The 120,302-nt window shown below is 60.0% G+C and overlaps 11 protein-coding genes and 1 non-coding gene across 18 annotated transcripts; 3 read left to right on the top strand and 9 right to left on the bottom strand.

Moving 5' to 3' along the window:
* The first annotated feature begins 202 nt into the window (after nucleotides 1-202).
* Il12rb1 (interleukin 12 receptor subunit beta 1) lies at nucleotides 203-8,523 on the top strand. Its single transcript, XM_048340693.1, has 17 exons — nucleotides 203-369; nucleotides 546-605; nucleotides 1,055-1,181; nucleotides 1,570-1,739; nucleotides 3,408-3,559; nucleotides 3,892-3,918; nucleotides 4,168-4,201; nucleotides 4,287-4,415; nucleotides 4,718-4,863; nucleotides 5,370-5,646; nucleotides 5,770-5,946; nucleotides 6,364-6,501; nucleotides 6,600-6,752; nucleotides 6,841-6,975; nucleotides 7,469-7,565; nucleotides 7,769-7,850; nucleotides 8,145-8,523. Exons 1-17 carry the CDS (start codon nucleotides 300-302, stop codon nucleotides 8,457-8,459), a joined length of 2,289 nt encoding a protein of 762 aa, XP_048196650.1. The 5' UTR covers nucleotides 203-299; the 3' UTR covers nucleotides 8,460-8,523.
* A 6,937-nt stretch (nucleotides 8,524-15,460) lies between these two features.
* Arrdc2 (arrestin domain containing 2) lies at nucleotides 15,461-20,584 on the bottom strand. 2 transcript variants are annotated; one of them, XM_048342564.1, is made up of 8 exons: nucleotides 20,130-20,584; nucleotides 18,113-18,179; nucleotides 17,876-18,023; nucleotides 17,682-17,784; nucleotides 17,333-17,589; nucleotides 17,079-17,241; nucleotides 16,548-16,702; nucleotides 15,461-16,429 (listed from the first exon to the last, which is right to left on the bottom strand). In XM_048342564.1, exons 1-8 carry the CDS (start codon nucleotides 20,386-20,388, stop codon nucleotides 16,376-16,378), a joined length of 1,206 nt encoding a protein of 401 aa, XP_048198521.1. In that variant the 5' UTR covers nucleotides 20,389-20,584; the 3' UTR covers nucleotides 15,461-16,375. The 2 variants fall into 2 exon arrangements, with proteins under 2 accessions (XP_048198521.1, XP_048198520.1); XM_048342563.1 differs by lacking the exon at nucleotides 20,130-20,584 and adding an exon at nucleotides 18,256-18,654.
* On the bottom strand, nucleotides 18,877-19,821 carry LOC125348913 (translation initiation factor IF-2-like). Its single transcript, XM_048342565.1, has 2 exons — nucleotides 19,203-19,821; nucleotides 18,877-18,999 (listed from the first exon to the last, which is right to left on the bottom strand). Exons 1-2 carry the CDS (start codon nucleotides 19,731-19,733, stop codon nucleotides 18,877-18,879), a joined length of 654 nt encoding a protein of 217 aa, XP_048198522.1. The 5' UTR covers nucleotides 19,734-19,821.
* A 275-nt stretch (nucleotides 20,585-20,859) lies between the features above and the next one.
* Nucleotides 20,860-33,657, bottom strand: Kcnn1 (potassium calcium-activated channel subfamily N member 1). Of its 2 annotated transcripts, XM_048342561.1 has the most exons (10): nucleotides 33,611-33,657; nucleotides 30,560-31,021; nucleotides 29,892-29,987; nucleotides 28,125-28,543; nucleotides 26,596-26,737; nucleotides 25,041-25,151; nucleotides 24,724-24,851; nucleotides 23,162-23,170; nucleotides 22,882-22,951; nucleotides 20,860-21,736 (listed from the first exon to the last, which is right to left on the bottom strand). In XM_048342561.1, the coding sequence occupies exons 2-10, from the start codon at nucleotides 30,965-30,967 to the stop codon at nucleotides 21,512-21,514; spliced, it is 1,608 nt and encodes a 535-aa protein (XP_048198518.1). In that variant the 5' UTR covers nucleotides 30,968-31,021; nucleotides 33,611-33,657; the 3' UTR covers nucleotides 20,860-21,511. The 2 variants fall into 2 exon arrangements, with proteins under 2 accessions (XP_048198518.1, XP_048198519.1); XM_048342562.1 differs by lacking the exons at nucleotides 20,860-21,736; nucleotides 23,162-23,170 and having other exon boundaries at nucleotides 22,888-22,951; nucleotides 24,749-24,851.
* Nucleotides 33,658-41,690: 8,033 nt separating this feature from the next.
* On the bottom strand, nucleotides 41,691-51,553 carry Ccdc124 (coiled-coil domain containing 124). 2 transcript variants are annotated; one of them, XM_048342558.1, is made up of 5 exons: nucleotides 51,492-51,553; nucleotides 47,916-48,084; nucleotides 43,135-43,321; nucleotides 42,857-42,971; nucleotides 41,691-42,137 (listed from the first exon to the last, which is right to left on the bottom strand). In XM_048342558.1, the coding sequence occupies exons 2-5, from the start codon at nucleotides 48,072-48,074 to the stop codon at nucleotides 41,933-41,935; spliced, it is 666 nt and encodes a 221-aa protein (XP_048198515.1). In that variant the 5' UTR covers nucleotides 48,075-48,084; nucleotides 51,492-51,553; the 3' UTR covers nucleotides 41,691-41,932. The 2 variants fall into 2 exon arrangements, with proteins under 2 accessions (XP_048198515.1, XP_048198516.1); XM_048342559.1 differs by having other exon boundaries at nucleotides 51,500-51,520.
* A 10,631-nt stretch (nucleotides 51,554-62,184) lies between these two features.
* Nucleotides 62,185-69,314, bottom strand: Slc5a5 (solute carrier family 5 member 5). The gene is made up of 15 exons (XM_048340692.1): nucleotides 68,958-69,314; nucleotides 68,563-68,628; nucleotides 68,069-68,120; nucleotides 67,870-67,937; nucleotides 67,020-67,174; nucleotides 66,283-66,423; nucleotides 66,068-66,197; nucleotides 65,597-65,685; nucleotides 65,271-65,383; nucleotides 65,136-65,206; nucleotides 64,913-64,999; nucleotides 64,324-64,514; nucleotides 63,898-64,022; nucleotides 63,337-63,452; nucleotides 62,185-62,364 (listed from the first exon to the last, which is right to left on the bottom strand). Exons 1-15 carry the CDS (start codon nucleotides 69,312-69,314, stop codon nucleotides 62,185-62,187), a joined length of 1,941 nt encoding a protein of 646 aa, XP_048196649.1.
* Nucleotides 69,315-71,667: 2,353 nt separating this feature from the next.
* Rpl18a (ribosomal protein L18a) lies at nucleotides 71,668-73,700 on the bottom strand. Its single transcript, XM_048342557.1, has 5 exons — nucleotides 73,614-73,700; nucleotides 72,526-72,705; nucleotides 72,282-72,411; nucleotides 71,908-72,017; nucleotides 71,668-71,792 (listed from the first exon to the last, which is right to left on the bottom strand). The coding sequence occupies exons 1-5, from the start codon at nucleotides 73,629-73,631 to the stop codon at nucleotides 71,700-71,702; spliced, it is 531 nt and encodes a 176-aa protein (XP_048198514.1). The 5' UTR covers nucleotides 73,632-73,700; the 3' UTR covers nucleotides 71,668-71,699.
* On the bottom strand, nucleotides 72,080-72,210 carry LOC125349776. The gene has a single exon (XR_007210588.1). It is a non-coding gene; the product is annotated as a small nucleolar RNA SNORA68 (small nucleolar RNA).
* Nucleotides 73,701-78,821: 5,121 nt separating the features above from the next.
* Nucleotides 78,822-89,606, top strand: Jak3 (Janus kinase 3). 2 transcript variants are annotated; one of them, XM_048342555.1, is made up of 24 exons: nucleotides 78,822-78,894; nucleotides 80,024-80,220; nucleotides 80,428-80,551; nucleotides 80,797-80,908; nucleotides 81,005-81,150; nucleotides 81,315-81,609; nucleotides 81,917-82,039; nucleotides 82,123-82,280; nucleotides 82,518-82,629; nucleotides 82,828-83,014; nucleotides 83,382-83,509; nucleotides 83,712-83,840; nucleotides 84,071-84,155; nucleotides 84,698-84,825; nucleotides 85,339-85,471; nucleotides 85,562-85,722; nucleotides 85,799-85,949; nucleotides 86,634-86,773; nucleotides 87,025-87,214; nucleotides 87,562-87,686; nucleotides 87,875-88,047; nucleotides 88,712-88,829; nucleotides 89,051-89,161; nucleotides 89,450-89,606. In XM_048342555.1, the coding sequence occupies exons 2-24, from the start codon at nucleotides 80,037-80,039 to the stop codon at nucleotides 89,570-89,572; spliced, it is 3,336 nt and encodes a 1,111-aa protein (XP_048198512.1). In that variant the 5' UTR covers nucleotides 78,822-78,894; nucleotides 80,024-80,036; the 3' UTR covers nucleotides 89,573-89,606. The 2 variants fall into 2 exon arrangements, with proteins under 2 accessions (XP_048198512.1, XP_048198511.1); XM_048342554.1 differs by having other exon boundaries at nucleotides 83,709-83,840.
* A 1,222-nt stretch (nucleotides 89,607-90,828) lies between these two features.
* On the top strand, nucleotides 90,829-91,323 carry Insl3 (insulin like 3). Its single transcript, XM_048340690.1, has 2 exons — nucleotides 90,829-90,994; nucleotides 91,142-91,323. The coding sequence occupies exons 1-2, from the start codon at nucleotides 90,829-90,831 to the stop codon at nucleotides 91,321-91,323; spliced, it is 348 nt and encodes a 115-aa protein (XP_048196647.1).
* A 1,358-nt stretch (nucleotides 91,324-92,681) lies between these two features.
* Nucleotides 92,682-99,808, bottom strand: B3gnt3 (UDP-GlcNAc:betaGal beta-1,3-N-acetylglucosaminyltransferase 3). The gene is made up of 4 exons (XM_048340689.1): nucleotides 99,693-99,808; nucleotides 99,292-99,318; nucleotides 94,544-95,129; nucleotides 92,682-93,734 (listed from the first exon to the last, which is right to left on the bottom strand). The coding sequence occupies exons 1-4, from the start codon at nucleotides 99,806-99,808 to the stop codon at nucleotides 93,183-93,185; spliced, it is 1,281 nt and encodes a 426-aa protein (XP_048196646.1). The 3' UTR covers nucleotides 92,682-93,182.
* Nucleotides 99,809-102,143: 2,335 nt separating this feature from the next.
* On the bottom strand, nucleotides 102,144-119,918 carry Fcho1 (FCH and mu domain containing endocytic adaptor 1). 3 transcript variants are annotated; one of them, XM_048342551.1, is made up of 29 exons: nucleotides 119,857-119,890; nucleotides 116,488-116,576; nucleotides 116,282-116,381; nucleotides 115,917-115,992; nucleotides 112,287-112,378; nucleotides 111,698-111,772; nucleotides 111,208-111,349; nucleotides 110,278-110,430; nucleotides 110,014-110,118; nucleotides 109,412-109,510; nucleotides 109,179-109,275; nucleotides 108,357-108,401; nucleotides 108,162-108,240; nucleotides 107,789-107,813; nucleotides 107,333-107,390; nucleotides 106,823-107,001; nucleotides 106,715-106,739; nucleotides 106,356-106,407; nucleotides 105,836-105,933; nucleotides 105,472-105,741; nucleotides 104,746-104,834; nucleotides 104,578-104,662; nucleotides 104,364-104,472; nucleotides 103,820-103,975; nucleotides 103,607-103,739; nucleotides 103,047-103,246; nucleotides 102,913-102,968; nucleotides 102,469-102,633; nucleotides 102,144-102,323 (listed from the first exon to the last, which is right to left on the bottom strand). In XM_048342551.1, the coding sequence occupies exons 4-29, from the start codon at nucleotides 115,941-115,943 to the stop codon at nucleotides 102,301-102,303; spliced, it is 2,637 nt and encodes an 878-aa protein (XP_048198508.1). In that variant the 5' UTR covers nucleotides 115,944-115,992; nucleotides 116,282-116,381; nucleotides 116,488-116,576; nucleotides 119,857-119,890; the 3' UTR covers nucleotides 102,144-102,300. The 3 variants fall into 3 exon arrangements, with proteins under 3 accessions (XP_048198508.1, XP_048198509.1, XP_048198510.1); XM_048342552.1 differs by lacking the exons at nucleotides 116,282-116,381; nucleotides 116,488-116,576 and having other exon boundaries at nucleotides 119,857-119,918; XM_048342553.1 differs by lacking the exons at nucleotides 112,287-112,378; nucleotides 116,282-116,381; nucleotides 116,488-116,576; nucleotides 119,857-119,890 and having other exon boundaries at nucleotides 115,917-115,985.
* Between the last annotated feature and the right edge of the window lie 384 nt (nucleotides 119,919-120,302).

The following is a 120,302-nucleotide window of genomic DNA, read 5'->3' as shown; positions in this document are numbered from 1 at the left end:
TCTGAAGATGGGGGGGGGGTGTTATTCAGGACACAAGGCTGGGAAACATGAACCAGCCAGCCCAGGGACCCAGGTTCCCCTGGGGGGGCTGGATGGGAGCAGGCAGGGGCACCCCCAGGGTCTGATGAGAGCCAAGGTGAGGCTCCGCCCTGACTTCCTGGGTTTCTCTTTCAGTTTGATTTGTCTGGGTCAGAACGTGGGGCTTTCTAGCTTTCTCCTTCCTTAGTTCCAGTGTGTTCCAAAAAGGGGACTGGGTACCTGGGGCTTTGAGGGACGTGTAGGAGCCCACTGGGCTCCTTATGGGCCCAATGGGGCTGCTATTGGCAGGCCTGCGCCTGTTCTCCCTCCTTGTGCTGTCCTGCTGGGGCGGTAAGACCCCACCCCTTTTGAGATGGTTGGAGCTGGGCTGGACAGCATGGGCAGCTGGGTGGGTGGACAGAGGTTGGGTGGATGTGGGCAGGATGGGAAGGTTCAGAGCCAAGGGGCCACGGCGCCCCATGCCCACACCGTCTGCCCATTGATGGCTGTGTCCCTGTCGCCTGCAGCCTCCTGTGCCTGCGGTGGGTGCTGCTTCCAGGACCTGCCTTTCGGGGGCCCGGATTCAGGTACGCTGTGCTCCCACCAGCCTGGCTGCTCTGGCAGCCAGGGGGCCCCCTCTCGCTCTAGGGCCCAGTCCCCAGCCTGCTGCCTATTTTCCTCAGGCTTGGGGTGTCCTGGAGTCAAGCTCCCCAGGAGGGCTGCAGGGACAGGCATGTGCACACAGCACACGCGGAGCCAGTGGGCACCAGGAAGTGCCGGGCATGGGGCAGCGCCTTGCCCCCCTTCTTTCTTCCTTTCAAAGCACTGTGTACTGGCCTTGTCTGGCACACAGGGGTTCCACAGCTCCATCGCCAGCAATGCGAGAGAAGAGGACCCATGGGCCTGGGAAGTAGGGGTCCCAGGCAGCGGGTGCAGCATGTGCGGAGGCCCTGAGGCAGTGGGGCTGGCCTGCAGTGGTGTGGGCAGGGCTCAGCATGGAGAAGGTCACCTTTTCCAGCTTTATCCCCCACCCCAGGGTCCCCTGCAGATTCTGCCTTAGGCCCCAAGGACCTGAGCTGCTACCGAGACTCCAGCTCCGAGTACCGCTGCTCCTGGAGCTATGAGGGGCCCACAGCCGAGGTCCGCCACTTCCTGAGGTGCTGGTGAGGACCCCACCCTGCTCTTGCCACCCAGCCCTGGCTCCAGAGAGCCACATAGCCATGCCACCATGGTAGGAACCATTCCTCTGAGGTGAATAAAGGCAGGGGGATTGTGGGAGCAAAAGTCAGGAAGCCACAGAAGTCCTGAAGTCCTGCTTTCATCCCACCACCATCTACACATCAGTTCTAGCCACTCACCCCACCCACCAGTCCATCACCCATCCATCCATCACCCATCATCCATCCATCATCCACCTTTCATCCACTCGCCATCCATCCATCCATCCATTCATCTGTCTGTCTTTCCACCCTCCCTTTCCCAGGGAGGCCTGTGCTGGGCCTTTTGGGACCCTGGGGCTCAGACACCTGCCCTTCCCTTGTTCTCCTGCAGCATGGATACCAAGCGCTGCTGCTACTTTGCGGCCCACCAGGACACACAGGTGCACTTCTCAGAGCAGGATGGTGTGTCAGTGCTGTCCAACGTCTCACTCTGGGTAGAGACTTGGGTCCGGAACCAGACGGCAAGATCGTCTGGACTCACGCTGACGCTCTACAACTGGGGTGAGCACTGCCTTGGCACTCTGGGCCAGGCCAGGCTGTACCCCGGGTCTCATGCCACCAAGCCGCAGCATCCACTGGGGACTGCACTCACCCTGCCCCAGGCACTATGGGGTGCAGGCCTGGCTGAAGGCGCTCCACTGGGGCCAGGCATGGGCTGGGGCCTTGTCAGGGAGGCACCACCTGCCTTATGCAGGGAACTTGAGGGGTGCCAAAGAGATCCAGCTACATTCTCCTTCAGCACTGGGTTGCCTGCAATGGGGGTGGGATCCCGGATCTTGCACCTGCTACTCTAACTACTGGGTAACACTCAGCCCTGAAGGCAGTATTTTTTTTTTCCCGGAGTCAGAATTTAAAAGTAACAGACTGGGAGGGAGTATGGCTTAGTGATGGAGTGCTTTCTTAGCATTCAAGAAGACCTGGGTTCAATTCCTCAGAACTACATAAACAGAAAAAGCTGGAATTGGTGCAGTGGCTCAAGTGGTAGAGTGCTATTCTTGAGCAAAAAGAAGCTCAGGACAGTGCCAAGGCCCTGAGTTCAAGCCCCAGGACTGGCAAAAAATAAAAATGGAATTTAAAAGCAATACCTTAAAGATCATATATATTTAAAATAATAAGAGGGGTGCCAATTAGCTCAGGCCTATATTCCTAGCTAGTCAAGAGGCTGAGAGCTGAGGACCAAAGTCCAAAGGCAGCCCAGGCAGGAATGTCTGTGAGATTCTTGTCTCCAATCAACCAGCAAAAGCTGGAAGTGGAGCTGTGGCTCAAGTGACAAAGCACCAGTCTTCTGCAAAAAAAACCCATAAGGGTCAGTGCCTAGGCACTGAGTTCAGGCCCCAGGATTGGTGCTGGTGAGGGCACACACGTTGAGCTCAGCATGGCCCTGGGCTTTATCCCTCTCACTTTTGTGATCAGGAATAGCATGATCAAGGAGAAAAGAATGACTCTTCTCAGGCCTGTGGGTCTCAGGTGGGTGGGATTTGTCCAGCCGACTCAGAGCCGCAGTCCCGGGTGACTCGTGGCCCTATCTGGGCCACTGGGATCACTGTTTTGTTTTGTTTTGGGCCAGTCCTAGGGCTTGGACTCAGGGCCTGAGCACTGCCCCTGGCTTCTTTTTGTTCAAGGCTAGCACTCTACCTCTTGAGCCACAGAACCACTTCTGGCTTTTTCTGTTTATGTGGTGCTGAGGAATGGAACCCAGGGCTTCATGCATGCTAGGCAAGCACTCTACCGCTAAGCCACATTCTCAGCCCTGGGATCACTATTTTTATTTTATTTTTTATTTTTGGCCAGTCCTGGGCCTTGGACTCAGGGCCTGAGCACCGTCCCTGGCTTCTTTTTGCTCAAGGCTAGCACTCTGCCACTTGAGTCACAGCGACACTTCTGGCCATTTTCTGTATATGTGGTGCTGGGGAATTGAACCCAGGGCTTCATGTATATGAGGCAAGCGCTCTTGCCACTAGGCCATATCCCCAGCCCCCTGGAATCACTATTTTATGAAGGGATTTTCAGGAACCAGACAATGGCGACCACTCCATGCCACAGGCTAGAACCAGGCCTAGTTGGACCCCGACTCTCTCATCGGGGAGACTTAGTGGATCACCCAGGCAGATTTTCCAGGACGCCAGGATCTTCAGATCCCAGCCCCTGCGGGCCCACCTCTGCTTGCAGTGAAATACGACCCTCCTGCCAAAGAGGCCATCAAGGTGAACTGGAGCCCGGAGACGGAGACGCTGAGGATGGAATGGAAGGCCCCGGAGGAGGCCCAGGACAAGGCCCATGTGCAGCTCCAGCGCCGGACGCCCCGCGGCTCCTGGCAGTTAGTGAGTCCAGTCTTGAGTGTATCTAGGACTCCGCCCCGCCCACCCACCAGGCCCCGCCCATCTATGCAGAGCCCCGCCCCGAGATGCCAAGCCCCGCCCACAGCACCAGGTCCAGGGCACACCACATTCAGGGTGCTTGCCCACCATGACAAGCCCCGCCCCAGCAGGCCCTGCCCCTCCCACACATCAAAACCACGCCTCCAAGCAGCCCCAAGTCACTCACCACAAGCCCCGCCCAGCTCCGCCCACCGTGTCAAGCCCCGCCCCTGGCTCCTCCCTTCCCCCCCAATGCTCCTCAGTTGCTGCCACCTGTTCACCCTCACTGGTTTCAGAGAAAGGTGACCCAGCTGCTGGTCAAGGTCGGGCCAAAGGCCTGACACGCCACTCATTCACTCATTCACTCATTCATTCACGCAACCACACCTCTACCCACACATCCGTTTGGTTTGTCTTTCCATCCATCCCTTCACCCATCCCTCATTGCACTGAGCCAGGACACCCATGGGGGAGAGGGAGAGACAGGAGAGAGGATGGGAGGGGAGGGCAGGGGAGGGCAGGGGAGGGCGCCATCCCGCCTGGGTCTAGCACTGTTCATTATGTCTTCCCAGAGCGACTGTGGACCTCCTGCTGCAGCCAGCCTAGGTGAGTCCTCAGGAAGGCAGCCTGGCGGTGCCTGGGGCACGATGCTGGGCCTCCCAGGAGCAAGGTTTCACGCTCGTCTCCCCAGAGTCCTGCTCGTTCCCCCTGGACCCGGAGGCGGCCCAGGAGATCCAGATCCGGCGGCGGCGCCTGGCCTCGTCCGGGGCCCCGGGAGGCCCATGGAGCGACTGGAGTCAGTCGGTGTGCGTCCCCCACGGTGAGAGGCGGAGACCACAGCCCTGAGGAGCCCTTGATGGTCCCAGCAGGGAAAGAGAAAAGGAAGAAATGTGGAGGGGCAAGAGTGGAGGGGCAGATGTTAGACACTGGGTGGCAGAAACCAGGCACCTGGTAAACAGGCCTCCTAACTCTGGGCTCCTCTGTCACATGGGAGCCCCCAGCGCACAGCACCCGTGGACAGAGCCACCGCCCAGAACAGCCCCCAGCAGCTTTGTTCCCTCATGGGGCATGGCGGCGAGGTGGCTCCAGGCTTCTCCAAGGACTGTTTGCCACCCCCCCCAGGCACCCTTCCGCCCCCCAACGTGACCTTCAAGGAGGAGCCGCTGGGCCCTGAGGGGAGGCGCAGGGTAACCGTGCTGGACCAGGTGAAGCCGGGCCCCGGGGGTCCAGACAGCCGTGGAGGTGGAGATTTGGGGTCCGAAAGAGATGTGGGAAGCCTTGCCTGCTGCTTAGTGGTGGAGGCACCCACAGTGGACACGGGGTGTGGGGACCAGAGGGAAACGGGGCCCCACTGCTGCAGCCGGCCACAGCACCTTGACTAGACATTGCTTTCTTTTCTTTTCTTTTTTGGTCCATCGGAGGGCTTGAACTTGGGACCTGGGCACTGTCCCTGAGCACAAAGCTAGAGCTCTACCCTTTGAGTCACAGCACCATTTCCGTTTTTCTGGTGGTTACTTGGAGATAAGAGTCTCACAGTTTCCTGCCTGGGCTGGCTTTGAACCATGATCCTCAGATCTCAGCCTCCTGAGTAGCTAGGATTACAGGCATGAGTCATGGGCAGCCCCGGCTACCTTGGACTTCTGAAGTCAAGGCCTCCACATGCAGCTTGATTTACCCTGGAACTCGGGGTCATAGGCGGGCACCCCCAATCCAACCTGTGCAAGGGCTCTTGCTGACCCCTGGCCAGCTCTGTCCTCTCCCCCCCCCCCCGCAGCCGCTGCAGCCGGAGCCCCCTGAGGGCTGCGGGGACCCTGATTCTGGCGCGCAGGTCATCCACCAAGTGAGCGTGCACATGCGCTCCTGCTGCCTCCAGCCGCGGCCCGGGCCGGTCCGCACCGGGCGCCTACAGTGTGGACGGGCCCGCCGCACCCGGCGCCGGAAGCTCGAATTCCACCTGTCCGGGGCCGCCTACGACCTGGCCGTCTTCTCCTGCAGCCGCTTCCACCTAGGGCACAACCGGACCTGGAAGCTTCCGGCCCGGGACCCTGCAGGTGCTCGGGGAGGGCGGGCAGTAGCCAGGGAGCGCCGATGGGGAAGAGGTACCGAGCACGCAGCACCGCCCGGCCCGCGGTACGCGGAGCACGGGGCCATGGCGGTTTCTCTCTTCGTGGCAGAGCGCGGAGTGCTGAACCTGAGGGCCGGCGCTGAGGGCTCGGGGCTCGCCTCCCTGCAGTGGGCCGCGCGGGCGCCTGGTACCACATACTGCATGGAGTGGCAGCCTCACGGCCAGGACGGTGCCCCCGGCCACTGCGAGCGGATCACTCCGCTGGACGGCGACCAGGCGGGCATGGGTACGGAACTGGCCCTGGTCCCCCTTCTGCGCGCGGGGCCCACGGGCTGCATTCGGACGCGGGGGACACCCAAGCTGCGTGCGGGCTCTGCGGGGAAGGGCGGGGACACTGACACCCTGGGTAATGGCGCCACTTCCCTAGGTGTTGGATAAATAAGCTTGAGCTGCGCTGAGGTGGCATTTCGCAAGAGGTGGTGAAAATTAATGATGTGTTGGGGCGCTGGGGGAAGAGGGGGGCAGGCCGTGTCCGACCCCCACCTCTTGCCCGGGGCCAGGAGGGCGCCCCGCGGGGACCCAGCTTCCGGGCAGAGTGCCTGGAGAATGGGCATCGTGGCCGGGGCTTGGGGGCTGGCGTAGGAGTTTCCAGGGCGCCGGTGGCCGATTGCCGGCACAGTTGACGCTTCCCGCTCCCGTGCAGTGAAACACAGTTGGGCTGTGGCGTCTGGGGACCTGGGGCAGGAGCAGTGCTACAAAGTCTCCGTCTTCGCTTCCGCGTTCCCGAAAAAGACCACGTCCTGGGCCTCGGTCGTGTCCAGCTACTACTTCGGGGGCAACGGTGAGCGCCGCCCGGCCCAGGCTCCCGCGGCCCTGCTTCCCGCTCTCCGGGCTGCGGGCCCTGGTGGTCGTGCTCACCCGCGCGTGCTCCTCCCGCAGTCTCGGCGGCGGGGACCCCGCAGCGCGTGTGGGTGAACAGCCTGGGCGGCTCGGCGGCCGTGGTGTCCTGGACAGAGTCCAAGCTCCGGGCCTGCCCCGGAGCCCTGCATCGCTACCTGGTGCGCTGTGGGGACGACGCGGGGGGCGTGGCAGGTGCGGAGGCGACTGGGGCGCGCGGTGACGGTGGGGCACGGGGGAGGAAACCCCGCGTCCAGGACTCATGGCTGCCCCCTCCCCGCAGAGCTGCTCGTGAGCCCCTCCGAGACGCGCGTCACCCTTCAGGGCCTGCGGGCGGGTGTGGTGTACTCCGTGCAGGTGCGCGCGGACTCAGCCTGGCTGCCAGGCACCTGGAGCCCGCCCCAGCGCTTCCGCCTGGGTGAGTCCATCCCGCGCCCCGGGCCCCGCGCCCAAGAGCAGTCAGAGTGGTCCCCAGCCCCAGCCTGGCTGCCGGGCACCTGGAGCCCGCCCCAGCGCTTCCGCCTGGGTGAGTCCATCCCGCGCCCTGGGCCCCGCGCCCAAGAGCAGTCAGAGTGGTCCCCAGCCCCAGCCTGGCTGCCGGGCACGTGGAGCCCGCCCCAGCGCTTCCGCCTGGGTGAGTCCATCCCGCGTCCTGCGCCCAAGACCGGTCAGAGTGGTCCCCAGCCCCAGCCTGGCCCATTGCACTCATTTGTCAGAAGGATGAATAGGAATTCATCCTTCAAAGCCCACCCACAAACCCCTCATTCAGGGAGCAAGGCAAACCTCCCCTCTGCCGTGGCCTGATACTACTGGGCTGGGGGAACTTGGGCCAGGCTCTGCCCTCCCCAGTCTAGGGGTTCGTGGGAGGCTGAGGGACTCCCTCCCACAACCAGGTTCTCCCTCCTCCCCAGAGACCCAGATCTCCCGTGTGTCCGTCATCCTGGCATCTCTGGGCAGTTTCGTGAGCATCCTCTTCCTGGGTGCTTTGGGGTACCTGGGCCTGAGCAGGTAACGCCCCCAAGTCATCATAACCACAGCAGCAATAACGGTGTCTCTCCAGAGAGGCCTTTGGGAGATGAGAAAACAGGCTCTGAGGATCAGTTGAGCAGAGGCGAGGCTGGAACCTGCCTCTCTCCTCCCCACACTCCTAACAACTTAACCAGGACTCGGGAGGGAAATGCCACGCTCTGACCCACCTTCCTCATCCCCAGGGCACTGTGGCACCTGTGCCCTCCCCTGCCTACACCCTATGCCAGCACCGCAGTGGAGTTCCCTGTCAGCCAGGGTAAGCAGGTAAAGATTCCTTCCCAAATTCCAGCTCTCTTGTGGCTTACACTGTGGGTCTGAAATCTGCCTCTGCCTCTCTGGATGCAGCTAACCACCCTGTGGGTGAGGCATATTACCTTGCCCCCCCCCAATTGGCCTGAAGCCAAAGTCTCTGGGCCTTCCCTAATTGGCCACGTGCTTATTCCCCCCCCCCCCAGCTTGCTGAAGTGCTCTGATTGGCTGCCTCGGCCGATGCTACGCCCACCCCTGAGGGAGGATGGAGGTGGGCTCTGCCTCAGCAACCTATACCCTCCCTTGCAGATTTGGCAATGGGGCGGCCCCGGGGACCCCGAGGCATACCCAGAGGAGACCCTGGTGGTGACATCACAGGACGAGGCTGATGGCATCAAGGCTCTGGAGCGACAGGGTGCCACGGAGGATGGAGAACAAGGCCACCAGGAGGCCCAGGGCCCCTCTCAGGAGACTGAGCTCTCACTGCTCAGCGCAGACCAAGGCAGGGTGATTCCGACTGTGCTGACCCTGGGTGGCCCTGGACTGAAGAGGAAGAGCCAGCATCCGCTGCCTCAGTCCCCAGGCCAGAACCCTGACCGCTGTGGTGTCCGAGCTGGTTATTAAGCACTCACTGCATGGGGGACTGACCTGTAGAGCCAGGAGTGGGCATGATCCCTGTCCACCCCAATGAATCACGGCTGTTCACCTTTTCATGCATTTCTTCGCTCATTCCTTTATTCATGGCTCACACTTGTTCATGCATTCGTGTTTGTGTGTGTGTGTGTGTGTGTGTGTGTGTATGTGTGTGTGTCCTGGGGCTTGAACCCAAAGCCTGGGCACTGTCCCTGAGCTTTGGCTCAAGACTAGTGCTCTACCTTTTGAGCTGCAGAGCCACTTCTGGTCTCTTCTTTGTTTATTGGAGGTAAGAGTCTCATGGACTTTTCTGCACAGGCTGGCTTTGAACGGATATCCTCAGATCTCAGCCTCCTGAGTAGCTAGGATGACAGGCGTGAGCCACCAGCGCCTGGCTAATGTCTGTACATTCTTTCATTTGTCCATGCATGTGACCACTTGCCCACTTATCTATTCATTCATTCACTAGCCCATTCACATTTGTCCATTTATTCGCTCATGTATTCATTCATTCACTCATTCATCACTTTGTTCATTCCTCTCATTGGAGGCCCCCAGGAAACACGAGTTTTGGGGGAACTGAGGCGGGGTCAACATGGGCACCTGCAGAACCAGGGTAGGGAGGGGCCTGGATGGTGGACGCAGGGCTGCAGGGAGCAGGCCCCCATCGCCCCTCCCCGCAACCCAGGTCTCCGCCCCAGGCCCGCCCCAGCGTCCCTTCCCATCCCCAGGCCCCCCCTCCTCCCCTCCCCAGTCCCTTCCTTGCCCTCAGGCCCCGCCCCCTTCCCCGCCCTCAGGCCCCGCCCCCGAGTCCCTCCCTCACCCTCTGGCCCCGCCCTCTGCCCCCGAGTCCCTCCCCCACGCTCAGGCCCCGCCCCGCCCCCGCCCTCAGGCCCTGTCCCCGAGTATCTTCCTCGCCCTCAGGCCCCGCCCCCGCGTCCCTTCCCCGCCCTCAAGCCCCGCCTCCGCGTCCCTTCCCCGCCCTCAGGCCCCCTCCTCTGCATCCCGGGCCACCAGGGAACAGCCACTGGCATGCTTGCCCAGCCCTCCTTGAGTCTGGGGTCTCCGTACAGCTTCCATCCGGGCTCTGGCCCGCTGGGCAGGCAGCCGGCTCCGCCCCGCACGGGGGCCTCAGATTCCCCACCTGGAAGGGGAAGCATCCTCGGCATCCACGGCCCATCCTGTTGTGTCCCTGCGGATGGAGAACCTCCCGCCGCGGCCTCCCTGCCAATGGGGTGAAGGGCAGGTTCTCCCACAGCGTGGCGGCTCTGTTCTGTGCCGGCCGGCCGGTCCTCGCGGGGCCCACGCGCGGACCACGCGGCCACTCGCGTCGTGGAGGCCTCGGTGAGCGCGGACCCCTGGCTCGGCCCTCCCCGGCCCTCGTCGTCACGGGGCCCTTTACACACGCGGCTCCTGGATCCCGTGTCCTGCCCCGCGGCACCAGGGAAGGAACTGAGCTCAGGTGTCAGCCAGGAACTCAGCCGCCCGACTCACCTTTCTTCTTCCCTTATTGTTTGGGGGTAGAGTCGCCATCAGTGGCCCAGGCTGGCCTGGAGATTTCCCCCTCCCCTTGTCCCTCTGCTCCTCCTCTCCCTCTCCTCCCTCTCCCCCTCCCCCTCTGCTGCTCCTCCTCTTCCCTCCTCCCTCTCCCCCTCCTACTCTACTCCTCCCCTCCCCCTCCTCCCTCTCCCCCTCCCGCTCTGCTCCTCCCCTCTCCTCCTCCCTCTCCCCCTTCCCTTCCTCCCTCTCCCCCACTGCCTCTTCTCCTCCCCCTCCCTTTCCCTCTTCCTTCTCCTCCCCAGATGTGGCCCAGCGCCTGCTTCCCCTGGGGGGGCCTCTGTCTTCTTGGCACCCACTGGGCCACACTCTGCCCCCTCCCGGTCCAGCAGCCTCCCTGCTTCATTAATGTTTAAGGACAGAGCAGTGGAACCTTGGCAGGGCCAGGACTGGCCATGCATGGGAGCGGGGCGGGGGGGGGGGGAACAGAGGGGGGATGAGACAGGCGGGGGGGGGGGGGCGTCCCAACCTCCACACTCCCCTGTCTTGGCTCCTGCCCCTCCCTGGGCCGACCTGACCTGCTGGACAGGAACCAGGAACCGACTCTCCCTGCCTGGCTCCATCCTGCCGAAACCAAAACACTGCCAGGGGCCAGAAAAACCGGGGGTGACCTAGTGATCCGATGGGGATCACCCTCAGTCTTCAGTCATGGGGAGGTCCTCACAAATTGCTCAAAGACCAGACAACTTCCACTCGGCCTCTAAGCAGTCAGGCACCCGAGCCTTAGTTTCCCTGTACTTCCTGTGGGGCTGAGAGGTGACGCAAGTCCCCCCCCCCCTCCCAGGCCTAGTGTCATGCCCTTAATAATAGCTGGATCCCCAAGGGTTGGGGCCTCCCTTCTGCCCATGTCTAACACTCCTGGAGCCTTTTCAACTACAGCCCAAAACCCTTACACAGCTTCAAAGCCCAGGACTTCCTGGCAACTGGGCCTGAGGCCAAGCAGAGGTTCTGCTCCAGGAGGCTACACCTGAGAGCCGCAAGAGGTAGGGAGAAAAGACGTGGGGTTTACTTATTTATTTTGCCAGTCCTTGGCCTTGGACTCAGGGCCTGAGCACTGTCCCTGGCTTCTTTTTGCTCAAGGCTAGCATTCAGCCATTTGAGCCACAGCACCACTTCTGGCAGTTTTCTATATATGTGATGCTGGGTAATCAACCCAGGGCTTCATGTATATGAGGCAAGCACTCTTGCCACTAGGCCATATTCCCAGCCCAAGACGTGGGGTTTAGACACCTGCCATCCTACCTACTCAGGAGGCTGAGAATTGGGGATTGTGGTTCAAAGGCAGCCTGGGCAGAAATTCTCCATGAGTAACTCTTCTGTGATAACCTGAGGGGCCGGCCTGCAGAGAACAGAGGCCCATGTCGGGACCTGCAGTGTGGAGAGGCCTGAGCCCCATGCCTGCCGGGTGGAGAGGCCCGAGTCTGGGTCTGCAAGGAGGAGAACACTGAGGCCTGTGAGAGGCCTGCATTAGTCGCAAGGCCTGCAGAGAGCTGTGAGGCCTGCGGAGAACGAGAGGCCTGCGGAAGAAGCCTGTGGAAAGGAAGAAAGGAAAAAACTTGCCCCCTTGGAGGCTGCAGCTGCTCCTAGTTCTGAGGGAGCCCAGGGCAAGGCAGTTGTAGACCAACTAATAAAACACATCTGTCACCTTCAACCATGCCTCGGTGGATTTTGTGGATTTCCTCTTTCCCAGGTCATTACACTTCTCTCCAACCATTCAAAAACTGGAAGTGGAGCTGTGGCTCAAAGTGGTAGAGTGCTAGCCTTGAGCAAAAGAGCTCAAGGACAATGCCCAGGCCTCAAGTTCAAGCCCCACAACCAACCAAAAAAAAAAAGTGTGGGGTTCTGAAAGGGAAGTTTGCAGTTCAGGCATCCTAGGAAAGTGAACTGCAGGTAGTCTGCTGCAGCAGTGACCTCAGACTGATTTTGTACCCCAGGCTGGTTCTGATCAGGTGACAGGGCCAAGGGGCTACAGGACAGTTGGCCCCAGGTTCCTGGAGGGTCAGTTAAGATCATTCCAGGAGGCACAGAGGGAAGTGGCCACACTGGGGTCTGTGGACAGGACTATGCAAGAGAAGTCACTGTCCCAAGGCCCAAGAGGAGACGGCAAGGTGTGGGCACAGCAGGTGCAAAGGCCCTGAGGTGGGCCCATGCTTGGCCCAGTTCTCAGAACGAGGGAAAGGACAGAACTTCAGATTTGGAGCAGAAAATGATGCATGGCAATCTACAGCTATCTGCCCTCCAGTCCGAGCTGCCGACAGACGCCATGCAGGGCAGATGCCACGCAGGACACCGAGACCTGCTCTACACCGCTAAGCTTGGCAGGATCAGCTTCCAGCCTTGGCCCAGAGACGCGCATGCGCACTGCTGGACAGCTGCGCCACGGATCCGCGCACGCGTACATCTCCCCGCGAGGCCCAGCTTTAGGTTTCCAAGACCCGTGCAGCGCAGCTTGGGCGACCCTGCCTTGACCACAGGTTGTGCTGATGTCAGACTCCAGAAAGGTAGGGGGGTTTCCTGACCTCCCTATCCCTGAGGGGTCCCAGGGCCCCACTGCCACAGGCCCCGTTCCGGTGGTAAACCCGCAGGTTCAGACCACATGTTCATGAGCGTGCCTGCGTCGTTGTTGCCCAGGCCAGGTACACACGTTGCACATGCACAGTCTCCATCACCCTGCTCCAGCCGTCGAGGCGCAGCTGCCCAGGCCAAAGCCAGGGCTTCTGCTTTGTAGATGTGGTCACAGGGCCCACAGACTGGGGCTGAGGACTTAGCCAGCCCCACATCGCCGACATGACACCAGCGGGCATGTGAAACAGATGTGGTGGGGACCCCAGCCCCAGGAAAGCTGAGGCCTGAGTTCAAGGACAGCCTGGGCTGCCTGTGGAGCGCATCCGAGCCGGGCGCCCGTGGCTCACGCCTGTCATCCCAACTACTCAGGAGGCTGGGATCTGATGATCGTGATCTGAAGCCAGCCTGGGCAGGAAAGTCTGTGAGACTCTTTATCTCCAATTAACCACTCAAAAAAAAAAAATAAAAAGGCTGGAAGAGGTGCTGTGGCTCAAGGGGTAGAGCACTGGCCTTGAGCAAAAAATCTCAAGACCGCATCCAGGCCCTCAGTTCAAGCCCATGACTCACACAAAGATAAATAAAAGTAAGAGTGCTTGCTTTGTATACATGAAGCCCTGGGTTCAACAACTCAGCACCACATATATAGAAAAAAGACAGAAGTGGCACCGGGGCTCAAGTGGCAGAGTGCTAGCCTTAAGCAAAAAGAAGCCAGGGACAGTGCTCAGGCCCTGCGTTCAAGCCCCAGGACTGGCAAAAAAAAAAAGTCTGTGAGTCTCTGTGAGGAATGGCCACAGCAGGGGAGCAACCTGCAGGGTCTGCAGAACTAACTGGGAGATCTGGGGGAAGCTGGGCTGAGAGCAGGTGCAAAGGTCCTGTGGTTCTTGAGACTGCTGGGAGGAGGCCAGGGTCAGGTCTAAGCCAGAGATGGGGGAGAAGCCACCCTGGAGGGGGGCTGGGAGGAGGCCTCTATGGAGTGGAGGCAACATGAGGGAAAGGCCACACCTGGGGGGAAAAGGGAGGGGAAAGGTCAAGATGTGGGGGATTAGGGATCCCTACCCCCCAGTGGGAGAAGGCTGTGCTGGGGGGGTGGATGGGGAGGGGATGGTCCACGACCAGGGGGGAGGAGTGGAGGGAGGCCCCAAACAGGAGGCCTCAGTCAGGGAGACCATCTGGGATAGTACTACAGGTCCACAGCCTCCGTAACCAGAGCTCGCTGGGAGAGCTCCTGCCAGCCACCAGGGACAGAATGTGCCTGGCAGCGGCCAGGGCCGCCTGGCCAGTGGCCGGGGACCAGCGGGAGGGAGACCAGGGCCACTGCCCTGTCCTATGGGCACCCAGCCTGCCTGGCACCCTGTGCCCCAGGGGGTGCACGCAGGTGGGGGAGGGGCAGTGAGCTGGGGCTCAATGCTGTGAGGTCCTCACAAGTAACAGAATCCCCTCATCTTGTCTTTGTGCCTGAGGGGGAGATGGGGAGGAGATGGGGGCAGCCATGGCTCAGCTCTGCACAGCCCCGAAGGTGGAGCTGCTGGGCTTACAGGTCTGGAGGGCAGAGAAGGCAAGTGCATCCCCCAGGAAGGTTTCCCTGGAGATGGGGTTCCCAATGCTCGCCCCCCCCCTCCCTGGATGTTCATCTGCAGATGGGGTTCCCAGTGCCCAGCCCTCCGGAGGGGACCCTGGAGACAGGGTTCCCAGTGCCTGTCCCCCTCCCCGGGGGGTTCCCCTGGAGATAGGGTTCCCAGTGCTCATCCCCTTCCCTGAATGTTCATCTGCAGATGGGGTTCCCAGAGCCTGTCCTCCCTTCATGGGGAAGGGGCTAGTACAGCTGTCCTCTGTGGCAATGTGGCCGTCCCGTGCCTTTTTCACCCCAGATGAGGGGCTCACTCTTCCCTGCCCTCTGACCCAATGCTGGGATCTGGACAACAAGCCACTGCCAGAGCAGGCATGGATGGATGGGGGCATTTCTCAGCTTCTGTGACTGGGGACACTGCTGGGGAAACTGACGCCTGGATGCCGGCAACCACAGAGCTCAGAGCCCTAACCAGGACCACCATGGGCCAGACGCGCTGACCCCAGGCCAGGCCTGGGGCCCACCCAGGGATTGTAGTTAAGATTTTAATTTTGTAGACGTCTTCCCTGCAGGGGAGTCCATGAACAAGAGGTGCAGCTCCAGCCAGGGCACTGCACAGGACCGGGCCCCGGCCATGTCTTCATTCATGTATAAATAAATTAAATGCATGAGTTGTGAGCAGCTGGGTGTGGGGCCTGAGCCACAACTTGAGACTCAGGTGTCGTGTGGCAATGGGCAGCCGGGCAGCGATGGGCAGCAGTGGGCAACAGGCTGTGGACTCCATCTCCAAGGGCAGAGCCTGGATCATGGGCCCCAGAGCAAGGACCTCACACTGGCCCAAGGGCCCCTCACAGGCAGGGTGGGGATGCCCTGCTGCCTCCTCACTCTCGGTGGACTGGTTTCTCCACCCACTGCCTAGAAGCTCAGTGATGCTGGCAGAAAGCCTTGCCAAACGCACACCGGGACGCCACAAGTGCCCAGCAGAGGGGGACCAGATGAGCGAGAGGGTCCCTGAGCACCGCAGAATATTACTTACCCACAAAAAGGAATGTTGCTGTGACCCTGTTGCCTTATGGGTGGTACTTGAAAACAGGACAGGAGCCAAGCAAAGAGGACCCAGAGCACGTGACCCGAGGGTGGGAAGCCCTAGCACAGGAAGCTGATCAGAGCCTTCCTGGGGCTGGGGAGGGGACCCAGAGCTTCTGCTGGGGGGCTTTGGAGGGGATGGAAGGTAGAATTGCAGTGGTGGTGTATTTTGAAATGAGAGAACTGAAGATGCTTTGAAATGGTTGATTTTTAAATGAGAACTTTAAATCAATAAAAATCATAAACCTCCAGAGTTCTGCTCCAGGTCCTTTCAGGGACCCCACCCACCACTCACGCTCTAACTCAGCAGAGCACAGAGGATGTGTGCACCAGGGCCAGGCTCCTGCCCCACCCTGGCCCCTGTGTCCCTGGGCCTGTTTCCTTTCTGCAGGATGGGCCCCTCCATGCCCTTAGCCAGGCCTTTGATCCTCAACACAGGTGCCTGGGATGGCAACACAGCAACACCAGCCCTCCAAGCTCTGGTAAGGACTGAGCCTGCAGGCCCCGGCCTCCTGTGCCTCCTAACCAGCACTCCCAGGGGTCATGGAGCTCCTCACCTCTCCTAAGGAGGACCTGGGCCAGCTGCCCCTCCCTTTGCACAGATGGAAGTCCCGCTGCGTGTCACCCCAGGCCTGGCTCATTGTTTAGTCACTCCAATTTGAAATGCTCAACCCTGACCCAGGGCCTGAGTCCCACAGACGTTCACTCCCTGGTCCTGCCCCTGCACTGCGGTTCTGGGTGTCAGAAATCCCAGCCTGGACAGCACCAGTGGTCTTCACTCTCCAAGGCCTCCCACAGCCTGGACGGCACCAGTGGCCTGCTCTCCCAATGCATGAGAGGAAGGGGCCCCAACTGTCACCAGCTGTCTTCTCCTCCTCACTTGTCTGCTTGCTGAACTCCTCTTCAGATGTCAAAGCCTCAGGTAAAATACCCTTCCCTTCAGGTGTCACACTGGCTTTGTCCTTCCTGGAAGCCAGCACTGCCTGCAGGCCAGGCACAGGGTGCAGATGCTCCTGGACACGTGACTTTCCATGGAGGGTCCATCCTGGCATTCTCAGCCAACCTGGACGTGCTAGGCTTGGCGCTCGGGCATCCGTGTGCCACCTCATCCCTCTAGGCCTCTGCTGGGCACTCAGCAGGTCACGCAGTGGCGCCTGGCGGCCTCTGGAGGTGGGTTCAGATCCTCCTGAAAGGGAGGCCTGTCAGCCCACCATGCCCACTGCAGCCCAGCACTCAGGCCCTGGCAGGGGAGTTCTGTTCCCCTGGAGCTGCTGGAAAACAGCAGCCAGTAGCTGGGAGCTCACCTCTGAGTAGAGTGGTGGAGGGCGGAGGCGGAACTCCTGGATGTAGGCCAGGTAGGGGCCATCTAGGCCCATGCTCAGGTCCTGGGGCAGCGGGAAGGGGCTGGGCACGGTGGCCACCCCCTCTTCGGTCACCACATCCGAGTAGGCAGGAGGAGCTGGAAGCAGGCAGTTGGGTGAGGTGAGGGAGTGTCCCGCCTGGCAATGAGGCACCCTGTCATTTTTAATCTTAGGTAACTCGGGAGCTTGAACTGTGGACCTCCGACTCACGAGGTAGGTGATCTCCCACTTGAGCCACACCTCTAGTCCCTTTCGAGTTGGTTGTCTTTCAAGCACACGCTGAAGCTTTTGCCCAGGTGGGCCTTGGACTGCAGTCTTCTCATCTAAGCCTCCCACATGGCTGGGATTGCAGGTGTGTCCCATCACAGCTACCCAAGGGACTTCATGATCTGGAGCCTTTCAGAGCCCAGACATGGAGATAGGGACCTGAGCCTTGCCTGCCCACCCAGGTGCCCGTGGGCAGGGCAGCCTCACCCTCAGGCGGCTCAGGCAGGGTGCCAGGCCCCCAGTCGAGCAGGAAGCTGGCTTGACTGCCCACACTGGAAGAGCGGCTGCCGAAGGGGTGCAGGGGGACAGTGCCGATGACCAGCGGCAGCTCCAGCAGCAGCTTGGACGTGCAGGGGATATCCACGCAGATCTGGGGGCAACACAGGATGGGCACCTGCTTGGCCTGGTTCCCACCCCACGCCCCCCCTCCCAGATCTTCCCACCCTGCGTCCCAGCCCCACCTTGAGGGAGTAGGTGACCTGCAGCACGCGGCACTGCATGATTGATGGCGCCACGGGCGGGATGCGCAGCACCGGGCCCTGCCACTGCGCCCGCCGTCCGGGCCCCACGGGCGCGCCCACCCCCTTCGCCACTACCACACGCTTCTCCTTGCGTGCCCCGCGCGCCAGGAACGTCTGAGTCTGCACCAGGGCCGCCCGGGGCTGCACTGGCCGCGCACAACCGTTGTCCACCTCGGCCATGATGGGGATCACCTCGCCTGCGCGGAGGATGGGCGGCCTCAGTTTCCCACCCCCCACCCCCGCGCCGCGCCCCTCCATCTCACTCAGGTCGGGCCCCCACCCCCGGTACCTGGCGTGAAGCCCTTGCGCTCGATCTTGGCAGACAGCGAGACCAGGCCGCGCGCGCCGTACCAGGGCCGGGCCATCTTCACACGGACGCCCGCCTGGGGAGCCTGGGGGAGACAGCCCGCATCCCTCACTTGATGACTACGGTCGGTCGGACCGGGCCCCGCGCCCGTCCCGCCGTTCCCGCGCCCGGCTCACCAGCAGCGCGGGGGTGTTGATGTCCACAGGCTGGATTACAGTGAACGCCCGCCGGGCGCGGCGTGCGGGCGCCCAGGGCCGGTGCAGGGTGGCCTTGACGCAGTAGCGGACACTGCCGTGCTTCCCTTCGAACGACGTGACCAGGGTGCTGGTGGAGGGAGCGGACTCAGCGCGGGGCCCGCGGGAGAGCACGAGCGCAGGCCTGGCCCCGCCCCGCCCCTGTGCCCCCGGACTCACAGGGGCAGCTGGAAGCTGAACCGGAATTCGTGGCGGCCTGCGGGCAGCGTCGTGGTCTCCCCCGTGTCTAGGGGCAGAGGAGAGGCTCAGTGCTGGCGCGGGGCCCGCGAGCGGGGCGCCCTGGGCCGGGACCCCCCTGGTACCTGGCGCCAGCAGCGTGGCGCGGTGGCCTACGAGCTCCACGCGCTCGCTGTAGCTGTGCGTGTACGCGGTGCTCGAACCCGCGCTGCGGGACTCGGTCCAGTGCGCGCTCGCGCGGCCCCGCGCCCTCAGCGCCAGGGCGGCCACGCGCACCGCGCCCCCCACCTCCAGCAGCACGCGGCCGGCCACCACCTGGCCGCCACGGAACACAGGCTCCGCGCCCGCCGTCGTGCCATCCAGCTGCACCACGAAAGCCTTCACCTTGTCGAACAGCATCGCCCGCACAGCCTGCCCTCGAACCCGCGAACGGGAGAGACAAGCTCGCGGGGTGCTGCCCTGAAGGGGCTGAAAACTCCCGCGAACCCTGCCGGGACGTTTTTTATAGAGCAGGGTGGGGGCAGGACCCGGGCCTGGGGGACCGCCTCCCGGAAGCGGTCCGGCCAATAGCACGGAGGGGGCGTGGCTTCTCCCAGGCGTGCAGCAAAACCACAACTCCCTCGACCCGCTAGTGCGGAGCTCCTGCGCCGGGATGGAGCCCGCGGGCCGGGGGGAGTCGGTCCTCGCGGACTCCGAGAGTAAAGAGGGGACACTAAAGCCCTGGAGGAACAGGCCGGAGCCTGAGGTCACCAACTGAGCGGCCTCCGCTTGCAGCCCTGACGGCTTGCGCCAGCTGGGGAGGGGAGGGGCTGGGACCGCGGGACCGACTTTTCCCCGCCGCTAAGGGGACCTTGGAAAGGCCGTATGCCGGGCTGGGAATATGGCCTAGTGGCAAGAGTGCTTGTCTCATATACATGAAGCCTAAAACGGCCAGAAGTGGCGCTGTGACTCAAGTGGCAGAGTGCTAGCCTTGAGCAAAAAGAAGCCAGGGACAGTGCTCAGGCCCTGAGTTCAAGCCCCAGGACTGGCAAAAAAAAAAAAAAAAAAAAGAAAAAGAAAGAAAGAAAGAAAGGCCGTATTCCACTTGTGAGGATCCGGGAGAAAAGCGGCGTGGGCCCCTGAGGGCCCTGCGCGGATCGCCGATCCTGAGATCCCTGCTTCCCCGTGCCTCAGTTCCCCCAGAACTTCGCGGCGAGCCGAGCGGGCGGCGGTGGCTCGGCACCGCCCGCGGGGAGCCGGCGCCCTCTGCCGATGGCGGGCTACGTTGCGCCCCGATCCATCCGCTGCCGGATGCCAACAAGCCCGGCAGGCGACGAAGATCCCCGAGGCCCCCCCGCACCACCAGGAGGGGTGGCCACGAACCGCCACCAAAATCCGCACCGGGTCTTGGAGTGGGCGAGAGGGGCTGGGCGAGCAACCCGGGGATTCCTAGAGGAGGCGACCGTGGCTCGCTGGAGGGCGGGCCTGGGCATAGAACAGGGGTCCGGTGACAGAGGGGACTGGGAGGCACCCGCTGGGCCCAGGCCCGCACCTCCACGGATCCCCCAGCCCGAGGAGGCCGGCCCTCGTCTGGCCCTCGCGGCTCTCGAAACCGCCCGGACATCTCGCACTTCCGGAGCCCCTGCGGGCGACCCCGACGTCCCACCTGGTTAGAGGGGCCCACGGAAGGCCAAGCGGCTTCCCAACGAGGAAGGGGACCAGGTGGGCACGAGGAAGGGGAACTGAGGGCACGAGTGGCCAGCCCCCTGAAAGCGCCACCGGACCCCGAGATCTGGGGACTCTCAGGCCAGGGCGGGGCTCCTCAGTAGAGCAAACCGTGGGTCTGAGTTCAAGCCCCGCCAAAGCCCAACAAAGGAAGTGAAGAAGGGGTTTTTGAGGTCTGTTCATGGGGAGCCCCTGAGCCCGCCGAGGCTCCCCGCTGGACGGATAACGTGGGCGCCGGGGGTGTGGATCAGCGTCCTGGGGCTGAGCTCCCGGAGTGGGATTCGGGGTCCCTCACCGTGCAGCAGCGTTTGTCGCCGTCGCAGGTAGGTCTCAGTGGCGGTGAAGTCGCTGGACACGGCGTTGACCCCCACGCTGCGGCCCTCGAGCCAGTGAGTGGCCGCCCCACCGCGTGCCACCACCACCAGCGCGCGCACTCGCAGCGGCGCCGCGGCGTCCAGCAGCACGCGGCCGCACAGCCGCTCCCCGCCTCGGTACGCCGCGCCTGGGCCCCGCGCCAGCTCCAGCGCGAAGCCGCGCACGCAGCGCAGGCGCATGGCCCGGCCGGGGTGCCCGCGACTACGCCCGGCGCTTCTTCCCTCGGGCGCCCGGGAGCAAGCGCTCGCTTGGGCTCTGCGCCGCCGTGGCTTCCGGGTCCTCCGCCTCCGCCTGGGTGACGCGCTGGGCCCGGCCCTGAGCTCGCGGTCCCCGCCGCCACCAGCGCCGGGCGGGTCCTGTCTGCGCCGGGTGACTCAGAACTAGGCGGGGACGGATGTGGCAGGCACGGCGCGGGCGGCCGCGGCCACAACTACGTCCTGAGCCTGGCCCCGCCCCGTGTCACCTCTGGTCTCGGTGACGGCGAGGAACCACAGGTTGCCCGCTTCTCCTGCACGGTGCTACCTGGGCTCCCCACGACCCCCCGCGCTTGGCGCGCCCTGGACTCCTAGGTCCCTCCTCAAGCCGGCGGATGGCACAGACACCCACGCAGCCCCTGGGGGGAAGAGAATTTATTGAGCACCTACAGGGCCTGGGAGGGGGGGGGTTCTGCCACATCTACTGTCGCCACTGGGTGACGCTCCGAGGTCGCCAGCGGGGAGAGCCGGTCCTGCCGAGTCTCAGCCGGTCGCGTGGGAGCCGGCCACGCCCTCTTATCTGCTGGGCCCAGGCGCCCGGCCATATCGTGGCAGCCAGGCCCAGGTGGGGCCGGGTTGATCCGGCCTTGTGGGGGCCAGCCTCACCTGCGGCTTCACCCAGCGCCGGGCCCCAAATTCCTGAGACTCGGCCCCATCCCGGCTCCGCCACCGCGGGAACTCGGGCAAGTAGCCAGGCCCCAGAACCTGGTCCCGTCTAAGCACAGTTTCTGCGGTTGTTCCCCCCACGTTCCCCGTATTCAGTAGGTGGGCGGTCCACTCGTGCCCAGTGGAAAGCGAGGGTTCTCCATCTGGGTCACGCCTGCTCAGGCAGCTCAGAGCACAGCGGCGGTCGGTGAGCGCAGATGTGCTGATTATCCGTGGCCCGCTTCAGATGTCCAGGCTCCGAGGCCGATCTGGTGGAGGTTGCGTCCCTCCCGACAAGTCCCCTCGGCCCAGCTCCACTCAGCAGCCCCGGCTGCAAGGAGCCCCGATGGGGCCGGCGGCCACACGATGGCCAGAAGAGGGTCCAGAGGGGCGAGGCTGGCTGTCACCTGCAGTCCGCGGGCGGCCACCGGCTCGCGAGGCTCAAGGGTCCCGGACTGGGCCGGGGGCACAGTGGGGACCCACGTATGGCTTGTGTGACCAGTCCAGGCAGGGCCTGCAGTGAGGCAGCCAGCGCGTCCAGGCGGCTCTCAAGGGCGTCCAGGCGGGCTTCTAGCTCCTCCTGCTGGGCCTGCAGCTCGGACACCACGTCCAACATTATGCTCTGTGTCTGCATGAGGACAGGGCAGATGGGGCAGTGACTGCCGGGGAGGGGACAGCTGGGCGGCAGCCCTGGGAACACCAGAGGACCCCAGGCCTGAGGACCTTCCCCTTATCTGAGAATGCCAGACTTGAGGGGGGAGGGGTATGGGGAATCGGCCTGGGTGGGTGTGGCCCGCACTAGGCAGGCATGGCCAAAGTGGCCCAGGACCCAGCCTCAGAGTGGACTCTGGAGGTGCCCGGATGTCATTGGTGACATAACTCTGGCCCAGTGGTGACACTACAACCCCAGGACCAGATGGCTGACCTCACCAAATCTTTTCTAGGCTCCCCTCCATCTACCAGCCGAGCCTCAGCCTGATGCAGGCCCTGTACACCTCCCAAAGCTCAGGCTTCAGTGGCAGTGAGGGCGCATCCATGCTCAGCTGGAGGCAGAGACTGGGTCACTGCCACCCAACCCAAGACCAGAGAGCATGCCTGGAGGCTGCGTGCTGCCATGGGCTTCCAGTGGTTCTCCTTGGCCTTCTCTTTTTAAGTCATACATGCATTTTCTAGCTGGGCACGCCTGGCTCACGCCTGTCATCCTAGCTATTCAAGAAGCTGAGATCTGGCTGGGGATATGGCCTAGTGGCAAGAGAGCTTGCCTCGTATACATGAGGCCCTGGGTTCGATTCCCCAGCACCACATATACAGAAAACAGCCAGAAGTGGCGCTGTGGCTCAAGTGGCAGAGTGCTAGCCTTGAGCAAAAGGAAGCCAGGGACAGTGCTCAGGCCCTGAGTCCAAGGCCCAGGACTGGCCAAAAAAAAAAAAAAAGAAGCTGAGATCTGAGGATCACAGTTCAAAGCCAACCCAGGCAGAGAAGTCCAAGACTCTTACCTTCAATACACTAGGCTCAAGTGACAGAGCACCAGCCTTGAGAGAAAAAGCTCATGGACAGCGCCCAGGCCTTGAGTTCAAGCCCAAGGACCACAACAGCACTAGCACACACAGAGAAACAAACCCACACCCACACACACCACCTGCCCAGGTTGAAAAGTGAGGAGTTGATAGGCAGAGGAGAGGTAGATTCCAGTCTTCTGGAGGCCTTGCCCCCCCTGCCCCTCCCCTCCCTCTTTGACCCTTGGCCCCTGCCCCTTCCATTACCACCCCTCACCTTAGCCAGGTCACTGAGCGAGTTGGCTTGGTCATTCAGTTTCCCCTGCTCAATCTTCACACTGCGGAGCCTGGGGACACACGGGGGAGTCAGCAGTTATAGGGGTCAGCGGCATACCCACGGGCTGAGGTCAGCAGTTGTGGGGGTCAGCAGCAGGGGGGTGCTGGGCTTAGTGTATGACTGACCCAAGCTAGGGGTAGCCTGGGCTCTGAGCCCTCACCTGCACCCTGGGATCTGCACCCCGCACACCAGACACCCAGGGCCCACCAGTGACACTTACTTCTGAGCCCTGCAGAACGCAGCCCAGCAAGAGAAAAAACAGACATTGTAGTGTCAGCACTGGAGTTCAGTGACTCTGTGAACTCCACCCCAAGTTCACACCAGGGACTGGGGCGCCCTCCATCCCAGTGATACCCCCTCTGTCCCCAAGGTCTACCTGGCAGCGGCCCTCGAGCCTGTCACAGGGCATCCATCATAAGCCATCTGGTCGTGGGGTGCTCCTCAGCCCTTCCTTGGGGCCATTTCTGCCCCCTCCCACCCTTCCCTTCCCCTACCACCTTGCCCCTCCTCCTGCCCAATACCCCTGCCTCCCTGTCCAACACCTCCTTGAGCCCCAACACTACCACTTGCCTGTCCCCCACCTCCCCTCCTGCCTTGCCTGGGCCTCCTCCTCCTGATAAGGCTGCAGGGCAGGATGGGGACTGTGACCCCCAAGCCTGGCCCTCCAGCCAGAGCAACAACATATACTGTGTAACAAGCTGATGTAGACAGCCCTGGATGGTGGGAGGGACAGGACCTGTTCACCTGGCCACCACTGAGTGCCAGACCCACAGCTGCTCCCAGGAGGGCTTCACGGGGGGTGTCCCTACCCCACAAGGCAGCAGTAGCTCACACCTGTAATCCCAGCTACTCAGGAGGCTGAGATCCTAGGATCACAGTTCAAAGCCAGCAGGGGCAGGAAAGGCCATGAGACTCCTATATCCAATTAACCAACAAGAAGCCAGAAGTGGAGCTGTGGCTCAAGTAATAAAGCACCAGACTTGAGTGAAAAATCTCAAGGACAACGTTCAGTCCCTGAGTTCAAGACCCGGACCAGTAAACTTCATATTCATGTGAAGCAGGAATACAATGAACACAAACACTAAAGGAGCTGAAAGACAAGGTTGAGATGCGTACATCTAGGAGTTGGACTCCTGATTGATAAATATACATATATTAAAAGGCCTCAATCTCCCTGAGCTTTTATGCTCAAGACTGGTGTTCTACCACTTCAGCCACAGCTCCACTTCTGGCTTTTTGCTGGCTAATTGGAGATTAGAATCTCCTATACTTCCCTGCCTGATCTGGCTTTTAACCACAGTCCTCAGATCTCAGCTCCCTGAGTAGCTGGGATTACAGGCATGAGTCACTGGCTGCTGTTCTGCTCTCTTTCATTTAATGTGACCGAGTCATGTCAGGTCATTCGTGTTGCTCAGGTGATAGTTAACTGCTCAGCACTGCAGCCTGCTGTAGTCCGCAGGTGAGCTCCGGCCTACTTCCTGGCTCCTGATAACCCCACAGGGTCTCAGGGACCTGGCGATGCCTGGAATTCTGAGCTTCCTGGGAGCCAAAGCACAGAGGTCAAATGGTTTCCAAGTCTAAAGACAGCAGTGGGCTTGAACTCAGGACCTTGCTAGCTGGCGCTGTTCCTGGAGTGCCTCCCACCCTCAACATTCATAATGGTTTCTGGAACCTCCAAGGCCCCGGGGCCAGCTGAGTGGTGGTCCCTCACCAGTTGCCCTGGGCACCTTCCCGCCTGCCCGGGGCACCCGGCGCCTCCTGCTGGGCGTGGCCTGCACTTACTGATTGATGGCCTGGAGGAACTTACGCTGGTGTTTGCGCACCCGGGCAGGGTCCGGCTTCCTCACCAGCCTGGTGTGTTTGTAGATGAGCCATGTCTCCCTGAGGACGTTCGCGGCTGCATTCTTCACCTGTTGGGAGCAGGGACAGGTTCCTGGGGGTGAGCATATAGCAAGGGGTTCTCGAAACTTCTGGAAATGATTATCTGGGACCCTGGGAGTGCCCATCTCTGTGTACTGCATGTGGGTCTGACATTGGCGGAGGGCCAGGCTGGGCTGGGGACTGGAGTGGGGGTGGGAGGGGGGAAGCCGGGGGCTCACCCGCTTGGTGAGCTGCGTGTCCATCATGAAGTTGTGCACGTGCTTCTCTGCCTTGGTGAGCTCCAGCTTCCGTGCCACCACTGCCACCACCAGCGCCGTGCAGCCTGCGCCCTGTGTGCCCGGCAGGGGAGGGCTGAGGCGCCCCCCCCCTTGCCCGCCCTCACTGCTCCTCTCAGGGGTGTGCATGCCCCTTTAGAGCAGCTGGCTCAGACATCAGGATCCCCATTTCCCATGGGCAGAGGGGAAACCAAGACTCAGGGGTGAAAGCAAAGCTTGACTGCAGAATGGGGGGAGGGCAGAACAGGGAGCTACAGGGTGGGCAGGGACCCAAGGGTGGGGAGTGTGACACCCTGGCAGTCCCAAGGGCCTTGCTGTGCACTGTGCAGCCCCATGAGACACAGGAGGAGAAAGGGGGCAGTGAGGAGACCCAGATGTCAGTCAGCACCTTTGGCCACTGGCAGCAGGTGGTAGGCTCCAGATGGACTGGGAAGTGGGCCACACTTGTACCTTAGGTTCAGTGGCCAGCCTAGGTGAAGTGGGCACAGGCATGAGCAGGGGCTGCCTGAGAGCCCCACCACAGATTCTTGACCAAGGCAAAGGCCTTGAGAAATGGCTTCTCAGGAAAAGCACTACTGACCAGAACCAAGCAACCTGCTACAAAATAACACCTGGAATACTACACAGCCAGGAAAAAGAATGGCTGAGGGGTCTACAGAGAACTAGGACACATGGCACAGACATGGCATTGACCAACAGACAGCTACTCTCAGAAGGCCAGGCTGGGATTCCCCAAGATTGAAGACAAAGACGGTGTGGGCAGTTATTGGGATAGGGCCACAGCACAGGGACAAAGGGTACAAGTGGACAGAAGGAGCTGGCCTAGAGGTAGGAAAGGAAAATGGCAGGTGGGTGGTGCCTGAGGTCCCAGCTACTGAGGAGGTGGGAGATTGAGTGAGCCCAAGGTTTCAAGGCCAGCCTGTTAGGCAGTGCAGCACAACTACAAAAAACTAGAGAGGAAGAGAATGGGAAGGAAGGAAGGAAGGAGAGGGAGGGAGGAAAGGAGAGGGAGGGAGGAAAGGAGGGAAAAAGGAGAGAAGGGAAAGAGAGAGAGAGAGAAGCAAAAAAGCCAGCCAGCCAGGTGTTGGTGGCTCCTGCCTGTAATCCTAGCTGCTCAGGAGGCTGAGATCTGAGGATCATGGTTTGAAACCAGCCCAGGCAGGGAAGTCCTTGAGACTCTTATCTCCAATTAACCACCAGAAGACCAGAAGTGGAGCTGCGGCACAAGTGGTAGAGCACTAGCCTTGAGCAAAAAGAAGGTCAAGGACAGCGCCCAGGCCCTGAGTTCAAGCCCCAGAATGGGCATGCCCCTCCCCTCCGACAGCTTGGGGGGCAGAGGAGGACGTGAGAAGCTTATACACTCTGAATATCAGCCAAGGACTGAGGGGCAGTTGGCTTACTAAACAAAGAGCAAACTGAGGGCAGGGTGGTGGGCACAGCCTGGGAAACTGAGGCATGGGTCCCTGCTGTGGATCACACTGTGAGGGCCAGTCCTCACCATGATGCCAGTGAGCAGGCACACGCCCTTGCCGCAGTAGGTGTGTGGCACCATGTCCCCGTAGCCGATGGACAGGAAAGTGATGGACACGAGCCACATGGCCCCCAGGAAGCTGCTTGTCACCTCCTGCTGGTCGTGGTACCTGCAGGAGGGGTGCGCAGAGACCTGCTCAGCACTCGGACGCCCAGAGTGACTCACTTCTCCCCCTCCCTGCCCCCAGGCTCCTGCGGAGCACCCACCCCAACACACAGGCAGCAGAGCAGAGGCATTGTGACGGCAGGGAGCTGAGGGAAGGCTCAGGTTAGATGTGAGGAGGAACTTCCAGCCAAAGAGGCACAGGAAGGTCCAGAGGGAGCCCAGGAGAGAAGAAGAAAGCTAGGGTGAGGTGGCAGAGGGCAGAGGCCGAGGGTGGGGGCCCGGGTGGAGCACGCATGCGCAGGGTGGGAGGGTGCAGCAGCTTGGCCATGGCTTGACCTGGAAACCTCCCCCCACCCCAGGTGAGTCAGGAACTCCTGACTGACTGGGCCACACTTGAGGCCTCGGGTCTTGGGGGGGGGCATGCTTGGGGCCTCAGATCTGGGGTGTCTCTGGCTGCAGCCCAGGGACTCTGCCAGATCCCATACACAGCGAAAGTGAACCCCTTTCCTACCCTGTGCACCCCAAGTTGTCCTGGCACGAAGGGGCCCAGGCCTGGCAGAGATCGGGAACACAGCAGGGTGACAGGAGGGGTCATGCAGGGGACAAGCGGCATGGTGCAGGGTTTAGGACTGGCTGCCTGCTTCCCACAGCCTGGCAGAGTCCCGGCCGGTTAGACGTGTCTGGGGGGTATGGGAGCCGGTGCAGCGCATGGGGGACTGGCTCTGTCAACCCCAGCTGCAGAGGTGGACAGAGAGGGCTGCACCCCTGTGAGCCAGGGCCGGGTGTGGGGGCACAGGCCAGGCAGAGCCCAGGATGCCACCAGGACAATGGCAGGGAGACCCTGGTCTGCCCAGGTCTGGCCTGGAAGGAGGCGAGGCTGCTGCTGTTGCCTGGGCCCCACTGGGGCACCGGCAGCCCAAGCAAGGCACCTGGAAACCAGGACTGGCGGCTCCCTGCTGTGGCAGCAAATCTTAAACTCCTGGCAAGTGGGTGGCAGGTGGGCTGGGTCGGGGTACGGGGGTGGGGGCGGGGCAGCATGGCAGAGACCCACTGGGACTCACATGTTTTCCCTGCGATCCGGCAGGGAGGCAGAGGAAAGGAAAGCTTGTTAGACGTGGGGGCCACATCCCTGTCCCTGCTGCCTCTGCCACCCTGGCCAGAAGCCAGTGGTCATTGTGGAGGGCAGGACCTTGGGGCCTCCTCTTCCTGGGAGGGGCTTAGCCTTCCAGGGATGGGGATGGGTCACAGATGGCCCAGGACACAGGGCTGACTGGAAGAAGGTCATCAGAGATGATGATGGCTGGTACAGGCACACCCCAAGGCCCTGGGGTGGAGGAGGCCAGGGCACTAGGAGCCAGAGCTAGGGGACTAGGGACCGGGGGAGCTGTTACCTCTCACAGACGCGCACAGTCCAGGCTGCGATGACCCAGGAGGAGATGCTGAAGACTAGGAGCACAGTGCCAGGGCAGACGGTCATGAGGGTCTTGGTGACGAAGCGGGTGTTGAAGGTGACCTTGTTGAGGGCGCCGATGCTGCGGCTCGAGGCGTCAGTGAAGGCCTTGCTGTGCAGCAGCATGGCCCGGCCCAGCAGGTAGAGCCGCAGGAACATGGGGATGGACAGCAGCACGTCCACATCTGCTTCGGCCTCAGACGGCGCATAGGTGAAGGCCAGCCGCGCTGTCCACGTGAAGCGATAGTGGCCAGGCACCGGGTGGACAGCGCACACGGCCAGCTCCAGTGAGATGAGCAGGACCCGCTCGCAGGTCAGGGCTACCCGCCAGTCGTCCGCCCCATTGTCCACCATGAACAGCTGTGGAGGGAGGCGGGTGGATCTCGGCCCTGGCATCGTGGTGCTGCACCAGGCACTAAGGAGCTAGGGCTGCAAGATCCACAGAGCCAGACCACAGCCAGCACCAAGCCCCTCAGCCTCTGCTCCACCATCTGCGCATCACCAGAGCTTGATCCTTTGTTGCCACTGAGTAATATTCCACCCACATTGTGCTACATTGTGCACAGCCCTACAAGGCTGGGGCATCCTTTCTTCCCAGCTGAGATGAATGGTGGTGCTGCCCCTGAGAGCTAGGCTTCTGGTTGCTTCCTCCAGACACTATGCAGTGTAGCAACTGAGTGCAACATTGTGTCAGCGTGCTAAGTGCAGCAGACCAGTGACCTTGAATAAGTGGGCAGGGAACCACCTTACATTGTATCTGTGTCCCAGTCACCCAGAGATGGTTGTGCACTTAGGGCCCGTGCAGATGTGCACGGTCTATGCAAATGTACAGGGTTCATGCAAATGTACAGGGTTCATGCAAATGCGCAAGGTCCATGCAAATATGCAGGGTTCATGCAAATGTGCAAGGTCCATGCAAATATACAGGGTCAAGGCAAATATGCAGGTCTATGCAAATTTGCACAGGCTATGCAAATGTTCTGGGCCTACACAAATCCAATACAGTGGTTTTAAGGGACGTGAACATCTGTAGTTTGGTACCCATGGGGTCCTGGTCCCCATGATACCAAGCATCCACTGTAATTGAGGAACTGCTAGACACCCAGCCCCAACTGCTGTGCCCCTGACATTTGCACACTGCCAACTCAGGTGGGGAATTCCCATGTGTCTCCCCACAGGTGCTTCCCTAGGGGAAGGGTGGGAGGGTGGAGGTCAGGAGTCTGGGTGGGATCTGGTGCTGGAGACACCCCAGCTCAGGCTCTCTCCTCCCTGGGATGTGATCATCCCAGGAACATGACAGCCAGCATCCTGGCACAGTCATCACACCCCACAGGGGAGAGGGCATGAACCCCGAATCCCAGCTCCCCCTGCTGGTCACCATTGCAGTGCCCAGGGCCTGAGACAGCACCACTAGACTCTCCCTGTATCATTTGGTTTGGGATTTTGGCAGTGCTGGGGCCAGAACTCAGGGTCTTGTGCATGCTAGGCAGGCACTCTACAGTTTAGAGTTAAGTTCTGGTTTCTGCCAAGGCCAGCCTGGACTGTGCTCCTCCTTTGAACCCACCCCACACAGCCAGGGAGACGGCTGGCCACCACGCCTGGCCAGCCCTTCCTCTTGGAAATCAGAGAAGCCAATGCACCTGAGTCCAGGAGAATCTAGAGGAGAGCAGGGTCAGCAGGCTGGCAGGGCTCGGGGGCAGGTGCATACCTGGATTTCCCTTGCGTGGTAGAGAATGACAAGCCCCAGCAGGATGAGGGTGGACAGGCTGATAAGGCATTTCATTGCCAAGGAGAACAGGGACTCCTGCACACAGGAGGAGGTGGTGAGCTGCGGGGAGCTGCCACCCTGCCTCTCTCTCTCTCTCTCTCTCTCTCTCTCTCTCTCTCTCTCTCTCTCTCTCTCTCACACACACACACACACACACACACACACACACACACCAGCTCTAGGCCATTATAGTTGCCAATGGTCAGGCTGGCTTCTGCCTTTCCACCCGCCAGGCCTCAATGTCCCTGGGCCTGGGCCTTGGTGTGTGTGGCAGGCAGCTCTGTTAGGCCAGACAGCTGGCATGGGGCATCAAGCCTGGAGAGCAAAGCCCTCTTGACCTTCAGCCAGGGCTGACCCACCAAATCCCAGCACTTCCCGGTCTCTGCTGCCTGGCCTCAAAAGGTAGGTCTCCTATGGACCTCAGTGTGTATGGGGGGGCGGGGGGGCTTTGGTCTCCATTCTACTCACCATGGTGTGTGTGTGTGTGTGTGTGTGTGTGTGTGTGTGTGTGTGTGTGTGTATCAAGCAGGGTCCAGGGATCCCCACCCCTCCCAGGGCCAGTCCACACTAGCTCTGCTCAGGGGGTGGCCCTGGGGTGGTCTACCCACCTTGGTGTAGACGCCCCAGGACAGCTCAGTCTCCGTCACCATCACCACAATGCCGAACATGCCAAAGATCAGCGCATAGTCGCTCAGGCGCTTCCGCTTCTCAAACAGCACCCGCCGGTGACCCAGGCGGTGACCTGCAGTGGGGGGCCTCCCTGTACCCCGGGACCAAGCTGCTGTGTCCTCCTCCTCCTCCTCCTCTGTGTCCTCCTCCTCCTGGGCCTGCCCCGGGGGGCTGCCAGGAGACAGGGCGGGTGAGTGGCTGGCCACTGCCACACCAAGGCAGGGGCTGTGCAGGTCCTGTGCAGGGCGGCTGGCCTTGGGGTCCAGAGGCTCTCGGCCCAGTGGCCGCCCCACGCTGCCATTGTGGCTATGGCCATTCATGGCTAGTCGGGTGCTGGGCCTGGGCATGCTGCCAGCTCCCCAGGGCCCGACATGGCTCAGCAGTGGGACCCCGAAGCCGACCTGTGGGACAGGGGAGGCCTAGTCAGGGGATGCAGTCAGAACCTTCACCTCCATCGCAGGTTCCAAACCCAGAGCCAGACACATGGGGGCACCGACTTCGCTCTGCTCCTCCAACCTGGAGGCTCCACTGTGCCTACCCTCATCAAGCCAGAGCACCCACCTGGGCTCCCTGCTGCTCCTGCCTGGCTCAGTCACCACCATCCATCCTGCCTCAGCTTTCAGCCTCCCTCAAGCCCTGGCCTGCATTTGCCCAGCTCCAGGACACCCTCCATCTCACCAGGTGGGGCAGACCACAGGGGCCACCTGCGTTCAAGGCCGGGCCTCTGCTTTCTTACAGTGTTGCAGGCAAACCTTTGCACTGTCTGATCTTACACTGTCCACACAAGGACCCAAATCTCTGCCCACTGTCGAAAGACCATGGGCTGCCTGGAGCTGGGTCCCTGCTCCAGCTAGGGTTGGGGGGAAAAGGGACCTGCCTGCTCATCCAACAGAAGTTCAGCTCGTTTGAGGATAGACAGACAGGCAGGGGCCGGGCTGGAGGTGCTGGCAGGCTGGGGGTGAGAAGGGGCTGTGGTCCAGGCAGGCAGACAGGCAGGCAGGGGCTGGGTTGGGGGTGTTGGCAGGCGGGGTGGGGGGGAAGGGGCTAGGGAAGGGGCTAGGGTCCAGGCAGGCAGGCAGGGGCTGGGCTGGCAGGCTGAAGACGTGGTGGGAAGGGGCTGGGGTCCAGGCTGGCAGACAGGCAGGCAGGGGCTGGGCTGGGGGTGTTGGCAGGCAGGGGGTGGGGTGGGAAGGGGCTGGGGTCCAGGCAGGCAGACAGGCAGGCAGGGTCTGGCTGGGGGTGTTGGCAGGCAGTGGGTGGGGTGGGAAGGAGCTGGGGTCCAGGCAGGCAGGCAGGTGGAAAAGACCAAGGACAGGGCCGGCTCAGGCTGCTGCGAACGACCTTCCAGAATGCAGAGAAGAAGTGGCAGTTCGAGGCTGTGACTCAGCCACCCGATACATGGGCCAAATTCAGCTCTGGAGCTCTTCCTGCCTGGCAGCCATGTCCTAAGGTGCCCCAGGAAGGGGACAGAGGGGACAGATGGGGGGGCTTCCCAGGGGGCACAGGGTGGCTGGTTTCCTGGGCACCCACCATGCTCCAAGCCCTTGGAGAGCAATGACATTTTGTCTCTGTTGTTGCCAGGCAGGGAGGTGGCAAGCCTGGGGTCATTTTACAGATGAGAGACTAAGCTTGGAGAGACTCGGCACCTTGCTCAACACCACAAAGTGGAAAAGGCAAGGACTAACTTATTGCTGCTCAGAGGAGGTAGGGATCAAGATGGGCTAGGTGGAGGCAGAGCCAGCCGGGCCTTGACCTGGAGGAGCCACACACAGCTGGGACACGGGCTGTGTCTGAGTCCCTGGCTGGCTCTAGCTAAACTGTATAGTGTGTTGCCCAATTATCCTACAAGAGGGAAATGGCCAGTTTCTTCTGATGCTGGGTCTGGACTGAACTCAGGTCCCTTCCCAGTCCTTTCCTGCCACCCGGTGCTAAGCTGCCCTTCATGGCTCTATGTGGAGACAGTCCTGGGAACAGGAGGCCCTGGTTTGTCCCCTCCCCTACTTCTCCTGGAGACCCTTGTGGGCCCAGAAGCCTACGTGGCGCTTGAATGTCCACAGTGGTTCATATTTTAGTGGGGTACTGGTGAGCTTCTGAAAAGGCTGAGGTCCCCAGCATAACAGAAGACAGACAGATCAGGAAAGTCCACGGAACTTCATTTCCAAAATAACCAGCAAAAAAGCTGGAGGTTTGGCTTAAAGGGTAGAGCACCAGCCATGAGCAAGCATGAGGCCCTGAGTTCAAATCGCACACACACCCTGTGTTTGGAGTTAAACCTCTAGCTTGTCAAATACTCTTTTCCTCCAGGAGGACCCGAACCTAGGAAGGACCAGAGTTATTTCTGTGTGTGTGCCAGTCCTGGGTCTTGAACTGGGGGCCTGGACACTGCCACAGCACCAGTTCCCAGTTACTAAGGGTGGCTGAATGCCTGTCCCACTCCAAGTGGGGCCTGGGGGTGGAGAGGCAGGGGCAGCCCCGCCCCCAAGGAAGCAGAGAGAGGAGCTCCCCCCGCAGACAACTAGATCTGGCTCCTGACCCCACCAAGCCCCCGCCTCGAGTGGTGCTCACCCAGTCCACTGGGCAGCGCACCAGGGTTTGGGTCCCAATCTCTGTGCTGAGCGCCCCAAGACACAGACCACAGTGCAAAGGACCTCAGTCCACCGGCCCTGTCTGCGGGGGTCGCCCCTCACCCCTCCCTAGGCAGGAACGGGACCAAACCCCGAGAACCCCACTCTCGTCTTCCCGCAGACACGGCCTAGCCGCTGCTCCGCGCCCCCCCGCCCCGTGCTGACCCCCCCCCGCCCTGCTCTGACCCGCGACCCCACGCTGACCCCTGACTGAACCCCACTCTGACCCGTGACACCAGCCCAGTGCTCACCCCTGGTCCCGCTCTGACCTGCTGCCCCGCGCTGATCCCCGATCCCCGGCCCCGCGCTGACCCGTGACACCAGCCCCGCGCTGACCGCCCCCCCCCCCCACGGCCCCACGCTGACCTGCGGCGCCCACGCAGAGAAGGCGCAGAGCGCGGGTCCCGCAAGGGCCCAGGGTAGGCCGGGCCGAGAGGAGGAGGAGCGGACGAAGCGAGCTCCGCCTCCGATTGGCCGATCTCATGATGGCCCCGCCCTCTCCCCTGCTGGCCCCGCCCCGATTTAAAGCCCCGGCGTTCCTAGGAGCCCCCTTCGCCTCCGACAGCGCCACGGGGGCACCCGCTGGTCTAGGCCCTGCCCCAAGTCCCGCACACCGCAACCCTGGGGCCTCCATGGCGCCGCGCCCCAAAACTAAGTCTCCAAATTCCGCCGCCCTCCGGGGTATCGCAGAGACCAGGCAGCGAAACGACCCCCGGGGCGGCTCTGCGGGGGCGCAGGGTGATGCTAGGAGGGCTCGCCTGCGCTCAGGACCCCGTGGAAAATAGGGGCCACCAGCCCTGCGATCCCCAGATGTGCTCGCCCCAGGGCACCTAGGCTGGCCTTCCTTCAACCCAGGAGCTCCTGGGTGGGTGTGTGTGTGCTAGGAATGCAGGGAGTCCGCTTTCTCCCCCTCCTACTCCCCCCACAAGCCTAGGGGCTCCCTGGGGCTCCTGCCACTGCTCTCAGCCACACCTCTCAGTGTTGTGATGTCTCACTATGGCCGTCCTGGTCCAGGAAGAGGGTTTCCCTAGCTCAGAGACAGGGTGAACAGGGTGGGTGGGATGATGGACAGGTGGGTGGATGCAAGCGTGGTGTGGACAGATGTACAACGGAATGGGCAGATGTGTTGGTGACGGATGGGTGGACAGCTGAGTGGGCTGGTGGGGGGTGGCTCCTTGGGTGGACAGATGAATGGATGAATGGATGATCATAGTGCCTGGGCAGATGAGTGTGTCTCACTGCCCACAGCGGAAGCCAGTCCTGCCCCATCCCCTCAGTCTCATCTAGGTTGTCTAGCCTATCATGCCCCAGGGACCATGTCCACGGTTCTGACACAGCTTTGGGGGTACACTGGGGGGCAGATTCTCCACAGCCCACTTCTCTGCTACAGACCCTGCTCAGCCCATCTCAGTGGTCTTGATGCCTGCCTGGCACCCACCCACCGCCCTCTCCCCCTCCACATGGGCCTTGGGTGGGAACTCAGATCCAGGTGGCCAGCCCAGCTGTGCTCTGCCCAGCCCAACTCTGGTGCTGACCCAGGGGTATTTCACTCTGATAGCCAGCCTGATGGTTCCCCAACCCACCCCATCCTGCTCACTGGCCCACACCCACCCTCTCCTGCAGCCCCCTCCTCATGGGACCACAGGATTCCTACTGGAGGACTTAATTCAGAGGAGGTGGCCTGTGCCACTGTCCTGACTGCTGGCTGCTCAGAGCCAAGGTGGGCAGTGGTCATGGGGGAGAGGCACCAGTGTGGTTGGCTGCTCTCTGGTCCAGCCAGAGCTACCCACAGCCCTCGTGGACACAGGGACACAAGGAGCCTGCAGATGAGCCAGGAGCCACCTAGGACTCTCAGAACACACATGCCAAGACACAGTCTTACTCATGAGTCCTTGCTGGCCTGCAGGGACCCACAGGCAGCCACTGGACAGCTGGTGCCTGGCACCCCCTCCCCTTGTCCAGGTTCAACCTCTGTCCCCAAAGCCGAGTTGAGCACAGAGGCCATGTGTGTGCCTCAAGGTCTAGGCATCCTGGACAAAGCCAGCAAGACTGTATCTAAACAAAAGAAAACAACAAGCCAAGTGCCAAACCTATAATCCTAAATACTCAGGAAGCTGAGATCTAAGGATCAAGATTTAAACAACTACAGGGTTGTCTGGGGTCTTTGCGGATGGAGTTAAACTCAGGAAGCCAGGGCACATACAGTGCTGAGAGTCCTCATCCAGTGGCCTTTTTTGTTGTTTTTTGTCAGTTCTGCGGGCTTGAACTCAGGGCCCTAAGCTTTGGTGCTGAAGGCTACTACCACATTGAGCCACAGCATCACTTCCGGTTTTCTGATGGGTGGTTCAGAGATAAGAGTCTCACAGACTTTCCACACAGGCTGGCTTTGAACCTCAATCCTCAGATCTCAGCCTCCTGAGTAGCTGGGATGACAGGCGTAAGCCACCAGTGCCAGCTGGATCCTTTTGTTTTAAATATGATGTGCACTCCAGGTTGGCCTCAAACTCATGGCCCTGCTGCCACCACCTCCCCAATGCTGGGGTCAGGGGTGTGGCCACTGCTCCCCTGTGACTGGACCTAGGACCCCAGGGCTGGAACCAGTCTCACTAGGCCCCACTCTGTCCAGCCACAGGCAAATGCCTCTGCACTCTTCATGGCAGCCACAAGGGGCTCCTGAGGACCCTGAATGACACCCCACCCCTCCCCTGCTCATACCCCCTGGCTCCCACTGCCCTGCGATCCACCCCTACGTCCACCCCTGAGCTTCCCTGGCTTAGCCTGGCCCCCCTCTGCCTTTCCCTTTCTCCTCTGCTCCTTCTGACCCAGCCATACCAGCTCCCTAGGGGGTTGCCAACATGTCCGTGTTCCCGCTTGTTCCTACCTCAGGCCCTTCCCACATGCTGTTCCCTTAGCATTCACTTGGTCAGCTCGAGACTCTGCACCCCCACCCCACTGCTCCCTAATACATCACCATGTTCTGTTCTTCCTTCTGGTGCCCACTGCAACTCCACCAGGGCTGACCTCCAGCTGTGCGAGTCCCCAGGTGCTGGCCCACATTTGGCTGGTGTTTGTTGACTGACCCCAGGGGTGGGGGCTGGGGTATTGGGGTGGGGCTAGGGTGTCGGGGGTGGGGGCTGGGATGTCAGTGTCTGCAGGGGCAGTGGCAGGAAGTGCAGGCTGGGGTTGGGGTGTTAGGGGTAGGGGCTCTGGTGTCAGTGTCTGCAGGAGCAGTGATGGGAAATACAGGCTGGGCTGGGGCCACTCGCAGCTGGATCACTTCTTGGCCAGATGATGTGGGGTCCCCTCACACCTCTGAGCAGGCCCCCACCCTGGCACAAGAGATGGCAGCATTGATTCGCTGGGCTCCATCATCATATAGACTTTAGTGTCTGCTGGAGCACCACCACTTTTTACCTAATTGATTGTTTTTGGCAAACATGAGCCTCAGGCTCTCAGATCAGGGTGCGAATACTGTGTCCTACCCAGCCCAAAGGCAGCCTGAGCGCTCTCCAACTCACCCTGGGGTGCTGGGATGTCGTCCCTGCTGGCTGCCTGCTGGCTTCCTTCTTCGGGCCCTTGGGACCCCCATGTGGCTGTGGGGGCCGCAGGGCTCCCCACCCAGGGCCTGTGAGGACACAGACAAGTGGGTGGGGGTGGAGACAGGAGGGGCATGCAGATGCCTGCCCACTATGCCTCAGAGCTTCTGGACACAGCAAGCTGAGGCAGCCACACCTGGAAAAGTGGGAGCTGGAGGATCTTGGCTCCACACCAGCCTGGGCCACAGAGACTCTGACACCAAGTGTGGTGGCTTGCCCACTGGCCCCTTGGGGGCCCAGACAGGTTGTCCCCCTCCCAGGCCAGCTATCTGGAATCCCTCCCCCTCCCCCCCAGCAAGGCAGTGGCAACTCCCCCTCCACCCTTTGCTGCTTTGTGTCTGTCCACAACCTCTTCCCTGCCCTCTCCATGGAGGGCCAGGGTGAGGACCACGGAGCCAGGGAGGCAGCAGTGAACCTGACTGCCATAATTCTCCTCTCTCCCACCCGGGCCTGGGAGGAGACAGTGACCACTCAGAGAGCTCTGGGCCGCCACAGCAATAGGTCCAGCCACAGTGACCACGGGGCTGACCCTGGTCCTGAGGGAGCAGAGGATGCCCCAAGGTCACTGGCAGGTGGCAGGTTTTCTGCTGTTTCTCTCATGGAGCCACTGCTGACCTCAAGTTTGTCTGACAAGGGGTAGCGGGGGGGGGGGGCTGGACAAAGAAGAGGAGGGCAGGGAGGAGAGGGACAGAGAAGGAGGGCAGAGAGGAGGAGGGCAGGGAGGAGAGGGACAGAGAAGGAGGGCAGAGAGGAGGAGGGCAGGGAGGAGAGGGACAGAGAAGGAGGGCAGAGAAGAGGAGGGCAGGGAGGAGAGGAACAGAGAGGAGGGCAGAGAGGAAATGAACGGAGAGGAGGGTGGAGAGAAGGGACAGATCTCAGTGCTCAACTTGGGAGAGCCATAGGCGGCTTTGCAGCCCAGTCGGGTCCTGGGCTTTGGCTGGCAGGGGAGACTTGGACTTGAGCCCCTAGTTCCAGGGTCCCAGAGGGTCTTCAGGCTATCCTCAGGGGGCCCCAACAGCTGGCATCTGGCTGGGGTGACCTTGGGTGGGCGCCCCCCCCATGAGCCTCAGCGCCCCATCAGTGGGGGAGGAGTGCTAGGGAAGCCGCGGCGGGAGGTCAGGATCCCCACACGGGGATCCCTGCTGCCTCACTCTGAGGGAGAGACCACTCCGAAGTAGCTGTGGAGGAAGAGGTGGCGGCGCCACCTCCCCAGGTAGGGGAGGGTCTCCGTCCCCCAGGGTGCGCGGCGAGATCCGGGGTTCCCGGCTGGGGGCGAGCCATGCTGGTCCCGCTCCACAAAATCCCCGCGCACTACCCTCTGGCCCTGCAGCCCGGGGGGGGGGGCGGGGAGGGCATGCCACCCCCCACCCCGGCCGGACCCCGCTCACACTCACCGGCCCAGGCGGCGCCACCGCAGAGCTGACCCCCGCCCGCACCTTGCACCCCAGGCCGCCCGCTGGGCCCGACCCCTCTTGCCTCTCTCGGGTTAGCCAGAGACCAGGGGCGGGGATCTCCGTTGCTATGGCTCAAGGCGCGCGCTTTATAAACGGGGAAACTGAGGCCCCGCCCGCAGCGCAGTGGGAGGGTGCACCGGGATGCAGGGCGCGGAGGCTCCGCCCCGCGCGGCGCAGGAGCTCCGGGATCCCCTTGCAGGCGCCGCCGCCCTGACTGCGCGTCCATGCGGGGACAGAGACCCGCGCCCCGAAACTTCACCGTGGTATCCGCTCATCCCCATCACCCCGCGCTCCAGTATCCCTGCGGCGCCCCAAGGCAGAAGCCGCGGAGAACCGTGAAGGTCACCAGGCCGGGCCAGATCGCCGCTTCAGGGGTCGCAGCCCCAGGGTCGGGCAGGAGTTACCCCCCCTTCCCGCACCACCCGGCCCAGCCCCCACATAAACGACCTCGGGGTCTCTCCAGCTCTGCAGCCCGGCTACGCCTGGATCTCCAGTGCCACAAAGAGGGGTGCCCCGACCCGCTTCTCTTCCACCCCACTCACTTTCTGCGCGGGCAGGGCCGGGGCCTCCACACCAGCCCCCTCCACTTACATGCAGCCTAAAAATAGGCCTTCCTCCCCCTCCTCATGCCCTCCCCTCTCAGCCCCTCCCAAGCCTCCCCCCTCCAGCCCACCGCGGGACGTCACGCGCGGCGCTGGTGGGCGGGGATACCCCACCATGGAGCACGGGACTGGGCGATGCGAGCCACCGGCGCGCGTGGACAAAGCTGGGATCTGGGGTGCGCGGGACGCGGGGTCACCGCCCAGTCCACGGGGGGGACTCAGCTCTGGGTGACACAGGGTGCCCTGCGGCCCCCCAGTTCTGCTCTCCTACAATCCCGTCTACCGTGAGGGAACCACAGATTCGTCTTCATCGGCGTGGCAGGTCACAGCAGTGTCCCACGAGTGGCCCTGGAGCCGAGGCCCCAGTCCCCGGTCTTTGTCCTGGCCTTAGAGGCTTGGCACCCGCCTTCATCCCGCCAGTATCCCCTCCTCCAGCCAGTCTGCACCCCCAACCCCCACCCAGCCCCCTGGCCCACTCGAGGTGCCCAGCCAGGCCTGCGGGGGGGGCCCCTCTCACCCTCCCCTGTCCCCCTCTTCCTCGCCAGGGGTGAGGAGATTGGAGCGTTCGGAGCGCACTGGCAGAAGGGGCTGTTCTGACCCACTTCACTCCAGGCTCTGTCCATTCTCAAATAAGGGGGGGGGTACAGCCCGACCCCTGGAGGACATCTAGGGCTCACTGCATCGCTCCAGGTCCACCCCCAAGGGCCAGCTCCTGTCGGCCGGCCGAGAGGCTAAGCTGGAGGCCACACTGTCCTCGGGTGGCAGGGCAGGCGGTGCGGCTCCAGGCCAGGGCCCCCCACTTTCTGCACTGAGCGGAGGGTTAAGGGACAGCGGCCCCGAGGGTCACGCAGCGGTCCCCGTACACGTGTCCTGGGGGACCCCGACTGAGAGGCCTGGGGATCCCGGGACCACGGGCACGGGAGCATGCCCTCAGCCCCAAGCCCTGGAGGGCTCGGCGCCAGTGCGGAGGGTCCGTGCGCGCCAGGCCTGGGCCCCAGGCTGCTGCTCGCCACCGAGCGGCGTGCTGCGGCGGCAGGAGCGTCCCGCCCCAGGGTCAGAAGGCTGGAGTCCCCACGGGACCCCGATGCAGGGCGGGGCCGGCGAACAATGAGACCGCGCCGCGCCCGGCGCGCCCGACCTGTTCTCTGAATCCCGAAACCGGGAAACCCGCAGCCGGACACGCGGACGCGGAAGCCCCAAGGGAGACCGCATCCCAGCAGTAGTCCCGCCGCCCGGCCCCGCCTCCGCCTTTGTCGTCGCCCTCCCCTGCCCTCCCCTCCAGCGCCGTCCCCGGGAGCACACCAGGGGCAACCCCAGCTCCCCGCGCGCAGGCGCGGAGACACCCAGCTTCCCCGCTGCTGCCCGGCGCGCGGTTGCCAAGGCGACGGCGAGGGCGGGAGCGGGAACCTCGGGAAGACCCCGCGCGGCGGCCTCCCCCGCCGCCTCCAGGGTGAACCCCACTCTGGTTTGAGCCGGTTTCCTCGCCCCGTCCCCTAGTGCACTGCGGCCTGGAAGGATTCCCCGGCACGGGGGCGGGAGGGGGTCTACGCATGCGCACAGAGAGCGGATTCCCTGCCCCTACCCGCGCGCGAAGGGAAAGCCCCGGCGTGCGCAGACCGAGCCCTGACGCATGCGCCGTGCAAGCCCGGCCGTGTATGGTCCCGCTCGGTCGTCCTGGCAACGCGCGCAGGGAGAGCTGGGAAGGCTCGGAACTCCCCTCTCCTCCCAGACCCGGGATTCCCTGCTGCTGGGTGCGCATGCGCCCCCCTCCCCCCCAGAGGCGGGGCCGAGCCAATATTTTCTGCAAAAAGGAACCTGAAGTTCTGGCTCCCCTAGAGCTTGCGGCCTGATGCATGTCCCGCCATGGTTCCCCTGTGCTCTGAGGTCAAGCCTTGGCACCGGCTAAGGACGAAATAGGCTAGGCCATCAGGGCAGAGGTGGGAGCGGAACCCAGGTCTTCACTTGCAGAGAGCTTTGTGGACATGCCTGTATGCAGGGCATCTAAGGCTGGTCTGTGGGCCCCAGGGCACAGCCCTGGCGGGAGCAGATCCCAGGAGCCTCTGGCTAATCATGGGCTATATCTGGGTAGTTCATGTGGTAGGGTGAGCCAGTCCTCCGTGCAGGGAGTTCTTTCCATGCCCATCCTGCCCCATGAAACAGTAGGGGCTGTGTCTCCTGCCCTTGTATGACCCTGCCTAGCTGGAAACCACCAGAGCAGCCTTTCCTGGGGAGACTTAGCTTGGGGATCTAAGCAGGAGCCAACAGAACACCAGCCTTGGTGTGTGTGGGCAGGGAGGGGATCTGAAGATGGGAGGCTGGCCTGGACTGGGCAGGGTACAATGGAGAGCATGGGGGGACTGTCTGCGCAACTTGTGGGTGCAGAGGTGTCTGGTAGGAGTCGTAAGTGGACCAGTGTGTGCTTTGTCCACTCCCACCCTCATGCCTCAGTTTCTCCCATTATGGGGAATGCAGCTTGACAAACAGCAGACATCCCACACACCCGTCCCTTTCCTGGATGGCCAAAGCCAGCTGCCACTCTGCCCTGAGCCCATGGGGTAAGTGCTGCAGATAGATGACCACGACACCTCCAGGCATCTCCTCTACTGGCCTCCTAAAGATGTGGCCCAAGCCACTCACTGTCCTCACCCCACAGTTCCTAGACCCACCTCCCGGTGCTTCAGCGGTGTGGAAGCCAGGGAAGCTGAGCTAGGTTCAAGTCAAGTCTGTTTTCTGACCCCGTCCCACCCTTATGCCATGGCCAGCGCAGTGGGGCATCCCAGACACGGGCTTTCAGTGGCCTTGTCCACCGCTTTATTGAGAGCTAGGCTCCAGGGCTCTACACGCGCACGTGTACACGGGGATGGGGTGTCACTCTGAGCGGTGACCCGCTGGCGGGAGGGGGGAGGTGGTGCTGGCACAAGGCCCCTGAAAGGTGCCAAGGGGCCTGGAACTCGGCAGTCCTCGGAGCCAGCCTGGCTGGAGGGCTCACAGCAGGGTGTAAACTCAGCCGCTCAGGGCAGCGTCCCTAACTCCGTGTCACTTGGAGGCATTGAAGGGCAAGGCCCGCTGATTCATGGGGTTGTCGGGGGAGCGCAGCCATTCCTTCTTGAGCAGCTGCTTCAGCTGGGACAGCCGCATGTTGGGGTTCTCCTGCTTGAGTCGGGGCAGCTGGGCCTCTTCGAAAGCAGCGAAAGCTGCCCGCATGCGGCGCTCAGGGTGCCGGTCTGCCTCTTCCTCAACGCTGGGAGTGGACAAGGGGGCACGTCAGGGGGCTGGTGCGGGGCTGCTCACGAGCTCCCCCCAGGGGTCACCTCAAGACCCCATCCCAGGTCCCAGTCCAGAGGTCCCAGCCTGGTCATTGAGGCGCCTGGCCCCAGCACAGAGACCCCAGCACTGAGACCCCAACAATATGATCGTGCCCTAGGCTATACTTTCAGTGCATCATTTCTGCCCCCAGGCTGCAGCCCTCCATGTCTAGCCTAGCCCCAGAAGACATGATAACCCAGCCACCAGATTGCTCATCTCTGGGCCCAGCTCCCAGAACACGCCCCCAGAACAGTCACTCCCCGACCCCGCCCCAGATCACTCACCTACCCGGCCACACCCCCAGAGCACTCACCTCCCTAGCCCCACCCCCAGAGCGCTCACTCCCCGGCCCCACCCCCAGAACACTCACCTCCCAGCCACACCCTCAGAACACTCACCTCCCGGCCACACCCCCAGAACACTCACCTCCCCAGCCCCGCCCCCAGAGCACTCACCTCCCCAGCCACACCCCCAGAGCACTCACCTCCAGGCCACACCCCCAGAACACTCACCTCCCCAGCCACAACCCCAGAACACTCACCTTCCCAGACTCAACACAGATCACACAGCTCCCCAGCCCCGCCCCCAGGTTACACAACTCCCAGGCTCGCCCCTCACCGCAGCCCCGCCTCAGTCCTGGGCACTGGCCTGTACCTGAGCACCGCAATGGCATCCTCAATGGTACGCGCCTCCACACTGCCCTCTTCCAGCACGCGGCGGTTAAGGTTCTCCTCCAGCGGCACCTCCAGGTGGCTCTTAGCTTTCTCAGCTGGAAAGGGCACGGATGAGGTGAGCAAACATGCAGCGACAGGGACGGGGGACAGGTTAGGGGTGGGAACCTCGCACAGGCCCAAGGCCTTGGGGCTTCGGGCCACCTATGCGGTGGACCCCAGGACCCCAGAAGGAGGGGGGGGAAGGAGCGCGAGCCCCACCTGGCTCCTCCCGGTGCTGCTGCTGGTCTCGGCGCAGGGTGTCCTCAATCTGCGCACGCGTGACCTTACTTGGCGCGGCCACTCGGGGGACCTTGCCTCCCTTGAGCTTGGAGTCTTCCTCCTGCAGCAGGCGCTGCGTCTCCTTCTTGCGCTCCAGCTGCTCCAGGCGCCGCTTCTCCTTCTCCTCCTGTACAGAAGGAGCCTTCAGAGTGGGGACTCACAGGCCCCCACATCAGAGCAGGTCCCTCTCTCCCCAGCTTTACAGCCTGCAGCGTGCCCCAGCGTGTGGCTGTGCAGTAGGCAGCCAGCTCAAGTGATGCTTGGGCCAGAGGAGGGCTGCCCAGCCCACTCCCAGGGAACTGACCTTAGTGCAGGGCCGAGTAAGTACAAAGGCCTGGGGCAGCAGCACTGAGCCACTTAAGTAGTGGAAGCCTCAGGAACACAGCAGGCCTCTCGACCCACTTTCCTGACTGGATGAGACTCCATCCTTCACTGACTATCTCTGAGGCTGAGACTCCTGGCCAACCTTGAGCCTAACTAAAGGCACATGTGACCAATTGTGCCCTTGGCCACCACCAGCCACCAATCAAGGTTCAAGGTGGGACTAACAATACCCAATACTGCCCACCAAGCACCTGGCAACCCAACTACCCAATAGCCTCTGCCTCCTACCTGAGAGCATGCAAGAGCCCTCGTGGAGCTAAGTGCCCTAAGGGAGGGTCTGAGATGCCTTGCAGCCCACTGTCCCAACAGGAATGTGGCTGGGCACTTATTTTCCCTTCCTCAGAGGCAGCATCCAAAGTCCCAAGGACACACTGGCTCTGCATTGATATAAAGAAGTGTCTGATGGGGCTGGGAATATGGCCTAGTGGCAAGAGAGCTTGCCTCGTATACATGAAGCCCTGGGTTTGATTCCCCAGCACCACATATATAGAAAATGGCCAGACATGGCGCTGTGGCTCAAATGGCAGAGTGCTAGCCTTGAGCAAAAGGAAGCCAGGGACAGTGCTCAGGCCCTGAGTTCAAGACCCAGGACTGGCCAAAAAAAAAAAAAAGTGTCTGAGGTAGGCTGAGTTTATAAAGCAGAGAGGTTTTGAATGACAAGGGAGAGACTGGGATACACTGTATCCATGTGTGGAATTGTCAGAATGAAACCACCTGTTATAGCTAATGTATGCTAACAAAAACAAAAACAAAACAAAAAACTCAGGATAAAGCGGATAAAAAAAAAGAAGTTTATTTTGGCTCATGGTGCTGAGGTTTGCTCAGGCCTGCTGGCTGGGCTGCAGAGACAGCTATGTTGTGATGGAGTCCCCAGAAGACACTGTGGTTGACAAGGCTGATAGGAACCCCCTGTCTGAGGATCCCGCCCCTTCACCTATGGGGCCTGCAGGACAGCATGGCTCCTGAAGGCCTGATCTCACATCAGTCTCCCAGAGGCTGTGTTCAGACCCTGCTTACCATTGGTGCCGGGCTTCCGGAACAAACCCTGCTCACCAGCAGCACAAGTCCATACACCCAAGGGCAGACAGCACAGAAGTCAGAGGGGCATGGTCAGGCACAAGGGAACCTCGGGCCAGAATGTTCTAGATAGCAGAGAGCAAAAGACTGCCTGTTTCATAGGTCTCTCAAGGGCTGAGATGACAGATGTGGCCATCACACCCACAGCAAATTTACCAAATTTAAAAGCTGGGTGCGGCAGGCTGGAGATCAGGAGGATCTTAGTTCCAGCAAAAAGTTAGGGAGATGCTATCTTATAAAAGAGGTTGGAGGGCTGGGAATGTGGCTTAGCGGTAAAGAGTGCTTGCCTAGCATGCATGAAGCCCAAGGTTTGATTCCTCAGTACCACATACACAGAAAAAGCTGGGAAGCGGTGCTGTGGCTCAAGTGATAGAACACTAGCCTTCAGCAAAAGAACTCAGGGACAGTGCCCAGACCCCAGGACTGGCAAAACAAATAAAATTAAATTTTAAAAAATAAAATAAGCTGGGCATGGTGGTGAGCACCTGATACCCTGTTGGTGACAGCTGTGCCTTTAAGAGGGGACGGCCCACTTAGCCTGTCCCCCCACCTTCTGGCTTCAACCGGAAGAGAAGCAAAGTAGCCCCCGCCTCTTGGGTCAGCCACGTGTGTAATGGCGGGGACCCCAGAAACCCGGTCCTTGGGGGGCTGTGGTCTCCGCCCATAGAGAAAGTTCCACCTGATGGACAGTCCATCAAGCCAATCGTTAAAATCCAGTAGCCCCTCTCCTGCGCACGCCTCTGGGGGTATAAATTGTTGGCCCCTCCCTTTATTAAACCAGAACGCCCCTGAGGCCTTCTCCGGGACTCCCACGCTTCCATGTCTTCCTTGGTTGAAGGACATGGGGGGGTCCTGCAACCACACGCTGACCGAGGCTACCTGGAGTCTCTGCTCCCGCGATTAATCCTTACTGGCCAGGGGACATGAGAGAGCGAGAAACGACCACATGGGAGAGGCGGACAAGCCTAGACCCTCCACGGGGATGGAGTGGTGGAGCTAAGCCCGGCAACATCCCGGTCATGGGACTGAAAGGAGGAGGACTCCTGTCTGAGCCAGCCCCAAGTAAGAACACAAAATCCTGTTTCTAAAATAGCAAGAGGAAAAAAGGGCTGGGGGCAGTAACTCAACTGATAGTGTGCCCACTTAGCAAGTTCAAGACCCTGAGTTCAAACCCCACTGCAGTCAATAGACAGGTAGTGCAGTATAAAACATTTCCTTTATTTTTGTTTTGTTTTTCCAGTCCTGGAGTTTGAACGCAGGGCCTGGGCACTGTCCCTGAGCTTCTTTTGCTCAAGGATAGCACCCTACCAATTGAGCCGCAGTGCCACTTCTTCCTTTTTCTGTATATATGGTACTGAAGAATTGAACCCAGGGCTTCATGCATGCTAGGCAAGCACTGTACCACTAAGCTACATCTCCAGCCTACATTTCCTTTAAAAGGGCTTACTTTTCTATTTGTTAAGGTCTAACTGTGCAGCCAACACAGGCCTTGAACTCTTGTTCCTTCTGCCTCAGCCTCCTGTGCTGCACTCATGGGAGGCCCTGTGCCCACCCCAAATGTTAGCCAAGGTTCTCAGGACACAGCTGTGCTCCTCTGCACTGGGTCTGGGTATGCAGTGGTGATTTGTGCTGCAACCACACTCTGCTCCCCTCCAACTGGAAGCCTGAGACAGGCATCGGCTCTCCCACCAGAAATCTGGATGCTCACATCGGCTCCCCCTAACTGGAAATGTATGTGATCACAACCACCATCCTGTGTTAGTCTAGATGGTCACGCCAGCTCCCCATTGGAAGTCTAGGCAGACACATCGCCTCCCCCATCTGAAGTTAACCACATCTGGACAGGCAGGCACAAGAGGAATGTTGTGCCTCTGGCCTGCCTGGGCCACTGCTCCTGAGACTGGACTGAAAGCTGTCTGGATCCTGACTATACTGATTTTTCACATACTGTCAAATTATGGCCATAAATAGCCAGGTATGTTGTCCAGTGCCAGAGTTCATAACTGTAATCCCAGCTACTCAGGAAGCTGAGATATGAGGATCACAGCTCAAAGCCAGCCCAGGCAGGAAAGTCCACAAGACTTTATCTCCAACAAACCACCTAAAAGCTAGAAGCGGAGATGTGGCTCAAGTGGTAAAGTGTTGACCTTGAGTACAAAAGCTCAGGGACAGTACCCAGGCATCAAGTTCAAGCCCCATGACCGGCAAAGAAAAAGAAAAAAAGGGGGCTGGGAATATGGTCTAGTGGTAGAGTGTTTGCCTTGTATACATGAAGCCCTGGGTGTGATTCCTCAGCATATTTGTAGAAGTAGCGTGTTGGGGATTCATCTTGGCCTTAAGGGGGAAAGGGCAAGGAGAGTGGTCCGAGACACCGCCCTTCCCCTAGCCCTGGGGCAGTGTGGAAGTGAGCCACACCTATCTCCTTCTGGGTCCGGAACCAGAAGGGATAGCTTTGAGACCATCCCCCACCTTGCGCCAGCGAGCATGTGTGCTCTCTTTTTCGTGGGCTTTGCCCAGAGGGCGGTACTATGGGAAGTGACGTTAGCCCATGAGGGAGGTCCTTGGGAGCTGCTCTTGGATGGACAAGCTCGCCAGCCTATCGCCAGCTCATGCTCAATCCTCGTCATCATCATTATATTACTGTAAGCCCCTCCCAATTAAATCAGATTGCTCTCCAAAGCGTCTCCGAAATCCGTCTGCGCCTGGCTTCCTTGGTGGGTAAGGAGGGAGGAAAAGGGGATCTCGTTCGGCCACGTGCACTTTAGGCTTGCCCGTGTCCCTTCGCTCCACCTTGGCCGCCCGTGGGTCAGGCGCCCAGGGGAGAGGGTGAAAAGGGGAGCACTAATAAGGGAGTAAGCGGAGCATCCCCCCACCAGGGGAGGTAAATCTAGCCTGGCAGTAGCGCTGTGGCTCAAGAGGTAGAGTGCTAGCCTTGAGCAAAAAGAAGCCAGGAACAGTGCTCAGGCCCTGAGTTCAAGCCCCAGGACTGGCCAAAACAAAAAAAAAGCTATGTGTGGCGGGCCTGGCCAGGTGCCACCTACCAGACGTTGCAGGTCAGCACCAATTCCCACCCAGATAGGGCTGGAGGGGCTCCCAGGACTTAACTGTCTGCAGGCCCTCTGTGTTGACAATCTTGGGCTTCCACCACCTTGTCTCCTGGGGACAGGAACTACCTCTCACTCACTCTGCTATCACTTCAAAGAAACCAACAGAGACATGGCCATCCAGGGCCTTTGCACATGGACTCGGGAAATCCCCACCTTGCGCTGCTCCTTCCTCATGACGTGTTTGTCCTCATCCTTCCAGTATGCATCCTCCAGCTCCTTCTGCTTCCGTGCATCAGCTGCTGCCTTGGCCTCAGCCCTCCGTGCCCGGGCCGCTGCCGACTTGGTGTTCTCACCCTGGAACTTCTTGGGCATTCCTTAACAGCTGTGGGGAGCAAGCAGGTAGTGGCAGTAAGAGGTGGGGTTCAAGGTATCCTGACCACAGGCCAGGACCTAACCCTGGCCTCAGGTGCGAAACTTCACTAGGGAGCCACTGGGGCCCTTCACAGGGCATGGTAACCAGTGTTGCCCAGCTGTCACTACAAATCCACGTCCCCTTTCTAAGCCACGGGGCTGCTTCCTGTCCATCAGTGGATCCAGGCACCCCATGTGGCCTTTGCCTGGCTTCCATCACTCAGCCTCTTTTAAGCTTCAACCATGTTGTAGCCTATCAGGTGCCCCGTTCCTTTTCCTAGCCAAGTAATAGTCTATGGCAGGATACACCGTTCTCATCCTCTCCACTGCTCATGGCTAGGTATCTGCCCAATGTGGTTGCTCCAAGTCACCGCAGGGGTTCCTGCCTCCTATAGCCTAGGCCTGGCACCACCACCATGGACACGAGGACTAGCAGCACAGTAGGATCTGACAGGAGACACTGCCTCCTTTGCCCACTCACACACCAGGCTGTAGTCATCCACATGTACCTCACGCAGCTCCAGGCCATGCTGCCAGCGCTGGCTTTGCTTTGTCTTGTCCCAGGCCCCAGCTGGCCTTCAGGAGACACCAGTGCAGGTAGAGAGGCTGTGACACCTGAGCCTGATGCAGCACCAGTACTGCATGGAACTCCAGACAGGGAGACATGGGGCTGCATGCTGGCTTGGTGGCGGACTACTGCAGTCTGAGCCTTAGTTTCCCCAGATGAGGCACAAGTATGATCCCCACCTCTCCCCACAGGGCACTGGAGTCCCACAAGGCATGCCCCAGCCTGACCTGGGGTCTCCTAGCCCCTTCCTGGCTCTTGAACCACAGGCTCAGTGCCCAGTACTCAGGGGAGGCTGGCCCCCAGGCTTCTGGGGAGGGCACAAACGTGGGGATGACCTTCCAGGAGATGTAGTCACCACCTCCAGGGTAGAGCCTCTCCACCCTCCCCCAGCACAGCAAGCCCCTCACCTGGGACCTTGCACAGCTGTGGCTTCTCTCTGTTTACAGCACAGGCCAGGCTGGAACTTGCTACCCTCACCCCCCAGTGTAGGGACCTCAGGCCTGCCCTGTGCTCCTCCTACCCAGAAAACTCCTACTTAAACTTCAAGGGCCAGCTCAGATGCTGTGGTCTCCAGCAACCTTCCCTGAGAGCCAATCTCTCTCTCCCCCTCCCTCCCTCTCTCCCCCTCTCCCCCCTCCCTCCCTCCCTCCCTCCCTCCCTCCCTCCCTCTCTCTCTCTCTCTCTCCTCTCTCTCTCCTCTCTCTCTCTCTCTCTCTCTCTCTCTCTCTCTCTCCAGTTGTGGGGCTTGAACTCTGGGCCTGGGCTGGGTGTGTCCTTGAGCTTCTTTTTACTCAAGGCTAGTGCTCTACCACTTGTGCCGCAGCTCCGCTTCTGGTGGTTAATTGGAGATAAGAGTCTCACAGGCTTTCCTGCCTGGGCTGGCTTTGAACTTCCATCCTCAGATCTCAGCCTCCTGAGTAGCTAGGATTACAGGCATGAGCCATCAGCCCCCGGTTTTGACATTTTTTTTTTTCAGTCCTGAGGCTGGGACTCAGGGCCTAGATGCTCTCCCTGAGCTTCTTTTATTCAAGGCCAGCACACTACCACTTGAGCCACAGTGCTATTTCTGGCTTTTACTATGTGGTACTGAGGACTCTAACTCAGGCTCATGTATGCTAGGCAAGCACTCCACCACTAAGCCACATTTCCAGCTCTGCCAACTTCTCTTTAAGGCATTGGCTTGGGTTCCAGGCTGGGGGGGGGTGCACTCAGCTTTCTCTTGGCTGGAAATCTAACACACGAGCCGTTTTTCTTTTTTTTCTTTTATTTTTTTTTTTTTACCTGTCCTGGGCCTTGGACTCAGGGCCTGAGCACTGTCCCTGGCCTCTTTTTGCTCAAGGCTAGCACTCTACCACTTGAGCCACAGCACCACTTCTGGCTAATTTCTATATATGTGGTGCTGAGGAATCGAACCCAGGGCTTCATGTATATGAGGCAAGCACTCTTGCCACTAGGCCATATTCCCAGCCCGAGCTGTTTTTCTTGACCTGGGTTCTTACTATTTATCCCATGTTGATCTCAAACTCCTGGACTCACATAATCTTCTTGCCTCAGTCTCCTCAGTGATAGGCATCTGTGTGGCCTCCTCACTGGCTCCCAGCAGGATATGGCTCTTTTAGACTCATTTATGCCATTGCCTGACAAACGCTATGGTCCCAAGGCCAGGAGAACAAGTGGCTGTCTGGGGCCAGACAGCCCTGAGCAGAAGTGAAACCAGCCTCTACCTCAGGCTTTGACTTCCAATCTCCAAATCAGAAAGCATGTCCCCAAGGCCCAGTTCTGCTGGGCAGACCTCTTTCTTTCTGTGTGGCCAACACTCCATGTGACACCAACGAACTGGACAGTGCACCTGGAGGGCATGGGACACTGTCTCACACTCTACTGTCACGGGAGGCGGGGGAGGCGCCTGCACTGGCCCTACTGTGCAGACCCCAGGAGCAGACAGCGCTGGGGAAATGCACGGCTGACCCAGCCGGAGGTCCCAGGGAGCTAAGGAGGCACAGGAGGGGCGGGAGCCGTGACCAGGGACGACAGGGGATCACAGGGCAGAGGCCTCGTGTGTGGGTGACGCGTACCCTGAGGGCAGTGAGAGGAGACCAAGAGGACCGCGGCCGCCAGAGTGAGGGAAGCCCAGGCCCAGGCTGGGCAGGGAGAACTGAGGTGGGGGATCCAGACTCACTGGGTTGTCGGGTACACTGGCGCCCGTGACCCCAGCCTTGGGAGGCCTAGCATGGGGAGCATGGCTTCCGCACTCCTCTCCCCGCCACCCCACCCCCCCCGCACCCAGCTGCGCATACAAAAAACCTCTGCTCGCACTCAAAAAGGCACGTGACTAGGTGTTAAGGCGAGAACGGGGCGGTGCCGCGCAGGGCCGCCTCCTCCAGGAAGTCCACGGGAGGTGGCCCCGGGCCCGGCCCCAGTCCTGTCCGGGTGCAGGCGGGCTGTACTCCGGGCCCGGCCCCGCCAGCCCCCGGCTGTCACCCGCGCCGATCCCGGCGTCACCAGCTCTCCCGTCACTGACACCCAGCTGTCAGCTGCTCCGCCCGGACCCCCACCCCACTGGCGGCCCCGACTCCGGCCGCGGCACGGGACGGCGCGGGCTGCTCGCCGGCGGGTGCTCGCCGGATCTTGGCTCTGCACCGGGAAACGAGCACGCTCGGTGGGAGCTGTCAACACTGCGAGCCGGGCCCCAGCCCGCAGCACCTCCGCTGGCCCTGGGGGGCCCCGGGCTCTCCGCGGCCGACCTCCCCCGGGGCCGCGGGCCCAGCTCGGCGGCCCCCCAGCCCCGCCCGCGCCACGGCCGCTCCTACCTCCTTCCCCCGGCACCGGCGCGGTCGCTCTCCGTGAGGTCACCGCGGGGCATGCGCGTCGGCCGGCGGCGCACGCTCATGACGTCAGGCGCCGTCGCCATCTTAGTGAAGGAGGTCCTCGCCGGGCCAGCGGCCTAGCCGTCTTCAGCGATTTCTCTTTTGAAAGTGAGTCTCTCGCAAAACTCTCATTACAAGGGCTCAGTGCTACTCTGAGGCACTGGGGGAAGGAGGGTCACGTAGAAGCCCAAGTAGACAACATTGCCTTTACCAAGAGGGAGCCGCCCAGAAGAAAGATGGTGGCCGCGGCCTCACGCGTTGTCCTCAAGCTGCAGTGCCAGGACTTGCCCGGCCGCCAGGGCGCGCCGGAGGTCCGCTGGATCCCTATGTTCCGGGGAACTGTCCCGGCAGCCGGGGGCGGTGCTGGCGCCGCCTCGTTCGGCTTTGCGTCCCGAGGCACTAGTGTGCGGGGTCTGCAGGACTGCACGCCCAGACCCCAGCTCTTTTCCATGTGTGAGGCCATTAGCAGATGTGTTCTTGAGCCGGGTGTCATCCCAGTCACTCGGGAGGCAGAGAGCTGAGGATCGTAAGGTCCACCTCTGGGAGGGCTCCGTGCAAATGCCGCCTCCCGTGTTACCTAGGTAACTAGCTTACCTGGAGGCAGCCACCTCCCCTCACCTGGCCATACCTCCCTGCCCCTGCCATACATAAGGCATGGTCCGGACCGGTGTGTCACCCCTTCCCTCCCTGGAGTGGAGCTTACAAGGATCACGGCTCAAAGCCACACGAGGCAGGAGAGCCCTTGAGAGAGACTCTTCTCCAATGAATCATCCAAAAGCTGGAAGTGGAGCTGTGGCTCAAGCAGTAGAGCACCAGCCTTGTTGTGCACAGAAGCTCACAGGCTGCAGGACCGGCACACACAGAAAAAGAAAACTGAAGGATCTGCTAGTCGCCAGCCCCACAATGACATCCGTGTCACATTTATACATTAATCTAGTTTTTGCTCCCAAAGTGAGGCGTGCCTCGTCAACACAGGTCTTTGTCTCTTAAGACTTGGGAGGGAACAGGACCCCCCCAAGTAGACTTAAATTTATTTGTTTTTTGTTGCCAGTCCTGGGGCGTGGACTCAGGGCCTGAGCACTGTCCCTGGCTTCTTTTTGCTCAAGGCTAGCACTCTGCCACTTGAGCCACAGCACCACTTCCGGCTTTTTTTTTTTCTCTATATGTGGTGCTGAGGAATCGAACCCAGGGCTTCAGGTATATGAGGCGAGCACTTTAACACTAGGCCATATTTCCAGCCCAGGTAGACTTAATTTTAATGTACAAATGTATCTCATGTGTGCAGTGACTCAGTTAAGATACAGAGATGTAAAGCCAGGTTTTAAACAGCAGGATTGGGGGGAGGAGGGAGGGGGAAATGAGGGAGGAGGTAACAAACAGTATAAGAAATGTATCCAATGCCTAAGGTATGAAACTGTAACCTCTCTGTACATCAGTTTGTCAATAAGAAAAATAAATAAATAAGCAGCAGGATTGCCAAATACGGGTTTTGGTGTTTGTTTAAAATCTGTTAGGGGGGCTGGGGATATGGCCTAGTGGCAAGAGCGCTTGCCTCGTATACATGAAGCCCTCGGTTCAATTCCCCAGCACCACATATACAGAAAATGGCCAGAAGTGGCGCTGCGGCTCAAGTGGCAGAGTGCTAGCCTTGAGCAAAAAGAAGCCAGGGACAGTGCTCAGGCCCTAAGTCCAAGGCCCAGGACTGGCCAAAAAAAAAAAAAAATCTGTTAGGTAGGGGCTGGGGATATGGCCTAGTGGCAAGAGTGCTTGCCTTGTATACATGAGGCCCTGGGTTCAATTCCCCAGCACCACATATACAGAAAACGGCCAGAAGTGGCGCTGTGGCTCAAGTGGCAGAGTGCTAGCCTTGAGCAAAAAAAGCCAGGGACAGTGCTCAGGCCCTGAGTCCAAGCCCCAGGACTGGCCTAAATAAATAAATAAATAAATAAATCTGTTAGGTACTGGTTACTAACAGAAATGACAAAGCTTTGCTGGCTATTTTATCTGTTTAAGGTCAGACATGACAGATCAAAGGGCATTAGCTGGTCATTTTCCCAGCAGATGGCTTAGATGGGGCTCACACACGTACCCAGGACACAGTGGACAAACCCAGTTAAGGTCACTGGGAACAGGAGTTTGTTTCTCCACAGTTGGAAGGTGCTGATTTAAGAGATTCCCATGTAAAAAAAATAATTAAATGAGCCCTGATTTAATTAGAGTTTAGGGGTATGTGTGCTGACGAGGGTCCTTGAACTCAGGGCCTTGGGCTCTTGTTCTCCTTTTTCACTCAAGGCTAGCACTCTACCACTTTGAGGCACAGCTCTACTTCTGGTTTTCTGGTGGTTACTTGGAGATCAAAGTCTCATGAACTTTCCTGCCCCAGCTGGCTTTGAACTACAATTCTCAGATCTCAACCTTCTGAGTAACTGGATTACAGGTGTGGGGTACCAACACCTGGTCCTTTTATTTATTGTTCAATTCTGCTTAAAAATGGTTTTTCCAGTTTTAGTCTTAAAACAAAAAGTACTTTAACTTATATAGTTCAGGTATTTGTTCCCTTTCCAGGTGAGTCTTAATACCATCTGACTGAGTTCAGCCATAAGGAAAGCAGGAATTAGAAAAGGCATCTGAAGTGCTGGGAATGTGGCCTAGTGTCAAGAGTGCTTACCTCCTATACATGAAGCCCTAGGTTTGATTCCTCAGTACCACATACACCGAAAAAGCCAGAAGTGGGCACTGTGGCTCAAGTTGGCAGAGTGCTAGCCTTGAGCAAAACGAAGTCAGGGACAGTGCTCAGGCCCTGAGTTCAAGCTCCAGGACTGGCAGGGGGGGGCGGGGCGAAGAAAAGAAAAGAAAAAGCATCTGAGAAGCGGCTTTAACTGGATGAGTGGGCCCTGTGAGTTACCAAAGCCAATCCCCAGCTTTGTACCTGGGCCCTTTGGTCTAAGCTGTCCACTGCTGCCATCACTTCACAATCAGCTTGGGCTCCAGGAAGGACCAGATTCACAGAAACCAGCCTGCTTAAGGTAAGACGTTTAAAATTTTTAAATATATATTTTTAAAATTTTATTGTCAAGGTGATGTATAGAGGGTTTACAGTTACATATGTAAGGTACTGAGTACATTTCTTGTCAAACTTGTTACCTCCTCCCTCGTTTTACTCCACCTTCCCTCCTCCCCAATTCCCCCCCCCCAAGATAAAATTTTTAATTAAAAAAGAAACCGTCCTGTGATGGAAATGGAATGCAAACTGTGCCTTGATTGGGTAATCTTTTTTTTTTTTCCTTTTGCCAGTCCTGGGGCTTGAACTGAGGGACTGAGCATTGTCCCTAGCTTCATTTTGCTCAAGGCTAGCACTCTACCTCTTGAGCCACAGCACCACTTCCAGCTTTTTCTGTTTATGTGATGCTGAGGAATCAAACCCAGGGCTTCATGCCTACTAGGCAAGCACTCTACCACTAAGCCACATTCCCAGCCCTCACTGCTGGCTTTTTGATTAATTGAAGATCAGAGTCTCACACAGTTTCCTGCCCAGGCCAACTTTGAATGGTGACCCTCAGCTCTCAGCCTCTGAGTAGCTGGGATGACAGCATGAGCCACCGGAACCCAATGAATGCCATCTTCTCATGGTCTTCAGGAGAATAGCCAGGAATGGAGGAGATGCGTTACAGGTTGATTGTCCTGTTCCATTTTCCAGTGGTAAAGCTACATCTGTCCCCCAGAACTCCAGAGACAAAGCTGCACTAATGATCAACCAGGCCACACTTTAACTGGGTCTGTGACAACTCTGCTACCTCCCCTCATGGGAGGGCCTCCAACCCTTGAAGCCAGCGTCTGCACCCTGAAGACCTGTGAGGATGCTGAGGCACTGCCTTCTTAGGGCTGTGCTGTGAGAAATCTCTGCCTCCATCATGCCTTTATTCAGCCTGTGGGGTAAGGGTCCGGACCTGAACTGGGACTCCTGGGCTTTGGGTCTGGGGCCTGGGGCCTGGGGTTAAAACTCCGGTGTCAGCTTCTCCCAGGTTGTGTTGCTTGGGGTGAACCCAGGACTTCCACGGACAAGATCAGCCCCCATCACTGAGCTGTACCCCCACCCATTAAGTAGAGCTTTGCAAATTTGTCAAAATGGTGTAATGTTCATGGAGAGAGGAAAAAAATTGCTTTACAGTTCCAGTTTTCTTTCATGATGCTGTGGGGATAAACACAAAAATGTTGGTGGCTCATACCTATCTACAATCAGGCTGAGAGCTGAGCTGAAGGTTATGGTTCAAACTCAGCCTGGGCAGGAAAATCCAGGAGATTCTTATCTCCAATTAACTACCAAAAAGCCAGAAGTGGAGCTGTGGCTCAAGTGGTAGAGCACCAGCCTTGAGTGAAAAAGCTCAGGGACAACACGCAGGCCCTGATTCAAGCTCCAGGACTGGCACAAATCCATATATGATAAACCTACTTGCTGAAAGATAATAAATGTTTGGACACGTCAGAATAATTTCAGACCATACAAACATTGACTCAGACAATGATAAGTGGTGTGTGTGTGACCAAAGTCAGTAAGCTTATCAAGATGGCAAAGTTCATGGACCACATTGGTCTGGTGCAAGGATAAGTTGTATTTTCAAGTCATTTATTTTAAAAGTTATCGCTGGGGGCAACCAGCTAGAGGTCATCTATGGGGGCCCCAAGCATGGTGGGTGTAAGATGGAAAGGGAACTGGGGTCCACTTGGGGAACCTGGAGGGGAGGAAGAGCCAGGGTCCCACTGTGCCCCTCTCAGCTATGCCCCCAACTATATGAAGACCTGTCAGGCCACGCCTCCAATTATATGAAGATAGTCAGGCCTCACCCCAGTAAATGAAGACTTCACCAGGCCATACTCCCAGTAGCATGAAGATCTCACAGGCCACGCCCCTAGCAGCTTGAAGACCTTCCTCCAGGCCTACCCCTTAAAGCCCTACCACCTTCTAACAGTACCAAGCAGGGTTCAACATTCTCCCCCATGGGTTCCCTCTCAGATCTCCAAACTTCATGCAGACTGCAAGGGCTTCCTTGCTGTGATCTGCATCACCCAGTGTGTGGACCCTAAGGAGCTCACAGGCCAGTTCCCCTGTGAGTCTCTCCCACCACATTAATTTGTCTCACACTCCGCTGCAGACTGGGTCTATTTCCCAATTGCACCTGCTCAGGCCCAGGTGACTGCCGAAGAGGCCTGCAGTCCCATCCCGTTGCCAGGATAGAGTGAGCACTGTGCCCAGGCCCTGGCCTTGACGCTGGCCATCCCCCTCCTCCTGGCCCCCGCCTCTGCCCTCCTCCTGGCCCTGGCCATGGCCTTGACCCTGGCTCTCTGCCTGGGCCTTGCTCTCCTCCTGACCCCGTCCCCTGCCCTCCTGCTGGCCCCGGCTATGACCCTGACCCTGGCCCTCTCACTGGGCCTTGCTCTGCTCCTGGCCCTGGCCTCTGCACTCCCAGTCTTTGCAGGGACTGCTCTGCTTGGAATGGCACTCCCTTGGGCTCCCCCCTGCTGAGGTGAGGGACACTGGCATCCCACCCAAAACTCTGTCAGCCCTGAAATAGCCTTCATCTCCCTGGATGCACACCTGTGAGCCCACCTACCCACTCCACAGGCTGAACTTCAAAGGACTGAGCTCATTGCCACAGGATGCCATTTCCAGTGAAGTAAGACCAAGGTGAAAGTGGAGGGTTGGCTGCAGTAGTCCAGTGCTACCTAGTAAGTGTGAGGTTCTGAGTCCAAACCCCTGTTCCTCCCCTCTACACACACAGTAAGAAACCTCTAATTATCTTAGTACCTACAAACCCAGCATGCAGCCAGCTCAGTGGCCATGACAGGGGCCTTAGCACTGGGGAGGTTGAGGCAGGAGGATCCTGAGTTTCAGGACAGCCTAGACTACATAGGGAAATTAGGGATTACAGAAAAAGAAGTAAAGGGGTGGAAATGTGGCTTAGTGACAGCATGCTCGCCTAGCATGCATGAAACCCTGGGTTTGATTCCTCAGCACCACATAAATAGAAAAGGCCAGAAGTGGTGCTGTGGCTCAAATGGAGGTGCTAGCCTTGAGCAAAAAGAAGCCAGTGACAGAGTGACAGTGCTCAGGCCCTGAATTCAAGCCCCAGGACTGGTTAAAAAAAAAAAAAGTAAATGCCCTGGGTGCATCACCAGCACACACACACAGAAGTAATAGAAGTAAAAGAAAATGTCTTCCTTTTTAGGACTAAATATATCTGTTCTCAGTTGCTCTCCTGGAGTAAGGTTGATACCCAGAAATTAATCTTGAATCAAATGATAATTATGTTTTTAAGTTTTATTTATTTATTGCCAGTCCTGGGGCTTGAACTCTGGGCCTTGTTGCTGTGTCTGAGCTCTTTTGCTCAAGGCTAGCACTTACCACTTGAGCCACAGTGCCACTTCTGGCTTTTTCTGGGATTAATTGGAGATAAGAGTTTCGCAGACTTTCCTGCTTGAGTTGGCTTTGAACTGTGATCCTCAGATCTCAGTGTCCTGAGCAACTAGGATGACAGATGTGAGTACTGGTGGCCAGCTATGGCTCTCTTTTATTAAGCTCCAGTATTTGGGAGAAAATCAGGCAGTATGAAATTAGCTAGCAGGCACAACATTAGGTGTGCTGCACATATAGTGTTGTTGAACCCCCATCTGTCCTGGTTACCTTCTTGGTTTTCAGAGAGCCCTGTGTGAACCCAGCCTTCCCCACCTGCCCATCCCCCACACCTCCCCCTGCTGGACCATAATGGCTGGTTACCTGCAGGCTCTTGTCACACACACACACACACACACACACACACACACACACACAAAAAACACAAATGTTTGAGCTCAGGCGAAATCCAGCTGCTGCCTGGGACCAAGTGGGGCCTCCTTGGAGGCCCAGCCTTGGGGACACAAAGCTGCCGGACCCTGTTTGCTCTGCAGGGCTGATCCCACGCCTCCTGGACCACAGTCCAGCCCGCGATAGGCAGGCTGCGATTTTGCTTTTCACTGACAACGACAATCTGGGGACAGATTCCCTACATCAAACACAGGGCCCCAGGGCCCCAGGAGCCAGTGCTGGGTACCAGCCACTCAGCCCACACCCTGGCCAAGGCGCCAGTCATGTCCCAGGGCTCACACCCAATCTGGTATTTTTTTGTTTGATTGTTTCAATGTTGCTTCTCCCTGTATGGCCTCGGCTGGTCTGAACTCTTGGCCTCAAGTCGTCCTCTAACCTCAGCCTCCTCAGCCAGTGCCTCTGTGCTGGGCCTGCCTGCACTTATTGTGGAGTTTGACCTCCAGGGCTTCTGTTTGCTAGGCCAAATCTAGTCATTTTTTTCCTAATGGAGTCTTGCTTTTTGCCTGGGCCAGCCTGGACTGTGAGCCTCTCCTAGTTGTGCCTTCCACACAGCTGGGGCTGTCAGAGCTAGCTTTTGCTGCTGAGATGAGATCTCAACAGAAATCAAAATTTGCCAGGTGCCAGTGGCTCACACCTGTCATCCTAGCTACTCAGAAGGCTGAGATCTGAGGATCGTGGTTCAAAGCCAGCCTTGGCAGGAAAGTCATCCATGAGACCCTTTATCTTCAATTAATCACAGGAGAAGCTGTAAGTGGTGTTGTGGCTCAAGTGGTAGAGTGCTGCTCATTTATTTATTTATGTATTTGCCGGTCCTGGGGCTTGAGCTCAGGGCCTGAGCACTGTTCCCTGGCTTCTTTTTGCTCAAGGCTAGCACTCTACCACTTGAGCCACACTGCCACTTCTGGCTTTTTCTGTGTATGTTGTGCTGAGGAATCGAACCCAGAGCTTCATTTTTGTGACGCAAGCACTGTACTACTAGGCAAATTCCCAGCCCTCACACAAATATATACATATACATATACATATACATATATGTAAGGCTAGCACTATGCTACATGAGCCACAGCGCCACTTCTGCCTTTTTCTATATATGTGGTGCTGAGGAATTGAACCCAGGGCTTCATGTATAGGAGGCAAGCACTTTACCACTAAGCCACATTCCCAGCCCCTCACACAAATATTTTTATGACTGGAGAAACAGGTTCCAAGTGACTAAGTGACCAGGTTTTCCTGAACCCTGATGGGCCAGATTCTAAGTATCCAGTGCTGGCCACCTCTGTCAGCAAGGAGAAGAACAGAGAAAGGGAATTAGAGCTGGGTCTCATGCTGGCTAGAGAGCTTTGTTCTCAAGGAGGATGTGAGGGGAGCAGAAATGAGAGTATGGAAGGAACAGGGTGGGGTAGGTGGCTGAGTTGCAGTCCAGAGGTGTGGGAATGGTGGGAAGGAAGCTGAGCCCAAGTAGTGATCATGTGAGGATCCTCAGCCCCTTCCCCCCTGCCCTTATAGCAAGCTTTTGTGGATTTCATCACATGCATGATCTGGAACCAGCCTGACCTGAAGCCTACTCAGCAGTGGGTAGAGTGAGAGGCAGTGGCAGCCACTCCAGAGGCCTGCTCCCCGCTGGCCTGGCCTTCTCTCCAGCTGCCACAGGAATTTAGGCCCCTGCTCTTGGCCTCTGCTGTGGATTCCTAAACCAGCAGGAAGGTGACCTGAACCTTCAGTTGGGAGAGGCCTGGCCCTGAGGAAGCAGTCAGCAGAGCTGGATGTGAGAGGACACCGCGCCCACCCCCCCCATGCTGGGTAGGGGCCTGAGACACCCCAGAAGAGGTCAGCAGCTTGCCAGTGCAAAATTGACAAAACAACAACAGAACAAATTGGGTTCAGTTGTGCTCCAAGGAACATGGCCCTGGGCTGCGGATCCTTCCAGGGAGGCAGAGCGGAGAGGAGATATCGCAGAGCATCTCACCATGCTGACATGCTCCTGCCCCCTTTTTTACATTTGTCTTAAATGGGGAACAGGAAGAAATCAGCCTGCTAAAGGCTGGTGGTCAGGAAAGGGAAAGAGAGAAGCAATTTAAGTCAGAGGCTGGTGGCTGATGCCTGTAATCCCAGCAACCCAGGAAGAAGAGATAGAGAGCATTGTGGTTTGAAGTAAGCCCAGGCAGGAATATCTGTGAGAACTCTAACCTACAATTAGCCAGCAAAAGAAAAGCCAGAAGTGGAGCTGTGGTTTATGTGGTAGAGCACCAGCCTTGAAAGAGAAAACTCAAGGACTGTGACAGGTCCCTGAGTCTTCTCATTTGCACAGACCCAACTCATTGTCATATATGCATGCATTTGCACAGGCCCCTGTATAATTGCACAGGTCCTGTGCATTTGCATAAGCGCTGCACACCTGCACAGAACCTGTATGCATTTGCACAGACCCTGGGCCTTTGCACTGACCTAGTGGACTTTCACCATCTCTAGATGGTTTAGGACACTGGCAGGCTGTGAACGCTGGGCTCATGGTTGCCACACCTTACCACTGAAGGAATGCCTCACACCCCACGCATAAACCTAAAGTGTGCTTGCTACAGTGCGTCCTTTAGGGAATAACTGTTCTTACTCAGTACTCCGGTCAGTTTTTCCCCCAAACACTTCCTTCTGCTGTTCACTGACCCAACAGACCCTCCTGCCCCCCACTGGGACCACAGACTTGCATGTGACTGTTCTCAGCACTTTTATTTAGAATAGGCGAAAGCTGGAAACCACCCAGAGGCCCACTGGGGAATGAACAAGCCACTGTGTTCCCTATGCACAGTGGACTATTACTCAGCAGTGAAAAGGAGTGGAAGCATGAATACCCAGGAGAACAGGGAAAGATCCATAAACACCAGCAGGCTCAGGGGGTTCTGTGCCTGCGCCTCAGCCTCAGCCTCAGCTCCTCGGAGGCAGAAGGGGTAGGAAGGAGGGGAATCCACAGGTACAGATCCCACACTAACTCCACTCTTAAGGTGGCGCTGGCCAGGATTAAGCTTAAGTCTAAAGGTCTTCCATTAGAGCAGCTCCCATCAGGGTAGGGGCAGGCCCCAGGATGGAGAGAAGCTGAGGTGAGCCCTGCCCACAGCCCAGAGGTCTGACCTCTCAGGGCCATGGAGAGGATCTATCCCACTCCCAGCCTGCTTCCTCCAGCATATGCCTCTCTTTACCTGTCCAGGGAATTTGGGGGTGCTGGGGCCTTCTGTGTGCCAGGCAAGCACCCCCGCATTCTTTGTGACACACTTGACCTCACATGTATGTGTGCCAGTTTTGGGGCTTGAACTTGGGTCCTGGACACTGTCGCGGGGCTTTTTTTGCTCAAGGCTGTCACTCTATCACTTGAGCCACAGCGCCACTTTCGGCTTTTTGCTGGTTCATTGAAGAGTCTCATGGATTTTCCTGCTTGGTCTGGGCTGGACCGGCGATCCTCAGCACCCAGCCTCCTGAGTGGCTGGGGTTAGAAGTGTGAGGCACTGTGCTGGGCTGGCCTTCCAAGTGGATTTGGGGTAAACTCAGATGGGAGCGCTGGCCCAGGTGATGCCTTGCCTGCCAGAGGGGAGAGTCCTCGCCGAGAACCCCGCGCCCAGACCGGCGGGGTATGCACCCTCCCTCCGGGAGGCGGGGCCTCGCATCCCATGGGGCGGGGCCACACTGATTTGCCTATGAGGCCACCTAACCAATCGGAGCCGGAGGCGGCGGCCCATGGCCTGAGATTGGCCTGTCCTCAGCCAGGGGCAGGTCCCGAGGGCCCCTAGCTCAGAGGTTGCTTTCTTGCTCGCGGGCCGGGTCTGGGTCTGGGTCCCCGTGTGGCTGAGCCCGGGTCAAAAGGGGAACGGCCCCCGGGGTGCAGGGCGCGGCCCCCGCCTGGCCCCGGCACAGCGGGCGCTGCTCCTCCTCGGGGGGCTTCTTGGCTCCCGCTGATATTTCTTCTGGACTCTGCGGGGTAGGGGCGAAAGGAGACCTAGTCAGGGACACCGGGACCCCCAGAGCGTGCGGGGCTCTGTGCTGAGCGGGGCGTGGAGGCCGTGCGTGGAGGCGCCTTGGGGGGCACAGTACCTTCCCTCTTTTCCACACCCCTGTCGCCCTCAGCCCCAACCCCGAAGGCTGCTTAGATGCCAGTCATGGCGGTATCCCTCCTCTCCCCACCCCTGCCTGCTCCTTTCCAGGACGGTAGAACTCTCCAGGCTGTCCGTGCCCAAGACTCCCGCCTGCCATCCCAGCTACTGGGGAGGCTGAGAGGTGAGGACCGTCCATGAGACTGTGATCTCCATTGAACCAGCAAAAAAGCCAGAAGTGAAGGTGTGGCTCAAATGGTAGAGTTCCAGCCTTGAGCATAAAAAGCTCAGGGACAGCGCCCAGGCTCTCAGGTCAAGCCCCAGGACTGGCATAAACCAAAAACTCTCCAGGCAACGTCTTTGCCTGCCTAGCTCTCTTGTACCACGTCGGATCCTAACTAACACCTGTCCTGCGGAGAATCAACCTGTTGTGTTGTGTTGTGTTTTTTTTTTTTTTCCTCTCATATTCAAGGCTTTCTCTTATGAGGGCTCGGACCCCTCCCCCCAACCTCTCCAAACTGCTCTTCCCAGACTCAAGGAATTCACTCAGCAATCCCAAAGCTCTGGCCTAAGTCCATCTGCCCTCAGTCAGGTTTCTTATGTAAGCATTATCTCTAAGTTGGGCGTCTGGAATGTCGAGATTCTATCTTAGGAAGTGACTTTAGATACACATCCCAAGGGCCCGTCGGCTTCCTGTGTTGTTGACCGGAAGACATGTTGAGAATCGGCCCCAACATCTGTCCAGCCACACGGAAGGAATTTGACATCTCTCCAGGGGCCTGTTGCCCCGAAGTTGGAGACTACTGGCTTCCATCCCCGTTAGGGCCACATCCCAGAGACACCTGGGACCGACCTTCGTTAGGTTGTCATTCAGGATGGCTGTTTCCTCCTTAGGGGCCACCGCTGCCACCTGCTGAGAGAGATCCCACCAGAGCAGCCCGGAGCCCAGGGCATTGCGTTTGGTCGGGCCTCGGGGATGGGAGAGAAGAGGGGACTTCAGTGCCAGGGTTGGGATGAGCTGGCTCTCCTTCCTGCCTCCAGATGCACCCCTGGACATTCCCGACAAGCTTCTGCCCCTTTCTGAACCTCAGTTTCCTCATCTGTGGCTGAAAGTGGGAGCTAGAAGCTTTGAAACAATGTCGGATCCCTTCCCCATGCAACCTCGCCAGTCCTGTCTGCTCCTGCCCCAGGGCCTTCCCGTCAGTTGTGCCTCCACAACCTAGCTCCTCTCTCAGGATGGCTCAGGCTGCTTGATTCTGCCATGGCAGCCAGCCCAGAGGGGTCTGGAGGTCCAGACTGCTGCTGTGGTCAGTCCTGGTTTCCTTCCACCTCTTCAGCACCTTGGACAGCACCCCGGGCCCACGGTGCTTGGGGGCTCCCTGACCTGCTGCAGGCCAGGAGGTGCCTGACTCACCAGTCAGGAAGCTGACCACTGCTCCACATAGCACGGTGGTCAGCGTGCCCAGTGCACCATAGTACAGATAGGAGATGGCGTAGAAGCTGTCAGCTAAGGCGGGTCGACTGGGGTTCACTGCGGAGCTGGAGGTGGGACAGGTGTGAGGGAGTGCCTCCTTCACGCTGGTCTCCCTCTTCCTATCACAGTCCCCCATATCCAAGGACTGAGGTGGGGTAGACTCATTTCCTCCTCTGATACACATCTGGTCACTGTGTACTACCCACCGTGTACCACCCATCATGTGCCATGCCCCATGTTCCACAGAGAAGCCTTAGGAGAAAATGTGTGATCTTCATAACCAACCCTGGCCCCACTCTTCAGACCACGCCCCGACCACCCGGTTCCCACTGGCCACCCACCACAACTTCCCCCCAGTCTGCTCACCTGGGGACTCTGCCCAAGCTGTTGGCAGCCAGAAGAGAGTCCAGGTCAGAAACGTTGGCCGAAGGAACGAGGCAGCCAGTGGTGGAGAACGGCAGGACGCCCATGCTCTCGGCGCTTGGTGGGTACAGCGTGGCACCTACGGCCACCCACAGCGAGAGAGCCAAGCCCGAGCCCAGCCCTGCCAGGACGCCCTGGGGGCGGAGCCAGTGTGAGGGCGTGACTGGCAGAAGTCCCTGCCCCTTATATTACCGGGCTGGCCTTGTAACCACGCCCCTGCCTGCCAAGCCCTTTCCACAGGGTCCTGTGAATCATGCTCACAGAATGCGCCGCCTCCTACCATGCCCCCACCTGGTACCACGTCCCTTCTGGAGCCCCGCCCCTGCAACATCACGCCCGCCCCTGCCAGACCCTTTCCACAGAGTGCCCTGCCCCAGACCACGCCCTCCACAAACCCACGCCCCCTCTGGTCACTCCCTCTGCCCGGCCCATTTCCACACCGGCCCCCACCATGCCTCCACCCTAGCTGCCCCGCCCTGCGCTCGCCCCACCCCGTGCTCGACTGGCCCTGTCCCTCGCCCCTGCTCCTCACTGGCACGTTGCAGGCCGGCAATCCCATGCCCAGGATGAAGGCTCCCAGCAGGGGTCCGCTGATGACGCCCATAACGGTGAAGGAGCCCTGCGGAGCCAGTGCCTTAGTTTCCTTGCTTCCCGGCTGCTCTGGCAGTGGGGACCCCTGCCCCTCCTCTCTTCCCCACCCTCTGGGGTCCAGACTGTGTGCCCCACACCGGTAAGCGGGGGCCCCCTGGACTCACCTGGAGGACACCGCCACCCAGCAGTGAGGACAGGGCGGCCACCGTGAGACAGGCCAAGCCGTAGATGAGAGCTGCAAGGAAGGGTGTGGTCAGCGGAGAAGGTCACCTCGCCCCATCCGGGATCCCCCAACTCACAGAGCCCCTTGGAGATGAGGACGAGCTTCCGGGGCGCCAGGCCGGGCATCCGGGTTTTGATGAGGTCTTCCACAGTGACGGCTGCCATGGCATTGATGCTGGTGGACGCGGTGCTGCGGGCAAGGCCAGCAGGGCAGGCGGTGGGTCGCTGAGGACACCCTGCCCACAGGACCCACGCAGCCCAGAGGTGCAGGTGGAGGGGCCACACTGCCCAACTGGCACTCCGAGACCCCCAGGGATGGCAGGGACACCCACACACTGCCCAGCCCGCCCCAGGAAGTGTGCACAAGGGCTGTGCCCCGTGGCTTCCCAGCCGGGGTGCTCACCTGAGGGTGCCGCTGTAGGCACAGGCCAGGAAGAGCCCAGGGACCCCAGGGAGGTCTTTGAAGATGTCCAGCACCAGCAGAGGCATATACTGTGGGGAGCCAGAGTCACTCGAATAGCAGTAGCCCACCACTGCTTTGCCCAGCCTGGCCTGCACCCAGCACCCAGCACCCAGGACAAAGGGTGTCCTTGTAGCTCCAGCTGCCCCAGAACTGCCCTCGGGCTTCTCCAACCCATTTCCCAGTCTGTGAAGCTGGAGCTGAGATTGGCTGGCTTGGCCTTATCCCACCTTGAAGGGAATGGTGTGGAAAACAGTAGGCACTGGGGTGCTGGGGGCTGTTTATTGTAATCAACCTCTTTCCTCAGGCCTTTACACACTGCTCCTTCTAGAACCAGCTTTTTCTAGCCTGTTCCATGGAGATGGGAAAGAGGGAGAGGGTCCAGAGCCCGTCAGGATCCTGGAGGAGACTCACCTGGTCTGGGGCAGAAATGCGCCCTGTGAGGAGAGGGTCACATTCCTGGTAGAACACAAACATGATGATGCCACAACAGGCAGCGCTGAACACAATCAGGAACAGGCCCAGCTGGTTGATGAGGAGGGCCCTGGGAGAGGGGTGACCTCAGGTTAGGGACCAGACAGTGCACCCTGCCCCCGGCTCCCCCAAGTGGCCCCTGGCCCAGTACTCACAGCCTGGCCTTACTCTCTGTGCGGCACGCCACATAGCGCTGCACTTGGGCCTGGTTCACACCATACATGGACAGCCACACCAATGTTCCCCCTACCACAAAAGTCCAGAACGTGTAGCGGCTTCGAGGATCGGGGTTAAAGCTGGGGGGCGGGGGACAGGGCAAGTCAGACATGAGAGTTCACAGATACTTCACCCTCTTACCCACCTCCAGGTGGCCATTCTGGTCCTGTAGGCACTTGGGGACATTGGGACTGGGTTTCAAATTTCTTTTCTTTTTTGTACCAGTCCTGGCAATTGAATTCAGGATCAGGGTGTTGTCCCTGAACTTTTTCACTCAGGACTAGTGCTTCACCACTTGAGCCACAGCTCCATTTCTTGCTTTTTTGGTGGTTAATTGGAGATGAGTCTCATGGACTTCCTGCCCCCCCCCCCCCGAGCTTTCTTGGAATCACAATCCTCAGATCTCAGCCTCCTGAGTAGCTAGGATTACAGGCATGAGACACCAGCACCCAGAAAAACATTCATTTTTGCTCATCTATGTTGTTTGGAGTAATCAGAGATAGTACTTTCTTTTGCCCAGGTGGGAACTTCGAGATGGAGCTTGGACAGGCCTCAATCTTAGCCTGGGCTGGGTGTGGAGGGACAGAACTGGACAGGCCTGGGTCGGGATGGGGAGCTGTGGGGCTACAGGTTTGAGTCTGGGGGGAGCAGGAGGCCCTGGGGCTTCTCCACACACTCCATCATGTTGATCCGGGAGTGGTTGTGGGCGAGCTGGAGCACATGCCGGGGTCCACCCATGAGCAGAGCGCCGCGGGCCAGAACCACCCAGAACCCGCTCAGCATCACGACCACCTGGAACACGTCGGTCCACACCACAGCCTTCATGCCGCCCTGCGGGTCAGGATAGAGCAGGGTCTGGCCTGGCCCTGGCTCAGCTAGACCCAGCATGGCTTCAGTGGGAGGGAGCTGTCAACTATCTCCATTTCCCTATCTGCAAAATGGGTGATGGCAAAACCTCCTCACAATGTTGACCCGAAGATTTAATAAAACAATCCAGGGGATATTTTAGAGGAGCACACGTGGGGGCGTGGGGGCTGCGAGTCACCTTAGCCTCCTAGGGGAAGCCGCTGGTTTTACTTGAAGAAACTCTGCCATTGGGACCACGCCCCACCGCCAGGCCATTCTCGGATCCTGGCCCCGCCCTCAGCTCTGGAACAGCCAAATGGAGCACCCCAGCCCCTAGAACCTCTTTAATGCTTAGCCTAAATTCAGGGAGAAGGGAGGGAGACCTCTGGAGTCAGGGGGCTTTGCCAGCCCCGTGGGGGAAGATTTTAAAGCCTGGAGTTGATGGAGCCCAGACAGAAACAGAGTAGAGGACCGGGTGGATCCTGGGACTCCTGGATCCAGCCATGCCTAAAGATCGCCTCTACCTAGGTTCTCATCAAGACACTTCCTATCCTTTCTTCACAAAGAAGGGGGCGCAGAGGCCCAGCACGGGCAGGGCTTTCCTCGGGAAAAGTGGGCTACAGTAGGGAGCGAACTGGCCTAGCACATGGAGCCCGCCATGGGAATCGCCGGCCACTCACGACAGTCGTGTAGAAGGTGCAGATGAACCCGGTAGACAGGAGGGACGCCCAGATGTCCAGCCCAGTCACTGTGCAGAGACACCTACCCTGGTTAGGCCTCAAACTCGGTTCCCGCACCTGGGACTCTATTCGCCCTGCTCTGGTTTCCCTTAGCCTGGGCTTCCTCCCGACGCCCTCCCCTAGTCGCCCACAGCCAGACCTTGGTTCAGGATGAGCGCTGGTGCGTAGATCACGATGCCTGTGTAGAGTGTCTGCAGGGGCGGGGCCAGCAGGGCGAGGGCGTGTTGGAGGTGGGACCAGCAGGGCGATGGCGTGCCGGGGGCGGGGCCACCAGGGCGAGAGCGGGTCAGGGGCGGGGTCAACGGGGCAAAGGTGCATCGGGGGCGGGGTCACCAGGGCGAGGGCATGCCAGGGGCAGGGCCAGCAGGATGAAGGTGAGTCGGGGGCGGGGCCAGCAGGGCGAGGGCGTGCCAGGGGCGGGGCCATCACAACAGGGCGCCTCAGAGGCAGGCAATTAGGATGCGGGCGTCTAGGCGGGCGGAGGGCCGAATGGGACCGTTGTGTTGGGGCTGAGGGCCTGGTCTGGCAAGGGTGGGGCGGGGTCATGCAAATAAGATTTCTGGGTGGGCCGGCGCTGGCGGGCCCAGGCTGCCGCGGGCTCTGCCCGGTGAGGGTGGGGTGGAGGTCACTCACCGTGGCCGCCAGGTACTGCACCGTCCCGCAGAGCCTCACCGGGCGGCTGAAGCGCAGTTCCAGGTACTACAAGAAGTGGGGGAGATCTGGTGTTCACCACGGGTGACGGGGACTCTGCTGGTTCTCTTGGTTGCCAAGCACCCCGCACCCTCCAGAGGGCTCTCCGGGCCAAGTCATTGGCGCTTCCTTTCCTCCGCCTTGGGGCAAGACCCCGTCCGCCGGCCTTTGGGGGCCCCCAGAGACTGGGAGATGGAGGGGACGCGCTTGTTACTGGGGGTCCCCGCCCTGCCCCCGACCCCAGGGAGCTGACGCGGTGCCAGCGCTCTCTTCCTCCTTCCCTCGGCCCCTCCGGCCTCCCCAGCGGCAGTGCCCGAGGGCGCGCACGGGGCGCAGACCTGGTAGGTGCTGGTGAGGCCCAGGCGGTAGAAGACCGGCAGGAAGAGCGCGGCGGTGAGAGCCGAGCTGAGCAGCTGGCCCAGGCACATCCACAGGAACTTGAGTCCGAAGCGGGCGGCCTCGGCCGGCACACCGAGCACCTGCACGGCCGACATGAAGCTGGCGGCCAGCGACAACCCCACGGGCCCAGCCGCCAGGCGCCGGCCCCCAGTGAAGAAGTCGTCGGCGCTGCGCTGCCCGCCGCCCGCCAGCCCGACCCACAGCCCAATGCCCGTGGACACGAGCAGCATGAGCGCGAAGACGCCGTAGTCCCAGGCCCCGAAAGTGGCGCCCGCGCCCGCCTCGACGGCCCCCATGGCGCCCGGCGGGAGAGGCTCCCGGGCTCTGTGGGTCGGGTCCGTGGACGGGAGCGGACCCCTGGTCAGGGTCCCTGCTGGAGGACGGCTAAGCGGCGGCTCTGGCTTCCCGCGCGCGGCGGATTTATGGGCTCTGGGGTCAGCGTGGCTCCACCCCGTGGGAGGGGGCAGGACCCGTACCCTTTCCACCCTGGGGCTGCACCGGCGCGCAGGGGAGGGCGCTGGACGGCTGCGGGGCGGGGCGCCCCCACTCCCAACACCCCTCTCAGTGTTGGTCAGGGATTGCTCCAGGAGGGGAAACAGACTGGGAGCCGACGTGTCTCCTGCCTCAGCAGACCAGCCCGACATTCCCACCCCTGGATCCCTTCAGCCCTGGGGCTCACTGTGGGGTTCAGTGCGGAGGATCCACACGACAAAGGAAAACTGCGGGATGAGCTCCTTCCCCACCGGCATTGCGCCCTCACTCCTAGCTCCCAACCCACATGGCGGCCCCAACTCCTCACTGCCTGTTCCCGGCACCCAGTTCACACCCGCTAAGGGGGGACTTCTAGCTCAGATCTGGAGCCGTTTGCTTCCCAGGGGGATTCAGTTTCCCCATCCTGGAAAAGGGATGAAATCACCTGGGCGTACAAAAGAATGGACCGGCAGGCCGGGGCTGGCATGGGGTGTGTGAGCTTTTATTGTTGCTGGGCCTGATTCTCTACGAAGCACTTTATTGGGACCCAAGACTTGAGCACCCCTGCAAGTGCCCACCAGTGTGGCTTATCAAGCCTTCCTTGTTCTTTGGGAAACAGCACTAGGATCCCCAGAAGACAAAGGTATGTGCAGGGTGTGAACTGGAATCCAGGGTTGTGGTGGCATCTTGCCAAGTTGGCAGGCCTGTTGGTGCGGCCCAGCATGCCTGGCACTGGACTCTGCAGTCCTATTATCTCCTAGGTCATCCATGCCACGTGCAAGGTAGCCCTGCCATGACACTGTGGCCACCAGCCCACCTGTCTCCAGCAAGGGCAGGTACCCACCCCCCGGGCTGCCCAGGAATTCAAGGCGGTAGTCGGGTTCATAGCTATCTAGGAAGGCCATGACACAACTGAGCCACATAATACCTATTTCCTGCTCATGGTGTCCTAGCTGCCCCAGTGCATTCGGGCCTCCCTAAGGGGCGGAGTCTCCTATGGGCTGCAGGCCTCTGGGCTCTGCTGGGCAGCTGAGAGGCTGGGAGGAGATCATGCCAGGGCTGAGCTGAGTGGTATGGCACAACACTCAGGACCAGAAAGACCTAGGACTACCCGGTTCTGGTGGCTGCCTTGCTAAGCAGTACAACCCCCTCTCCCACCGGCACAGCCCCTAGCCAGCCTGAGGACCAGGGGCCCCACACAGGCTAACACAAATTTTTGCACAATGGAGGCCCAGGAGGGACTGGTGCCAGAAGAAAGCCACAGTGGTTTAAGAGGACAAGACTGGCAGAGGCTCACTGTGGGTGTGTGTGAAGGTCAGGCACTGCTGGAGGGCCCAAGGGCATTCCAGGGTTCTGGGGCTAGTTTTCTCCCCTCACCTTCTGTGCAAGCCCCAGGGATTCAGAGCTGCTGTTCCTTCCTCACTGGCTATCCGCCAGATAGCTATTTCCTGGCAGTGGCAGGACCCAAGGCCCACTTTTCCCCAGATGCTATCTATCAGGAAGCTTCACTGAGGAAGGCACATGTGGGCGAACACTAAGTTCCACCAGAAACCAAACTAGTCAAAGTGATCAAAGACCAGCTCCACAAGCTCTGAGGACTCTAGTGTCCACCAGGCCTGGACAGTGGGGAAATCCACAGAAAAGACAAGAAGGGGTCTTAGATACAAAAGAAAATTGTCTTGAGGACCTGAGCTTTGCCCAGGCCTAAAGTGCCCTGCTGGGGCAAGAAGGCTAGGCCGATGTCTGGGAATATGGCCTAGTGGCAAGAGTGCTTGACTCCTATACATGAAGCCCTGGGTTTGATTCCCCAGCACCACATATATAGAAAACCAGTAGTGGTGCTGTGGCTCAAGTGGCAGAGTGCTAGCCTTGAGCAAAAAGCCAGGGACAGTGCTCAGGCCCTGAGTCCAAAGCTCAGGACTGGCAAAAAAAAAAAAAAAAAAAAAAAAAAGGCTGGGCCACCTGTGGAGACAAGGTAGCAGTACTGGCAAGGCACCTAGGAGACGGATTGGGGCAGGATTAGCCTTGTGCCTGGAATTCCCAGGCCTGCTGGGGTTCCCTGGGAACCAGCCTTGCACTTGGGCCACCATGGGGATGGATTGCATGCCAGCAATCTGGATGGAGGCCACTTAGGGCCCCTTGTGAGCTGTGGGGGGTGGAAAAGCAAATGAGCAGAAGGCAGGCTCTGCGAGTTTATTGGACATCCCAGCCTAGAAGAAGGTGTTGGGTCTCTTGGTGGTGAAGCGAGGCTTGTGCTGGCGCCGCAGGACGCGGTGAGGCAGTGGGAACTTGATCTTGGAGTCCTGTAAGGAGGAGAGTGGGTGAGGGGCCTGGCGTCTCCTGTCCCTGGGGTCAGCCAGGTGTGACGGCCCCATTGGTGCTCCTGGGTCAGTCCCCCGCCCAACCCTGGGCACTCACATGGAACTGCTTAACGGCAGGCCGGCGACACTTGCTGGCTGCGATCTCCTCCACTTTCATGATCTGGATGGAGTGAGCACGGGCACGGTGCCGGGCGCCCATGTCTCGGTCTGTGGGGAGGATGGGTGTCAAGCCTGGCAAGTGTGGTTGTGCCCACCTAGCCATGGTCATGGGGTGTAGGACCTGAACATTCACTCCGAGGGGCACAACACAGCCCCCAAAGGCGACAAGGCCCACTTTCTGTGTGCACCTCTGTTTAAACCACAGCTACCACAAGCAGCAGTTCTTGGGTTCAGGTGCAAGGAGAATATACAATCCTGAAGGCCCTGCAGGTGGCCAACAGTGGGGGAAGGGAATGGACTTGGGAGACTCACAGCACTGGGTGACAGCTCCTGCGGTGGTTAGGTCTCGGTACTCCCGGTACATGTTGTGTGTGCCACTGCGGGAGTCATAGCGCAGCCAGATACCAAAGTTCTTCACGCGCAGTGGTGTCTTCTCAAATACCTGTGACCGCACGGGAGTGGGGAGGGGTGTGGAATGACGAACAGGGTGAGTTGAGATGGGAGGGGGGAGGCTGTCAGCCCTCAGCCACCTCCTAGCCAGCACATGTGTCCATACCTGTCCGCAATACACAATCTCCCCAGAGGACTTCTTCATTTTCTTGAGCTGTGACACGAAATACCAGAAGCGGGACTTGGCCACCACGTGGTTGGGGGCGAAGATGCGCATCCTGTACAGGGGTGGCATGTGGCATTTGGGGGTGGGCAGGCAGCGTCCCACCACCTTGTACTCTCGCAGCTGAAAGGAGAGACCCTGTGTCACCTGCTGGACCTGGTGCAGTCAGGGCCAGCATGCAGACTTCAAAGGGGCCTGGGCAAAATTTGCCCACTAGGGAGTAGGAAAAGTGGGTGGGCTCGCCACTCCTCCACTGAGCTAAATGAATCATTTTGCCCTTGGTGCTTTGTGAGTGGAAATGGGGTTCTTTGGCCGAGCACACCGCCCAATCCTGTGTCTGCTTCCATCCCGGCAGAGGCGCTGTATGCTTGGAAAGACCAAGGCTTGGGCTTCCCACACCCGAACCACGCTGGTGCCCAGATACTGCGCACGGGAGGACGCCCAGCTGACCCAGGAATGGCTGGGGCGGGAATGGGACGTCGCAGGCAAGGGCGCTGTTCCGGGGCCTTCAGCCCAGCCGGCTGGAAAGAGATCCGAGAACCCACCTGCACGAAGGGCCGATGGCACCCCGCTATTCCCTCTAGGGAGTGTGCGGGGCACCGTTCCAGCGGGACAACTAAGGCTGGAGATCCGCACGCGAGCCGGGTTCCAGGCAGATCTGAGACTCCAACCTTCTGAAAGCCGGGGTCGTAGGCCCGGCCGCCCCGCGCCCGTCCATCGCCCGTCGCGGAGGCCTAACTCTCCGGCATGTGTCGGCCCTGCATCCTGGCTCCCCACCTCCTTCTCCCAGGAAGGGAAAAGGAAAGGGAATCCTTGTCCCTACCCAAGCCTACTCAGGGAAAGTGAGGCTCGGCACCCGGCCGGGTCCTGCCGCTCCACGCGGCGGCCGCCATGTTGGCCACGCCAAAGCGGCTCTCGAGCGAAGGACGCGGACGGAGCTCGCGCCGCCGATCCACCCCACAAAGACCCCAGAGACCCGTCACGATCCGCGCCGAACCCCGCCGTCAACAACCCCGCCGCGCTCAGCTCACCGTGCCCGAGGCCTTCATGGCGTCCTCTCCGCGCTCGCCGCCACCCACAAAAGGAAGTTGCTTGCTCCGCGCAGCCGCTCACCACCAGCTCAGTGGCGGAAGTCCCGCCCTCCGCCTCCCTCTCGCCCATTGGCTTTCCAGGTCAACACTCAAACAAGACCTCATCTTCATTGGTTCCTGGTCCGTTCTCCCTCACAGCCCTGCCTCCTTTCGCAGAGAAACTACATCTCCCAGGGGGCAATAAGGGCAGCCTCCCTAGTTCCGCCTTGGCGGCGGCTGGGCGCCGACGAAAGAGACACTTCGGGAGTTGTAGTCCTTCCGCTAATGACCTGCCGATTCCTGGGAGCCTCCCAAGGATGTTTAAGGCACAACACCAGACTTTGAGTGGCAGGAGCAATCACATTCGTTTTTATTTTGCTTTCCTCTTGCCAGTCTCTCATGATGAAGCTGCTGGCTCTGGGAGGTGCGTTACGGGGGCCTCGAGCCGCCCACCTAAGGCCCTCGTCTGCAAGTACACATGAGAATGTTTCTTAAAAATGTTCGCCGTGACACCGACGGGAACTCCGCCTTCTGATGCTGGGCTCCACCGGCGATTGGAGGCAGCCAGAGCCAAACCAATCGGCCAGCTTCCGGTCCTTTGGTTGCCTGGGGGCGGGGCCAGGGATGGGAGACACGCCGCCCGAGTCTTGCGCGCTAGGATACAGTAATGATAAAATAATAGTAAGCTGGGGAGCCGGGTTGTCGGCGGCTCACGCCTGTCATCCTAGCTACTCAGGAGGCTGAGAGCTGACGATCACAGTTCGAAGCCAACCCGGGGCAGAAAAGTCCATGAACCACCAGAAAACCAGAAGTGGCGCTGTGGCTCGAAGTGGTAGAGCACTAGCTCAGGGATAGTACCCAGGCCTCGGGAGTTCGAGCCCAGAATCGAAAATAAATAAATAGAACAATTGTAATTACTAGATTAACTTGGGCTCTGCTGGGGAGGTGGAGGCAAGAGGGTCACAGGCCAAGGCCAGCCTGGACTGTGTACACTGAGACCTTGTTTTTCTCCCTTCTCCAAACTTGTTAACAGCTGTGCCTCCCACTTATTCTCTTTTAACGTGTGTGTACATGTATGCAAGCGTGCATGTGTGTAGATGCTGGTCCAGGGCCTGGACGCTGTTCCTGAGCTTTTTCACTCAAGGCTGCTGCTCTACCACTTGAACCACAGTTCCACTTCCTCACATTTGCTGGTTTATTGGGGACAAGAGTCCCACAGAGTTTCCTGCCCCGGTTGGCTTGGAACTGCAGCCTCCAGAGTAGCTGGGATTGCAGACACAAGCTATTGGTAGCCCACTGGAATACGATATATTTTTGTTATGTAGTTTGTGCTCCACATTTTGTGGGCAGTTAACTGTAACCTAGGCCAAAGTGATCCAGTTCCTAATTCCCACTGTGCCCTAGGCAGGCCTGGTCCCTGGCTGGAGTCTGGCTGAGGGCGGTTGTGCCTCACTGTGCCCGCCAGGGGGTGTGAAAGAACCTTCCTCAGTTTCTACTCAGAAGAGCCAGCCAGCCTGGCCTTGGTTGACAGGGGTTGACTTGGTATGTTTTTCTTTGGACTTTCCCCATCCATATCTTTCCCCATCCATAACATGCCAGTCATGGCCCCTGTCTTACTCTCCATGCCTGAACTTGAATCTCTGTGCCTCAGTTTCCTCCACCTGTAGCTGAGGAGCTGGGTGGATGGGAAAAGAAAATGAAAAATGCAGAGCAGAGCCCAGGGTGCCAATAGACCCAGACAGGGCTTCAAGGGGAGAGGGAAAGGGAAGTGGGGAGAATGGCCTTGGGAGGGTGGGCAGCATGGAAGGAGGCCAGGAGGAAAGCAGAGGTGGGAAGGGGAGGGCCACAAAGCAGGCTTGGCCTTGGGCTGGACCTGCAGCTGGAGGTGGGTGGAGGGGATCCTGTGGATGGCCAGTGGGACCCAGAACTTTGTGCCTTTGTCTGGGTAAATGCCTTCCTTTCTTTCTGTTCCACTGTGGGTGTTGCACCCCACATCCTCGTGCCAGGCCTGCCCTGCGGAAGCCCCTCCTGGGTTCTCGGGAATCTGGTCCCAGCAGGCTGGGTCTGGTCCTGTTCTGGTTTTTCACCAGGCCCTGGCAGCCCCAGCATGGCCTTGGCTGCCAGCCTGGGCCTCCAGGCTGCTGCTGGCTCCTTGAACCCCCAACTTCCTTGTGGTTCTGGGTTGGGCTGCACTTGCCTGGTGGCCTGGGTGGCCCTGTCACTTACCCTAGACCTTCCCAGTGGACTCACCCCAACCCACCTGGGCACCTGGAGGGGCGCTTGAGGCCAGGAGAGGCGCTCCCTCACCCTCTCCTGCGCTGCTGAGGTGCCTGGACACCCAGCCTCCTGCCTAGGCCAAGGCCAGCCCTGCAACCCAGGCATCTCGCCTCCTGAAATGTGGAATATGTGCCTGCCATTCCAGCTGTGGTGGGAATCCTGAGACAGCTGGATCTAGGGGTAGACATGAACCCTGGCAGAGGAAGCCCCTGACTGCTGCCAGTGCCCAGGGTGATGGGTGTGGATGCCCTGGCCGCGGGCACTGCCTAGGAAGCTCAAGGTCCTGATTTTAAGTCCTGGTATTGCAAAAAAAAAAAATTTCCTTTTAAATGAGATACTCACCTGAGGAGCATGATCAGCATGTAGGAACCCATGGACAAAGAACAAGAAAACCACAAGATGCAGGAAAAGTCAGTCACTTATGTCCCCTTCTGTCATCTGCTACGGCTCCCCAGTTCCTGGGCGTGGGGCCGTGCCGGGTGCTGCACTGACATGCGTGGCTTTGTGCTTCCTTCTCTAATCAATGGCGTGCTCAGCTCCACGTCCCGGACTATAGAGAGAGGTTTGCTGCAGGTGAGGACAGATGAGGAAAGGCAGCAGCCATGGAGCTGTGTGGGCCCGCTCTGCCTCAGCCGGGGTTGGAATCTGGGCAGCAGCTGCACCTGTGGAAGACATGTGCTGGGCAAGGGGCCACACGCACGCACGTGCGCACACGTGTGGTCTCAGGTGACAGTGCCTGTGTGAATCTTTGGTCTATTTTCTCATTCAGTTGTCTGCCTTTTGTATGTGTGTGCCTGTTCTGGGGTTTGAACTCAGGGCCCGGGCGCTGCCCCTGAGCTTTTTTGCTCAAGGCTGGCAGTCTGTGTAAAAGGAGGGTAATGGGGGATGCTTTCCTCTCCTGCCTCCACCACCCCTCTGCCCACCCCTGTGAGCACAGGCAGTGGGCCCCTGGGTGACAGCAGGAAGTGCCCAGGCCCAGCTGTGGACTTTGTTTTTTAATCCTTCATTTCTGGGTGCCTTCAGCCCTCAGCACTGTGGACAGGGTCCCTCCACTGGGGGCAGGGTTCCCACCACAGGACTGCGAGTGGGAGGCTCAGAGAAGCGTGGCACGGGGCAGGACGCGGTGGCCCCCACTGCCGCAGGAGCTGCACAGGTCCAGGCTGGCACAGGGCGTCCAGCGGGCTGTGGGCAGGCAGTTCTGGAGGCAGTCACCAGTGCTTGAGGCGGCCCAGAGGAAGGCTGGAGGTGCCAGAGACACCTGCATGTCATCCTGTTACCACCTGCCAGTCACTTCCGGCATCTCCAGCCGCCACTGTCCTTGGGTGCAGGCTTGGGACACAAATCCACTTTCACTGGGGCCTTAGCCACTTCCAGGAGACCTGGACCCCCTACCCCCCACCCCTGCCCCCATAGCCAGCCTCAGACACATCCTTGTGTGCCAGGGCACAACACCGCTCACCAAAACACTCACCTACCCATAGTGCCACACCAGGGCCCTGAGCAGGAGGCATCTGATCTGCGAGGGGCCCCACTGTGCCCCTGGAGGGAGGGAGGGATGATGGCCACAATCTCTCTGGACCAAGATGCAGAGCTGAGCTCGGGCTAGGCCAGCCTGGGGGTGCTTAGTCACCAAGCCCCAGCTCTTCTCTGTGACTCAAAAGGTCTCCCTGCAGGTGTCCACCACGTGACACACCCCCTTCCGGACCTTCCCCCCTGCCTGTGTGCTGTCCCTGAGCCTCGGTGCTCAAAGCTGGTGCTCTACCACTGGCTCTACCACCACATTGTGTTCTGGTGACTCATTGGAGATAAGAGTCCTACAGACTTTCCTGCCTGGGCTGGCTTTGAACCATGATGCTCCAGCTGTCAGCCTCTTGAGCAGCTGGGATTACAGGATTATCAGCGACTGGTTGCTACTCCTGGTGCCTGCCCTCCCCCCCCCCCCCCCCCCGCAAGGCCCTTCCATTTCTTCACTCGAATCAGCATGTGTCCCTGACATGCACACTTCTCAGGGCAGCCCGATCTGACCTTCCATCTCCCGGCCTCTGCCTGCTAGGACCCAGAGTCCTCACCTGTCCCTGGAGTCCAGCCCCAATGCCACTTCCCCTAGGAACCCTCCCACATGGGGGCACCTGCTGGCAGCTGGGCCCCCAGGCCTTGGTGTGATCATGCGCTTTGGCCCAGGCTTGGACCCTACAACTTGCGCCCTGGCGGCCCCTGTACCCACATGTATCTGTGGAGAGAGGTAGCAACTCAGACATAAAGAGCCGCCAACCAGCCAGGGCCTGTTTCCTGGGGATGCAGCCCCTTCCCCAGGGAGGCCCCAGCTTTCACTGTACCCCCACTTCTCAGAAGCCCTGTCCCCAGTGAGTGCTGCCTGCTCAGTCAGCACCAAGCCCATTCTCCTGTCCTGGCTTTTATCCTCGCTGTGTCCTCACTAGCCACTGGTCCTGCTGCAAGTCTGCCCTCTCCTTGCTCTGTGTTTCTCTGCTGTCCTCTGTGGCTGGGCCTCAGTCCCCCAGATCTGCCTGGGATTTGGAGCCTGGCCCAGCATGGCAGCCCAGACGGACCTACTCCCCAGGTCCTGGGCAAACTTCTCAAAGGGAACTTGAACTTTGTTAGGACACAACCTCCTTGCCTAGGTGCAAAATTCACTTCAAGCTTGCCACAGGTGGGTAAACTGAGGCACAGAGTTCTGGCCTGGTGAGTCTGGGCCTCAGAGCCCTTCCCTAGAGTCTGGGGTCTCCCATGATTGAGGGCTCTACAGAGGACCCTGGGCCGCTCTGCTCCTCCCAGGCCAGGGCTGTGTCCTCTCCGCCCCGGGGCCCTCCTCGCCTGTAACTTCCGGGAGATGTCAGTGGCTCAGGAAGCCTGAGGCCCGGGCTGCACAGGAAGGCGCCTGCGGGACTTCCCGCCTGCCTCTGGCTTCCTGTTCTTCCTCCAGCACATCCAGCACGCCCACCTCCAGGTAAGTTCCACACTGGGCTGGGGCAAGTGTGGGGCAGATGGCCGGGCTGGCTGAGGGTCCTGCGGGAGGCCACAGGGCCTCTAGGCTGACCTGGAGGAGGCTCAACATGTTGGGGAGCCCTGGGGCCAGACCCTGGGCCCCACTTGGTGCTGCAGAACTGGACACCCCCATTCCCAGCCCTGCCAGCCTGTGTGTGCCACGGGAGGGGAGCCAGGTGGAGAATTTCCAGCTACACAGAGCTGCGGGGGGGGGGGGGGGTGGGTATTTTTTATCTTGTTTTTTCTTTTTTTGTCAGTTGTGGGGTTTGAGCTCAGGGCCTGAGCACTGTCCCTGAACTTTTCTGCTCAAGGCTAGTGCTCTACTACTTTGAGCCACAATGCAGGGCCCCCTGGCAGGCTAAGACTCTACTGCAGAGCTCGGTTCAGGCTGTCTCCAGGTCCCCTCTGCACCCCGGTGGCACTGGGCATGCCTTTGAGGAACCCCCCCTACACACACACACCAGCATCTTCCCTCCACCCAGGGCCTGCCTGCCTCAGGCACAGGGTCCCCCAGCCTTGCAGATTAAGGATTAACCCTAAGTGCCTGCTTTAGGGCCCAGGCCAGCCCTGTCAGCCCACTGCACCACTCCCAGAGCCCAGTCCCAGACCCCAGGCCTGCTGGGGCAACACAACATGTAGTGGGGCTGGGACTCGAACCTGGATCCCACCCCATGAGGGCAGAGTCCCCACACTGGGGTAGTTTTTTTGTTTTTGGTTAAGAACAGAGAGAAGGATTAGGAAGACAGAGGCCCCTATTGTCAGTCATAAGGACCCCTCCCTCAACCCCTTATACCAGGGGCAGAAGCTTTGCCAGCTTAGGTGGACTAGAGGCTCCCCACCCTTTGAGAACGGCCTGCTGATGCCTCCAGGCTCAAGCCAGCACCACCAGTGCTTGCTGCACTTCTGTGATCCACTACTCCTGTCTGCCGGGTTGCCAGCAGGCTAGCTGGGGGCAGACAGGGGGGCTGTGGGTTGATTGGAGATGTCTTCCCTGGGTCCAGACAAATACAGGTGTGGGCCCACACAGATCCAGGTGCAGGGGACTCCCAGCTCCAACCCTGTTTGAGGGCCTAAGGTGTCTCTTGTCCCAGGTGGCTTGTCCTCATGGCACCTCCGAGCGAGGAGACCCCCCTGATCCCCCAGCGCTCCTGCAGTCTGTCATCCTCAGAGGCTGGCGTCTTGCATGTGCTGCTCCCTGCTCGGGGTCCCGGGCCTCCTCAGCGCCTGTCCTTTTCCTTTGGGGAACTATCAGCTGAGGAACTGTGCGTGCAGGCTGCCAAGGCCAGTGGTAAGTGGGCTCCTGAAGGGCCAGGCGAGGCTGGGCAGGGCTGGGTGAGGTCCAGGTGGAGGGCCGATAGTTACCTATAGAAGTCAGCATCGGAACTGGGCCTTTGAGAAATGTGTAGGAGTCTGCTAAGGGAGGATGGTGACACCACAGCCCAGCAAGGGAAAGATGGGGAGTGCAAGGAGGTGAATGATAGGCCCATATCCACAGGCATCCTTCCCGTGTACCATCCACTCTTTGCTCTGGCCACCGAGGACCTCACCCATTGGTTTCCCCCAAGCCACATCTTCTCTGTGGAGGACGCAGGCACCCAAGTCTTGGTCTACAGGCTGCGGTAGGAAGCACCTGAAAACCCCCTGAGCTTGAATCAGCCTCTGTAGGGAATTGCCAATGCCTGTGTCACAGATGGGGTTAGTCATTTGCCTAAGGCCACCCAGTACAAAGAGTACTGGTACAACCTGGGCTGTTTGTGGCCCTGGCTGGAATTGCTGCCTCCACCCTGTACCCTGGTTCCTGCTGAGGGGAGGGGTAGGGGGGTGGCTGGGGTCCTTTATCCGGCTTTCCCCCCTTCTCCGGTAGCTTCCATTTCCCCAATTGGTTCGGGCTGGAAAAATGTCACCGCTTTGGGCTGCACAAGGACTTGACCAGCGCCATCTTTGACCTGCCTGTTCTGGAACACCTCTTTGCCCAGGTGGGGCCCACCTGGAGGTGGGAGTCTGGAGTGCATGGTGGCTGGGGAGCCCAGGGTGGTGGGTGGGTGGTCCAGCGAGCCTGTGTCCGTTCCCAGCACCGAGGGGACCTCCTTGCTGGGCGCCTGGCGGTGGGCCTGGGCCTCGAGGAGCAGGACAGGTGCCTTAGCCTGGCAGTGCTGGACCTGGCCCAGATGTGCCTCGAGCGGGCGCAGCGGCCCCGGGAGCTGCTGAGGACCGTGAGGTGAGCAGCTGGGCTCCCGAGGGTGCCTGCGGGGTGAGGGAGGCGGGGCGCGGGGTGGGGGTGCAGCATGTGGGGTGGGAGTTCGGGACGCGGGGTGCGGGATGGGGGTGAGGGTGCGGGCCCCGCCTCCCAGTGTCCCCCCCCCCCGCCCCGTCCTCCCGCAGCTACAAGGCCTGCCTGCCGCCTGTTCTGCGCGACCTCATCCAGGGCCTCAGCTTCGTCACCCGAAAGCGCCTCCGCAGGACCGTGCGCCGCGCGCTGCGCCGCGTGGCCTCCAGCCAGGCCGACCGTCACTCGCTCATGGCCAAGTATGTCATGGACCTGGAGCGGCTGGACCCGGAGCGGCACGCCGAGACCTTCCGCGTGGGCCTACCCGAGGCCACGGGGAGTCAGGACGGGAGGGGGCTGCTGCGGGTGGCCGGCGGCAGCGGCATAGCCTGGAGCGCGGGCGAATCCCAGGTGCAGTAGGGCGGGGCCGCCGACGGGGGCGGGGCCTCGAGGGCTCGACGGGGCCGCGGTAGGGGGCGGGGCGGCTGTGGGGGCGGGGCGTCCGACAGGGGCGGGGCCTCGAGGGGTCGTGGCCGCTAGTAGGGGTGGGGCCTCCGACAGGGGCAGGGCCTCGAGGGTTGATGGGGCTTGGTAATGATTGGCGTGGGCGTGTGGGCGTGGCCAGAGGGAGGTTGAGGTCGGAGGCGTGGGTTGGCTGGGCCCAGGCTTGGGGTGCTGAGCACAGGCCCCCAGCCCCAGCCCTTTCTTTCCCTCCCAGGTCTTCCAACCCTTCTGTGACTTCCCGGAGGTGGTGGACATCAGCATAAAGCAGGCGCCCCGAGCGGGTCCAGCCGGGGAGCACCGCCTGGTGACCCTCACCAGGACGGACAAGCAGATCCTGGTGGGTGGGGGCTCCCTTGCCCTGGGACGGCGGCGGGGGTCCACGGGCCAGGCCCTGACTGCGGACGCCCACTGTTCACGCAGGAGGCTGAGTTCCCAGGGCTGCCCGAGGCGCTGTCCTTTGTGGCCCTGGTGGATGGCTACTTCCGCCTCACCTGTGACCCGAGCCACTTCTTCTGCAAGGAGGCGGCCCCGCCGCGGCTGCTGGAGGAGGTGGCGGTGCGCTGCTGGGGCCCCATCACGTGAGCAGCGCCGGGACCATGTGGGGGGCATGGGGGCCCCCTGCTGCTCACCTTGCACCCGAGGGCGCCTGGCAGTCACCAGGCTGGGGGGTGAGGGGCAGATTTCAAGCCCAGGTCCAGACTGGGAGAGCCGCATGTGTAAGGCCAGGGCTCATCCTGAGAAAAGTGAAGTCAGACTCAGTCCCCACGGGCTTCTCTGTCTCCATCCTTTCTCCTTCCCCCCACCCTTCCCCACAGGCTGGATTTTGCCATCCACAAACTAAAAACCGAGGGGTCCCTGCCTGGCTCCTATGTTCTCCGCCGCAGCCCCCAGATCTTTGACAGCTTCCTCCTCACCGTCTGTGTCCAGGTCAGTCCACACGCAGTCAGGGAGGGCTTTGTGGAGGAGAGGACCTGAGTTGAGAGCCTGCCTCACTCCCGGAACTCTAGGGGAAGGGAAGGCCATTTCTCAGCAAAGGTGTGGAGGCTGCAGTGAGCCGGTGGGGCTGAGAAGGGGGTGTGAGGAAAGGTGCCACCACCCCCTCAGGGCCCCCTTCCCCTTTTGCAGACTCCCCTCGGCCCTGCTTACAAGGGCTGCCTGATCCGGCGGGACCCCACGGGGACCTTCTCCCTGGTTGGCCTCAGCCGGCCTCACAAGAGCCTTCAAGAACTTGTGGCAGCATGCAGGGATGGGGGGCTGCATATAGATGGGGTCACGCTGAGCCTCACCACATGCTGCACCCCCAGACCCAAAGGTGAGCCCACCTTTTTCCTAAAGATACTGGTGTGGAGGCCGAAAGCCCAGAGCAAAACGTTTGGGGGAGGAAAGGTGATTTGGCCAAGCAGCATGGTTAGAAGCAGGCACAGCTGGGTGCGAGTGACACCCCCAGCGCTGTCTCTGGCCTCTTTGGCAAATTTCTCAGCCCCCAGCAGGACAAGTTCAGACCACCCTCAGGGGCAGGGGCTCCCTGGTTTTCCTCCCTCTGTCCCCACCTCTCAGGGCCCTGCTGGAGCTTCTTGAGGTGTCATCTTTAACAACCTTCTGCCGTAGAGCCCCCACCTCAGCTCTTGGCTGCCACCACCTCCAACCTTTGGCTTTCCACTTCTGCCTGCTTTCTGTAGAAAAGTCCAATCTGGTCGTGGTGCGGAGCAGGTGCAGCCTGTCCTCGCCGGCCCCCACCTCACACCAGTCCCCATGCAAGCTGGGCCCCATGACGTTCCACACCATCCCTGCTGACAGCCTGCTGTGGGTAAGAGACCCCTAATCCAGGGATCCCCACACGTGGGGTTCTAGAGACTCAGGTCTGTGGCCGCATGGGCTGCGAGGCCCCAGGCACGTGCTTTTGCCCCTGTGTCCCCACTGTGAAATGGAGACACCGCCCAAGCCTTGCTCGGCTGGGGCCAGAGCAGGCACCGCGCTGACCCCTCGTGGTCCCCACCCCACCCCAGAAGGAGAACCTGGGCCACGGATCCTTCACCAAGATCTACAGGGGCCTTCGCCGCGAGGCCGTGGACGGCGAGGCCCGCGAGACTGAGGTGCTGCTGAAGGTGATGGATGCCAAGCACAGGCACTGCATGGAGGTGAGGGGCTGGCCGGGGCCGGGTGGGTGGAGGGGCTAGGCTTCGGAGAAGTGAAAAAACAAACGACAGAAGCGCAGAGGTAGGCACAGTCCTGAAACAGAAAAGCATCAGGGCTCAGTGCCGGCTGGAAGAGGGTCTGGATTGTGCAAAGGTCCTGTCCAATTTGGGAGCCGTCGGGCTTATCAGGAGTGGGAGGGACCCACGCATCGTCTCTTCTCATCCCGCTCCAGTCCTTCCTGGAAGCAGCCAGCCTGATGAGCCAGGTCTCCTACCCACATCTGGTGCTGCTCCACGGAGTGTGCATGACTGGAGACAGTGAGGCCCCGCCCCTTCCCGCCCAAGCCCCGCCCCTTCCCGCCCAAGCCCCGCCCAAGCCCCACTGCCCGTCAAACCCCGCCCACACCGCAGGTCCCTGAAGCCCCGCCCAAGGAGCCCCGCCCACATCCTGCAGCCCAACGAGGCCCCGCCCAGCCACCACATCCTGCTTCACCCACATTGCTCAGCCCTGCCTACCCCACCCTGCTTCATCCCCAACCCCAACCCACCCCCTCCTGGCCCCACCCCCGAAGGGGTGCGGTTTCAGAGCCCTCTATCCTAGACTCACGCAACCCTAGGCCTGGGGCAGCTCCAGATCCCTCTTGGTATCCAAACCCAGAATGTTTTCAAGTTATACAGACTCCCGGTTTCTGATTTCCTTTGCTGTGCAGCTTTCCACCCAATACATAACTTCTCTGTGCCCCACTTTATTGATTCCGTTCTGTAGCTGTTTTCAGGGTGAATTGGGACTGGGGGGTGCAGCATCTTGAACAGAGCTCAGTCTCCCCCACTCCTCTCCTCTCTGCCCCTCCCTCCACCAGGCACCATGGTGCAGGAATTTGTTCACCTTGGAGCCATAGACACGTATCTGCTCAAGCATGGCCATCTGCTGCCCGCCAGCTGGAAGCTGCAGGTGATCAAACAACTAGCCTATGCCCTCAACTACCTGGTGAGTCCCCCAGTCACCTGTGGTAGAGGGAAAGGGAAAGCTGCTCTGTGGCCTGGATAGGAGTTCGGCAAACAGCATTTTAGAAAGTATAGGCTTAGAGGTGGGAGAACCTGGGAGGGGGAATGCCTTCACCCCTGGGGCTCAGAGCATCAGAGCAGTAGGGATTCAGGAGGCTGGGCAGCTGGAACAGCTTCCTAAAAGAAGGGCGGATGGAGTTCCTGCAGAGAAGGAAGGAGGGCATGTCCTGAGGCTCATTGGGCAGTTCACCTGCAAGAGATCAGTGTGGGGGTGACAGAGAAGCCAGGGAGGTACCCCAAGTGTGGGCGAAGCCCTGAGACAGCAGCAGGGAAGCATGGGGGCAGCACTTGGGAAGAGCAGTGTTGCAGTCAGCTCAGAAGATCGAGCACGGGCCATCCCTGGGCACTGTCCAGTGGGCTCTGAAGGATATATAGGAGTTTGCCAGAGTTCTTTCCTCTTGTCCTGATGGTACCTCCCTGCATGTGATCCACTTAGGAGGACAAAGGGCTCCCTCATGGCAACGTGTCTGCACGGAAGGTGTTGCTGGCTCGGGAGGGGGCTGACGGGAGTCCCCCTTTCATCAAGCTGAGCGACCCTGGAGTCAGCCCCACAGTGCTCAGCCTGGAAAGTACATGTCAGGGAGAGGGGAGGCAGCGGAGGAGGAAGGCTGAGGAGGGGCTGAGGAAGCACCCTGACTTCACCTGTCTCTGGATCTCAGTGCTCACAGACAGGATCCCCTGGGTGGCCCCAGAATGCCTGCAGTGTCCCCGGGAGGCGCAGGCTCTGGGCCTGGAAGTGGACAAGTGGGGCTTCGGTGCAACAGCCTGGGAGGTGTTCAATGGAGGCCCGATGCCCATCAGCACCCTGGACCCCACTGAGGTCAGAGACCAGAGGCCGGGGGCGGGGTGAGGATGGGCTAGGGGTGCACTGGGCCGACCACTGCCTCCTCCCGCAGAAACTCTGGTTCTATGAGCAGCGGCAGCAGCTGCCACCACCCAAGTGGACAGAGCTGGCCTCACTGATCCAGGACTGCATGGCCTACGAGCCAGGCCAGCGGCCCTCCTTCCGGGCCATTATCCGGGACCTCAACAGCCTCATCACCTCAGGTACTGCAGAGTGGGCAGGCAGACCAGGCCCAAGGAGGCCTGCAATGGACAGCGACTGCACCAGTCTATGTGAGCTGGGCTAGCTGCTGTAACACACAGGCCCCACATTTAATATATTTTTGTTTTGTTTTGTTCCATCCTGGGGCTCAGACTCAGAGCCTGGGAGCTATCCCTCAGCTCCTTTGCCCAAGGCTAGTGCTCTACCCCTTGAGCCACAGCTCCTATTCTGGCTCTTTGGTGGCTAATTGGAGATAAGAGTCTCATAGACTTCCCTGCCAGAGCTGGCTTTGAACCGTGATCCTCAGATCTCAGTCTCCTGAATAGCTAGGATGACAGGCATGAGGCACAGGAACCCAGCTACTTCTTATTTGATGATGGGCTCTGTCCCGCAGGGCTTCCCAGTTTGTGGGTCTACTCACCCCACAGACAGTAGCTTTCTGTGGGCCAGGCTTGGAGGGTCACCCAGCATGTACCACCATAGGCCCAGCTCAGGCACAGGTCCTGGAAAACTGGGTCTCCCTGTCCTCTGTGTCTGCAACCACATTGTGTGGCTCAGGGTGTGCACTGCTGGCTAGGAAGCCTGGGCTCACGGTGGGCCTGCCAAAATGCCCAAGGAGGGGCTGCCACACAGAACATGGCTCTGGGACTGGGAGCCACAGTGCACTCTGCTGTGTGTGCCCACAGACTATGAGCTGCTCTCAGATCCGATACCCAGTGCCCTTGAGCCTCGAGATGGCCTTTGGAGTAGTGCCCAGCGCTATGGCTGCCAGGACCCCACGATCTTCGAGGAAAGGCACCTCAAATACATCTCACAGCTGGGCAAGGTGAGGTGGGGACCAGGGGGAAGATGAAGGATGGGTGGGCCCCGGGCTGGGTAGGCGGGGCTTGGTGCGGGTGGGGGGAGCCTATTGGCCGAACTGAGAACACGGGCGTGGCCTCATGTATGGGCGTGGCTTGTAGCGGCTGGAGTTACTGGTCGGTGGGTGCAGCCTGTGGTGGGCGGGGCTTAGTGGGGCGGCGGTGTCTACACGGGTGGGCGGGGCTCGGACGGGCTCACCAGCCCCGCCCCCCCCAGGGCAACTTTGGCAGCGTGGAGCTGTGCCGCTATGACCCCCTCGGAGACAACACGGGCGCCCTGGTGGCTGTGAAGCAGCTGCAGCACAGCGGGCCCGACCAGCAGAGGGACTTCCAGCGGGAGATCCAGATTCTTAAAGCCATGCATTGCGACTTCATCGTCAAGTACCGCGGTGTCAGCTACGGCCCAGGTAGGGGCCTGCGGGAGGCTGCGGGAGCCCAGGGTGGCCCCCCTCCCGGGTGCATCTTTGTCTTGCCCCGCGTGCTACCTGGTGCTGCTTGATGGACTAGACTCAGAGAGGCACAGGTTCGCATCCCTGCTCCTGCTGGGCCATGCATGCACTAGGAGCCTTAGTCTCCTCCATTGATAATGGGCCTTCTTGAGGTTTAAAGGAGCCGTGAAGGCTTTAGGTGTCCAGCTGTTGGATAGCAGTGTGGTGGCTGCTGTTCCCTCGGTGGGGACAGCGCCACACGAGAGGGACCCTGGGGTGAGGGAATGGGTGATTTTTGAGGCGCACTGACCGCACCCCACCTCTAGGTCGCCAGAGCCTGCGTCTGGTCATGGAGTACCTGCCCAGTGGCTGCCTGCGTGACTTCCTGCGCCGCCACCGCGCGCGCCTGGATGCCAGCCGCCTCCTGCTCTACGCCTCCCAGATCTGCAAGGTGCAGGCAGTGAAGGGGGCGGGCAGGGCGGGGGTGGATGGGAGATGATCTGGGTGGGTGCGGGCCGGAAGGAGGGAGCTGGGCTGTGGGGGGGGGGAGCGGACGTGGTGGGGCTGGGCGGAGCTGGGGGGGGGCGAGGAAGCCCCTGGAAGGGGCCACGCCACGAGGTCACCAGCCCCAGTACCCAGGGCATGGAGTACCTGGGCTCCCGCCGCTGTGTGCACCGTGACCTGGCGGCGCGCAACATCCTGGTGGAGAGCGAGGCGCACGTGAAGATCGCCGACTTCGGCCTCGCCAAGCTGCTGCCGCTCGACAAAGAATACTACGTGGTCCGCGAGCCAGGCCAGAGCCCCATCTTCTGGTGGGGACCCCGAGGGGGCCCTGACCCACCCATCCAGTGCCCCGCCCAGCACAGCCCTTGCCAGGCCCACTCCCAGCGCCTCCCACCTTCCTGCCCTAGCTCCGTCCTCCCTCTTCGGAGGCTACCCATCAACCAGTACTGACCCCGCCTTCCCCAGTGATTTCGCTGAGCTCCTACCCATCAACCAGTACTGACCCCGCCTTCCCCAGTGATTTCGCTGAGCTCCGTGGCTAGCCCTGCCTTCACTGACCTTGGTCCCGCCCTTTACTGCTTAGCTCTGCCTCCCCTAGCCTTGGTGCCTCCCTTTACTGCATCTCTGACCCTGCCGCTCAGGCCACGCCCCGCGATGCCCGGCCCCGCCCAGGGCCTAGGCTCCACCTCACTGCCTAGGACAGCCCCACCCAGCACATTTGCCCCACCTCGCCCACAAGCCCGAGTAGCTACACCCAATCTCCAGGCCACACCCGCCATAGCCCCGCCCACTGCTCAACACTGACCCCTCCCTGCCACTTACCCCCTCCTCCATCCCTGCCCCTACCACCACCGGACTGCTTATTCCCAGTTCCTGGCCCCACCGCCTGTGCTCAGGTGCATCACAGGGTGAAGCTCCGCCCCAAGCCAGGAAACTGAGCCCCATGCCTGTTCCTCCCCCTTGGTCCCCCAGGTATGCCCCCGAGTCCCTAGCGGACAATGTTTTCTCGCGCCAGTCTGACGTCTGGAGTTTCGGGGTCCTGCTGTATGAGCTGTTCACCTATGGTGACAAAAACTGCAGCCCCTCAGCTGTGAGTGGGCCTCAGCTTTGTCTTGCTAGCACCCGGTCCACCTGCACCCCAGCCCCAGGGTATTCCTGCTCCTGCCGTGTGCACCCAGTCCCTCCCACACCCATCCCACCCCTGCCGGTGCGCAGCCTGTCCTGCCTGCTACCTAGCCCTGGGGAGGACCCACTCCTGCTGTGCGCCCCATCTCGACGGCCCCTCCCAGACACGAGCCTCTCTTCTCCCAGGAGTTCCTGCACATGATGGGTTGCGAGGGCGATGCCCCTGCCCTCTGCCACCTCCTGGACCTGCTGGCCCAGGGCTACAGGCTGCCTGCACCCCCTGCCTGCCCTTCCCAGGTGAGCAATACCTCTGTGCTGGCTGGCCTGTTTCCAAGTATAACCCTGTCTCAGCCCCCAAACACTGGGGGCGTGGCTGGTGCCAAGGTCCTGGGGTGCCTTTAGTGTTGTCCAATGACCAGAGGCTGCTGGGACATGGGAGTGGGAGGTAGGTGAGACTTGGGACCTAGCCCAGTCTTTGCCCTAAGATTCCAGGGGAGCAGGAATGGGTGCCACCTAGTGGTGCTTTCATATAGAGTCACACCCTGGGGCGTTGAAGCACTGTATTCTCCCCACCTCTTCCCCCAGGTCCACGAGCTCATGAGGCTGTGCTGGGCCTCCAGCCCGCAGGAGCGGCCGAGCTTCCACACCCTGGGACCCCGGCTAGATGCGCTGTGGAGCGGGGGGGGGGGGGGGGGGGCCCGGGGATGAGGTGACTGTGCGGCCCCTGCGGCTCAGCCCTGGGTACTCTGTTCCCTGCTGATCTCCAGGCCAGCAGTGGCCCCACCCTGGGTTTAGAGGGTCCCCGCGGCACCAAGACCCCCAACCAAGCCCATTCTGGTGGCCTTTGCTGCTCGCAAGGATTAAAGGCAGGGGTTGTCTGATCTCAGTTCGAAGCTGCCGGGGTCAGGAGAGTCCCAGGGAGACTCATCTCCAATGAATCATTTCAAAGACGGGAAGTGGTGCTGGGGCTCAAGTGTTCAAGCCCTACAACCGATAACCACAACCAAACATGTCTGTGGACAGATTTAAATGACACACATCAGGGTCAGTGTCTATGTCCACCTGCTGCCCTGACCTGGGGGCTCGTGGGGGCACAGAGGGGCAAGTGGGCTCTAGGAGTGCTTTCTGAATGAATGAACTAATGAATAAAGGACTTCATAGATGAAGGCGGTTCTTGGCATGTCTTGGGGCTTTGGGGGGATGGCTGGGGTGCGAGGTGCAGCTGGGAGAGGTGGGTGGGGTGGGGCTCAGGGTCAGGCCCCCCCTGGCTGCAGCTGCTGGCCTTGGCTCCAGGATGGGGCAGCTGATTTTGAGCCCCAGGTGGGCAGAGGGAACACGCTGCTCTGGGAGGTCAGAGGGCAAGGCTGGACTTGGGGAACAAGGGGGGGGGGGCATCAGCAGAAAGCAGTGCAAATTTGCAGTGCTGCGCAGGCTGCTGGAAATGTGGAGAGAGACAGAGGGACACAGGAAGACCGCCAAAGAGGGGGAGACAAGGCTGAAGAGGGGTGGGGCCAAGGAGGGGGCTGGCTCTGCTCTCCCTGTGGAATGGACCTGAACTGGGCAAGGCCAGCCTCAGTTTCCCTGCTGGGCAAAAGGACCCACAATGCTCCCTCCCTGGGGCCAGCCTGACACACACTTTGTCCCCAGGGCCCGGCCCAGCCGGAGGTGACGCTATAGGGATGCCCAGCCCTGTGTGTGGGACTGGAGGGGCCCAGGCCAGTGCGGATCCCCCATGCCTCAGTTCTTCGTCAGCAACTGGAGTCAGGCGGGCCCTCTCCCACTCCTTTCTTCTGGAGCCTGGGTCAGGGACAGTGGTTGGGGTCGGGGCTACAGGTGTGGAGGGAGGTTCCGCGCACGCATGGGGCCACCGCCCCTGACCTCTCGTCAAGGCCTCAGCAGCCTATAAAGGGGGCGGGGCGGGGCGCCCGGGACTCAGCACCCAGCACTCAGGGATCATCAGCACCATGCATCCGGAGCTGCTGCTGCTGCTGCTGCTGCTGCTCCCCTCGCCGCACCCCGCACTTGTGGGCGCTCTGGCGGCGCGGGAGCGGCTGTGCGGGCACCGCCTGGTGCGGGAGCTCGTGCGTGTCTGCGGGGCGCCGCGCTGGTCCCCCGAGGTCGGCGGCGACTGTGAGTGCACGGCGGGATGGTGATGGGGGGAGCGGGCTGGGGCCGACGCAGGTGCCTATCCACGCGGGGTGCGGCGGGGCCCGGGTTCCCCCCCCCCCCCCCCCGCCCGCGACTCCAGCCGCAGCTCCCGTGATCCCGTGTCTGCAGGGGAGCTGGTGCCTTGGCTGGAGGTGCGGCGACTCCACACGCTGGGCGCCTCCGGGGACCCCCAGCCTGGACGAGAAACCCCGGCCGCTTTCCATCGCCGCCGCCGTGCTGTCAACCCCGTGCACCGCTGCTGCGTCCTCGGCTGCGCCCAGCACGACCTCGTGGGCTTCTGCCCACACTGACCACCTGGCGCCCCAGAGGCCTGACCAGGGCGGGAGGGCTCACCATCAGCCCCCACCCCACCCCCGCCAGCCCGAGACACCCTCACCTCAGCTCAGGACCCCACTGATACAAAGGAGCTGGGCGCTGAAGGTCACACACAGCCAGCCTGGAGCTCCTGAATCCCCAAACTCCAAATAAAGTGGCAAAGCAGCTTCGTGTTTTTCTTCTAGAAGATTTCAGGCCGACAGCCCCTCTGCTGGATGGTCCTACAGCTGCCCTGCCTCTCCCAGCCTGATGCTCTGAGTCCCCAGGAGGCCAAGTGGGGAAACTGAGGCAGGGAGAAGGCTGGCCTGGCCAGGCCCAGCCAGCAGCAAGCAGCTGACTGTGGCACCTGTGACCTCCTGCCCTTTCTCCTACCTCTTCCTAGTCCTGCTCCAGCCCCAGGGCTCTGCTGCTGCCCTGCAGCAACTCATCCTACCTCAAGACCTTTGCCTGTGCTGTCAGGGAGGAATGTTGCTGTCCTCCCCCTCCCCCATTGGCTGCCATTCCCATTGCTTGGTTCTAGAAAACTTTCCTCAAAGCGCCTGCCACGCCCTAGGATGGCCATGTGTAGGGACAATGAAGTCATGGGCACTGCTGGAGGTAGAGGGACACAGACCAGAGCCCTCCTGGGATAGGCAGAGGCCACAAGGGTCCCAGGTCAGTGTGGATGTGGGCTGGGGGCACTGGGGAATTTGAGCTGGGCTGGGCCAGGTCCAGTTGCCCTGGCAGGACCCTTGGCCACCTCCACCTACCCCCTGCCTCACTTCCCCTGGTGGAAGGAGGTTGTTTTTCTAGTCCTGGGGCTTGAACTCAGGGCCTGGGCATTGTCCCTGTGGTGCTTTTGCTCCGGCTACCATTTTAACCCTTGAGCTACAGCTCCACTTCTGGCTTTTTCTGTGTATGTGGTGCTGAGAAGTTGAGAACTCAGGCCTTCATCTATGCTAGGCCAGCATTCTACCACTACGCCATACCCCCAGCCTGGAAGGAGCCTTTTAAGGATGACTGTAGACCAGACTTTCTTTGCTAAAATAAGTAAATTACTTTTTTTTTTTTTTTTGCCAGTCCTGGGGCTTGAAACCAGGGCCTGAGTACTATCCTGAGCTGCTTTTGCTCAAGGCTAGCACTCTTAACACTGGAACCACAGCACCACTTCCAGCTTTTTCTGTGTATGTGGTGCTGAGGAATCAAACCCAGGGCTACATGCATGCTAGGTGAGCACTGTACTACTAGGCCACCCTCCTGGGCCCATAAATGACTTAAAAAAATTAAAAGGGACCGGGGTGCAGCTCACGGGTGGAGCCTGAAACCAGTAGTTAACAGTCAATACTCCGAGAGCTGCACAAAACAATTTATGCTGACACCTGGCTCCCCAGGTCCCCGCCAGGCCCAAGTGCCCTTCCTGAGTCTGTGTGGTCTGGGCCAGACCCCAACCCTCAGAGCGAGGGGTCCCTGCTTCCCTGGCCACTCCCTGAGTTTGGGGGGCACTAGACATGGGGCTCCCCCCCCCCCACTGGGATTCTTAAGCACTTGGCTTCCTCCGGAGGGGTCTGGGGCCCTTATGCCCTGTTTCCTGTCCTCAGACGCTGAGGCCTCCAGCAGGCTGAGACCCAGTGGGGCTGGAGCCTGCACTGGGGGCTTCCTCCTGTGGCTGCCATGCGGAGGAGGTGGTCACTGTCTCTGAGGACAGGGAGTAGGCAGTGAGCATCACCGCAGGGGTTGTAAGGGATGGGTAGGAGCTCATGGCATCCACTTACTAACCCCTCCTAACTTGCCTAGAAAGGCAAAGGCCTCGACACCCCAGAGGGGGCTGGGGAGGGTGGGGGGAGGTGAGTGGGCTTCAGTAGATCTTGGCCCGGCGGCCACAGGCCATGTCGGGGCGGTTCAGCGCATCCCACATGAGCAGCATCTCGTAGGGCAGGAAGCGGTGCACCAGCAGCAGCTCGCGGTAGAAGCAGGGGTCAAAAGAGGAGAGGTGCGGGGAGGGGGCATGCACACCTGCGGTACGCACACCGCTGTGGGCCGCAGGCCGCAGCCCCTCGTGCTGCAGGCACATGCCCAGGAAGACATCGTCGATGGGGAAGAGCAGGAGAGCAGGCGCGGCGCGGCGCAGTGCGCGGCCGGTGAACCGCGACAGCAGCAGCCCGCCGCCGCCGCAGTAGGGCGGGTAGCGCTCCGCGGCCGTCAGCAGCCGTGGCACGAAGTATTTGCTCCAGGGCACTCGGATCGGGCCCACGTTCTGGATGAGGTGGCCCACGAACAGGTGGCGGTCGGGGTCCTGGCCCTGCAGGTAGGCTACCATGTTGTCCGTGTGTGCGAACACGTCGTCGTCCCCGTTGAGCACGAAGCTGGCGTTGGTGCACCTGGTCTCCTGCCAGCGGAGGAAGAGGACCTGCGGAGGGGATATGGCTGAGGGCGGGGGCACGGAAGGCAACGCCCACCCACGTTTGGCTCCTCCCACTGCTGTCCCTGTCCACCCCCGGCTCTGGTTTTGCCCTCCCCACCTGGAATCCCAGCATTCTGTGGAGGCGGGAGGATCTGAGCCTATGGCCAACCTGTGGTGGCAGTGATTCTCTTTCCAAAACAAATAAGTGAATAAACAGACGTCTCTCAGAAGGTGACCTGGCAGCCCTAACCTCCTCCCCGTGCCTCAGTATACAAGTTGGCTCACCCAGCCTCTGCCTCCGGGAGAGCTGGGGTTCTGCAGAGACATCTTCCACAAGAATGGAGCCGCTGACACATTACCAAAGTGCATCTGGCTCGGCCTGGCTCTGCCCTGTCCTCAGTGGCACTGTGTGACAATTTTACTTCCGCTTGTCCTGCTGCCCCACCCCGCCGGGCTCGCTCAGCACTTGCCTAGCACCCAGCCCAGGGCCAGCTCTCTGTTGCTGTGAATGGACCCGTACTTCTCAAATTGACAAGTCACACTACTTTTCCTTGTGTGTGGGCTAGAACTCAGGACCTCTCCCTTGCTTGGCTTGGTTGCTCGGGTGTTCTACCCTTTGAGCCACCCCTCCAGCCCTGGATTTAGCTGGTTATTTTGGAGATGGGAGTCCTGTGGACTATTCTCCAGGCTTGGCCTTCCATGGTGATATTGCAGGTCTCAACATCCCCAGTGGTTAGGATTCCAGGTGTCACCCCAGCAGGGTTTGCCCAGCCTCTAACTATCCCTCAAAACCTCAGCGGCCCCTGCTGGCCCACCTGCTTGAGCGTGAGGTTGAAAAAGGAGTCATGGAAGTCCCACTGCAGGATGTCGCCGTGTGTCTGGGCCTCCAGCTCCAGCAGCCGGTTGAGCTTGTGGGCCTGGTGTGGGTCAGAGGCGGTGCCCACGAGGAAGAGGCGGCGGATGGGCGCGCCCCGCACCTGGCGCTCGAGGCCCCAGGTCTGCCGCACGAGCTGGCGCCGCTCGTAGTTGCGAGGAGAGGACTTGATGGCCAGGAGCAGGAACACAGGCCCCGAGCACTTGTCGGCCGCTGCGTCCTGCAGCAGCGCGAAGTCGCGGCAGTGTCGGTACAGCAGGAAGTCGCGCACATGCACGGGCTGCGCCGCGAAATCAGGGTGCTGGGCTATTGAGGTGTTGGGGGTACAGGGTGGGGGCCGTGGGGCAAGTGGGGGCTGGGCCAGGGCAGCGCGCGTGCCTGGCGCCTCCTCCGGGGCTGTGCACCGGGGTGCAGGGCGCAGGTAGACGATGGCCAGAAGCACGCAGGCGCCCAGGGCCAGAGCCAGGGGCAGGTCCAGGCCGGCCTCAGCAGCCGGGGGAACCGCATCCGGCCTGGGTCCGGGGGTCCTGAGGAGAACAGTGCCCGCTGCATGGCCCTACGCTCCAGTCTCCACCCCTGCCTCTCTCCTGCCCAGTATCTTCCTTAGCAAACTCATATTCATCCCTTAAACCCATCTCCCTGCCCAGTCCTGGCTCCTTGAGAGGTCCATGTGGGCTCTGGGACTCCCCATGGCAGAGCAGCTCAGAGGTCTGGGACCACCTGGCACCGCAGATGAATCCCTGTGGGCCTCTGTGAACTCTTATGCAACCTCAAACACCGCTGCTGCCATGCCCCTCATCCAGGCGAGCCCAGCATCTCCTGTCTGAAGTCGGGGTGTCCGTCTTGCTCCCACCCTGGCTGTGTCACAGCATTGTGGGGGGGTTGCCAGGGTCTGTGCAGACCCAGCCACTTACCTCAAGCAGCCTGGGGTCTGGGTCCTGGCTGTTCTCTGTCTCCTCCTGGCACCCGGCACACTGTGGGGGTGGCCAGTGAGTCCAGTGTGGACCCCACCCAGCTCCCCCCCAAGAAGTGGGGTACAGAAGCCACCAGGCTGCAGTGGGGGCTGGGCCTGGGCCCATGTGACCACCACCAGGGCCAGGCCTGCCCCCACCCAGCTGCAGCCTGGAAGGGCGCAGCCTGCCCTGGCCCAGCTATGTGACAGCAGGATGAGGCATGACCTCTGAATGCCAGTTGGTCAGGGCGCCAGGGGCGGCGTTGGTCTGGCCAGGTGGGCAGGGACTGTTTGGGGTGGGTGGGGGAGCCCCCTCAAGCTAGACCAGAGTCAGGTGGGGGACACTGGGCTGACGATGGTGACATCTGGGATGAGCCAGGACCCTTGCCAGCAGCCCCACTGCCAGACCAGTCAGGTCTGCCGGAGGCTGTTTGCCCTTCATACCTGAGTGTCATTTTGCTGTTGCCCCAGCAATTGATTTCCTCTAAGGAAAAGCCACTTATTTTTGCTGGCCAAGGCCCAGGAGCCTCCTCAGGGCTGCAGATGAGGGTCATCCCCTCACCCCAGACCCTTATTCTGCTCTTGCTCTAAGCACAGGGGGCTCCGAAAAACCCTAAACCTCTAGGCACTGTGTGGCCCCAGAGCCTTTGCACCTACTGCCTTCTGATGCAGATGCCAGGGCAGCAAGCGTCCTCCTCCCCCAGCCACTGCCAGGAGCAGCGGCCACCAGCCTGGTGCTGGTTGCTTCCACTGTGGCCCCGGTGGCAAGAGTAGGGCCAGTTGCTTAGGGTGACAAGAGCAGGCCTAGTTGCTCCAGGTACTGTTTGAGAAACTGAGGAAGGCCTAGGCTGCCAGGAGGTGGGGATAACTGACATCCTCAGGGACCACAACCACAGGACTCACAGATGTTATTACTTTTGAGGCACCTAGCCAAAAGGAGGAAGGATGTCTCCATGTTGGCCACTCAGCCTCTACCTAAAGTGTGGCATGCTGATTACTGGCTGAATATTCATAAGCCTGGGCTGGTAATGGAATATGCATGATGCCCTGCTTAATATTAATGATGCATTGGATATTAATGATGTCACAGTTGCAGCTTGCCTGCCATAGTAAATAGTTGAGTTACTGGATACTCACAAGTTGTAAGAAAGAATGCTAACAGTGGCTCACACTAGTAATCCTAGCTACTCAGAAGGCTGAGATCTGAGGATCATGGTTCAAAGCCTGACTAGGCAAGAAAGTCTGTGAGACTCTTATTTCCAATTAACTACCAGAAAACTGGAAGTGGTGCTGTGGCTCTGCACAGCTAGTGGTAGTGCTCTACCACTAGCCTTGAGCTGAAGAGCTCAGGGACAGCGCCCAGGCCCTGAGTTCAAGCCCAAAGTCTGACACACACAAAAAAAGAATGCTGGGCTGGGAATATGGTCTAGTGGCAAGAGTGCTTGCCTTGTATACATGAAGCCTTGGGCTCAATTCCTCAGCACTACATATATAGAAAAGGCCAGAAGTGGTACTGTGGCTCAAGTGGTAGAGTGCTAGCCTTGAGCAAAGAGGCCAGGGACAGTGCTCAGGCCCTGAGTCCAAGCCCCAGGACTGGCAGAAAGAAAAAAAAAAAGAATGCTAATAACACATTGAAAATTCATGATGATGGCACTATTGGATATTTATGTATCATCAAGGTGAATATTAATGGCTGTTGAATATTTGTGAGTTGCACATCCAAGGGTCAGCTCCTTGGATATTTATGAACTATTATGGTGACTGCCATTAATGACTCAATGAATATTCATGAGTCCATAGTCCATGAAGTCCATGAGTCCATGAAGCCCTGGGCCCTTCTCAAGAAGCCTAATTCCCTGGACCTGGGTGGTACCAGGCACTTGGGGGGGTCTTAATCTCAGTCTTATTGCTGTCCCCTGAGTCCCTGAAGCCCCCACTGGGGCTGTCCATGCTGGGACACTGGGCATAATGGCTTTTGCCTCAGCCTCAGGAGGCCCCATATAGGGGGCATCTCAATGTTCTCCTGCCAAGTGAGGGCAGGGGTCAGGGGATCAGGGGCATACCTGGTGTGGGCCCCACTGGGTCTCCAGACAGCCAGGAGGCCCAAGAAAACAGGGGACCTCTGCAGACCCCAGAATAACAGGAACAGCAAACAAGACCCTTCTCCCAGAAACAGAAAGCAGATGTAGAAGCCCTGCTCCCGGTCAAGGCCCCCCAGGGCCTCCAGCTCTCAGGCAGGCCAGCAGGCATGGGTGCCATGCCTCTGCCCAGCCCTGGCACTCCCAGATGGGCTGCTTTAACAAGCATGGGGTTACTTTTATGAAGAGCAAGGAGGGCTGCGTGCTGGCTTCATAAAACCTCAGCAGGTGGAGGCCAACAGCCGAAGCCAGCACAAGGGTAAGCCTGCGGGAGGGAACCGGAGGGCCACGCCCTTTAGAACTTGGCTTCCTGATTTCTGGGCAGCATTTCCGTCAGTGATCCACAGTGGGCCACTGGTTTCAGGGGGGTGGATGCTGTGGTGCCAGCCCCGCCCCCTCCCCTCTCCAGGGCTCCATCCCTGCTTTCTTGCTGAATGGGGAACCTGAACCTAGGAAGGCAGCTAGGCATCCCAGCCCCACCAAGGTCACTTCCTGACCGCTCCCCTCGGGACTTCCTGGACCCCCACCCAGTCCTGGGCCTTTCCCTTACCGCCCTGCTGTGGTCAGTTAATTCGGTCGTGCAAAGATAAATGTCAGGAATGGAACATAATGAGCTGTATAATCAGAAGAGTAAACATACCAGATCACGCCTGCAACCGCCACCCTGGCACTGGAGCTGGGCTAGTGTCATTTCTATGAAGAGGGAAACTGAGGCATACGGCAGCCAGCTCCCAAAGGGGGTAGGTAAGGCTGTCATAGGTGTGTTTCCTTTAGGCTGTCACTTAGGTAATGAGCTCCCCACCACAAGAGGCAACGGAGGCAAGCCAAGACTCCCCCCAGGAAGGGAGTCCAGGGCTGCCCTGAATAAGTCCCTAGCCTCCGGGGTGGCCTGCAGGTCCGAGTCATGCACAGGGCCTGGGGACAAGGGAACAACACCCCTAGGGGCTGCCTTCCCAGAGCTCATACAGATCTCCGGAGGCCTGGGGGTCTCTGGCAGCGGTGGCTTGTTCCCACTTGTCCCCTGTGGATTCTCTGAACCCAGAGCACGGCCACACGCTGGGTGGGGGCCAGCTCGGCCCACCAAACCTCCATCCCCTCACTCCAGAACCAGCACCAGGGGTCACAGCCCGTGCAGGAAGCAGCCCTGACCTCCGGGCACGACCCCAGGTCGGCCTGGCGCAATGAGCACCGGGAGGCGGAGGCAGGAGGTTCTGGGTTCAAGGCTAGCCCAGGAGACATTGGGAGTCTCAGTCCCAAGGAAGAAAGGAAGGAAAGGAAAATGTGCCCGGGGAAACTTGGTGATGCGGGCGCGGCACCTTGACCTGGCCACAGCAGCTGCGGGGGGGGGGTGCGGGGGGGGGGGACACACAGCCCGCCATGCCCCGGAGGGAAACTGAGGCCCCCAAGACTTCACCGAGGCGCGTCCTGCGCTTTCCCCACGCCAACCTCAACCACAGGGATGGGGGCGACTCCGGCACCACGGCCCGCGGACCCCTCGGAGCCCCGCGAGGACCACGGGCGGGGATGCTCCGCGCGGCGAACCCCGCGCTGGCTCCCCGGTAGGGCTCCCCGTCTCCGTTCCCGCCTGAGGTCACTCACCACGCGGCGTCTCCGCTCCTGAGGCTCCTGGAGGGCGGCAGAAAGTTTTCAACTGGGCCGAACCCCCGCCTCCAGCCCGATCTTTCCTTCCTGCAGCTCTCCCACCTCCTTCCCGCCCCGGCCGCCCGCCTCCTACCAGCAGCTGCGGGTAGTTCAGAGCAAATGAACTGGCTCATCACGCCCCGCCCAGGCCCCGCCCACTCCCCCTGCGGCTACACTACAGCCCGGGCCGTAAGCCCCGCCCCCCACGCCTACAGACCACGCCCACACATTAACTCTTCCCTACTTCTCAGGTTCATAAGTCCCGCCCACCTGTCAAATTCCCATGCCCACCTGGCTGTCCCCAATCCAGACCACACCCCTCCTCTCGGACACGCCCCTTTGCTGCCACGCCCACTCACCTGTAGGAGCAGCCGAGCCTCTCATCTTCCCAGCCCCGGGCCAGGACCCAGGTGTGTGGAGCAACAGAGGCCGGCGGGACCTGGTGGCTCCTCAGCCTCCACAGGGCTGCAAGCATTCCCCGACCCCAACCTGTCCATATCACACGCATGGAGCTCCGGCCCCAGGAAGACTCGGTGATCCCAGGATGCATAGGTCTCAGCCAGGGCAATGGCAGCAGGGCTGTCACACCAACTACTCCAGATGAAGGCTCCCTTGGGAGAGCCTTGGTGCCCAGCCTGGGCTCACACCCCAGCACCTCGGAGCGAAAGCTGGAGGATGAACCCCAGGTTTGGGTGTTTGCTGGGCACACTGAGGTGCTCCCCCACCAACCTGCCTCACCTGGGCTTGCCCTCTGCCCCAGCCCTGCCCTGAACCCCACCTGCCTTGGGCACCCAAATGGAGTTTAATCCTGGTGACATTCCCTTCACTGTCCCCAGTGCCCAGCTGGACTCTGCATTACATGGTGGTTTCAGTTTTAGAAAGTCTTGGACTTTGTTCAGAGCCCCACCCACCCCATGGGCCCCTTGGTTGGGGCTGGTACCCCACAAGCAACTTGAGATCGAACATCTGGTGAGGGTCCTGGCCTCCCCCTCTTCCAGACATGGGCCCTTCCTGAGTCCCCTGGAACCTTGCTGGACCCCAGCCAGGGCTGCAGTTCCTACTGGAGGATGAGGGGTCCCCACCCAGTACATGGGAGAAGCCTGCCCACTGCAAGGGCTCAATTCAGGCTGGGTGTCATTTGTCCAGGGCCCAAGACCAGTGCAGAGGAAAGGCCAGCTCTGTTGGCTACAACCAAAGGTGGGGACCAGCCATGCGCCCACCAGCTGACATACAGATGGGGCTGTCCACCCACACACACAGAGTATTACTCAGCCATAAGAGAGAATGAGGCTCTATGTTGTCTCACGGATGAGGCCTGACTGACAGAAGTCAGGCAAAGGCCAACCAGTGTGTGATTCTAGGACAGCAACTGCCCAGAAGACGCCCAGTGGCCAGCGGGGCCTGGAGAGAGATTGCAGAGGGGGCTAGAAGTATGTTGGAATTGGACAGAGGTGGTGGCTGTGGGACGTGGCAAGTGACCTGGAGCCCTGCGTGGAACAATGCACAATAGTGAACAGCTTGGTGGATTTCCATGCAATTAAACAATTAAAAGATTAGGTCACTTGCCAGGTAAGGTGACCCCCGAGCTGACTGCTCTACAGGAAATGTGGGGTTTGTGCTTCCTGCGTCACCAGGTCTCTAGGGAGAACCCACCCCGCTGCCCCAGGGGTGCCTGAGTAAACGGCCCCACCCGGCCCACCCAGTCACTGGGCCCTGTGCCAGGTCAGCCCACGGCCAGGGGAGAACAGGGCCCTTGTGTTGTGGAAGGGCCCAGGTTAAGGTCAGCAGGTGCTGGACGCACTATCGCTGGGCAGCACCAGATAAGGCCGGTGCAAGTAGGCAGCAGCAGCTGGAGGGGACCCTGGCAGCACAGTGGCCGTGTACCACACCAGCAAAGGTGCCACCTGGAGGGCCTCACGCAAAGCTCTGGGACAGCAGCCCGCCCGCAGCCACGTCTGTGGCGTAGAGGTGGAGGGCAGCCTGGAACTCGAAGCCACAAATTCCATTACTGACTGGGATCTAGCAGCTCCCAGAGCGGCTGCTGTGACACATCCCGCCCAGCACACGGCTCTAGCCCAGTGCCCCAGACTTGTCCCGGCCACAGAGCCTTCTGCAAGGGAGGAAGGGCTAGAGGGCAAAGGGGCTCAACATTCCCCCAGGGATTCAGGAGCCTTCTAAAGTGGCAGCATGATAAATGGGGTGAGGCCTGGCACCATGGCTCACACCCTTAGCCTTGGCTATACAGAAGGTTGAGACTGGGGGATCATGGCTTGAAAAGCCAGAGACTCCATCTCCAATTAACCAGGAAAATGCAGGCCTGGAGACATGGATCAGGTGGTAGAGCACCAGCCACAAATGAGAAAACCAAGTGAGAGCAAGAGGGCCCAAAACTAGCACACATAAAAAAGATGGGGTTTCCAGGGATAAGAAGTTTTCAAGATGAGGAAGAGGATCCCTTCTCACAACCAGACCTAACTGCTTCATGGAGTTTATAATTCAACCTCGAGTGCTCTTTTCCATTTGTAAACTCCTACTCACACCTCAAAGCCCCTTTCATAATACCAGCTCCTCCTAGGCTACTCTTCCAAACTGGGAATCCCCTGTGGGCTGCCCTACTTCCTGTATGTCTTCTGAACCTGTGGGGCTGGGGGACTTGCATCCAACTCTGGACAGGATGGGCACTGAAGATTGGGGGAGATGCAGGGAGAAATCGAGTCCTGCACTCCACTTCCTACCTGCTCTGACACCACACAGAACACAACCTGGACCCGTCACAAAGCAATTGTTAGAAAATAAACTGTTTATTGAGGACATTAAAAGGCCAGGACCCATGTGGGGGTCAGCTCAGCCAGGCTGGGCACCAGGGGCTCCTCTTCACGAAGGGCAGGGCTTGGCAGGGGCCAGGACCCCACATCGGGAAGGAGGGGATGGCAGGTGAGCACCAGGACCAGCAGGGCCAGATGGGAGTCAGCAGTTCACCAGGTACATGCCTGAAGGTAGCGGGCAAGGTGCTTTCTTCAAGCCCCTCTTCTCTGGGAAGCTGCCCCCACCTCACTTCCTCCCCCCTCCTTAAGGGGCCCACTAGCCTGGGTTTCTCACCCCAGGCCACTCTGGGGCTCAGGGCGGGCCTGGTACCTGTAGCGAACCTTCTCTTCACCAGCGACATGCGGTAGCCGCTGCCTACCAGCTGCACGTCCACGCCCGACAGTGTGGCCCCCTCGCTGGTGAACTGTGCGGCCACAGGACTGGGGGCGCTGGGCCCGGAGAGGGGTTCCCAGCTGGCAGAGAGACGGCCAGAGCCTGGGGAAGCCTGGGGTCAGCAGTGTCCACACTGGCTTTGGGGAGGGGGCGGGGCGGCAGGGGGATAATGGGCTTCTCCTGAGTGCCCACACAGGCTGCCTGGCCTGTGGCACCAGCTTCCTGCTCTGTACCCTGTGCCTCTGGCTTGCAGAGCAGCATGGCCACAGGGCCTTTGTACTTGCTGCCACCAGGGAGCCTTCCCCAGATCTTCCACATCCTCACACACCTGCCTCACCCTGATTCACCCCTCGTCATCCAGCCCACCTCACCCCTCCTTACCCCCTGCCTCTGACACATCGGGGAGCTTCCAGGCGAACCGCTTCTCCTCCAGGCTCCTGGCAGGAGATCGGCTGTCAGGGTGAGATCCCCCACCCTGCCTCCCAGGCTCCACCTCGGCCCCACCACCGCCTCACCAGGTGGCGGCTGGCTGCAGGCGCACGTTGGTCACCGGCTCAGCCACGGGCAGCAGGATCTGGACATTGGTGAGTGGCGTGGCCACTGCCGTGGCTCCTGCTCGGTAGCCATAATCCACCTGCACCTGCGTGAGGCCCGGCCCGCACTGCCAACGTGCGCTGAGCTGCAGGGGCACCGACTGCGGGCCGGGGCGGGAGAACTGCAGGGAGGGTTCCATTACAGCCTGTCCGGCATGCCCAGCCCAGCAGGGAGCCCCGCACGCAGCCCCTGGGGGTTTCTCCGCTGGGCACCCAGGTGAGGCTGCACCGCACAGCGCCGCGCCTCCAGCAGAGGGCAGGAGTGTGGAACGTGCGCCTCTGAGCCGGGGAGGGACGGGGCCTCAACTTCTATTTTGCATACTCGAGGCGGGAGTGGCTCGCGTTGGCCATCAGGCTACCTTCCAGCCACGCCTACCCCACTCCTCGAGCTCTCATAGGCCATCTGCTACTTCCCAGCCACGCCCACCCTCCAGCTCTCACAGTCTGCCCCGCAGCCTCTCCCCATCCTCTCCTCGGCCCACCTGGTAGCGTAGCAGCACCACGTTGTAGTAGGAGGCGGCCGGGTTCTGCTCGGCCTGGCGCTGCAGAGCCTCGGTAAGCGCCGCCATGTTGAGCCAGAAGTCTTTGGTCTCCGGGTCGCTCTGGGAAGGGTCACTGCGGAGGACGGGGACTGCTGACCCCGGGCCCCCAGCGCCCCAAAGCCCGGCCCCGCCCGCCCGGTGGGAGGCTCCCACCTGAAGAGCAGGTCTGCGTTGGGCTGGAACTGCTCCACGGGCGCCGTGTGCACCAGCCGGAAGCTGAGCACGGGCGGCGGCGGCGTTCCGCTGAACACACGCACGATGCCCGCGGGGAAGGTCATGGTCAGCTCCCCGGTCACGCGAGCCAGGCAGCTGGGGACGGGGAGACCGGACCTGGCACTAGGTTCTCAACTGGGCCCGGTGCCCGGTCCCCCCGCAGTCCAGCCTGGGCACCCGGGGCGGGCCACCTCTTCCAGCCTCGCTCCCCGCAGCCCTCGCTGTGGGAGCGCACACAGACAAGTCTCTGTGTTGTTTTCAGCTCTTCACTTAGTGGTTTGGTTTTGGGGTCTTTCCTGCTGACCGTGGATCCCCGGGGCTCAGCACTCTCCAGCCCCCTTGCCGGGGCAGGACTTCTGCCCTGTCCCTTTCCGTGCGGAGCCCGAGGTCTCCCAGCGCGCCTACCCCGGCTCCAAGGACTCCCAGCCCGCCTGCTGGTCCCGCATCTGCCCGCACACGCACTGGGCCCTTGGCCTTTCCTCACCTGGGGCTGTGGCCGCAGAAGTAGGCGTGGACATACTCGGTGAAGGCGGTGGCCACTGGCAGGGTGTCCTGGGAGCCCAGCACCACAGGGCTGGGGCCCCGGGAGACGCCTGGAGGAGGGGAGTGGAGTCACACAGACTGGAGGGCGAAAAAGACACTCCTCCCTCCCCACCTGTCTGGCCCAGTCCTTCGGGCAATCCTGCATCCCCACCCACCATGTCCTGTCTGGAAGGCAAAGCTGGGCCGCTCTGCAGTGACGTTGGAGCCCAGAGGGGCTGGGGAGGGGCTCAGAGACCGGGCCTGGGGGAGAGAGGTGAAGATGAGCAGAGGTGGTGGTGACCAGTGACCAGAGGGGACCCTGCCTCCCCCCACTCCATACCCACCAGGTCTCCTTGGCTGCGGGCCATGGGACAGGCCACCTTCCGTGTGCGGGCTCTCCGGGTCATGGCCACAGAGTCATTGGGGGTCATCTCTGGGGTGAACAGAGAAGGGGGGCTGAGATGCTACAGCTTGGGGCTGCACCCCAAACTAGAGAAGACCCAGGGGCCCAATGTCTGTGACTGCCCCCCCCCACACACACAGGGGAGGCTGGGGGCAGGCACAGGGGATGGATACAGGATTCCTTCCTGTCCTAGGGGACCAAGAAGGCACCCCTGTAACCCCTGCATCTGTGCCCACCTTTGCAAACTGGGTACCTGGTCCCTCCTCCTCCTGCCCACGGTCCCCCAGAGACCTCCACCAGGCCCTGGTTCCTCCTCTGCCTGCCTCACTTCCCCCTGCCCTCCCAAACTGCCAGAGGAAGTGGGACCCACAAACCAAGCCCTGTCCCTCACCCACTTCCAGCCCTCCAGGAGCTCCCAGTCCACCTAGAGGAGTGTGAGACTAAGCCCCACAATCACCTTGCCCCTCACCCAGCCTCTGCCAGCTTCCCCTCATTTCCAGCCCCTGCCCACCTCCTAGCTCTTCAGACAGGCCCATGTGCCCCTGCCCAGGGCCTTTGCATGGGCTGCTTGCGCCTCCCACATGCCCTTCAGCCTTGCAGCCACCCTGACCATGCTTACACCCACAACCCCAAGGGCTCCCCAACCCCAGGCCTTTGCTGGCCTCACCTCCTGCAGCCTCCAGCCCCCAGGCGCCCGGCGATGGCACGAGGGGCTGTGGGGAGTCCGGCCGGGGCAGGTTCCAGGTCCCCCTGGATTCTGGGGGCTGTGCCCTGCAGCTGGACGGGCTCTGCGGGGTGCCCGGGCGGGGGACCCAGGACTCTGGGGAGGGGCCAGGTGCAGCATGCGAGGGAGAGTCCAGGCCGGAGTCCTCCACGTTCTCGGGGGAGGAGGAGGAGAATGGGGAGGGGCTGGAAGTGAAGCCAAGGCTGCTGGAGCCTGGGGGAGGGGGAGGGAGGTGCCAGCTCAGACCACGCCAGCCAAGGCACTGACCACCCTTGGCCCACCCAACCCCAATCCTACTCCCAATCACCAGTGAAATCTTCGTGGTCCAAGGCTGACTCCAGAGGTGGCCCAAAGAGGCTCTTGGATACCTGCTCATCAGATGAGGAAGGCAGCTTCTCTGTACAGCTGGGACCATGAGGACAAAAGGGGCGGGCTCTAATCCTTGCTCTGACTACCACAGAGCCTTTGTGCATGCTGTTCCCTGTCTGGAGCTCTATTCCTTCTGTCCCCTTCTTCTTCAGAGGGCTGGAGCCACCCCTCTGTAAGGCCCCCCTGGGGGGGGTCCCCTGCCCCTCATCTGCTGGCTTCAGTCTCTGTGGGGCTTGGAGGACACTTTCATTTTCCTGCAATTCTTAAAACAAGTTGGGAGGAAGAAGAAGACCTATCTTGATTCCAGACCTGCAGGCCTGGTCCAGCACAGGTACCTGCAGGACTTCACAAATGTCTATCACGTGAAAGGCAATGTGGTCTCCCCCTAAAACAACACTGTCTCAACTAGGCAAGGGTAGAGAGCAGTGGATGAGATGTGGGGCCGGGCAGGAACCCACCTGCTGGTCCTGGGGGCCGACCGGGGCCTCTGGGGTTTGCCAGCAGCATCCCCTGTCGGAGAGACCCCGGGAGCCCACATGTTACCCACTGGCCATGCTCCCCACTGCTCAGTCAGGGACCAGGGCTGGGCCTGGTCAACCCCCACTGAGCCAACCTCAACATGGCTCCTTTCCTGCCCCAGCCACTCCCGTCCCCTGATGTTCCACTCTCAATAACAACCCAGTGTGCAAAGAGGAGGTGGAGGGTCAGAGGGCTGCAGGAGCCTGCGCCAAGTCCCAGCAAAGCTGGGTTCGAATGCGCATCCTGTCCACCCAGGCCCAGCTCCCGTTTTTCACCCTTCCCAAACCAAGACACTCACGCGAAGAGTGGCGCTTCATGGTGCCCTGTGGACAAATGTGACAGGGTCAGGCCGGGCTACATCCAGCCAGCCCTGGTGCCCACCGAAGGTTCTCCTCCCACACCTCACCCCAGGGCCGGGAGGAAGGATGAGGCTGCCGGCTGTGGCCCTGAGCTGTGCCACGGAGGCCTCAGAGCTGCAGGTAGGGGCCCTGGCGGGGGCGGGCTTGATGTGCACGTAGAACTTGCGGGGCTCCTCATCATCAAAGTCTGAGTCGCTGGACGAGAAGCGAGAAGGCTCGGCCGTGCGTAGGTGGCGGTCAAGGAGCGAGCAGACAGCATGTGGGCGTCCACCACTCACCCCAATGACATTCCTAGAACAAGGTCCTGCCCAGTCCCACACCCCCCTCCCAGTGCCTGGCTAAGTGGCAAACTCCTATTCAGCTGCTAAGCCCCACCACAGTGGCTCTCCTTCAGGAAGGCCGCTGGTTCTCTATTGGGGTAGTCCTCTCCCCTGGCCTCTATTGCCTGGCCCTAACCCTGCAGGGCCAATGCTTGCATTGGACCTGCCCGGATGGACATGAGGTGGACAGGGCTTTGTCCTTGACACACCAATCAGGCTCCACCCTGCAGAGGATATTGGTCTGGGTCACATCAGGCCGGACAGTGAACCCCTCTTCATCAACCTCTGGACACATCTAGTGGAAATGGAGACTCAGTTTCCCCATTAATAATTTCTCCACCTCACCCCCAGATCTTGATTTGGACCATAAAGCAGAAAGCATCTTCCCCTGCTAATAGGCAAAACTGAGGATCCCAGGGGCTGCCAATCCCTCCATTTGGGCCAGGAAATCTGCAGCCAAAGTGAGATTTGAACCCAGCCCCAAGCTCCAGCTACCTAGTGCCCACCAGCTCCTGACTCTGAAAGTAGAGGCCAAATGAGATCAAGCCACTCTCCCACCCCCCAGCACAAGGCCCCACCCTGTACCACCAAGATGCCATGCCCAACTACAAGCCCCATCCACAGCAGGTAGGCCTCACCCACACTAGAAGGCCCTGCCCCATACCACATAGAGGCCACGCCCCCAGCACACACCCCTGAGTCCGGCTCCAGGAAGTCTCTGGGACAGGAAGACACATTTGTCAGCCCACAGCCACACAGACCTGCAAGGTCTCAAAGTGGATCCCTTGGGAGAGGTGTTCAGGATGGGGGGGGGTGAACAAGCTGAGCAGGGGTGGAGGGTGGGGAAGGCTAGCCTGGGGAGGTGGGATTCAGGAGCTGGTATTGCTGGCTACCCAGGGCTGGGAACTCCTGGCTGAGCTTTGGTAAAGGGAGGGACAGGTCTAGACTAGTATGGGCAGGGGTGCTGCAGGGAACCCCTGGAGGAGCATCCAGGGGTGACCTGGGCAGAGTAAAGAAAGGGTCCTGGGGTGCCTGGGCAATGTAGGGTTTGGGGCAGCTCGCTCACACAGCCGCAGGCAGCTCCCGCTCCCGCCGGCTGAGTCCAGGGAGGCGGAAAGCCTTGGCTCCCCGCAGACGCTTCATTGCTGGAGGGACATAAGCAGTAGCTGAGCCTCAATCCCTTCCACCCAAATCAGGCCTGCCACCCCCCCACCCACCCACCTAGCGGTCTGGCCTGGACACCCAGCCCAGACCTACTTGCCTTCCTGCAGGGCAGCTGCACTATACGCCTCGAAGTCCAGAGGCCCTGAGATGGGGAGAGACAGACAGAGACATGCCTGAGGCTGGACAGAGCCACAAGGCCAGCAGGGCATGGCTACAACCAGGCACACAATCTGAGGACCATCAGGTAATGAGGGAAAGCTGGAGGTGGTCATGAGTGGCCGGCTGGGGCAGGTCAGCCAGTTTCATTTGTGTAGCAGTTCTGGTCTGGTCTGCCTTGGGTCTGAGCTGGCTGGAGGTTGGGCCTGGCAGAGCCAAGTCAAGCAGCCAGGACCCAGCCAGGACCTTGGGAGCCATGGAGGGTTTGTGAGCAGAAACAGGGACTTGGGGACCAAAGACCAAAGGAATAAAAGGATAGGCCTCCCTGGCTGACTTTAGACTTGGGGTCTGGATAGCTTCACCCAGATTTAGTGCCTGCTGTGTGCCAGCACACATTGTATAGTCACTGAATGTTACTATCAACCCCACTTTTCAGATGAGAAAACTGAGGCTTGGAGAAGTTAAGACACTGACTGGTCCAAGGTCACCCAGGAGGTGAGGAATCAAAGACAAAACCAGGCCTGACTCAACCCCCCCCCTCCTTTCCTCTCCCCCAATGCTGGACACCTTCAAGTTTCTCTGCTCCACAGCCTTCAGTGGCTGTCAGGCAGTGCTGTGTGCACAGCTGAGCCTGGTTCTCAAGGCCCCACTGGGAGCTGAGTATCACAAATTTCCACACAGATGCAGATGTATAGGCTGGAGGCCGGGAACTGCGAGGGCCAGCCCAGTCCTGTACCCCATTGCCAAGCAGCCCCAGACTCACCTGGCTTCTCCCGGCCAGTGCCCTTGCTCTCCGCAAATGTCCGGAGCAGAATCTCCACGCTGATGTTCTCGATGTTCTGCTTGAACTCCTCATGCACCTGGGAAGAGGCAGCCTGGTGACAAGAGGACCATGCCAGCCCATCCGTCTCACCTGCCTGAGGCTCTCACCAGTTCTCGGCCTTTACTACCCTCGGCCCTCTCCTGGTCCTGTCCTCACCTGTTCTGGGTCCTCACCTGCCCAATCTGCACATGCGTGTCCTCCACCGAGTGTGCGTAGGAGCCCAATAGCGCCTTCATGTGCCGTAGGTGCGTCTCCTCCAAGGCTTGGAAGCGCTGCAGCAGGAGGGAGGGGCAAAGGGAAAGACAGGCCCTGTGGATGATCACGTGACCACACCCAACCTACCTGAAGCCACGTTCAATCCCGAGCCAATGAGTGGGCTGTATGCAAATTAGGAGGCGGCTGGAGGCGTGGCTTCTCAGGCAGTAGGGAGCCTGTGAATCAAGCTTAAGGTCTGAGTTCAAACCTCAACCACTGCCACCAAAAATAGAGAGTTGGGCCACTCTGCCTGCACAAGCAAGGGCGTGTCTGCTGTCTGCCTGGGAGTGATGTCCCGGGGAAGAAAAGACCACAGAGGCCCTGACATGATTTCCTGCCCACCTCTCCTGAAGGCCCAGATCTAGCCACGCCTGGGAACTTCCCCACCCACCACACATCTTTCCAGTCCATTGGCCCTACACCTCCTGTCAGCTTAAATGAAGACTTGCACTTCTTGAACAGAATTTGAGTCCTCATCTGCATTTTGTACACGCGGGTGGATGGAGAACCTGGCTCTCACCACGGCGGAGTCCAACATCTTGTGCTCAAAGTCTGTCCGGGCCGAGTTGTACTTCTCCACAGAGCGCCGCAGGCCTTCGGCCGCCTTCTTGGTTTTGGCTTCTGCCTGGGAAGGACCCAGAGGAGAGGCATGCAGGAGACCTTGGGTGGCTCCTTTGTTGGGTCACCACCGCCTGGCAGGCGACTCATACTGTGTGCCCGTGTGCGCACGCACACACGCACACACACACACACACACACACACCCGCACATGCCCAGGTCCCACCTTGTCCATCTCCTTCTGACTGGTGCTCTCACGGCGCAGGCGCTCCTGGTCCATGCAGCGGCTCAGGTAGTTCTCGCGACACTTGGGCAGGAGCTGGCTGACCCCCGCCAGCACGTGCACGGCGTCCAGGGTGCCCAGCACTTCCTCCTTGCACTGTGGGTGGAGCGCAGCGGTGCCATGGCGCCCGACGCTGCAGTGCGGGGCCTAGCCCTCCCCTCATTTCCTGGGCATGTCTCCCATCCATAATATTCAGGGCCAGAAGGTGCAGCTCCGTGCTGGGCACTTGCCCAGCACCCGAGGGCTAGGTTCCCCCCAGAACCTCAGGCAATGAACATGCATCGGAGGTTTTAGACAAAAATAGAAATTACAGATTCTAGAATTCTGCCCACAAGCACAGCACTTTGAGCTCCAATTGTGAATCAAATGTGGAGGCTCCCAGGAAGGTACCCCAAGATTCTGCATCTATAGGGGTCTAGGCATGTTCAGGATTCTGTCTGTAGCTCCAATGTCTGGACAGTGCAGGAGGACTGGGGTTTGGCCCCAAGTCCCTCATCCATAGCACCCCACCTTGCCTCATGAAATCGCTTTTTTTTGGCAGAGCCCAGACAATGCAAAAACCCTTAGATGTCGGGCTGGAATTTTCCTTTTCTTTTTTTTCTTTTTTTTTTTTTTTGGCTAATCCTGGGACTTGAATTCAGGGCCTGAGCACTGTTCCTGGCTTCCTTTTGTTCAAGCTAGCACTCTGCTACTTGAGCCACAACGCTACTTCTGGCTGGGAATTTTCCTTTTCTATGGTGAGGAGGGAACCCAGCCTCCCCTGTGCTGGGCTCCTCCCAGCCCGTGCCCCTGTTGTATGGTTTCCCAGGTCTGGGTCACCTGCAGCCTGGGGAACTGGGGATGTGCAGTGGGCTGGGTGCCCCAAACACGCACCTTCTTGTGGGATTTGAGCTGCTCCTCGCCATACCGGAGTACATCCTTGATGAGGTCCTGCAGTTTCCGCGTCAGCTCCAGGTGGCACAGCGCCAGCTTGTCAGAGGAGACTCTGAAGACCTCCCAGAGTGGGGCGAAAGTCCTGGGGACAGAGTCACCACCTCCATTTCCACCCTTCCAATGCCATTGCTACCCCCTTAGCCTCAGCCTTAAACACATCAGGAGGTGGCTGCCCCGGCCCTTTGCACCAGCCCTGCCTGGTCTAACTCTCAAGACCCCTCATGCAGACTCCTTCTTACTAAGGTGTGGGTTTGCAGAACCTGAGCCACCTCTGGCCAGATAGTGTTTTCCCCAGCACAGCTCAGCTCAGGAAAGGGCTCCACTTCCCATTGGTGGGGCTGGTGGTGGTCACAGAGTGAAGCAATGTCCACCCTAGGAGGACTCTCAAGGCCCCAGGATCTTGGCCACCGGGGTGACTGGCCTCACTCACCCCATGGGGGTCCCATTGCTGGCCAGTTTGGAGAGTTTCGCCATGGCCTTGGAGTAAGCCTCCTCCACGGTGGCCCTGGTGGGAGAGGGTACTTTTCAGATACTTTATGAGATAAACCAGCCCAGGCCTCCGTTTCACCACTTCAAATGCCATTTTCCCTTAATACACTGTACAGCTGCCACAAGTTGGCAAAAGCCAATATATTCTTGAGACAGGGCCTGGCTGTGCAGGACAGGTTGTCCTAGCACTTCAGACCTCTCTGTTTTTTCATCCTGGACTATAGGGCCAGAGGCGGCCCATCACACCTGGCTCAGTGTGTGTATTTGTCCAGGAGGATGTGGAGTCTAAATCCTCCCAGAGACAGATGTTTGGGCTGATGGCAATGAGGCCCCCAAGCCAGGTGACTGTTTAAGGGAGGCTAAGGGGTCCACAGGATCAAGCACCCCTCTAGTTCCTGAAGGCCCAGGAATTTGGCCAGATAAAGGGGGGATGACCTTGAGTGGTGGAGCTGCAGGCCTGGGACAGGCCCATGTTGTGGCACGGCCTGGGGTGGGAGTGGCCACATGGTGGGTAGGGCTCAGGGCCTCACCTCTCCCGGATGAAGTCAGCTAGCTCTTTGGTGGAGATAGGGCCCTGCTTCACACTGTGGTACAGGACCTCAAAGCCATGGTTTTTCTCACCCTGTAGAAAATGGGGTACAGACTAAGAAGGGGAAAAGACAGTTTCCAGGTTGCCTAACAACAGAGACAAGGCAGAGCCAACCAGCACAAGTCTGTTTCTTGGCTGTAGGGATTGACCCAGACCTGAGCCAAACAACATACCACATTTCTTGTGTGGCCAAGAGAGATTGGCTGACAAGGTTTAAGTGCGTCCAATCAGAGAGAAGTTTGGAGAGGGAGCCTGGTCTCATTTGCCCTGCTTATCCTTTTTTTGTGTCTCTGTCTCTGCCTCTATTTGCCTGTCTGATAATCTATCTTGCAGAGAGAAGGAACTGTGTGGAGATAGTAGATGCCAGTGGACAGCTGTAAGGCAGACTGCATGTCTAGAATGTTCCAGGCCCTGGAGGGCAGACTGCTTGTCTAGAATGTTCCAGGTCCTGGGTTCCTTTCCAACATGGTGTGTGTGTGTGTGTGTGTGTGTGTGTGTGTGTGTGTGTGTGTGTGTGTGTGTACTATGAAGCTTGGAAAGATGTTGAACCAAAAAAGTCAGAATAATGTGTGTGTGTGTTTAGTCAGGTTGCTGGATCAAACCAATCCTGAAAGCCACATACCCCACGATTATTCGCTTTTGTAAGCCACTGTCATTTCCAATGGGAAAACTTCCTCTCAGAGCCCAGAATATGATCTGGGTTTGAGTTTCCTCAAGACCCAGCAAAACCCAGCACATGATCAAGTGCAGAACACTGAAGCTTTTGAGTTTGTTAATGAACAAACATTTCTGCCAGTGCTAGTGGGGCCTTAAGCAAAATTCCAGTCCTCCAACTTCTGTCCCTTCCCCATGAGGGACCAGGGCTGAGTTGTGTGACCTGGGAAAGCCTCTGTGCCTCTCTGAACATTTAGCGGCTCCTTATTTGGATGTCATCACAAAGGGTTTGCTGGGATGGGCACCTGAGTCCCACCAGAGCTGTGCTTTTAAATTTCCTCCATGCTGGGAAGGGGCCCAGGATCTCCTGCTTGGTAGGCTCTGGCTCCATCCCACACTGCTCCTATCCTGTGTTAATTCCTAACACAAACCACTGCCTGGGACCCTCTGGTAGCCCTTTCTCCATTTCCCGACAATCCACCAGTTCACCATCCAGTTCTCTGCAGGGTCAAAGGCCAAAGACCAAACCCACTTGTAGGTAACCCCCTCTTGCTGCAGAAATGGAGAAATCAAAGCCAGGACCCTCAGAACCCCAGATCAGCCTCAAACCTCAATCACCTAGTAGTCACCCCTCACTCTAGAACCATCCATGGCGTCCAACTGTGCACCAGCTGCTGTAATCCTTATCCTTATCCTCTCCTCCCCCCTGCCCCCATGAGCTGTTCCCTGCCACATACTGGCTGACCAGCCAGTCACTGCCAAGTCCCTGAGGTTGCAGGGAGGTGCCTGTCACTTTCCCCAGGGACCTTCTCCCTCAGCCATGCTTAGGGTTGAACTCCCAAAGCCCATGTGTTCAGGGTCCCTCAGAGCCACTGAGCTGCCTTGGGTTGGTGACATTACCTGGTGGGGCAAGACAGCCCTCAGTGCCTGGAGGACTGGGGTATTGTGTGTGGCAGGGTGTGGATGCAGGGGCTTCTGGGTAAGACAGGCTGGGCCAGTGGTTACTGAATAGGGGTGCTGCAGGCCGGCCCGGGATCCTCTGGGAAGCTGCACCAGGCACGGCCACCCAGGCCAGCAGCTGGGTTGACTCAGAGTCAGCTCCTGGCCCATTTCCCAGACCTGCATGTGTGTGTGCCTTCCTTGGGGTAGGTTGGCAACCCAGGGTCATGAGAGGGGCCTCTGGACTCTGGGCTGGCCCCAGCACCACGCAGAGGCCTTCCCACACCATGGTCCAACCACTCCCCTGTCCACTTCCCCACAGCTCCCCAGTGCCCACCCTGGCCACAGGGCTGGGGTGCCCTAGGTGGTCAGGAAGGCTTGGCAATGCAGGACATGTCGGTGAGGCTCCAGGAACACACAGCCAGTTAAAAGAACTCCTGGGATGTTTCTGGCATGGACAGGGCAGGTAGGGGGTGAGGGTTAGGGTTGACAAGGCTGCCTGACCAGAGACACTTCCAGTCAGCAGCCTGGCCCCAGGGTGCAGCACCCAGGCTCAGCATCTCTGGTGGGAGTCAGAGGTGGTTTCTATTTTCTCCTTGCTCATCTGTTTTCCACAGTCAGCTTTTGTGCCTTGTGCAATTAAAAATAACTGACAGTATGTGTAGGTACGGGGGTGACATTTGATCCATCAGCAGCCCACACCTTACATAGAGGTGCTAACAGAACCCCAGAAAAACTCAGCCCCTCAACGAGGGTCACAACCATTCAGAGGTCAGGATGGGGAGCCTGACCCTTGGGAAGGGGGCATAGGTCAGACACCCCAAGTAGCAAGGGATACTATCCCTTTAAGAAAACTAGGGGAGCCAGTGAGAGGAGCTCCAGCTGGGGAGGAAAGCAGGTTTGTTGCTAGGGGCAACAAACTGGTTGCCTAGCAACAGGCTCCCTCTTTCCAGTGCTTTACTCAGGCCTGCAGCTGAGGAAGGGGCTTTCTGCCCTCCTCCCCTAAGCCTGGACTGCCACTACTATGGCGTGGGGCCCCTCATCATCAGCCTGGTCCTGGAGCATGAGTCCTCACCTGGACCTTCCACCCCTCCAGGCTGCTGCTCAGCCTCATCCTCTTCCTGGAATACTGTCCCTACATGCCAGGAACTCAGCCTTCACTGCAGAGCTGCCAGCGGAGGCCAGCCACCCAGCCGCTCCAGGGATGCCTTACTTCTCAGGGTGGGGAGTCAGGCTGGCCCTCCACCCCCCAGCCAGAAGCTCCTTTTTAGGGTAGGGCTTTCAGAGAACAGGGCAGGGGGTGGGCAGCTATGAGGGTGGGCTGATGGGTGGATGGACAAGTGGACAGATGGATGATGGGCAGGTAGACGGATGGATGGGTAGGTGGGTAGATGAATAGGTGGGTATATGTGTAGGTGGATGAATGGGTGAGTGGATGGGAGGAGGAACAGGTAGGTGGGTGGATGGGTGGATGAACAGGTGAGTGGATAGATGGGTGGGCGGACGAATGAGTGAGTGGGTGGGGGGGGGTAGATGAACAGGTGGGTGGGTAGGGGGTGGAACACATGTGTTGTGCTCACCCCTTCTGGGCTGTGGCAGGGGTCCCTAGCTTGGTTTGCGTGGAGCTGCAGGGGCTGTGTGGATCAAGCCAAGGAAACACCCAGCTGTCGGGGGCAGGAAGGAGGTGGAAACATATTGCTGGTTTGACCCTGGTCTTGGAAGCTCAGCCAGGCCCAGGTTTGGATTTTGACTCTTTTCTTTGTAGAACTTGCAGACCATGGAGTGTCACTAGCCTCTGTTTCTGGCAGTGTAAGGTCTGGCATCCTTACCCAGGGTTGCCAAGTCTCCGAGTTCTGTCCCGTCCCCTTCAGACTGACCCCTGCTCGAACCCTGCCCACAGGCACTCCATCCACCCACCTCCACCCAAGTCCTTAGGCCAGAAAACCCTGCCAGAATCAATGTGGAAAATGGGCCTTACCCAAAAATGCTCCCCGAAATATGACATCCTGGTGGCAGCTGGCAATGTGGAGGCCCCTGCAGGTCCCACCCAGTGTCTGGAAAGAATAAGGTGGAGCCATGAGTTATACCCATGCAGCTGGGCAGCCATGGGGGAGGAGGAACTGTGAGGCCAGCCATGTCCTGAGCCCTCATCTAGGGGACAGGATTGGATACTGAACTAGATGACAACCCAGAGACTAAGGAAATCCAAACTGGTGGAGGCAGCCTGGCACATAGGGCTCTTAAGTATACAGAGGAATTCCTGAGCAGGGGCTGCACAAGTGCTGGGTCAGTTCACAGGTGGAGAATCTGAGTCTCCTGCTCAGAGGGGACACTGCTACTTGCCAGGTCACACAGCAGTGTGTGGAAAGAGAACACGCCCTGAACAGCCGAGCAGGCCCTCAGAACTCAGCCACACCCTGGATGGCTCCTATAGGCAGAGGAACTGGTGAGAGAAGCAAGCCAGGTAGGGCAGGTACAAGGAGGAGGGGGTCCCATGTCCTATGAGCCCCCGACTGCTGAACCAACCCCCCCAGGCATGCCACCGGCACCTTCCTGGGATAGGGCCCAGCTGGTTAGCCCTAAGCCACGTTCACCTGGTTATGCATCACTGTCCAGCTCTGTGCCTCACTTTCCCCATCTGCAAAACAGGGCAGAAGCCCCAAGCAGGTGTCAAGGCCTCCCTGGGCAGGGGAAGAGGAGGGGGGGGAGGGCAGCACCAGGCCACTGTGGAGGCTGGGCTGTCATTGGAGCCCTCAGCCTCATGCATTATTTATGGCCTCAGGCAGCTCAACAGCAGCTGGGAGCCTGAAAGATGGAGGTGGTAGTGGTGGCAGGGGCCAGTGACCACAGAATGAAGACACTCCTTGAGCCCCATGAAGAAAGGACTGAATGGGGGCTTGGGCCAGGCTGCTGCTCCACACCTCAGTTTACCTACTTGAGAGAGCTGGACAGAAATCCACCCTTCACCTGTTGTGGGTGGTCACAGATGGGCGGATTGGAGGTTCAAAAGCTGGGGAAGCCCATGTTGAAGGCGTAGATATGGCAGCTGGGGTTTTCAAGCATGAACAGGAGTTTAATCTAGAAAATGTACCTAACCATTACCCCATGCCAGGCAATGCTGGGGCCTTTACAATGCCCAAAGCCCCCAAGGAAGCCGTGAGGGCGTTGGGGGGGGGGGGTGCCAGGCTGAGAACAGAGCTCAAGTCCCCTTAGCTCACCGCCTGGGTTGGGTCACCTGACTGTGCAGACTCTTTTACATCCCTGCTGGACACCCCAGGGCAGAGGCTTGATTTCAAACCAGGCAAAATGAAACAACAGCCCCTGGCTCCTGCCAGGCAGTTCCAGTGCTCAGAGGCACAGAGGCCAGTGGCAGCCACCTTGTGGAGCACAGGAAAATGTGCCCCAGATGTGTGGCTCCCACCACCAGGCAGAGTTCCCCAGAAACCAGGGTGCCTCTTGTGTGTCCCCACTAAGACTGTACCCTGAGCACCAGGCAAAGCCACCCCAGCCCTGCCATGGCCACCTCGCAGGTGAGGAAACCGAGAAGGCATGGCCACATCAGCCCTCAGCCTCTCCGGATGAGGATCTGGCCCAGCTGCCATAACATCCTATTCAGAGCCACCACAGCATGCAGCCCTGGGTCCTCAGGTCCCCAGGGTCCCTAATGTGTGCCACCTCCCAGAGGCACCCCAGAGGCATGGGCAGAGCCAAGAAGACACAGCTGGCCTGGCCCAGGAAGTCACATCTGCTCTGTGTCCTAATGGAAACTGCCAGCTCAGGGCTGTTTTCTGGTCTGAGGGGCTGTGGGGACTCCTGGACGAGGCTGGGACTCACCAGCGGGCACCACATGGGCTGGGGCTCCGAGGCACAGAGCAGGCTTGGAGATGGCCACTGGCCCTGGTGACTTCCGTCTCCAGGGGCACATGTGGGGAACAGGAAACTCACCCCACCCACCGTCACCAACCGCCACCTCTCCTCCCTCCCACTCACCCAGCTGGCTCCTGAGGCTCTCAGGGCCACAGGAAGGCCAAGGGGAAACTGAGGTCTATCCCCAGGCCCCTCTGGGGGCCGGCATTGAAGATGGATAATCATCAGGACTATGGTTGTGAAATGTGAAATGACAGTCCTTTATCCACACACATCCCTGGCCCCCACCCACCCTGCCACTACACCCCACGTGGCCAGCGATGCTGGAACTATGGGGAAAACTGAGGCTGAGAGGGGCTGGCTTTGTGCTTTGTAGAGATATTCCTCCATGACAAACGCAAAACTATTTAGACCGGGGCACTGGCACCAGGATGCCCTTGAACATCAAGCATGAGCCCTTCTTTTCCAGCCCAAGTGGGTGAAAACATCATTGTGGCAGCCATCAGGCCAGATTCAAGCCCCGAGACAGCAGGTTGGCAGGGGCCTGAGATCACACAGCAGACTGCCAGCCTGGTAGAACTGAGTCAGCACATGGCAGGGCCTGAGGTCCCACCTGGAACGGGGTGTCCAGAGCACCTAAGATCTTGCTGAGCGACCTTGAGCCACTCTCAACCGCTCAGGGCTTCCAGGCTCCTATGAAACAGAACAGGCCACTTGTCCCAGTGGGCATGGGGAAACTGAGGCCTGTGCCAAGGTCATGTGGTGACTTGGCACTCAGGACCTTCTCAGGACTGTCCTTCAGTCTTCCTAGCATTCTGCAGTGAGCATCCATGCAGTGCCAATTGTGCGCCCGGCTTTGCCAGCTGTTGGAGATTCAGCCTCTGGCTTAGTTCTCCTGCTTCCTGGTCAGCCATGACCCCATTATCAAGCAGCAATATTATAATTAATACCCTAATGAGCATGTCTGTGCACCCCCCAGGAGGGAGGGGGAGGCCCCAGGCCCGGAGGGTAAAGCCACAACCATCCAGTCAGACCATCTAATCGAAGGGTATTAGTCTCCCTCTGCCCACACTGTACCAGGGCTCCAGGCAGCAGGCACCTCCTTTGCTGCCCCTTCCAAGGTCCCATCCAGCGCCCAGCTGGCCCCTGTGTGGGTGATGGAATGTGGGTCAGGGTGTAACCCGGGTGGCCCCGCCGGTGAGACCAGGGCCACCAATGCCTCTGGGCCAGGTTTCACTTGGGCAGGCCTGGCCCTCTCAGTAAATTAAGTGAGACGGGGAACCCATTGCATAGCCAGGTAAACTGAGGCTCTGAGCAAGTGGGGCTCTTGGCCCCAGACACGCCCATCCTAAGTAAGAGTCAAATCACCATCACGCAAGAAAAGGGGGCAGGGGTGTTGGGCTGAGAATCTGTGGGACGCAGGGGTCAGCTCCCAGCTGAAGAAACAGGCTGCCGGTGGGGCTGTCAGGGCCCAAGGCCACCAGGGAGGCTTGTGGCTCCGGGCTGGGCGCTCGGGCCCGGCGGGGGGAAACCGAGGTAGGTAATGGGGTGAGGAGGAGTGGGCCGCGCCCAGGCCTCGCCGCCGCGGCCTCCTCCGCACCTGCTCGCAGCCTCCTCCGACATCCCGATTTTGCCTCCGTATATTTCCATCCCCGGATCAGATGCCGCCAGCCCATCCCAGGGGGGCTGCGGAGTCCCCGGCGCCCCCGGCCACCGCCCACCCGGGCCCCCACGCGCGGCCCCGCCTTGGCCTCGCGTAGCCCGGCCTCGCCGCCCCAGAGCCAGTGTGAGGCGCCGGGGACCCCAGGTGCCGCGGGCTCGGTCTGGGCCTGCGCACCTGCTGTGGGGGGCATCCGGGCTTAGCATAAAGGATTTGGGAGGAACCCGGGACTCGGCCGCCGCGGGCCGCGGATCCCCGGGGAGAGGCGGGGTCTGGGGTCCCCGCCGCGGAGCCCCCGGCCCCGTGCCTGCCAACCCCCGAGCGCTCCACGCGCGTGGCGGGAGCCGCAGGTCGCCGCCCACCGTGCCGCGGGACCTCGGAGACAACTCACCTCCCAGCCCGACCGAGCCCCGAGCCGCCACCTGCGGCTCCGACGCTGACACAACGCCCCGGCCTCCCACAGCCGCCCCAGCGCAGGCCCCGCCCCGGGCGTGGCCTGCAAAGCCCCGCCCCCTCGATGGCGGGGCGTGGGCGGGCTTTGGGTCGGCGCCGCCCACCATTGGATCATCCAGACAGCCGGCTTCACCAGTCCCACGCTCTGATTGGCTGAGCCAGAGAAGATGCTCTCCACCCCCTCCATCCTTTTTAAAATCTTGCTCTGCCACACTATAGTCACCCCCACCACCTGCAGTTAATTTGCATAATTTAAAGAGACAGGCACCTCTCCTATCACCTGAGACCTAGTGGGGAGGAAGGTCAGTCAGCATTTACTGCGCACCTACTGTGTCTCAGGCACTAACGAAGGGTCCTTCCCTCCCCCTCACCCCCTCCTCCAGC

The sequence above is a fragment of the Perognathus longimembris genome, chromosome 3 (genome assembly GCF_023159225.1).
Source record: "Perognathus longimembris pacificus isolate PPM17 chromosome 3, ASM2315922v1, whole genome shotgun sequence".
NCBI classification, from domain to species: Eukaryota; Metazoa; Chordata; class Mammalia; order Rodentia; family Heteromyidae; genus Perognathus; species Perognathus longimembris.
This window is presented reverse-complemented; position numbering and strand designations above follow the sequence as displayed.

What these genes read in the sequence shown, in the direction of transcription:
- Il12rb1 (XM_048340693.1), top strand. Translation starts at nt 300, where the DNA reads ATGGGCCCAATGGGGCTGCTATTGGCAGGCCTGCGCCTGTTCTCCCTC. An exon ending in CGCCACTTCCTGAGGTGCTG is followed by an intron (nt 1,182 to 1,569) that starts GTGAGGACCCCA and finishes GTTCTCCTGCAG; the next exon opens with CATGGATACCAAGCGCTGCT. An exon ending in CCCGCGGCTCCTGGCAGTTA is followed by an intron (nt 3,560 to 3,891) that starts GTGAGTCCAGTC and finishes CACTGGTTTCAG; the next exon opens with AGAAAGGTGACCCAGCTGCT.
- Arrdc2 (XM_048342563.1), bottom strand. Translation starts at nt 18,529, where the DNA reads ATGCTGTTCGACAAGGTGAAGGCTTTCGTGGTGCAGCTGGATGGCACG. An exon ending in TCAACACCCCCGCGCTGCTG is followed by an intron (nt 17,785 to 17,875) that starts GTGAGCCGGGCG and finishes TGTCTCCCCCAG; the next exon opens with GCTCCCCAGGCGGGCGTCCG. An exon ending in CTCCACCACTCTACTCAGAG is followed by an intron (nt 16,430 to 16,547) that starts GTGAGCTCCCAG and finishes CCTCCCTTTCAG; the next exon opens with GAGGATCTGAACCCACCTCC.
- LOC125348913 (XM_048342565.1), bottom strand. Translation starts at nt 19,733, where the DNA reads ATGTCCGGGCGGTTTCGAGAGCCGCGAGGGCCAGACGAGGGCCGGCCT. An exon ending in CCTCACAAGTGGAATACGGC is followed by an intron (nt 19,000 to 19,202) that starts CTTTCTTTCTTT and finishes TATTCCCAGCCC; the next exon opens with GGCATACGGCCTTTCCAAGG.
- Kcnn1 (XM_048342561.1), bottom strand. Translation starts at nt 30,967, where the DNA reads ATGCCCAGGCCCAGCACCCGACTAGCCATGAATGGCCATAGCCACAAT. An exon ending in GCCTGCTCACTGGCATCATG is followed by an intron (nt 25,152 to 26,595) that starts GTGAGGACTGGC and finishes CCGGGCACACAG; the next exon opens with GGCGCAGGCTGCACGGCGCT. An exon ending in ACACGCAGCTCACCAAGCGG is followed by an intron (nt 24,852 to 25,040) that starts GTGAGCCCCCGG and finishes TGCTCCCAACAG; the next exon opens with GTGAAGAATGCAGCCGCGAA.
- Ccdc124 (XM_048342558.1), bottom strand. Translation starts at nt 48,074, where the DNA reads ATGCCCAAGAAGTTCCAGGGTGAGAACACCAAGTCGGCAGCGGCCCGG. An exon ending in GCAGCACCGGGAGGAGCCAG is followed by an intron (nt 42,972 to 43,134) that starts GTGGGGCTCGCG and finishes TGCCCTTTCCAG; the next exon opens with CTGAGAAAGCTAAGAGCCAC. An exon ending in GATGCCATTGCGGTGCTCAG is followed by an intron (nt 42,138 to 42,856) that starts GTACAGGCCAGT and finishes GTCCACTCCCAG; the next exon opens with CGTTGAGGAAGAGGCAGACC.
- Slc5a5 (XM_048340692.1), bottom strand. Translation starts at nt 69,314, where the DNA reads ATGGGGGCCGTCGAGGCGGGCGCGGGCGCCACTTTCGGGGCCTGGGAC. An exon ending in GCCTCACCAGCACCTACCAG is followed by an intron (nt 68,629 to 68,957) that starts GTCTGCGCCCCG and finishes CACTTCTTGTAG; the next exon opens with TACCTGGAACTGCGCTTCAG. An exon ending in AGCTTGGGCAGAGTCCCCAG is followed by an intron (nt 64,023 to 64,323) that starts GTGAGCAGACTG and finishes TCCCACCTCCAG; the next exon opens with CTCCGCAGTGAACCCCAGTC.
- Rpl18a (XM_048342557.1), bottom strand. An exon ending in AGATTGTGTATTGCGGACAG is followed by an intron (nt 72,412 to 72,525) that starts GTATGGACACAT and finishes GTGCGGTCACAG; the next exon opens with GTATTTGAGAAGACACCACT. An exon ending in AGGAGCTGTCACCCAGTGCT is followed by an intron (nt 72,018 to 72,281) that starts GTGAGTCTCCCA and finishes TCCTCCCCACAG; the next exon opens with ACCGAGACATGGGCGCCCGG.
- Jak3 (XM_048342554.1), top strand. Translation starts at nt 80,037, where the DNA reads ATGGCACCTCCGAGCGAGGAGACCCCCCTGATCCCCCAGCGCTCCTGC. An exon ending in CCTATGCCCTCAACTACCTG is followed by an intron (nt 84,826 to 85,338) that starts GTGAGTCCCCCA and finishes TGATCCACTTAG; the next exon opens with GAGGACAAAGGGCTCCCTCA. An exon ending in CGGTGTCAGCTACGGCCCAG is followed by an intron (nt 87,215 to 87,561) that starts GTAGGGGCCTGC and finishes CCCCACCTCTAG; the next exon opens with GTCGCCAGAGCCTGCGTCTG.
- Insl3 (XM_048340690.1), top strand. Translation starts at nt 90,829, where the DNA reads ATGCATCCGGAGCTGCTGCTGCTGCTGCTGCTGCTGCTCCCCTCGCCG. An exon ending in CCCCGAGGTCGGCGGCGACT is followed by an intron (nt 90,995 to 91,141) that starts GTGAGTGCACGG and finishes CCGTGTCTGCAG; the next exon opens with GGGAGCTGGTGCCTTGGCTG.
- B3gnt3 (XM_048340689.1), bottom strand. Translation starts at nt 99,808, where the DNA reads ATGCTTGCAGCCCTGTGGAGGCTGAGGAGCCACCAGGTCCCGCCGGCC. An exon ending in AGGCTCGGCTGCTCCTACAG is followed by an intron (nt 99,319 to 99,692) that starts GTGAGTGGGCGT and finishes GCCGCCCTCCAG; the next exon opens with GAGCCTCAGGAGCGGAGACG. An exon ending in AGGAGCGGAGACGCCGCGTG is followed by an intron (nt 95,130 to 99,291) that starts GTGAGTGACCTC and finishes TGTTCTCCTCAG; the next exon opens with GACCCCCGGACCCAGGCCGG.
- Fcho1 (XM_048342552.1), bottom strand. Translation starts at nt 115,943, where the DNA reads ATGTCATATTTCGGGGAGCATTTTTGG. An exon ending in AGCAATGGGACCCCCATGGG is followed by an intron (nt 111,350 to 111,697) that starts GTGAGTGAGGCC and finishes CTCTGTCCCCAG; the next exon opens with GACTTTCGCCCCACTCTGGG. An exon ending in TCGGCCCCCAGGACCAGCAG is followed by an intron (nt 105,934 to 106,355) that starts GTGGGTTCCTGC and finishes TCATGGTCCCAG; the next exon opens with CTGTACAGAGAAGCTGCCTT.